At 38.8% G+C, this 144,179-nt stretch overlaps 2 protein-coding genes across 2 annotated transcripts in view; both read right to left on the bottom strand.

The window, feature by feature from the left end:
- MSANTD1 (Myb/SANT DNA binding domain containing 1) overlaps positions 1–27,821 on the bottom strand; it is a 35,407-nt gene extending 7,586 nt beyond the window's left edge. Inside the window, 5 exon segments of the mRNA XM_050896565.1 lie at positions 3,308–3,592; positions 13,730–13,994; positions 27,556–27,726; positions 27,729–27,761; positions 27,764–27,821. Coding sequence (XP_050752522.1) covers positions 3,308–3,592; positions 13,730–13,994; positions 27,556–27,726; positions 27,729–27,761; positions 27,764–27,821 — 812 coding nt within the window.
- A 24,739-nt stretch (positions 27,822–52,560) lies between these two features.
- On the bottom strand, positions 52,561–140,036 carry HTT (huntingtin). The gene is made up of 67 exons (XM_050896588.1): positions 139,936–140,036; positions 133,913–133,996; positions 133,374–133,494; positions 129,641–129,700; positions 127,573–127,652; positions 126,975–127,113; positions 126,584–126,725; positions 124,905–125,083; positions 124,218–124,422; positions 123,319–123,366; positions 119,921–120,001; positions 119,141–119,505; positions 117,171–117,294; positions 116,762–116,880; positions 115,699–115,810; positions 114,112–114,252; positions 113,259–113,417; positions 113,071–113,168; positions 111,351–111,490; positions 110,506–110,569; positions 110,003–110,103; positions 108,302–108,448; positions 107,103–107,223; positions 106,804–106,880; positions 104,636–104,787; positions 104,008–104,210; positions 103,019–103,142; positions 102,204–102,331; positions 101,365–101,475; positions 100,709–100,786; positions 99,839–100,062; positions 99,171–99,249; positions 98,875–99,036; positions 97,847–97,902; positions 96,896–97,044; positions 96,100–96,236; positions 93,907–94,023; positions 91,954–92,076; positions 91,175–91,413; positions 89,726–89,868; positions 86,105–86,312; positions 84,560–84,701; positions 83,120–83,299; positions 81,490–81,666; positions 81,156–81,232; positions 79,767–79,905; positions 77,956–78,078; positions 76,879–77,092; positions 76,536–76,681; positions 75,889–76,066; positions 75,508–75,603; positions 74,466–74,653; positions 73,087–73,213; positions 71,806–71,906; positions 69,395–69,549; positions 68,872–69,011; positions 68,620–68,702; positions 66,919–67,049; positions 66,611–66,740; positions 65,682–65,837; positions 62,329–62,519; positions 61,644–61,758; positions 61,208–61,421; positions 60,957–61,062; positions 59,427–59,589; positions 58,563–58,723; positions 52,561–57,592 (listed from the first exon to the last, which is right to left on the bottom strand). Exons 1-67 carry the CDS (start codon positions 140,034–140,036, stop codon positions 57,379–57,381), a joined length of 9,288 nt encoding a protein of 3,095 aa, XP_050752545.1. The 3' UTR covers positions 52,561–57,378.
- Between the last annotated feature and the right edge of the window lie 4,143 nt (positions 140,037–144,179).

Below are 144,179 nucleotides of genomic sequence, written 5' to 3'. Positions count from 1 at the left end.
ATAATGCAAGCTTTGTTGAAGCCCAAGAGCAGTGTTAGAACAGTACTAAACAAATAGCGGGCACCCCATTAAAGGGAAATAGGGATTCCAAATGTTTGCCTCGTCAGCAACAAAAATAAAAGTTAAATTTATCCCACGTTAATTGTATTATCACTAACTAGCAAAATTTGTTTTTTGTAAGAAGGTCCCAAACTCAAAGAATTTCAAATAAAATGCAAAGAAACCTAGTTTCAACTATCTTTAGCTTGAGAGTATGTATGTATTGATTGAAGTATAAATCTTGGCATTTTTCTCTATCATGAAAGCTAAACACTAAATTCAATATTTTTTTTTAAGTTGTAATTTATATAACCAAGTAGCTTCCTGCTATGTTCAAGGCTACTGTGGAAAATACAAAGCTGACACTCGAAAGCTGTGTTTGAGAGTTCAAGGGAATAACAGTAAAGTTTTCAGAAGTTTAAAAGTTGACTTAAAAAAAAAAGTACTGTTTGACGTTTTTTTCACTATCCATTGTTGCCATAACATTATGATTTTTATTACTGAAGAAAAAAATCCCATAGCGTAAGCTTACTTTGCACACTTGACTGATCTGTGTCTGCTTCATAGTAAAATAAGGAATATACAGTTGTAAAATATACAGCTGTAAAATGTATCTATATTTTACATATAGAGATGTGTGTATATTTTTCAAAATATGTTTCAAAATAATTGTTTTGCATAGCTGTAAAGTACAAAAAATGAGAGGGAAATTGAGGACCTGAAACGTTCTTTTAATTTCAAATCCCAGTATTATCTTTAGTTCCTTTTTTGAATCTGTTAGATCAACTGTGTACCGTTTAGAGGCAAGGGCATTTACAAAAAAGCCAAGATGGACCCAAATTTTGTATGCGAATTCTTTTGTCTATTGTTGGCTGTTTCAAAGTGTTTTTCAAATACAGGATGACACACTAATTACTTAAGCTGAAAATTGCTTCTCAGTTCATAATTTTCCATTAGTAACTTTAAAAGAATTATCTTCCTTGTCTTACCATGGCACCTCTAAGTGGTTTTAACCCATCTGATATCATTAGCAAGTGCTGTATTTCCTTCTGGCCAAGAAAGGGCTCCCTACTCTTCTTTCATTCATCAGGCTAAACTTAACAGATCAAAGCTGTACAAGCTTTTCGAAACCCCCTATGACTATTGGAATACCACTTTTTCTCTTTCCAGATGTGTGCCCCATTAATATCACAAGCGCCTTCTAATTTTTAAACCAGTCGCGATGCTCACCTGAAATGTTATACTAATCTCTCAAGTGGTATCTACTGCTCAAGTTTTTCTTTTTTTGAACACAGCAGAACTGTATTTTAACTTGTGAATATGTACATACGTTGCCGTTAAATGATATGCACAATAGTATATTGCACAGGATTCTTTTCTAGTAGAGACTGTGAGAGCATGGCTGCATTCGAAAGTTAGGGAGCAACGTATTATGGAGGTCCTACCCCACTGACAGCTGACCTACCCTTCCCTCCAGCTCCCAAACCCTTTTGCACGGCCATCCTTAGCAGGCAACAGCAGCACTGCAGCCTGACCGACTGCAAGGACAAAGCATCATTACCTGCCATACAGACTTGCAGCCAGTTGAAAGCCAGCTTGTGCCATTAAAGGCTAGATTTAAATGATCTGCAGTTTCTAAATTGGCCAAGTAAAGTTAAAATATTTTTTACCAAAACAGGTTAGGTAATTACCTTGGACAAAGTGAAAAAAAACCACTGAACCTGAAGCTGGCTAAAATGCATTATAGCCTAAATGTTCTGGATCTTATCACTATGGAAATAATTCAGTTAGAGTGGCTTAAGTCCACTTTAGCTGTAAATGAAAGCATCTACATGAGAGTGGGAGTCCACGTGCAAACTGTAAGCACAATAGATATGCCTTTGTGGTTGATTAGCTTGACTTCTGTGGTGGCTTGTCTACACTCTGTAAGGAAGCCTGGTGTGGTGACCTCTGTCCTCCCCTATGGTACAAAATCTGTGTTGTCCTGGAGTTGTCCCTAAGCTGAAGAAACTTAACATCTGGCATTTTTAAAAAGTCTGATGTTATCAAATAGTCTAGTGAATAAACTATACCTCATGTTTGTGGAAAAATGACCTTCTAATTAAATATTAAATAACCTTATTGGAAATCAAATTGTGAATTGCAAAAAAAGTTATTGCATCAGAAATGTGATCTTGGAGTTCACAAACCCTAAAAATCAAGGGTTGTGTATCAGGAATATCAACTACTTAAATGAACTAGGATGAAAAAAATTGTTGCTTGTGAACAAAAAGGTTGCTACAGTTCAAGAATTACACAACCTAATATATATTCAGTTGCCAAAAAAGAAAAGTTTAAAAAAATAATCAGCTATTCAAGGGCTATTTGCTTGAATGATTGAATGAATTTACCCTAGTTTTATTCATCCAAGAGTAGGCCTGGAAACAATAATCCAAACTTGTTAGGTTGGTTCTTCTTCCAGCTCAACACCTTCTCAGTTGCATGACTGACAGATAATTTTACTGTTATAGTTAAAGCCTCACAGACTCATGATAAGGATCTCTAGGACCAACTTTTTTTCCTGCCAGAAAACTGTAATCAACTCTTATTTCACACCACTCTGGATGAAAAATGAGACCAGTAAAGTCTAAAATTTGTATCAAGTGTACAACCGTGCCTTTTGTTAAAACGCTGCCTTTCAGAGAACTCCAATCTTATCAAAAAAGGAAACACATGTTTGCATTCTCAAACTAGTATTTACTTTGAAAAAGTGACATTCTCAATTGTATTTAAGATGTTGCAATGTACTTTCAAACTGCATGAGTAGCATTTCAGCGTCCACAGAAATATTTCGTTTGCATCTTTTCACCGTTTTAATAATAGCTGAAGCCAGAGAAATTTCATACTCATACCAAAAGCAAAACTAGAGCAAGCCAAAAATCATCTAAGCAGTATGTTATATCTCTGATTGCACTGCAGGACTCTCTTGAACATGCCTGTATTCCTATTATAAACACTCTACCTCATGTGAGCAGTGACATGCATGCTGAGTTTTGGCAGTATTATACAACTTTTTGCCCAGTCCTCCTACTCCCTTCCAGTCTCTCATAAAGGAATAAAGAAAATGCCCTAATTCAGCAAAGTGGCTGAGACTGGGGAACAGATCTCATCTGTGATTTACAGAAAAGATACAACAGCTGTTAGAGGAAAATGTGCTAGGGTGTCCCCTTTACATAGCAGATCCAGTTCATTCTGTGAAATACAAGAAAGGGGGAAAAATAGATGCTACCTCAGCTTGTAAGAAAGTAAGCTTGACGAGCTCTCTGAATGTTCATCTTCAAAGCACTCTTCCCTTCCTTCATATGTAAACTGGTTATATGGCAAATACAGAGGTGTAGACTTAGCTGATGGAGACTGCGAGGCCTCCGTCTGTGATGTAGAAGGACCTGGTTGCTGATTTTCATGCATTTTCACATCACTGTGGTCTGTCACTTTGGATAAGATCCTATCAATGGTTTTGTAGTAAGGCCAGTCAGGTGCAACAGTTTCACTGTCAGTCATGCATTTTAATTTCCTGTAAGAAAAGGCATACAACGTTAAAGCTTGTTTTCCTATAAAAGTACTTTTCATACAGATCTTCTATCTCAAAACATTTGTTCTGGTCACATTTAGGAGTTGAACTGAATGCTTTTAATGAGAATAAAATTAGGCACTTTTTTCTTTCAATCTCCAAGGAAGCTTTCATTTTCTTTTCCTCATTTTGACCTGTGATTAAAAGTTGTATGTAAACTCCAAAAGAAATTCAATACAAATAAAGAACATTATAACTTCTAATGGAAACAGTACTATGTTGGTTGTAGAATAATTTTTCTTCCCCTTACGGAGTGCCAGACTAACCAATCTGACAGCAGTCCCTGACAACTAGAGTAGGCAACACACCACAGCCTTTACCAAACTATGGGCACCCCTGTCCTTCCATGCTTTGAAGAATGAATATTTATTTTCCATGATGAATACAAGTGGCTATAAATATAATTAATATCCTTTTCCTAATTTTGCCTAAAAGCTCTGAATTGCCTAGGTAAACATCCTAGTAACAACCATGAGATGTAGATGTCTGTTCATCTGTTACAGAATAAAGATCAGTGTAGGAAGAAGTATAGAATTTCATTAATTTACAAAAAAACCCAATGAAAACAATTAATAATGCATTATAAACAGCATGCACAAAAACATTACAAAGGACTATCCATCGTGACCTTGTCTTTCACATGTATCTTATTATGAGATCTATTATTCAGGCCTAACACAAAGTTCACTGCTATCCCACTTGGTACCCATTGTTATTTTATTTACTTCTACTGAGAAATATAAAACTGAGGTGTATAGATGAATTATACATCTCAAAGAATCTCCAGGCCCAGCTAGAGTCCCAAACTTTCTTTTCATTTGCCTTTCCCAGTTGGGATCTCGTTACTCTAAATCAAAATGCAGCAAGGGAACACAACAGGAAAAGCAAGACCAATGACAAAAGCTCCATTTTCATAAACCAGATTTCATTCAAATTAACAAAAAGTTGAACCAAATCTGATTCTCACAGCTAGCAAGAGGTTTCCATTTGCAGAAAAAAAGGATAAAAACTATTCCTGGACACCTGGCCCACCCCCTTTTCTTGAAGCCTTTCAGGTTTTTCCTCCTCAGAATCCATCCTGCCCACACCGGTCCTGCAAAGGATAGAAGTAAATAACATGTAAACATGATAAAAATGGTGCCAAACTTAAAAGTGAGAACTTGAAGTTCTTCCTTTTAAATAGCTCTCAGCCTAGGGTAAGGGGAAATCCACCAGCGAAGAAAGAAGGCAGAAAGATTTGCTTAGATTTCAAAGCCATTTAAGGATTCTTCTTTTTTTTCTCATCCTTGCAAGGTCTCATGAGCTTTTCCAGCAATTTAGAAACGCACATCATAGTCCTGCATAGCAAAGTCTCCACAGCCATCTGTATTTTTATGCCTTCTATGCATTCAAAATTTCAATTTCATACATGTTTCACAACCTACTGCTGCGATTTCATAGTCAGAGAATATCTAGCACAACCTACAAATACATGCATACCCATTCAGCACAGATACAAAAGAGCTAGATACAGGGCTGACAGCAACCATCACTTGATATTGATTATTTTTAGTTCAATTGTTTAGGCTATTTGCATAAAAAAACCACATCAATTAAACCACTATAAGCTACTAGCCAAGTCTACATTCCACATTTGTTTGCCCATGTTGAAACCCCCAATATATTCAAGCAATGGGGTTTAAAACATTACTATCCTCAGCTGCTCCTTGCAACGCATTCAGCATGGTCAGTCATCCCCACGGGCGAGACAGCAAAAAGCCATGCGTGAGCACATCTCAGCCATGCCAGTGGAAAGTCCAGCAGCTGCATTAAGACTTCACAGGACGTGGTTTGAGCCTTGAGGACTGCAAAACATTGTGCCAAAAAGGACGGGAAAAGCTCAGAGCTGCTATTCTGCTGACTCTGCTCTGGGGGCAGACTTGTGTTTAGCCTCGCATTAGCTAGGACCCCCAAGTCCTCATCAGTAGAGCTGCTGCCCAGCCAGTCCGTCCCCAGTCTGTGTCAGTGCAGGGGATGCGACCATCCCAGGGGTAGGAGTTTGCATTTGTCCTTGTTGAATTTCGTGAGGTCCCTGTCAGCCTATTCCTCAAGCCTGTCTAGGTCCCTCTGAATGGCAGCCCTGCCCTCGCAAGTGCAGACTGCAGCCCCCCAGTTTGGTGCCATCTGCAAAATAGTGAGCATGCACTCCACCATCTCCTCCTTTGGGTTGTTGATATTAAACAGGGCATGTCCCAGTATAAACCCCTGCAGTCCTCCACTTGGAATGAGCCTCTAGGTAGAATACAAGCCATTAACCACTACTCTTTTTGCCCAGAGATCGAGCCAGTTTTTCACCTAGCTGGTAGTCCATCCATTTGGACTATAACATCCCAGATTGGATACAAGGATGTTCTCGGACACCATGTCAAAAGGGTTTCTACTGTCAAGCTAGACAACATACATTGCTCTACCCTCATCCACAGATCTAGTAATTTAATCACAGAAAGCAAGCAGGTCAGTCAGATATGATTCACTCTTAGTAAATCCATTCTGGCTATTTCCAGTCACCGTCTTCTCCTTTATGTGACTGGAAATTGCTTCCAAGATGGCTTGCTCTGTGATCTTCCCAGGAGTTGAAGGGAAGCTGATCAACTTTTAATTCCTGTTCTTGCCTTTTCTGAAGACGGGTTCAACAGTGGCCTTTCTTCAGTCCTCAGGGACCTCCCTCAAACTTCACAAATTTTCAGAGATGATTCCCTGACTCAGTCTTTTTCTACTACTGGTATTTCCTCTAACCCTGCTCCAGGCACACCAGACTGAGAGAACTGGGCAGTGAAGACTGAGATAAAGAAGGTACCAAGTATCCTCAGCCTTATTACTTGCATCTGCTTTCACTAAATCACCCACCCCCGGTGGTGATTTTCAGAGCAACCCCTGGTATCAATACAGGCTGGGGGACGAAGGGATTGAGAGCAGCCCTGCGGAGAAGGACTTGGGGGTACTGGTGGATGAAAAGCTGGATATGAGCCAGCAATGTGCGCTCACAGCCCAGAAAGCCAACCGTATCCTGGGCTGCATCAAAAGAAGCGTGACCAGCAGGTCGAGGGAGGTGATTCTGCTCCTCTAGTCCACTCTCATGAGACCTCACCTGGAGTACTGCATTCAGCTCTGGAGCCCTCAGCACAGGAGAGACATGGACCTGTTGGAGTGGGTCCAGAGGAGGGCCACAAAAACGGTTGGAGGGATGGAACACCTCTCCTATGAGGAAAGGCTGAGAGAGTTGGGGTTGTTCAGCCTGGAGAAGAGAAGGCTCCGGGGAGACCTTATGGTGGCCTTTCACTACTTAAAGGGGGCTTATAAGAAAGATGGGGACAGACTTTTTAGCGGGGTCTGTAGCAATAGGACAAGGGGTAATGGTTTTAAACTAAAAGAGGGTAGGTTCAGACTAGACATAAGGAAGAAATTTTTTACGATGAGGGCGGTGAAACACTGGAACAGGTTGCCCAGAGAGGTGGTAGATTTCCCCGTCCCTGGAAACATTCAAGGTCGGGTTGGATGGGGCTCTGAGCAACCTGATCTAGTGGAAGGTGTCCCTGCCCATGGCAGGGGCATTGGACTACATGACCTTTAAAGGCCTCTGCCAACCCAAATCATTCTATGATTTTATGAGAAGTTTTCAGGAGTAGGTATTTTGCCCGAATAGGTCAGTACCTTGGTTTTTATGTTTGACCTCAGCTGTGTACCCAGACCCTGTTTTTTTACAAAACTATCATGATTTTGAAGGAAAAGCTGCTGTTTATTATCTGCCTGCACAGCTGTAGAGTTGCAGCTATATAAAACCAGGTATTTCTCTGGCTCTGAATACATTGAATGGATACTAATTCTTCCACTTCTGACTGCTTACCATAGCTCTGGGCTAAAAAAAAGGCATCACTACCAGGAGGCAGGCAAGAGAACTTTGTTGGCTTAAAAGCAGCACCAGCAGCAACCATCTACCTGTATGGAGTCTGGCTCATACATAAAGAAAAAAGGATGAAATAGATGGAGAGATTTGAAGATAAGGGGAAAGGGAGTGTCAGTCCTTTGGAAAAGAAGTAGGAACGCTTCAGGTGGAGGTAAACAGGGAGAACATTCACTGGAATAGTGGAGATGGTCTGGTAAAAACAAACCAAATAGCTAACTTTGTAATATTAGTATCAAGTTTCAGGATTCACTGATTTTTAAATATTTTTTTCTACAACTGCCAGAAGTCCAGAAAACCTAGTGAGACAGCTGAGAGTTTTTGCCTGCATCGAGGTAAGCATAACCCTGGCAGAACTGAAGTCTAAAGCAAAGATGAATTCACTGCTGTCAGTCAGTCATTACCATAATTCATCACAGCAGGTCTTAGTTGCATCCAAAATGTAAAGTTGGGGTTTTTGTTTGTTTTGTTTCTCTGTGTTTTGGTTTGTTTGTTTCTTTTAATGAAAAAATGAAGACGTTAAAAAGAAACAGCACAATAGTAAGGCTGGGATGCAATAGTCCAGAAATGAGAGAGGAAGATGAGCCAAACATTCAACACTTTGAAATTGGGCAAAATCACTGCCTGAGTGAGCAAGCCAGGCACAAAAATTAGGTAAGAAACAGGGATAAGTGAGAGAGTCAGCAGAGCTTGCAAAATAAATTCACACTGAGTTTATCTAGACCTGTTGCTGCTTCATGAGGCTCTATTAAAATCCAGCTGAGAGCAGAGGCAACTGAGAACTCTCTCCAAAACCTCAGGGATTAAAGTGGAGTTTCCAGTGGACAGATATCTGAAGTATGAAAAACATTGTCAACCCAGTTAATCTGAAAGGTGGTTGCTTGTCTTATTGCAGAGAAGTGAATAAATTAATGGGCTTTGAGATCCTACAGCCAAAACGCTCCACTGAATGGACTGAGACAACAGTTGAGTAATTTGTGCTGCCATTGACCTTTCTGCAGACTTTACTCTCTGTGCCTATTAATCCACCTTCTAAAATAAAATTATTACAACATTATGTTCTAAAGAGTTTTTAAAAATCATCATTATTTAGTCAGTAAAAAGCAAGCAATCTATAACTTGCCTTTTTTTTTAGGCTTTGTTCAAAACACTATTGCTTTTTTATTATTATTACAGTATTTGGTATTACTACTTGCCTTAAGGAATGGATACAAGATCCATCCCCTGGGGTTTCTGAGAAAAGCTTTCAAAATAAATAATAAATAGCAACTGTTCATGAACCAATCAATGGTGAGGAAAAGAAAGATGTATGAAAGTACAGTACTAAGCTGTGCATCTGCTATAAATTATTGAAATTAAAGAGAAAGATGGTAAAATATTCAAATTCAACTTTCTGCAGTAATTTGGCTGCACTTATATTTTATCATTTGCTGTAGCAGAGGTCAAATATTCCAGTTGCTTAACGTCACAGAGTATAGCAATGGATTACATAAGCAACAATGTTTAATTGCTATCATGTACACATGAAAATAAAAAATTAGACTAATCTTTTATTCAAATCATGAGACTGATTCAAATTTACTGATCATTAACATTAATTGACTGCGACTCAAATCAAAAAGCAACAGCTGCATCCTGTTTTCTAGGCTTTGGGGAGGGTGATGTTTTTGAAAATAATAAATTTGCATTCACACAGTTCTTATTTTTAAACATCAGAAGGAATCAGTCAAAACTGTGGACCACTGTGCAAGCTTTACAAACTCTGCTTCCTTTTTATAAGCTAGTGTGTATTATGTCAGTGGAAATATTATAACAACAGATACGGTGCACTGTTACACATGAAGATCAGCATATTAGCGGTGACAGTACAGTGCTTTCTTTTAGAAGGACTAATTACAGGTTCATATGTGCTGAATGCCCCAAGTAGCCTACATAATAGAAAGAATTCAGCACACACTCTAAGTGATGCTAAACTGCAAGAGCTGGCATGCTAATCTCAGCAAAACTTTTGATGACCAGCACATCAGAAAGCTTAACTTTGAATTCCAGCAGGCTTGACTCAGCCCTTCCTGCTTCCAAGACGGATAAATAGGGAGGTTCACGCAGCTCATCGCACAGGTGTCTTTAAAACTGAACATTAAAAACCTGGTGGCTGATCTATCCACAGCAGATATTTCAGATTCTACAGCAATTCCTAAAAGCAGAATTTTACTCAAATGCACCTGCAAAAAAAAAAATTTTCCTTCCACCTATGGTGCTGTGCAGAATTTTCCACCCAGCCAATTTCCACGGTGGATGAAATGGTCCTTTAATATACTGAGACTCCAGTAAGAATTACTTCAGGTCATGGTATATTTTTCCCTGAATAGTTTCCTCCAAATGCACTTGGACTACAGTAATGCAGAAGAATACAGGAACCGCTCCCAGATCAGCCCATCGTCCAGCTGCCTCCCTTCTGACAAAGGTCAGTGCTGAATACTTCAAGAATTATTTTGACGGACAGGTTTTGGGGGCACATTCACCCAGAAAGACACTTGTTTATTTTTCCATCGACAGCTAGTAATATCCTGAAACCCATTGTCTTTTGTAACTCTATCTAATTTGAAGACAAACAATGTCTGTATTTTTATTTAATAAATCTAATCTTTAGTAAAAATAATAATAATAATAAAACAACCTACCGCTCTCTTGGTATCAATGATTTTCAGTGGTAATGAGTTCCACATGCTTATTATGCAGTGTAATAGAAATTTATATGACTTTAACTAGTTTTACGTTTCTTGCCTTGCAATTCCAATAAATAACTTCTTGTAGTATGGCAAAAGAAATATCTGCTTTATATTCTGAAAAATAGTACTGTATATATTTTTATGCATCTCTAGAACTCCTTTATATTTGTTTGCCTTCTTTCCAAGCGAGTCACAAACTTTTCCATTTCTCTTAATAAAGAAAGCTTTCCACACCTCAGCCTAATTGTGTTTTCTAAACATCTTCTCATTTTCTTGTCACCTCATTGAAATATAGGGCAGTCAGAAATAAACACAAGAAATCAAGGAGGAAATAATGACATAAAATAGATATATATAATGGCATTTTAACATCCAAATAATGTCTTTACCTCAGATGTGGAGGAACGGGATACGATCACCCTAAAATTGCTTTTGTGACAGATGCTCACGTGCACCGAACTACACCTCAACTAACTTTATCTGGCAGCACAAAATTCCATATAGGATCCAAACGTACCCAGAACCAGGGTGAATACTTGGGCTGTGAGCCCATACTGAGCTCTGTGCCACTGTAAGCACGCACATACTTGCATGAGCTGCAGCAACTGCAATAATTACTAAGAAACGCTCCTCCCCTACCTATCTATATGTTTGTCTGACTTTGACTCCTTCTGCACAATGAGTAATGGCTTTCACTGAGCAAAATACGCACAACAATGTAGAACTGCATCTTAAACTGCTATGGGATCCTCAAACTGGAAAGCACCATTATAAACGTGTTCACTGCTTTCTATTTTAGATCCTTTAATGTTTCAGATCATTAATATCTGTTTCAAGAGATGTCCCAAGACATCCCAAGATAACACTTTTGACACTGAACTTGGTTAAAAGGACTAGTAGAAATATTCAAGTACTGCTTTTCCTTTTATAGAAAAAAAACCCATATATGTATACATGCATATACGTATGTATAGCAATTTGTAGGGCAGAAATTTTATTTTCCTCTATGAAATTGTGGCACATAGCTAAATAATAATATGATCTGATTAAATATTCTAATCCAGTTCATTTCTGACTATTAAAGTAAGACTAGAGACCACAGCACTTCTGCAACACTGTAAACAGTTGCCTAAAGAAGCGAAGGATCCTGAAGTGGTGGGAAGAAATAACTGCTCGGGTGCAGAACACCCCCCTCATTCCTGCTGCTGGTGCTGTGTTCTCCCATGTCACACTTACTAACCCTACGTAATCGTTACAAAATACTCTCTCAAAATAGAGCATTTTCCAACTCCCAGGATCTTCTTTTTCAGTTTATGCCACAGTGCAGCGATGATGCCTAGAAATACAGTGAGGTAAAGCATCTTCCTCAAGTATCCTGCAGGCACCAAAACGTGGATTAAAACTCAGCTGCCTCACAGCAAAGCCAGCCGTTGGTGGGAACTCACATCGTTTACAGTTTCATCACAACGTTTCCTATCCACACACACCCACAAAAAGTACCCAGAAAACTAGAAATTGTAAGTCATAGCTTTTTTTTGTCCCTGTTCTCTCTACCACCTCGCCTTGAAAGCAAAGCACACAGGCGTGCTTTGGATAAGAACAAACAATAAGAAAGATGCATTTCATATTCAAGAGTACAAAATGAAACAGCACCGTGACAGTGCAAGGCAGTTTTCTAACTCTCCTAAATTAGCATCTTAATCAATAAGCAGGGAGCTGCAATGCACTGCAAAATAGAAAAGCAGCATGACAACATGCAACAGAAGCAATCTTAGAAGTTCACAGAAACATAAGAAGAATTTTTAAAAAAGAGAGTGCTGTGTTTCCCCCCTACACACACACAGTGCATGTATGTGAGTGATTTTATTTCCTCCCTTCCCCTGATGCAACTTTAAAGTAAAAACATTAATTAGAAAAACTGAGACGGTCTGATTGATGACAACATTGAAAATTTAGAACAAAGGCTGACAGAAATAACCTATTCCACTTGGCAATTACGGCACTTAAATATCGTGCAGTGTTGCTAGACACCTGTAAAATCTCGGTGCCACGAGATGTATTTCTCAGCAGGGAGGACTGCAGATTTAGCAGACTAAGCAAAGGCCTGGTAGCCAACAACTCCCGACTTCTAAATCTGGATCCAAGTGTGAATTGCTGGGTGATGCTAGGCAAAAATTTATCTTACTTCCAGCTTTCCATCTACCGTCTGGGTGAAGAAAATTGTTAAGGATTACAGCAGGGTTAGTAAAACGTTTTGGAGACATTAGCATTTGCTACAAAACATCAAGTTTAATATTATGGGAAATGATGTTAAAGATTATGCTTGTGGATCATACAAATGTAGAAGAAGGACACTCAAAGTTAAGGGGTTTACAGGATTTTCCTTAGTTTTCTATTTGATGAGTAGTCACTGCATTAAATACAGTAAGGGTGCCTTACAGAAAAGCGAGCAGTTTTAACATGGTTGCCTGCTGTAATAACCTTTTTTATTATTAATACAAGCTTTGAGGAGAGATTAAATAAGAGAGTCACATATTTGATTTTCTTGCATTACAAGCACATAGCTAAAATCACCACTCAGGATTTCCAGTATGAGGCAGTTTGTGCCTCATAGAGATAAGAATTAAAAAAAAAAAAGGGAAAAAAAAGATATGCAAATGTTTCTGTTAAGTTCTAATTATTTTTTCCCCTGCAAACAACAAATGCACAAATGCCTCGCATTTTCTAAAGCCAACTTCCCCTCCTGACTGACACTGCCTGTTCTTTATCATCCCCTTGTAGACACCTCCGCCCTCCCCCCGACTCCTTGGGAGCAGTATTGACGGTGCACATTGATTCTCTCTCTGCAGATATAATAGTTCTTTTGCTGCTGCTGCTTATAATTATAGCAATGTGTGTCACTCAGTAATAAGACATTCAATTATTCTTGGCCCCGTGAAGTGTAACCCTTCAACTCATGAGACCAAAATCTAGGAGCTTCAGCCCCCCAAAACATTATTCTGTGGGGGTTTTTTTTAAACTTTGCCTTGCAATACCGATTCTCACTGGCCACTTCAAACTGCAGGAGTTTCACTGCACGGAACTGCTGCCAAGCTAACACAATCAGTCCCCTCAGCAAAGAGAAAAAAAAATAAATCTGTTTTCCCACTAAATACATTTCCATCCCTCTACATCATAACAACGCTAGCTAATTATAAAGAAACAAAGTTGTCCCGGAGTTTGACATGAAATGGGGGAAAAAATTAACAATGACGTAACAGCACTGGCAAGAGAGAATTTTAAAAGCGATATGAACAATCTTTAATCTTTTATCGACAGATTTCCTCTAGGAGACTTCTTTCTGAAAGGCAAAAATCACTGCGTTGTCCCTGCTAAAATCTCTTAAAATAAAAAGAATTAACTGAAGCTTACCTGTACTGGAATGTCATATTTGTAATTTTTATCTTTATTTCCTCTCCGTGGCGAATTTCTCCAGTCATTTCAAAGAGTTTGTTAGCCATTTTCTCATAAACTTTGGCATTCCTTTTAGTTTGTTTCAGCTCATCAAAAAATTCTTCCCAAACCAGCATTAAACCTCTCATTTCTGCATCAGTCCAGTTTCTGGCCCTCCTGTGTTTCTCAGTCTGAGAAGAGACAATGTAACTGGGAATTTCTGCTGCAGCCATTGCTGACTGACCTAAAAGGGTTTTAAAAGAGGACACTTAATATAGATTGAGTTTTTAGTTTAGGTTTTTTGTAGTGCAAGACATGCATATGTGGATAAAGAATTTGAATGACAACAGAACATATGAAACCTTTTTGCAACAGCTTGAAGCTTGAGTGCACAAAATGGGGCCTACATCTGACAGGCAGGAATTTAGTTAAAAGCTTTTAAACAGAGAAACGTCATTTTGATGTCACGTTTCCATAGCAACAGAGCAACTGCATAAGCTACAACAACAAAAACCTTTTAACTGAAAGCCAAAGAATCAGGACAAAGTTGACAGGCCATCAATATTAAAGCTTTTAAACACTTCAGGTTTAACAAAAAAAAGATCTATGCAGCCTTTGAGAAGCTACTTTTAAGTTTCTACTTCTTTTTTAGCTTTCCCTTACCTTTTAGGCAGACAATCTGCTAGCAGGGGGTCATGGTCGCCTGAACGAGCTTTTAAGTTGCGCCTTGACAGACTCTCTAGGAGGTTGCAAGGACTGAGGCCATGTACACAAAAAAAAGGGGTTTTTGCAAAGATATTCTGCAAAAAGCTTCAGCCAGCTTTATGAAAACTATACATCTCTAAGCTAATAAATGTTTAAGCAGGCAGGCTCATTAAAAAGGAGCCTGCATCTGGGTTTGAGAACATGCACAAAATAGTATTTAAGTGTTTAAATATAGAGAGAAATGTATATACAATTTCAATACAAAGCCACTTCTTTTTTTCCCCGAGATGTTTTGCTGCTGATAAGCACACACTGCAGTCCTGTCAGTATGAATTTGCCTTTGTAGGTATGTATTACTGTATGTGTATTTTGTATTCCTAGTAATTTAGATGCTATTTATGCAGCCTGTGTTCTGCCTTAGGACTGCAGCAGAAGCATTTCACCTGCTTTATGGGGAAGCTAAAAGGATTATTCAATGAGTTAAAAAAAGGCTGCAAAATGCTTAGAACTGTGCATAAATTGCTTTGCTGTAAAACAAGCATTTTGAGCTGGTTTCCATATAGGGCTAAATTCTGCCAGCAGTTATAGCAGAGAAGCACTGCTTATTCATTATACTAAATATTGTGCAACACAAGCAGCGGGCCAAATTCTGCCCCCGCTTACACTCGTGCAATCTGACAATAATCTTTCACAAAATAGTGAGATGCATGAACTGCATTAATTCAAGCAGTACGACCGGCTAAAGAGAAAGATGTTAATTTCCTACAGTCCCAATGTAACTGTGTTATGTAAAATATAAATAAATAAACCACGGACCTTTCTTATTATTATTTTCTGTTTCAGCATATAACAGCAATAACGACCTCACTGCAGGGCATTTCCTGAAGATTAATGACAGGCAGGGGTTAATGGCCTGAGGCTCACCCAGTCAGTCGTTAATCCCCAGGAAATGTTCTGTGCCTCAATCCTTAATGCTTAAGTATCCTATAAATTGTAAGTCTTCTCATAACCACATCCTTGATCTTAACAATAGTTTAAAAATGCACAGCTTGGTTTGCATCCTGGAGATGGCAAAGAGAGCACATAATGTTCCTAAAAGGTACACTAGTAAAATTTGTAGTATCGTTGCCTTCTTTCTGTTTTATTTATTCTATTGTTTATTACAAAAGGCACAACAGCATACCGTAGAATGGGGGGGGGGGGGGGGGGGGAGAATCACATATACTGTACATAGGAACTTCCACTGATCCAACCCTGAACATGCCTCTGTCAGAAATATACCTGCTGAGTCACTGGCTTCCTCAAAAAAAAAAAAAAAAAAAAAAGAAAGAAAAAATCCCCTAGCTTCCAAATAACTACTTTTAACTACTAATATGACAGCCTAGCAACTATTACCTTTAAAAATGCGTAAATAGCAGCATATGTTGTGATGAGGATCTTGCATGGTTTGTCTCTTGGGTGGCCAGCTGGGAGACATCACATGATCGGGGGACAGATGGTGGTCAGAAGAGGATCAGCTGGTGACACGTTCATTTTATTAATTTATTGTTTTGTTTTGTTTTGAAATTCCCATCACTTAACCTTCAGCTCCATGCAGCTATGTTAATAAAACCATACCAAACTCGGCTGGCTGCAGTTGTAGCCAGTAGCTGGGGATCACCAGGACAAATTTAAGGAAGCAATGCAGTGTCCGAGAGGAAAACACCACCGGTCTCGTTAGAGCGCTGGGTCTGACTTGGGACCAATGCACGCTACTGCAAAGCCAAGCTTGCTTTTCAACCTTTAATCACCCATTAGAGGTTTGTTTTTCCCGTACAGACTTTAATCCACCTAGGTTCTGAAAATGCTGATTAACACCACTGAAACCCATAGCATGATATATATACATTGTAAAAACCCCAAAGATACCTAAGGTCTCTGCTTTTAAAGATTTTTTTAATCCAGTTTCAAGCACGACAACCAGGACAGAGTGGGAGAGAACCTGTCCAGCTGCAACAAGTTCTTTCTGTGATGGTCCACAACTATTCCTTCCCCTTTTCATCCACATGTGCCTGGCATATGTGCGGCTGCTCCCTGTGCTCTGCACCGTCTGCTGGGGCTGTGCCCAGCCCCCGGCCCCAAACCCAGGATCCTGTAGAAGGGGGGCGGTTGTTTCCCTGTACAATTCGCATCTCTTAACTTTTCTATATGCTGTTTCCTATTACTGTAATTGACAGATTGATATAGTGGTATAGTGCTATTTAACATCTGTTAAATAAAAGAAATGCTTTCTAATAATACCTCCCTTATTCCCCTCCCCTCAGCACCAGAAGGGAATCTAAGTTTCCAGGATTCAGGTTTTATCCCCTCCTCTGAGAAAGTCGTTGATATTAATTATAGAGACTCCGCATGCCTCCTCTGCCTCGCTGAAGCATATGTGCCAAGTGGTTGATAAAGTGACTGTTTTCCTACGCAGAGCTGAAAGCAAGGAAAGCTTTTTTACCCCCAAATAATCCCTGCAGTCCTCACCAGAACCAGGGGAGGAAAAAACCACCTCTCCAGGCTGTGCCTCTCTCTACTGATGTTCTGCAGATCTGCGCAGTCCCTGGGAGTCGCCAACCCCTTGTCCTGGCCCCTGAGCCAGGAGAAACAGCGAAGACAGGACTGGCAAACCTCTAGGGGAAGAGCAGCCCTGTTGCAGCGAGAGTGCTGTCCCTCCCCAGGATGAGGGTATTAGGAGGAGAAGCTACGTTAGCTGCTTCTTGCCCCTCTCAAGCTAGAGGCCAGTCAAGATTCGTCATCTACCTCAAAGACTGGCTGGTCACCAAACCCAGAGTAACTGCTGGCATGACAAGCTGCAACTCTGCCAGACCCAAGGCACCGATGCACCTGGTGCTGACATCCCTCGCACGCTCTGCTGACGTCTCCGCTGACAGCAGAGTCCTCCAGCATCAGCCGCCTCCAGACTGAGGACAAGCCTGGCACTGAGTGCCCCGCAAGCAACTGAAGCTGTAACTGTTCTCATCAATGAAATAAGGATGTTACTTCTCTTGGAAACCAATGAAATACATAATGGAGCTTCTGAGGACACCTTTGTAGATGAATTCCCTCTGTAGGAGAAAGCTGTTCTCCACTCTCCTGCTCACCCCAGTCCCTCCTCTGACAGGCACCACAATGATAAGTCTAGAAGATATTCTTATGAACACCAACCTCAGTGGGCTTGAGGATCTCACTCATACCCTTCCTTTTAATGCACACCTGCTCCTAAGAGCTCAGAGGAACATGAATTTAATGATCCTCTCGCAAATCTGTTCTTCATATCATCTGTCTAAACACCTTACCTTTTTTTGCAATCATTATATATCAGTTTGAATAATAGCTCTCACAGCTGTTCCACCTTTCATGGTGATCTCTAAAGATAACAAACCCCAAACAGGGTAGAAGGGTTTCTAATTCACAGATGTGAATCTAATAAAGTTCACCTATAAATGTTTCTATCACAGAGTTCAGACAACTCCATTAATCCTAGCATATCTGTTGACTGTACTTCAAGTCATCTGTGCTAACCAACTGCACATACAGCCTTCAGCTTTGCAAGTGTGGGTAATGCATGCCAAATAAAGCTTCCTTTCGCCAAGTTTTAGGGAAAGGTGTTTTCCCTTGCGTTTGCAGGGAGGTAATGGCCCTAGTCAGTCAATTACCAGACCTCAACCCACAAACTGTAAGCCATTAAACTGTGATTACAGAAGAGCATGTCCGATCCTGCTGATGGGGATTGTGGTAGGAGAAGTCAGGCAGCATCTTCTTGGCAAATCAGAATGTATTCCATTACGACACAATAAATTTCTGCAACTTCTTCTAAATGTACCTCTGTGTCTGAAACCCAAATGGGCAGCTGCCTATAGAGGTGCTGACACACAGGTCACTGCCTATTTGGATTTCAGAAATGGAAGTACATTAGTTGTGGTTCAGGTATGTCTTGAGACCAATTGGTCTGGTCCCAATTTTAGCACTACTGGCAGCAAACACCCTTTTAGGCAGCAACTCTGAGCAGTGACACTGGGAGGAGGAGGTCCCTGCTGGAGGGCCATCAGAACTATGCATCACCCCTCAAAGACACAAGTCCAACTCTCTAAAACACATGGGTATTTCATTAGACCATCCTGTAATGTCTTGATTACATATAACTCAAAAACCAAAGCTGCTTGCACCCTTTTGTGTCTAGGGCAAGCTCTTGAAAGCAAGGTTGTCCAAAGCACAGGCTTGTCACTGCTCCTTGCAATCCTCCAGTCTGGCCCACCAGGAGCGTTAACACATGTGGGCAATAACAAATCTTGAAATTGGATAGTGGCTGCAGAGCATGTGTTCATCCTCTGGTTATTTCAGTGCAGGCACGCCTTGATAACTCTGTTTAAAAGGGTGTAAAAGTACGTATGTGTCTGTTTAAAAATAAAGCATTTGGGTTTGCATTGCAGTGGGATACTATGTTTTAAGTTCAAAAAAAGCTGTCTGCACATGTTGGGAGGCTGTCTCCTGCCCCACATTTTGCCGTCCACCAGGCTAAAATGCCCACTTTCTAAAGTCTTACTGAAAATGATGTTTTTAGTGTCTCCGATTGCTGCACACTGCAATTTGCAAAGAGGGATAAATGCAATGAGAGAAGAAATGCTCTTCCACTGCTTCTGAAAAGCTTGGCCAGAGGAGATAGGCAGGGAGAGGCGATCACGGAGGAGAAGCTGCCTTCTTTTCCCATCCATTAAATCAACAGGTCCATGGCAGTGAAGCTGTTGTGCTCAGGAGAGTGCTGGAAACCAGGAGCTCACCCTAAGGTAGGGAAGCGCCTTGCAGACAGGAGGGCTGGGCTTGGGAACTCTGATGAGGTCCATGCACCCTTCCGTCTGCCGGTCTCCTTGGGTGATGGAGTCATGTGGGTTTGTGAAGGCTCAGAAGCTGTAGAAAACCATAAGGGTTGTGAACACAGAGCCATCAGGTCCGTGCTGTAAAACTGCGCACGCACCACAGCTCATGCTGTCCTAATAACTGTGAGGACAGTTTAACAATACAACGGCACTTGTAAAGGAAGCAAAAAGCTATCCAAACTGCGGGAGGTCCTATTACAAAGACAAAAATAAAAAAATATTCAGGCTGAGGAAGTACAGTAGGTGTCTCAAGATACATTAAAAAAAAGGGACAGTCCCTTTCATCAGAGGGTCTGCAACCTAACTGGGACATGCCACAAGGGAAACAAACAGGACAGACCAGGAGGGACAAGTGACAGCAATACATTACTGAGCAAAGACCATCGCATGGTTGAATAGCTTTTATGTACATCCAAAATAAATAATACCTGCAAAGAAATCTGACAACAGAAGCTGGTGCTCTGGAGGAAGCTGGCTGAGGGGAAGGCATCCAGACTGACACGGGGCAGAGAAAATTTTGATATGTCAACATTTAGAACAAAAAGAACAAGAAAAATAAATGTTTCCACACAAATGCCCTGCCACAGGGCTGTCTGTGTGGCAGGTTTCCCTGATGGCGGAGCGGTGCACCAGGCAGCCCAGGAGGATGGTGGTCTGAGAAGGTGCAGGTCAGCTGGAGGAAGCTGGAGAGGTTTTTTATTTCATTTTGCTAGACTATGTCCTGCTTGAATTTCACTGTAATCAGAACATTTCCCAAAAGCATTTTGATCTTGCTGAACTGGCAGATTCTGACCAAAAATACCTCCTTTGCCTATTTTAGTAGTAACCATGGAAGCCAGCTTTGCACAGACATTCAGCTGGAGAGAGAAGGATTGCGAGAGACAGCGAGGTGAATGCAGACAAGCTGGGAAATGGGGCTTCAGCAGTTTTTGTGGTCAGACCAGGAAGCATTAGCACAGACAAGGGGGAGAACTGGAATTATGTGGGGCTTTAGAAGAAGGAGCTCATGGACTGCAGGGAGCCCAAGGAATTCACTGCTTGGAGAAACCAGGTATAGACTGGTATGTTGGTATTAATCAGATTAAAAATTACAGTACTAAGAATTTTTTTTTACTTACTTTGTATTTTTTTAAGTTTAGCAGAAACACAAACACGCTACAGACCCTAGTTCAGCGTACGGGGTGGGGTGGGGGGGGGGGGGGGGGCAGGAATCCCTTATGTCCGGAAGTTACAAATAACCACTCCCAAAACATCTGGCACCTACAATATATGGAGGCAGGATGCCAGACTAGATGGACTTTCAGTCACACATGTTCCTAAATTTTCAGGCATACAGGGAGAGACAGGCAATATTCTTAAAAATTTAGTTACATAGTATAGAGAGCAAAGACATCAGTTCTACAAGTGCCATACTCGTAGTTCAATTTATAGCAAAGAGAGCGGTTCTGAGATTTGCTTACTCTTAAGAAATCATTTGCAGGTCCTTAGCATATGGAACAACCCTGCAGTACGTAGTATCAGACATACTCCTCTTCTGGTAAGCAAGCAACAAATCAGATTACAATGAAAATCACTTAGTTCCCAATGAATGGTTTCCCAAATCCCACTTGAAAGAAATTATTTTGGCCCTGCTTACTTACAGGGGTTAGTCAATAAGTCCTCCTGCCCGTGTTTGGCTTTTAGCACATTTTAGCAAGCTACGTGCTGGGAAGTGTCTAGTTCATTAAAAACTGCTCCTAAAATGCTATGCAAATATTTCTCTTTTAGAAGTAAATTCCTCTGAGAACCTGTTCTAAACAGTTCGCTTGAGACATAGACCATGATTTAATCCAGTTTGGATTTGAGATGTATCACAAAAGAGGAAAAATAATCCCTGTTGCACAGAAGTCTGCCCCGTGCTGAGCAACGTTCCCACGACTCAGCATGGCAGGAGAAAAACACCATGTCACGAAAAACCAGATGACGGCAGCTGGTTTGACCGTGGTGCTGCTGCTGCTGCATAGGGCATTGTTTCCGCCCCAGCAAGAATTAATGCTGCTGGTGTCATCCCTTGCTAACAGCAGCGTAAAAGGTAGCGATATTTAAATAAATGCTTGAAGAAGATTATTGATTCATTGATCCATTAGCGAGAAGCCATGCCCCAGATTCAAACTGACGAGAGCAAGCCAAGCACAGGGAGCTTGGCACTGGCACAGGACTCCAGCTAAGCAAGTTTTTGCACCGTTGTGGTAGCAAGCATTAGAGCTGCGTTGAATAAATGGGTTCTAGCTTGCTGTTCTTCCAGAAAGGAGAGCGGTTTGGGCCCTTTTCCAGCAATCTCAGAGAAACTGCAGTGCAAGTTGCTGGCAATTCCCTGCCAGAAGCCCAGCCTTGCCGCTCAGAGCTTGCTACTAGCTTGGCAGCCTGCTGCATCCACCTAGCAGCTGTTTGCATCCCCACGCTGTCTCTGCCTGACTCCCTGCCAAGGCCCATGATGGATGCAGGGAGGCTCCGGTCCCCTACCGTACCCTGCCCTCCGCCCGCAGCCATGCTCCAGACGAGCCCAGCAATTACCCCAAGGCAGCCGGAGAATGCCTCACACCGGCTCGTCTCAGTGGGGGACAGCGGTGGGATTAGGTCCTGCTGTTCTGCAGTTTGATTAGCCACAGGTTTTGAAAATAAAGAGCATTAAAAATTGAAGATGTCTGCCAAGTCGAGAAAGACAGGAGCTTCTCCGACTCTCCTTCTGCACTGCTGCTTGGAGACCCCAGACTACGCCCAACTGCAGGCCTTTCCCCTCGCAAGGGTTCGCTCAGCTCTCCAGTCCCGCAGAGGAAAATTTACAAGATTTAAAAAAAATATTTCAGATAAAATATTTAGAGCACAGGAGATTTTCGTATCAGTTCATAAAAGATTTAAATACTAAAATGTAAATGGTGTTTTGCGTATTATTGCGAGGCAGCCTCAGGAATGGAAATTTGAGAAAAGTGTTGCAACCTATAAAGTTCAGACGATGCTCATAAAAGACTGCCTGATCCAAGAGCTGCCAAAAAGATAAGTAAAACCAAATTCACCAGCACCGCTGTAATAGCCAAAGAGCTTATCTGCTTAAGTGGTAGCTAATGGAAGTTGAGACCGTACAAGAGGTAGCTGCCATTTCTGGGACAGGCTGCCAGAGATGTCAGCCATCCCACAGCATCTCTGTATCCTTGCATGGGAAACGCGTACTGCTTTCAAGGGACCGAAATGGAAGTATCACACAGCAGGTTGCAGTTGGTCTTGACTTTATTCCCAGTGCCGTGCTCAAAGTGTTTCAGGGGAGTTTAGTACCCCATCAGAGCACTACATGGAAAAGCTGCTATCCCCAGTGAAAACACACGGGGTTTCCAGTAGAAGCATGTGTTTCCATGTCATCCCACGGAGACTGTGCAGCCGTATGGCCTGTCAAGTCCTGTATGGTCTGTGTTTGCAAATACTTCCCCCAAAAGGATGACTTCTGCCTTTGTGCAGGTGATCCACACAAATTCTTCAGCTACCAGGACACTGAGTTGCAGCTCCAAGACAAACACAGTATTGGGAACTTAAGCGTTAGTTCTCACATCTCGTGATACGCAGGAGGACGACCCGTCTCAACGTAGAAAGGTTTATTGTGATATACATATAACATTGCCCCTTTTAACACAGAGTGGTTCGCTGGTATTTGGGATCTTGTGATTCCTCTTGGTTTACAGCATGCACAGTCTGGTTCCCTGGACATCCCAGGGACAGCCAAGAGGGGTCATCTCCCCCTCTCACATCCAAGCGTGCCCCTCCAGCCGGCCTTCTGCCCTGGGACGCCATGTGTCCTCTCGCTGCCGTCACTGTAAGTCTGTACTGCAATTGCTTTTATGTTCCTCATTAACTCCTGGCTTTTTCCAGCTGTTTTTCCCTCTTTGTGGCTCTCTGCCGTTTATCAGACACAGCTCTGCTCCAAACACTCTCCAGCCACCAGGGTTCAGTTTATATTCCAGCCTTAGTGTGCTCCTCCGATCCGGGCACTAGCTTCTGTTGTTTCGGCGATCACTAAACCAAGGAGCATGTATTTGCTTCCTCTCTTGGCCTCAGTGAAATGCTGCCAGCAAACCCATCAGCCCACGGATCAAAGAAACATTTTCTAGCCATCGCACACAGGAGCATTCTGGCCAGCCTGAGGAAGTCCGTCTGCCTCCTTTCATAAGTTCTCCTGAACTGATGCACACCCACAAACCACTTCTGGATGCAAACTTTTCCACGTCCAACACCAGCTGTCCAATACCACCAGTGATTTTAAAATCCTCCCCGGTGCTTTTCATTCAACACAGCATTCAGTGTTGTAAACCAGAGGATGTGCCCTGAGTAAGTGTAGGTCTGTGTAGGAAAAGCAGCGTGATTTGCTTGCCTATAAATACCCACTGCAACGTGGGTATTCATAGTCATAGAATATCTCAAGTTGGAAGGGACCCATAAGGATCATCAAGTCCAACTCCCTGCTCCTCGCAGGACTACCTAAAACTAAACCTTATGACTAAGAGCATCGTCCAGGCACTCCTTGAACTCTGACAGGCTTGGTGCTGTGACCACTTCCCTAGGGAGGCTGTTTCAGTGACCGACCACCCTCTCAGTGAAGGACCTTTTCCTAATGTCCAATCTGAACTTCCCCTGATGCAGATTTGGAGGCAAGCAAAGCTAATACTGCCAAAAGGAGTGACAGAGTACCTGCCACCATCCATTTCTCTGCTGAGTAGATCATGTGAGTGCAATCAATAAGATTAGTTTAAATTATGGATTAACTGGACTCAGTTCACCTGCAGCAGATTAGCGAGCACTCAAATGACTCTTTTTCAGCAGCAAAGCTGCCTCCAGTAGGTGAGCAAAGATTATTCTGCACAGTAACAAAACTGAAGAGCTACAGACCAGATTTTCAGTAGTGCAGAGCCTACCTATTTCCAGCCAAACTCCACAGGGGGCTGGGCATACCCAGCATAAATAAGAAGCCTAACCCAGATATTTAAGGGGGGAGTGCAGACCTAAAACGTATGGAACCTAAAACCACACAGATGCAGGAGACATCCAGCATGAAGATGCAAGTACAGACAAGCTGTCCGAAGGCAGTCCGTGGCAGATGTGAATGGCACTAGGGATTTCTTATTTTGTTTCATCCCTAAACGTTCAATAGGCAGATTTCTGCATAGCCACAAGGAGTACTTTTGGATCCCCATGTTCTAAGCAAATCTTCAATTGCTCAGAAGGTTGGGATTTTTTGGTTATATAAAACAGCTTTAATGACTGTAGGACCAGAGAACTTCTAAACAAAGCAACAAGGAACCACCATCTGACTGCCGAGAAACAAGATAAACAATTTACAAAAAACCAAGCCAGTTCACAACACAGTATCTCATTCTCTTTAATAAGTGGCCAGTGTTTTTCATTTGCTGTGCAAACAGAAAGCAATAGTGCGTTTCCCAAGGGAGACACTCTTGTGCAACTGTTTACTAGAGGCAATCGGCCAACTCCAAAGGACTTAGGAAGTCAGACCTTTTCTCCCCCATCTCACCTTACTGTAAAAGGGTACTGTAAAAACTACTTGGACTGGCTTTAGGTGCTATTTTGCTGTGGATTTAAAAAGAGCTCAACAGCCTAATCCACAAACCTTCCCAACCAAGGGCAGAACAAATATGACTGCTTCTTGTCAGCATCTCACTAGCCATATAAATGAAAATGTTCTTCTCTGCTAATATACTGCAACTTTAACCCAACAGTGATGGCTTGCATGCTTGAACGTACTGTTTGCACTGACTCTTCTCCCACACTGTCTTTAATGCCCCGTAGCAATATCCCAGTGGCTGAAGCCACTCAAGCAGACCAAAAACGCATCACAGGCAGCAGTCAAATATTCAATGCTAGCGTCATGGTTTTCTCCATTTGCAACATCTTTCCTCTCTGCACACTATGCTTCATGATAACTGGACAGGCAGATTATATTAAAGCTCATGCATACCTTTTCAAATGATTTCTCATCAAGTCTCAGCGGGAACTAATTGAAGATTAAACTAATCATTCCTTGAGGCCTCTTACGGAATGTTTTATCACTTTTTGTGAATACATTATGGAGAACTTCAGTGAAGTGCTGATCTGGCAGGACCACTGAACACACAAGCTGGAGTGGCTGGACAACGCAACACACATCTGGGAAATGAGGACTTGGGACATCCTCGATAAATGGGACAGGACAAACCCTTATCCATTTGTTCTGGCTGTAAAAACCAGTCTAGCAAAACCACGATAGTAAGTGTTTTCCAAAATATCATCCTGCCTTTCTGAAAACAAAGGAGCAAGTCTGACAAGAGCTGTTTGACATTACATGAAATGTTCCTGATGAACTCTCTGATGTTCTCTGCCTCCTGAAATCTGGAGAATACCACGACACCCAGCCAAAACCCAGCTACCGTAACTCATGTTGCTCCCTGCTTTAACCTGCTTCCACAATAGCCAAATTCTTTCATCAGCTGATCTGCAGCTCCATCCCTGACCTCTGATCCGTACAGCACCTCTCTGGGTATTGTACCTGGCTATCAGATAACGACAACTGACATCCAGACTTCCACCAGCCTCTGGGTAAAAGCCGTAATGCTGGGTCATGGCAGACCCCCAGGCAAAAAAATTAACGTGCTTTTTCTGCAGTGCCTTGCAGGGTTAAGGAGTCATTTAACCAGAGATGAAAGCTGAAAGAAAGGTCCAAAAAAGTTTTGAAAGAACAGAAAGCACCCCCTGGAATGTCAGAACCAGACACTTCACTCAGTAATAAAATTCATGGTCCCAAAAGCAGGATCAGATATATCCTTACAAGTGTTTTCTTTGACAGAAATACACATTTTCAGGTTGTTCTGCTGTAAAGGCAGAAGAGAATCCTGAACACTGGTCACCACAACTATTGGGAATATTTTGGGAGTATTTTATACATCTCATTACCTGTAAATGTTTTAGAAACATTATTGTGCTCTATTCTACTCTGCCTCCCTATATCATTTTTATCTTGCAAATGAGAACTCCTTCAGGCAGGCATCACATGCAAGTTCCCATCTAAGCATTTAAAGTATTACAGGTGGTGTGAGTTATCAGTCAAAGCTTCTGGAATCACTCTCACTTTTAAGACAATTTAGATGCTTCCCACTACTTTCAACATGCTACAGTATGGGAAAGCAAGATCAGCTTTGTTTTGGATTATTAACATGATATGACTGCAGTGCACTCAGAAATGGTTAAAAATCAACTCTCTCTTTCATTCCCAAATGCTCAATTCTGTATGAAACCACAGTAAAACACTAAGTTAATCTTGTGAATAAGGTTTGTTTACATTTGACTGTGTTAATTATTGTCAGAGAGCCAACATCTGTGCCGCTGCCTATTTTATTTATACATGCACACATATATATATACATGCACACACACATGCGCTTTTGTATTTTTTTTATAGATAGATAGATATATACACACACATGCACATTCTTTTACCTGGTTGATTTCTAATAGCAACTATTCCAACATAAGTCATGGAAGAGGAGAGGAAGGGACAGCTGAAGGAAGACCGGGCCATCGCCTCACTGTAGAGCCCAGGGAAAGCTCTCTACATGCAGATTAACCCTCAGAAAGTGGAAGGGCATTGTATTGTCCCTCCAAAAATTCAGAAATGCATTGCATGTCTCTATAGACTCTGCACCGTCTCAGGACAAATCTAAGACTGCTAAAAATCAAAAACACACTTGGATGCCACAAGTAGTTTTTCTGTGCTCTGTAGCTTTACGTAAGAATCACCAAAAAGACAAATTATTTTGTCTGTCTTTAAGCAATGTTCTCATCAGAAAATTCTGCATGTAAAAGCCTGGGGAGATGATGAGACCAACTGCCAGTCCAACATGGGATTGTAAGAAGGCGTGTCCACCATGAGACACAAAAAGTTGTTGGACTCTCAAAACCATGAAGAAATGTTAACAGTCAACAAATTTTAAAATACAGCCCTCCCAGTCTATGGGCTAACATCTCTAAAATGGTCCAGTCACACAGCAACCTCAGAGCCAGTGCATCAGAAGAAAGCAAATGGGTTCAAGGACAAAGTACCGATCAGTCAAACCCTACAAAAACCCAAACTGGCAATCACCACAGAAAGCAGGTATTATAACATGGACTCCCTGTCGAGAAGGTACAAACCTGTGAAGTGACTCCTTACAAGGGACTGAAACAGTGACCGACTTGACCTCCTCTGGCTGAACAGAAGACAACACAGAAGCTTCTCCACACTCAGAAATTGCAGCCCTGAAACACTCGGACCCGTTCCCTTGCCCTGCTTTTCAGAGGTGGAGCAGAAGGGAGGCACAGGCTCAGTACACAAACCTGCGCTTTTATAGCTTTGGGGGTTTTATGGTGTGAAAGAAAACCTTCCGTACCTGCTGTCCTAGGAACAGAAGATCCTCCATGAGCCTTGAAGTCAACGCAGGAGTCCTCGCAGCAGATCACCGACCCGGAGCAGAACTTTGTGTCTGGGGGAGAGAGAGTTTGGCAGAACAAGGCACCGTGCAGGGAGGGGAGTGAGGAAACATTTCATAGCAATCAAGGAGGAAGGTCAGCTGTGCTTAGCCAAGGTCATCTTGTAAAGGTCTAGTGAGGTGGGTTTAGTTCAGTCTGCAACTCTAGCCTTTCAAACAGCATGGACAAATATATTCCCCATGCTATATAGTCCCATCATTAGTGACTTGAATCGGCCTGTAAGCCTTCAACAACCTCATTCCTGTGTGCTGAAAGCTACTCACTTTAAGCCAAAAGAATATGACAAACATACTCATCTACACATCTTACCACTGCCAGCAAAAGGTGTCTCTTTAAAAGACATCCCAGCCTCATCCAGGCCACCAGCACACGTAATTTTTCCTGACTTTTCTCTCATCTGCCAAATTCTTCCATTAGTGAGTTAATGCTCAATGCTCAGCAAGCTGTCCTTCAGAGGATCGCAAATCTTTTTTAAAATAAGGTGGGTCCTGAAGGTATTGTTATCTCTATTTTACACAAGGAGAAGCCAGAGACAGCAAGAGGAAAGATTTCAAAAGCTTCTAAATGACTGTGAAACTGAAGTAATTTTCAAAAGAGAATTGGACACTCCAGAGCTGAAGTCAACCTTGCACGTCCTTCAGTCACATCTCAAAATGAAACATGCTCTCAATTCACTTAAGGCAAGGTCCTCAAAGCCACAGAGGTACCTAAAGAGTATTACAATGGGAAACGATTTCCAAGTCTACAACGCAGAGCTAAATTAGTCATGACTTCTCCCCTCCTCCAAGAAAATCACTGATTAGGTGCCTAACAGTTCACAGGAATCCGTTTGTTCACTAAAAGAAGGTATTTGGGTACCTCAAGTTTTTCTTCCTCTGTGCTGAGATCCCACCATTTTGGCCAAGCTGAACCTCTTAGCACTTATGCCCGTGAAAGCCCACTTGGGATTGGGAAGTCGTGAGCACGGCTAACGCTCCTCAACGCGGCTCTGGCATCGGTATGAGGGAGCAGCCGCTCCAACTTTCATTTAAAGACGTGGCTGGAGGAAGAGGGTGTGTTTGGGGTGGCACGAAAATAGCACCCGCTGCCAGGGCAAGGTGGTTGCAACGTCTCCCTGTGGAGAGAGGTGCTGGGTTTGGACTCTGCCTCCAGGGCCGGTTTTGATTTTTATCCAGTGATGTTTTAATGCAAAGCATGTAGTAAGCAGCCTTGGGAATGCCGCCAGATACCTGCTCCCCACCTCCCTGCAGGGGAGGTCCCAACTGGTAGGCCACAGTCAGGCTCCCACTTGCTTCTCCTCTCCGGCTCTGCAGATCCTTCTCTGCACCATGGCACAACTTCAATAGGAAGGGCTGAGAGGTTGCCTACAGCCTGGGAAGGGACAGGTGGATTTGAATATCCCTTGGGAGAAGGAGGACCCAAACCCAAGCTCGACCACTTCTGAGACGAGTATTATAACCATTAAGTTGTTATATGAAAACCACCACACCAATCATTTGTATCTTAAGCAGTGAGGGCAAAGCTGTGAGCTGAGGCCTCAGCAACAGGGGCAGGTTTGACTCACCTGGCCGGGTTTGGAGCTTGCAGAGTGTGGGAGCTGCTTGTGGGATGCGGCGTGAGAGCTGGCACGGGGACGCGGGTGGGAAAAGGGTACCCAGGAGCCTAAGCAGATATCAGGACAAGTATCGGGGAGGGAACAAGATCCTGCAAACAAGCCCTCTTGAAATCACCAGAGATACATCAGTTCCCACCATTTGAAGTCCTAACCTATTACTTTAGGGTTAAAATGTCAAACTAAAATCTCTTTTATCACCACCAAAGTGCTTTTACCTTGAATTTTTAAGTGTTTGTTTAAGCTGAGGTTAAAAATAGTCTGGGCTCCTTGACTGTTAAGCAGATCATAAAAACTCTCTGTAGTCCAATAGGCTATAGAAATTTTCTATAGTTTTACTAACTATTGTGTGCCTAGTTAGCTTCCTGCAGCTTCTTCATCCTCAAACTAAAAGAGTTTATCTGCAAAAATTTAACTAAAGGGGTTTCTTAAAGGAATTTTTAAAGTAGCTGCTAGCCAATGTGTTTTTATCTCAAACCAATGCAATAACAGTAAGTAATAGCTAGCTTTACATTTAATTGTTAGAAAAGAGTATGTAATTAAAGAGCAAGTCTATACATGTGTTTCTAAATACTGTGAGCCTGATCTTCTTCAAATTTTTTGTTTCTTCCAATTCTTTAAATATGCATTTGAAAGAAGTGGAAGGACAGGTAGCACTATTTGGAAGTTGTAAATAAGTCTTTTGAGAAAATAAGTACATTTTAATCTCACTGAAATATACTAACCATAAAAATAGGAGGTATGCAGTAGAAAATTGGCACTTTTTGACAAAACAGGAGGTACTTAGAGGAGGTATCCCTTTAAGTAGGGATAGATGAGTAGTCTGAGTAAATGGAAATATTTGCAATTCATTTTAGACACTTGGCAAGATAATTTTGCAGGTAGATGTGTGCAAGAGCTCCAGAATTTGTTTCAGGCCCATTTGGAAATAAAGTCTGACACAAGATTTTGATTTAGATTTCAGACTCTTCTCAGCAACAGAGTCATTAGTTTATCCAACAGCATTAAAAGTGAACAGCAAGTGCCCCTAAACCTCCTCCCACAAAATAAGAAAATGAGAGCCAAAATTCTGCATCATTCCATGCTGATGATTTTTAGACAGAATTTCCCACTCACCTTAACAAGGTGATAATTTAAAAATCTCTGCCAAGGCATACAGCCTCCTCACTGGACCCCCACAGCTCTGAAGACACCTGCTGGTGGAATTTCATATCCTGTATCTAGAGCATCAGAAAGTGTGGGAGACTTGTGTTAGGAAAAAGTACACTGTTGTACAGAGATTAAATTCCTTGGAGTTCTTTTTTATTCTAAGAAGAAAAGAAGAGAGGATCCTACATTTTGATAAGTCTGAGCATAAGGACACAAACACAGTTTACGGTCCTTCCAGCCAAGGACCTGTTGGCTATAGACAAAATACCACACAGTTGTGTCTCCACTGACTTGCTACAGCTGCTTTTTCGGCACTTGCATAGTGTGGGAGCATTACAAAGTTTAATATCGCTTTTGTCATGTGGAGAGCATGCTGGCCAATCCTGCTTGCACTATCACATTATTTAATTAAATATCCAAAAATTAATTATACCACATGCCAACACACAGTGCCGTCTTACCAGCCCTAAATCAGGGTCAGGTTTATGTTTTTATAACTAGTATCCTCTCTAAATATGCTCAACTTGAATGAGCTGTACCCTCTGCCTCTTTGATTGCCCACGCGTGTTTCGCAGGATGGATGCACACCCCATAGGGCATATCTGAGCTCAGGCTTTTTTCGCCCACAGAACACCAAGGTGCAGATCAGAGCATGCCTGACCCCCGTATCAGTTGCTGTAATATCTGTCAGTTTATGTTCTGCACCATAAAGAAAGAGAATCCAGACTTCAGAAATACCTACTGCACAGTGCACACAACACCACCTTCCTCTGAATCCCACTAAGAGGGATCCCATTGCCCCCACAGGAGGCATGTTCCCAGTCTCACAGTCTGAGACTGACCAGAGCCTTCCCAACAGTTCCCGTGACTCCCAGAGAACAGTCTCTAGGATGTGTTTATTGTAGTAGCACAGATGCAAAATGGTTAGGTGAATCACTGAAGGCATCTACCACTGCTTTGTGATGCATTTCAAGAAGCTTGCAAGCAAGCAAATAACATGCATCAAGCCATGAAAATGAAGAAACTTTTTTTTATTCCTTCATAGATTATATAAAAAAATTTTGGCCCACTTAAAATAGACATCCTCAATTAAAATTATGTCTGGCTACAAAAAGGTAGTGGTCTTGTTATGATCGAGTCATCATTGCACAGACTTGATTTTTACTATGGAAAAAAGTGGGTTCACTGGTATGGAATTGTTTCTCAAATAAAATAAGGTATTCCGTAAGGAAAACTAATATAACAAAAGGAAAGAGCCCATTTAACTATAGCTATATGAGGGGTTTTGTCAACGTAGTTATTCTGTAACAGAACTTAATTATGAACTCGTCTCTCCCAACGATTACCACATAACCACTTCTCTGAACAGTATGAGCAAAAAAAAAAAAAGTGTTCTAATGAGGACTATGGGAAACAGCAGAGACATCAGACACTTTACATGCTTACCTCTCCCCATATATCCCACAGATGCCAAAACTCTCAAACATTTCCCTTCCCTGATGTCAAAACAAATATGAAAAAGGATTTTCACAAACACAAAAGAAACAGGGTAGGGAAAGTGGGCCTGCTTTTCAGGTGGATACAATAGATAATTCAGATGGAATCCAAAAAATAATTTTAAAAAAAATTAGTTTTAGAATCTTGCTCAGTTTTCAGCATGAATGACACTGCTGAACAGGGAGAGGAAAGACACAATAGATGGTATGAACAAGAGCAGGACAGCTGTATACTGACATGTAAGGAGAGCTGAACAAGCTTAATGCTTTCAAATCAGAGACCAGACAATTGTCTGGCAGCATTTGAGAAATACATGCAAAAGCTGTATGCCATGGTGCCAGCAGTAGTAGAGGACTGGACACGGTGACCCCAGGGGTCCTTTCCAAGCCTATGTTTAAGTTCTCCTGGCACAGAAACCCTTCTGTATCTATGATCATTTTTGCAGCTTTTCTATGTAGTATTTCTACTGTACTCAAGACACTTGAGCACGTTGTGGATTTACACACAGATCTAATGGGTTTTATTTTATTTTAAGTTTTCTTTAAAGTCTTTAACATCCTATTTATCTTCTTGACCACTGCTAAGGATTGAGCTGATATTTTCCAAGAGCTATTTACAATGACACCAATATATTTTTCCTGAATGGTTACATCTCTGTGGATTCATAGGTGTGGTTCTTTTCCCCTTATGCATTACTTTGCAGTTGTCCAGATTGGGTGAGAAAATGGAGAAGAATATTGACAGCCAGTTTTAATTTTAACTATCTTGAAAATTTCTTATAGGTAAAGTCTGTCATCTCTCCTTTTTTCCTAAAGCATTAGTAGATAATTTAACAGTAGAGATACCAACAGAGATTCTTGTAGCCTGGTGGCTTTCCTGCAATTGGAAAATGGATGATTCAATTCCTACCCTCTGTTTTATTTCCTTTAACTAATTAGAACCATAACCAGTTCAAAACTACAGGAGCAGTTTCCTTTTTATTTCTTGAGAATTTAGGGGGTTTGATGGCTATTTGTAAGGGACCTCGGAAGTCCAGCTATACCTTATCAACTGAATCACCTCTACCCAAGGGCTGCTGGGCTTCAAAGTACACAGATTTGTGACGGCTTCCTTCTACAAAATCCATTTTGATATTTACCCAATATCATATTTACTCTACGAATTCAAGTCTTCATTTTAGTTTCCATAAATTTGCCCAAGGAAGGCTAGGTTACCAGTGTACATAGCCCTTTAAACATCAATCACGTTTGCCACCTTCACTTGCCACAGCAATTATTTAATTCTTATCAAACAAAACCATTAATTTGACAACTCCACATTTGGGACGCTTGGGTGGCTACCATGGCTACCACCTATTTTTATCAATAGTATTATGCACTTTATCCAATTGTTCTAAACCTGTTCTGCTGACACTTCAATTTAAAACACTCCTTTAGATGCTTTCAGATACCAAAATGCTCCAGAAGAGAAAGCTCCCTGAGATCCTTTATAATGAACAGCAAAGCAAAGATTTAATTCAGCCTTGCTGTAACGGCCCTGTGTACTTTGAGTGTTCTTATTACACTGCAATTGCCTGTCAAGCCTGCTGATGGACAGGCTTCCTGCTCTTCATGTGTTTGAAGGGGTTTTCTCATTGTTTCTGTGAGTTTAGCAAGTTGTTCCTCAAAATTGATTCTACCTGCCTTGTTTAACTTGCCTTGTTTAACTTGAATGTATGCTCTTTCCTATTTTCTCTGTTCAAACATGACCTCCACTTTCCAAAAGATGTCTTTTTACTTCTAACATCTCTCTGCTCTTCCATTGAATAATACCAGCTTTTCAGAGAGTTCTGCTCAAGCCTTTTGATAGAACAGCAATACACACTTCCTTGAGCTCGTATTACAATGTCTTCTCACCGGCTGCATGTTCTCTGCAAGTATCTTACTCTTTTAGCTGTTCCTTTGAACCACAAAATTGTAAGAACCATTCTTATATTTATGTATTCCACCTCAGAGATTTTTTTGGTTTGCACAGGGACAAGAAAACTGAGTTTGTCCTGGTCATTGCACATTGTTCTGGGTTAAAACCAGTGTTGTCTTTTTCCTATTACATTAAGTTGTTTCACATCCATGTATTGCCTTCCCTGTTGTCTCTCACACTGAGCTCTTTCGCCTTCTTTTCTGATCCTATGTTTAGTGTCATTGGTATTTGTCCATTTACTTCTGCAGAGAAAGGCCCTATCTTCCCTTGTACTTCACTGAATACTGTCTTAGATAACAAGCGTCTCAAACAAATACAAGTCTCTCCTCCAAATGAAATTGCTCCATTTGCCAAGCCAGGAAGAGCCCATATTTCCAAAACAGAGTCCTCTGATTTTTTTCAGCCAGCATTTTGATAAGGAGAATTTTCCAGACAGTTTCAGGACTGTGGTTCAGTCATCACGGTGCAATAATTCTAATTACGAACACAGTCAACACCAATGTCAACACTGCCACGTCCACATCTCTCTGAGATAAGAAATGTATTCCTCTAGCCTTATTCTTTCGTTGTTTCCCACAAAAGCACTGAAGTTCCCTGGAAGGGCAGTTTCTTCACACCTCCAGGATAGTTTGGATGACAAGTCTAAGAAGATTAGCTTCTGTAATGTTTTCTAAAAACCACTGTAAGGAGGATCACTGACACAGATGACTGATTTTCATCCAGGAGATTCTAGCATTGTTCCACTATCTCATGCATTTATTAGGATTTCATTTCCTTCTGGAGCCTCAAGGGAAATTTCATAATCAGCACACCTGGTATGTGTAGTATAAATAATTAAGGGGATGCCCTCTCTAACCATCTATGCAGAAAGGCTGTTCTGCTGTAAGAAATGGCCTGGATCATAGTTGTCTTAGAAGAAAGAGTTGGGGTTTAAGATTCTCTCCATTTTCAGACTCAAAAAACCTCATGAACATTTACTGAACCAGATGGAATCAAGGCTCTACCTGATCTACAGAGGAACCTACTCAATCAGTATGTTTATGAGTTATTTCAACATTATTCTTCCTACGCTGTCAGCATAGATGGTACTTTATCACCATTTTTCTATCCCAGAAAATAATTTATTGCTTGTCTTAACAAAAAGATCATGACACCAATTTAGCTTACAGTCACATCAAGAAAAATACTTTATGTGGCAAATTTGGCAATAAGCCAGCACTATATAAACTGGTTTGATGACAAAAGTACTTAGGGCAAACCATGTTAAAGAGGACAGAGATCATGAGAAGCCCTGCATACTTAGCTTTATCTGTTCAACAATTTGCAAGGGCAGTATAGTTGTTACAGCCCAAGCTCCAGTATTCTTTGGAGGCTTCCCCCCCAGACACTAAGAGCACTAATGTCCTCACAAATTGGACATTATAAGAAGAAGGAAATATATTATTATCGGAAATGGATAAAACAGTCAACACCTCCCTTGCATTGCAGGACATGCAAATTCATGTCTGATGGCCCACACTAACATGTTGGTAGCATCTGCACAATTTTGATCTGAAAGGGTTATTTCGGGATTGTTTTTTTTTTCTGAGGGCAAAGCCCCTCAGTAGCTAGACAAGGATTGCGTATCTACAAACTTTCACTTAAGTGCTTTGTGTCTTTCTCTGCTTTACCAATAGAACCCTTTATTCTGAATTCTTCTTTCTGCTACCTTTGATTAATTCTCTGCCTTAATCTGTAGTTAATACTTACACTATAGATCCCTCACTTGAAATATTTCTTTTTCTTTCCCCAAACCTGAACTCAAGTTTTACTTTAAAGCTTCCAAAAAAGTTTTATCATATGAGTGTGCTTCACTTTACGCTGCCATCTGTAACTAAAGTACAGCACAGTAAATGGTATATTTATGATTTGGAATCTGGTTTTGCAGATAAAAGAGGTTAAACAGTTCATTTAAATATGCCTCTGATACGTAACTGAAATAGATTCAAACACTGAGATTTGCTCACCATCATTACTCCTATTTTCCAACACATTAATTGAATATAAGCAGTCAAATCAAGAAAATCAGCTTCTCATCAAGGGCTGTGCTCTAAATTCTGATATTTTTAAAGCTAGAAAATGCTAACAAATAATTTATGACCAAAATATTAAATCTGATATGAACACAACCAGACATATATGCAACATTGTGTAAACATACTCCCACCCTTTCAACCTGCCCAGTTACCTTAGGTCCATCTAAGTGGTTACACATTTTTCTAAAGCAATCAGATTTGAAAGATCTATGACTAATTAAATCGATTGCTATTAGAGTGAGCAGGCCATATTTAAATTCCATTTTTCAATGGGTTATGAACCAAAGCATATTCATTATCAGAATTTCTCCCTTTCTAAAAGCCTGATACTACAATTGGATCTGATTGGGCACCTCCTTACACCTATATGTTGCTTTAAGGGGACTCCGCTCAGGTGCACGGGTCCTCTAGAACCAGAGCCTTCAGTCGTAGCATGATAAAGCATTGCAGGATTATAGTAGTTTTCCTAAGACAAATGAAAAGGACTCATCTTTACCTTCTAAGTTCATTTGTATTGAAAACATCAAGATCTTACCCCTCAATTTAGAAAAAGAGAAGCAGGAAGCAGTTATCAAGGTAGAGGGATCCAGGCATCCTACAGTAAAATTCACTATTCGGTTTCAGTGCTGCCCTCTTCTTATCCTACCCAGAACAGTAGGATGCACGGGATCTGATTAATTAAACCAATTTCAGAACCCTCAGCAAAAAGTGGGTTTCAGCTTAGAAAGTGGTAACAGGAGGACTCTGGGCATGTCTGGAGTGAAAAGTCTACTAGTAAAGCTTCACAAGCTGAGCAATATTTTTCCCCTCTTTGAGAAGTAAATGTATGATTTGAAAGTCTGCACAGAACGGATTTACTTCCACGGGGCGAGCACTTGACAACTTCAGGTATTTTGTGAAACTCGTAAGACGTACCTTTCTCCATCTGCATGCTTCATTCTGCTCTAGTGGAAACTCGCACAAGCACACACCCTGCTCCGCTGAATCAATTACCCTGTTCTACAGTCACGGCTGTTTGAGCCCACTAATACTAAATGTGCTGTAAGTACTCCCAAGCTGTAGGGACTAAGGGGTTAATCCAACTCGCAGGCATACATTAAACCATGCTAAGAGCATTCCACAGAAATACCATCCTGAGCTAGCAGCCTAGAAGGAATAGCTTAACCTGACACATGCTCTGTCCAGGCAACAGACAAATACACTTGCTTTTTAAACTCAGCATCAATAGGGCACTTTGTGGGGCACTCATGAACCCTTAGAAACCCGTGGGCATAGAAAATCAGCCGTTGTATGGACAGCTGCATGAAAAAAAACAAACTTGGAAAGCAGTTTATGCAGCATTAGCTGTGAAAGTTGTACTTCGCTTTAAGCAGACTCGAGATCGTACCACCTGTTTAAAAGGCAAAATACTTCCTCAGTCACTTTAAAAGCTGCAGCTCTGCCCCCCCCCCCACTTTGCATAAAGATGCTGTATAGACACACACTTACAGCAGAATAAAGAACCTGCAGTTGTAAGTATCCCAGATATTGATCTCTATCAGGCTATATAAACCAGCAGTTTTAGCAGTCTCTCAGGAGTTTGCTGTAAAAGCAATTGGAACTGCAATTAACAACAGCACATCTTAGGATAGGGAAAGACTTCTAACTAGAAGCTAATTAGAAGGGCAAACACTGAAGCTTGTTAGCTGAGATGCTAATGAGAATTATACTTGAGTGGCAGCAGACTAGCTATTCCGAGTTAATTAGAAACCTCAGCTGATAGTATATTGCTCTTAAGAGCTTTCAAAACAAACAACTGGAAAAACTGTCCTGCAGCTAAGGATCCAGCATGCCATGTTGAGTAATTCATGGGCACAGGGAACAGTCAGAAAATTACAGTCAGGCATCAGGGTAATTTAACAGCGTGTGAAAGAGGTAGAGAGGAGGTTTTTAGGAGGTGCATGCCCTCCTGGATTTTCTGCAACAAGTTCTGTTCATCAGTGGCAAACCTGATGCTGCATTATACACTGCCATTTACACCGCCCGGCGAAAACAGCGTCCAGTTGCACCAGAGGGTGAGCTGGAGGGCTGCCGCACGCCCCAAGCATCCACACCAGTCTTGTGCAGAAGCGGGACAAGGACCTGGGCTGGTTCAACAGCCCCTGACAGCCTTCCTATCCCACCCACCAGCCTCTCCCATCCCAGCCCTCCGCTCTCAGCCAGGGCAAGCTGCTGGTGTCAGCTGTACCAGGGCGAAGCAGCAGCTGTGTGCAAGTTGCTCTCACCATGCCTCTGCCTTCCCAGGGCGCGGGAGGGTTTTACTCTCTCCCCGTCTTTGTGCAGCGAGGAGGCAAAGAGTAAATCGAGGCACTTCGAGGGGAAAATCTGTTAAACGTAACATCGCCGCAATGGGGATTGTGAAGTGTGGCCTTACCTGGACTGAGTTGCATGGCTGATTCCTGCTCTGAGCAGAGCCAGGGAGGCAAAGCAGAGGGGCTGCGTGTTTAAATGTTTCCTCTGTGCCTGATTGGAAGCGCAAGAGCCAGTCAGGGGCAGGGGAGAGGCTGCTAAACTCAAAGTAGGTTGCTTGTTTCAGGAAAAGATTGGATACTGGAGAACCTGCAGACTGGTTCGCAGCACATTTGAACACATGAAAACGTTCGGGTGTCACAGGGGAGAGAAAGGCTCCAGAAGAATCAAGGGGATTTTCAGTTTTGCTGAGGCCCTGTTTGCATTAAAACTTGCAGCGATTTAAGCAAAACCTGGTTTTAATTCTATTTATTGAAACCAATTGCAAACCCATGTGGATACTCTTAAATAGATTCAGCTTTCCAAAAGAAAAACCAATGCAACGCAGATTTCAATTAAAGCACACAGAGGAGCACCCACAAACGGTTTTACACCAGTGTAATTAAATAGATTTCAAAGTTTAACTTTAGCTAAACAAATGTGACTTTTAATGCAGATGTGACCTAGCAGTCACTGGCTGGTGGCGTGTGAGGGGACGGGGAACTTTGCGTACTGAAACCTCCCTGCAAGAGTCCTGGGAGTGACTATGTGTAAATACACCCTTCACACAAGCTTTTCAGTATCTGCAGTGGAAAGCGTGTGAAAGTACAAGGAATTAAGAGTAGACACTAACACTAGCAACTATAATCCATAAATCCATCTGTTTCTTAAAGCAAAAAAAATTCCCAGTGCATAAGCAGTATTCTGAAGAGACAAATTTACTTCACTAAAGCTTTGGGAACCATCGTTTTCCCCTGATGTTTTTGAAGCAAGAGCCCGGGATTGTGGTTATTCAGGTTTAACAGGACTTGTAAATGCTGACTGAAGCTAGAGGCAAAATTCCCCGAACACCAAAGTGATGTAGCTCTGGGCTTGACCACGCTGCAGCTCCCTGGAGAATCATCCCAGCCACCAGCCATGCGCCTCGGCTCAGGAGACGGCAGTGCACTGGTGACCAGGACGTGATCGTGGGTTTGTCAAAGCCATTTCACAAATCCGAACTCACCTGCGGCTGGTGCCTGCGATGCCCGAGCTGGCTGGAAGCACTGGCTGGGGGTCCCCTCGCATAGCAGCTTGCGCAGCCGCTCTGTGCTCAGTGCAAAGTGTAATAAGCCGCTTGGCAACTCAAACCAAGCTAAATAAAAGAAACAGAAAAGATTTAAATGCAAGTAAGTTGTATTAATGCTGCAGGGAAGATTTACTAGTGTGGAACTAAGGGTATAGATAGCGATATCTGTCAGACAGTCGTAGCAAACTGCTCTCAAGCTGGTGCAGATCCTAGATGCAATCGAGGCAGCACAGCACAGAAATGAAAAGCAGCTGCCTTCCTCTCCTTCTCAGGGCTTATTCCCCCCACCCCCACCCATCACTTAGTATTTCTGGTAGATTTTCCCCATATCAAAGACTTTCATGGAAGCAACCTTCCCAGAGCTGCAGCCCCAAGTGGAAGCAAACTGGGGCAAGGCTCTAGGTGTTTCCAGGGTTTGTATTGCTGACAGCAAGCAGACACAGCCATAGGCCCAGGTGGGCAGAGCTCGGATTTGGCCACAGACACATTTGTGTCTGTCCTCCCTCCGTGACCATCCCAGTGCCTGGAGTGGAAGGCTGTGGGACGCTGGTACCAGACACAGCATGGTCTGCAGGATACGGTATCTCCAAGGAGTGCTGGACAGTAATTCCAGTGCCCGAGTTGACAATGAAAAGTGTGTACCTGTACTTAAAAGGTCAGTTTAGCTAAGACTAAGCCTTTCCCACAGTTAGCAGGCCACGTTGTTTTTTCTCTGCTTGAGCATATTGATGCTTAGCTTGCTTTGCACCAGTGATAGTAAACTGATAGCAGAGGACCACAGCAGTGCCTGCCCTTTCAGTGCTGCAACTGGGCAGATGTACCCTGACCCCAAAGCCTTATCAGCCTGGGCATGGTCAGCCCTAAAGCCAGGCTCAGAAGGCACCCGCCCATGCTGCTAGGGGCTGCATTCATCTGTCTTGAGTGCCACTCGAGGCTTTCTAGCTACCGCTGCATATTGGCTCATCGTACGCAGTCGGAGTCTGTAAGGGAACACCAGGGTCACCCATTTCTGTGAAACAAAAAGTACCTGAAAATGCTTGCTAAACTTGGCTTTCGCCAGATTACCTTTGGCCTTTGGTTTCTGCACTTTCCTCAAACTCTTCTTCAGTTTCTCAAGCTCTTTATCAGGACTAATACCTCATGCCCAATAGGCATACTTGAACAGCAGAGCTCTGCAATTGGCCATGGCACAAGTTAAGCTAGACAAGCGATTCCCAACATAGCTCAGCGTGCCAGTTTCTCTAGCCCTCCTGTCTCCCAGACAGGCATTTTGGTGAGGCATTGTCGTGAGCACATTTAACATGCTGTGCTGGCACCTCACTGTATTGTATTTATTTTGCAAAAAAGAAAATCAAAGACGTTGGACTAAAACTATCATTGGCTCATGCCAATGCATTATATAGGCATGAGCCAATGGTAGTATACATATAGGGATGCCTATAATGATAATCCAGTGTAGCCAGGCATATATATATATATATATATATATATAAAAAAAATCAGAAACTCTTCTGGCTGGAACCACAGATGGAAGCGCCATATTTGCCCCGCCATGCTCAGGACATACTCCCTCAGCTCTGAGCTCTTCACTTCCCAGAGTAGGGAGTCTTCTGACCATGCCTTTTAGCCTCTGGGGAAACTATGGCAAAACTGGGTTCTCTGAATACTTTTTGCTGCCTTGCTGAGCAATCTCCTTTCTCCTCAGCCATCCCCAAATGCAGCAATCGTTTTGCTCCCATCGATTCAGGAGGGTGACGTACAGCCTTTTAACATCCTAGCAAGCATATGCTACAAACTGTAACTTTGTCCATTTGTTACGTGTGCTTCGTTCCCATCTTCCCTCTGCAGGGATAAATGTACAACTCTAACCCTGAATTTCATCTATTTACCTTCTCCTGACTTTGAATCTCTTTCAGTATTGCTAGCTTCACACTGGCTTGCACACAGCATCCAGCTCCACAAGAGCCCAATTTTCCTTTCAGGCTGATGATCTCCCGCTGCAGCGGCATCAGCTCCTCCTGCGAAGGAGTCCTCCGCACCAGCCCTCCTCTCCTGGCCCTCGCTGCACACCTGCAGCAAAATGACACAGTCTGTTACAGATTTTACCTCTTTTTCTCCCTCCAGAACTGGGCTGCTGCTTAGCTTGCATTGCAGCTCCCCGGGGATCAGCGTTTTAGCTCTGCAGGACATACTACCCCAGGTCTCCGTCTTGTAATGGTTTTAATTTTTTTATCATGCTCAGAGCACTGCCTGCTGTCTCTTTTCTTAAGTTTTCATATGCACTGGGGAATTTCCTTTGCTTGGCAAATATTCCTGGGTTTATCAAAGATTATTTCTAGTTTTCTAATAACGGAGTTTATAGTAATGCCTCTGAATTTACTTATTTTTTTTCTAATTCACCGTCTGATGTCTCACAACTGACATAATGCCCCAAAACTGCAACACTGCACCTTTAATCTTAGATCACTCACCAGTCCTCTTTTTCTTCAGGGAAGGAAAGAGGGGAGAAAAAAAAGGTAGTATCAGGAGCAGAAGTCTCTTCTTTGTTGAAGCCTTTGGCCTCAGGTCAAGAAGGTTTTTTACAGGAAAGCCCTGCAGTTCCCTGGAGAACTTGCATAAAACCTCATTCTCTGCTGCTAGATTCACCTCTGTGCCCTCTGAAGGCAGTAGCTGTATCTCAGTTTTCCTGTGCTGCTTCCTTCCCTCTGCATTTATTTTTTGGTAAGCAAGTACAGCTATCGCATCCCATGGGAGATGACTGAAGGAACTTTCAGCCTAAAGGAACTAGTGAATCCATGATGCTATTTTCCCTATTCTGTGAATTATTTGGATTCGTTTTGTTTGGATATGTATTATTAAAACAATTTGTCTACAGTTTAATATGGGTAGGTTCCTACTTTCACTTGCGTTAAGCAGTCCTGTGTTTTCTGTGTGACCTGTAATCCCAGCACGCTTGATTTCCAAAACACCCTCTATGCCATTTACTTTGTCCTTACCATACTACAATCACGCTGCTGTTTGATTTTCATTTGGCTTGCTGCAAGTTTCTCTTCTCTCACATCAGGGTGAGGAAGTCTCCGTAGCCCCACATGCTCATCACTGCATCCCTGCCAACTTGCTGTTTGCGGGAGCAGTGCTGCTTTCCCGAGCACGCAGTGCTGCTCTGCACTTCACAAATCATTTTTGCTGCTTTGCACTAGTCATACCTGTGAAATCTCATTCTCTGAGTCACCACTTGTGTCTCAACTCAGTGCTTTCTATCTCCCTGCGGTTCTCTTGTCTGCTGACTTTTCTCATTGCATTTTATCTCTTCCTCTTTGCATCTGTGTGTCTTGCCTTTGCACAAACATAGGTGCACAAACACAGGTGCACTTTTCAAAGGGCTTTTCGTTATGTCTCTGAGCTAGCTCATAAATTTTCTTTGCTTGCATACTTCCTTTCCAGAAGTTTTACATATGTCCTGCAGGCTGTGGGAGATGGACAGGAGTACCTACGCGTTATGTTCTGGGCAGAAGAAAGTTTACTGTGCCCATACCCCACCAAAACAGCGAACAACTGCATTAGTACAATGCTGGGGCAGAGCTAACACACCCTGCTCCACACTGGGACTTCTTACCCTGGGCTTGATCCTACGAGAAGGGCAGCACTTGCAGTGATCGCTGGGCTCACATCTGCCCAGGTTATGCTTGTACAAACACCGTCAGCAAGGATCACAGACACTAGTGAGCTCACAACAAGTTCAAGTACCCTCCAGCGTTTTCACTCAAGTTTTTATTCTCACTAATCACTGCTGAGTTCATCTTTGAAGATTTGTGAACATCAACCATCTTGCACAGCTCGGCCATATAACTGTAGTTTTTCCTGATTCTCAGTAACACTTGTCAATACTTTTCCTATCAAACCTCATGAGAGGATTTTTTTTCCTTCATTTTTCAGAAATAGGATTTTACGTTAGCTTGGCAAGTCTGTTCCTGTTCCCATCCTAATCCTGCTAGAGAATGTGCATTGCTCATTACCCTTAATAACACATCTACTCTTTTTTTGCTTTTCCTTTTTCTGCATGTCTGGCAATTTTGTAGCTTTCCTCCTGAGAGCTGAATAAAGCTCAGTTTCTGCACCCGTTTCTTTTCCTACAAGTCTAGCTGAGGCAGAAAGCCTAGGAGCCCTCACCGTGCCCTCCATTCACAAAGCTATTCTTAGTTTCTGGTTGCATCCACTTGCCACAACCAGCTCATGCCTGCCACCGGGTGCGAGCACAAGAAGGTACCTGCTGCAGAACAACTCCTCGGCTTTATTCCTTTGACTCTCCTCAACCACGTCCTGAAAGGAGAGTTCTCCCTCTCCAGGATATAACCCTGTTGCAGCACTCCCTGTCAGAGTATTGTCATAAAAACACCTACCTTTCGCCTGCAAGATACCACGTATTGCAAAAAACCCCAGTGAAGTATGTACATGGGTATCCCCCAGAATGAGAGGCTCTGTACACATTTAATAATGAAATACCCATTTCACGTTTAGATCCAGATGAAAGGACAGATAACAGCAACTGGTAACAGCTTGGATATTGCTGCTTCAGCCCCCTAAGACTGTGTTTTTTCCGTACTATTCTAAATATAAGTCTATATTTCACATAAAAACATTTCACAAGGAGTTTTATAATAATTGGGAAAGCTTTCATGTCCCATCTGAAAGGGCTCCTTGAAACAGATTAAAAAAGAAAACATCAAGGAAGACATTAGGACTGTACCTCGCTCTTTCATCAGTATATATAGTTCATAATGCACATCAGGTGCCACAGGAACTGCTGTTCAAGGTTAAAGCAAGGTCCTTATGAAAGGGACAATTACTCTCTAGTGACAGATAAGGAGAAGAAAGTCAAAGCTAAACTGTGCGAGAGGAAAGGCAGGAGTGCTCAAAGTTAAGTGAAAAAGCTACAAAAGCCTTTACCTCGGGAAGAGATCACTTCAGAACCTGGCTGTGAATTGAGGTTTTTATCTGCCACCAATAGTCCCCCAACAGCCTCTCCCTCCCCACGCCTGAAAGGCAGCGGCTGCGCCCGCTCAAACGAGCCCCAGCACGGAGCAGACCTCTCCTCGGACGGGAAGGGCGCGTGGCTGGTGGGCGCCGTGGGTGGCAGCAGGACATACAGCTCATGGCCTTACCGAGGGCGGCCGTGCTTGGACCGCGCTGGGGTGCTGGGTTTCATTTCCAGTTGCTATAAAAAAAAAAAAAAAGCCTGGTTTCGGCATCCTTGTTAGGTACTAAAAGCATAATAAAAGCATGTTTTTGAAAGGAAAATGAGATCCAAAGCTCACGTCCAATATAGCGCCAAATTTGGTGGAGAAGGGATGACTCTGCAAAATTATTCAAACATCACTTTGTTCAGAGTTGACATAAAAACATATTTGAAGGCTCCTGATAATAGCCTTGTTTGTTTATTTATTTTGACATACCCTGATTTGCATTGCAGTTGGTCTCCAGAATTTTTTTTACAGACCCAAAGTTCTCACACGATGGAAGACCAGAGGAAAAGATGATCGTGACCAGAGGAAAAAGATGTCTCATCGCATTGTCCAGGAGCGCTAGGTCAGCACACATGTGAACACTTACATTGCCTTCTGGATCCTTGATAGCTTTTGGTTGTGGGACAAACAGCAAAACTTTCAACTTAGGCATGAATCTAGGTGTAGCCATAAAAATTTCACATATTTTCCTTTATGTGAGTTCCAGAAAAGTCTTACACCAGAACATCCTCCTGAAAAAATAATTCTTTAAATTCCCTTTCACTAGTGCTGTCCATAATAAAAAGATCTCGCAGATCTAGGTACACCAGCAAACATTCCCTCCTAGAACAAGCCCTTCACAGCAGTTTAGCATTTATGTTTCTCAAAGAAATAAGCTAGATCAGCAAAAGAAAAAAAAATTTTACACCTACAGAGAAGTGTTCTAGTAGGCACAGCTATATGTTGATTAGATGTGTGATTCTCCCACCCTCTCCTCTTCCAGCTGACAAAGCTGAACTGGCCAAATTTAAGTTCAGCTCCGCATATTTGAGTGATGTATATGGGCAACATTTAGCACAAAGTGGCCTGGGGCTTCTTGACATCCCCACTGTATGACTGCCTCTGTCACTGGCCAAGATACGCTCACTGTAGAGGTGGAAATACACAAGTCAAAAAGCAAAACTCTAGGGAAATTAGATTGTTTCAATTTTGAAACAAAAAGGAACAAAGAATTGGAAAGGGCTTCCTAGATATCCAAACTTTCACTCTCAGTCAAGCACAAAGGAGCCAGATGATACTGTGTCAGAATTAAAAAAAAAGTCTAAGACCAGTGTCCTGTCTCTCACAAAGGCTGAGAGCGGTCCCCTGGAGATGTGTACAAGAGCAGAACAAGCATATAGGAGAATTTCCCAAAGCGTTCTCTCAGCCTTCAACTGTTCACAGCTCAGGGACTTCCCAAGGCAGACGTGCTTCCTGTGTATTTAATAATCCTCAATACTGCACTCTCTGATTTTGTCTAGTCTCCTTCTGAAGCCATCTAAACCTTTAGCATCCAAACATCCACCATTTTGGCAAGTTCTTCACCTTAACTACTTGCTAAGTGAAAAGACATCTTCTTTTGCTTGCTTTCAGCTTTGTTTTCCCTAACTTCATATCACATTTCCTTCAGATTCACAAACATTGTTTGAGATGCCAGTTGCAGCCATCCTGTCCGAGCATGCAGGGATGGGCTTAGGAAAGCCAATCCCCACCTGAAGTTGAACCTGCTGCGGGACATGACGGACAAGAAGGGCTTTTAGAAGTGTATCAGCAGCAAAAGGCAGACAATGGACAAAGTGGGCTCACTGCTGAGTGGGGTGAGGGACCTGGTGACAAAGGACATGGAAATGGCTATGGTATTCTATGCCTTCACCACCTTGGCTGTCACTGGTAAAACTTGCTTCCAGGAATCCCGGTCCCACCCATGGGAAGGTCTGGAGCAACGAAGGCTCACCCTCAATGGAAGAGGATCAAATTGGGCAACATTTAAACAAAACAGACGTACACAAGTCCACAGGATGTGACGATGGGATGCATTCATGTGTCATTGAGACACTGTGGCAATCAGGGGAGGTTCCTGAGGACTGGAAGCAAGCATTACTGCTGTCTTCAAGGAGGAGGATCTGGGGAACTACAGGCTTAGCCTTACCTTGATCCCTAGGAAGGTGATGGAGCAAATAATTCTGGAAACCATTTCCAAACATATTAAGGACAAGGTGATTGGCAGTAATCAGTACGGATTTAGGAAAGGGTAATCATAGCTGACCAAGCTGAGAGCTTGCTTTGATGAAATGACTAGGTCAGTGGACGAAGGGAGGGAAGTACAACTTGTTTATCTTGACTTTAGCAAGGCTTGAGACACTGTCCCCCATAACAGCCTCAGAGACAAACGGATCAAGTATGGGCTACATAAGTGGACAGTGATGAGGTCCACTGGAAACCAGCTGAACTGTTGGGCTCCAAGGGCTGTGATCAGTGGCACAAAGTGGATCACAGTCGCTCAGGGTATAACCCAGGGGTTAATACTGTGCCCAGTATTGCTCAACATCTTCATTAATGACCTAAATGATGGGGCAGAGCGCACCTCAGCAAGTTTGCAGAGGATACAAAACTGGGAAGGGTGGCTGATGCACCAGATGGGTGTGCTGCCATCCAGTGGGACCCCAACAGGCTGGAGAAATGGGTCAACAGGTACCGCCTGAAGTTCAACAAATGGAAGTGGAAGTTGTGCACCCGAGGAGGAATAATCCCATGCACCGGTATATGCTGGGGCTGACTGGCTGGAAAGCAGTTTTGCGGAAAAAGGACCTGGGGGATCTGGTGGAGAAATGAAACATGAGCCAGCAACCTGCTCTAATTGACCTGCACACTGCAAGGGAAGAGCAAAGAGACAGCGCTGCGTGGATAAAGCAATTCTCAGGGCTGTGTTCAGCCCCAGTATGACTGTGTGTACATAGGGCTGAGATATAAAAGCTCAAGGATTGGACAAGACCAAATCATACCACAGAAACAAGAAGCTATCCCTTTCCCAAAACGCATTTGGGGCAGGAGCCGTCTTCATCCTACCAAAACCCTTTTCCTAATGATTTCCTGACAGCAGGACTGCTAAGCACTACGCAACATTGAAATATTTAGGAATAAGCTGTGCAATACCAAGTTTTTACAACTGATCTCCAGTCATGCTGCCTTTTTTTTTTTTTCCCAAATCATTATATCAAGAAGTCAGCTTACAAAACCAGAAACAACCAGTGTCTGATAAATGTTAGTGTTGCATATGTTGAACTCTAGTACATCACAATTGTATAACTTAAAAATAACATCTTTTCAGAGAAGTAACTTTCTGGAATGTGATTGAGAAAAAAAATAATACAAGAATATTACCTGTGAAAATTCAAAACATCAAGTTGTCACTAGAGAAAAATGCAGCAATATGAGGAGGTGCAACTGTAACTAGAAAAAGCAGAAAAATTTTTACTTTTTTGATTGTCAGTAGAGAAAAAAAAACCCACACGAGAAAAAAACCCACACTTGCTTTCCTCAGCTAGATGAAAGCCACCAGTATATAAAGAAGAAAGATAGTTCTTGCTGGCTCTGGAGTACTAATTTACAGGGAAAATGGTAGTTCAAAGAACAAATAAAGTATTTATTCTTTTTATAATCGAATATAAAGGAACACTCACGCTAAAATCTCATTATAAGGGTAAAACACACTACTAAGAAGCAGTTTCGAGTTCTGCAACCTTCCTTCATCTTGCCATCACAGCTCACTCAAAACTCCTTTCCTTGCTGCTCTGTAAACACCCATGGAGCCAGAGGAAACTAAACACAAAAGCTGGAAGCAAACTGGAAAAATGCTCTCGAACCTTTAACAACAGGCAGGAAACATTTTCAGGCATAATGTGGTGAAGTGGACACAGCCACTGAAGATGAAGAATAAGAAGATGATGCTTCCTATCATTCCTTTGTCGCCGGACTGTACCTTGCAGCCATGTTATATGAAGCCATTTCCTGTCCTCTCTTCAGCTCGAAGGCTCTCAGCCCCTTTCTCAGAAGCTGTCAGCCTGGCTCTATCCTACAATGTCCCTGAAAGTGTCACAGACGCCTCTCTGTCCTTGGGTGCACCATAGCTGTTCAGTCTCAAGGGCAAAGACACCATCTTCAAGGTCCACAAACTGCATTGACCATATATATCCACATGAAGGCTGCACAAAGAAAAAGTAATGATATGCAACAGACAGCAATGAACCATCCAATTGCTTGGGGTTGGGATTATTTTTTGATTTTTTTTGGTTTTTTAATAAACATTGATACTTTTCCCTGTCCATAACTGGCCATCAGCAGACAAAGAGGTCCTTGACTCATATACAGCACACACCAGGCTGCTGCACAAAATCCTATCGTTGCTTCCTGCATCATGTCCTGGAGCTTTAGAGCAGAAAAACACAAGGAAAAAAGCGCATGTCAGACAACCCTCATCACTACCTCTTTTTGGGTCCTGCTAAAATGTCAACTCTTGACCATTTTCTTTTGAATGAATGCCCACCTTTCGTGACAGGCTTTGAAACTCTCTTCAAAATATGTCATTTAGGGGTAAATTCTTGTTTATGGCACTCAGCTTCCAAAGTTATCCTGTCTACATGAGATTTTATAGCCAGTAAAGCATGACCGAGTACACGTGAAATAATAATCAAATTTGCTCTCCTGTTCTGAGATTTTTTTCATGTAATCAAGCTACAGAGAACAATGCAGTTTAATCATCATTAATTTGGGATTGGCATTTATGTTTCATCTAGAGTTAATGCAGTCAAACTGAGAACAAAAGCAGCGTATACAAAGGAGAGCCAGACCTCACTAAGAAGTTAATAATTAATAACCACTTTGATGATATTTAACCCATCAGCAAAAATGCAAAAGAACTTTAAACACTATAAATCTCACTGCAACAAATTGAGTTCCTCATACTTTCACCAGTACACACGGTCTAGCAACCTTTTCAAGTGCAACACGGTAACTCAACATGACTTCTTAGAACATTCCATCATCACCACTAGATTCATCATTAATTTCAAAGGTATAATATGCAGTTTGGATTTTTATGGATCTAAGAAACATAGATTTGCTTAATCCAGTCATGTGAGACAACCCAACTTGAATCAGACCGAGTTTGCTGTATTTTTTAACCTGCAGCATAATATAAACATTTGTTTTACCATTTATAATGTAACTTGGTCCCAGATAATATTTTCTGAAGCAGCAGGTTCCTTTCACTTTTACTGTTAGTGCTGCCTGCAGGTTTCCCAGCTGCCAGATCATGTTTCTCACATTTTTTAATATTATCAGATCACACTGCAATGGAAACAGGTATTATCCACAAGCTCACATTTAAGTAACTCTGCAGTACATAAATATGTTGCTTAACTGAGCATAGGTAGAACCACAAAAGCAGTAAAGAAGCAAAAGTACAGATAGAAATGCCATTTGTGAAAGCATTTGATTTTGGTACTGATGAAGATAAACATCTGAACAATCTTCTTGGATTAAGTATTAAAAAGTTGCAGATTTATTCAGTCCCCTTCTTACGATTCACTTCTTCAGGACCCACAGTTCATTCATAAAATCCAGGTACTTTGGATCGCTCAGTCCCATCTTCTGTTACTTAGTCACATACCAATCTATTGATGACATACAACTTTTATTTTAAAGCATTAGCCAGGTGAAATATTTATTCTAGGGGTCAGGGCAGAGGAAATAAGGCGGGAGGAGAAGGAATGAGCTTAAGCCACATTGCCAACAGATGTAAGGATCAGATGCCTCAAAAGCACTTAAAAATACCTCCCAGCTCTCCAGTATGCAGTGTTCATTTAAAACGGTGTTAGTTTTAAGAAGTTATGAGAAAAGCAAAGAAAAACGAGTATGAACTAAGTATAATTAAAAGAATATCTGTCCAAACTTGCCTGAAACAAAAGTTAAAAGATGAATTGTGTTATTTTCATAGATGTTAAATGCCAAAGATGGTATTTGAAACGTCAACAAGACGTATCAAGAAAAGTTGTTAGGAAGCTTTGCACTTGCATTTCCATTGGATGACAAAACAGATACTTCAATCCTAGAACCATTTAACAGCAAGATAGGGATGAAAATACACTTAGTGCCTCTTCCTCAAGGGGAGAAAGGGGTAGAAAAGACATATTTAAGATTCTCATTTGGGGACGTTATTTCAAGTTTGGGGAACACTGACTTGAAGTTTTACAGTGCACATAATTCAAGATGAGCTAGATTAGCAAAACCATACTATTTAAATGGTCTGACTTAACCTGGCTCACAACTCTGTAGGCATCTGGGGCATGGTCAAACCCAACCCTCAGGGATGCATTTTGCTTGGAGCCCAAACACTGCAGCCTGGCTGAAAGAACTCCAAAATGTAAATAATGAGGTAAAACAATCAGGTTGCACTCGATCAAAATCTACCCATGACATTTGCAGTTTGAAGGATATGAAAACAGCACCTGGGGTGAGGATTACTCTGCCATACTTGGATGTGTATACCATGGGAAAGAACAGAAACAAAATTAAGGCAGAATTACGGCTGCAATAGAAGAGCAGGACGTTTGGCTCAAAAGATATCATTCTATATACTGTATAAACTTCTTCATGCTCCTACTTCCAACTTTTTAACAAACCTACAAGCTACAAATCTTTTCATGTCTTCAAACAGTTATGCAAAACTTATGGTATAATTACGGTATAATTCTACAAGCAATCAAAGCTTTTTGTCTTGTAACTGGGGTAGAGCCAAGCCAATTCCAAAATGATTGCTGCAATACTCTTACAGCTGCACTGACTAAAAAGAAGAAACAAAACAATACCTATATGGGACAGGAGAGGCAGTGGGAAAAGTAGAAAAGTTAAAAAGTTCTAGTCTAAGTGCAATGCTTCATCTCCCTGTGCCTGGCAACTCATCTTTAGGGATAATCTTTCCAAAAATTAAATGGGCATTCTTCTGAGTGACAAAAAGATGAAGACGTTATTACTCAAACAAGTCTTCAGCTCTGAAGACAAAGAAAATTACCACAGTACAGTTCTGTTCCTTGGCTCCACAGCTAAACTAAAAGGTGACAAAAGTGGCTGATCATTCACTACTAACGCTGACAAGGGAAAACAAGATGTAAAAAAATTATTTTGACTGAGAACGAAACCAGCACGTGCTTTCTACATTAAGCTACTACTTTAAAGCTTATTCCAGAATTTCCAGAGAACAGCCGAGCGCTGCAAAGTTAATCAAAACAAGATGTCTCTGAGCAGTTGAGTACTGCAAGAGATCCTCCAGTGCTCAGCAGCAGGACCACCCAGAAATTCCTTTTAAGATGCAAGCCTAACAGCTGGGAAACCAAGCTTAGGCAAGTTAAACCATTTCTTCTCCTGTGTAACATTATCCCCCCCCCAGGACTGCGGCAGATAAATACACCCTCATTCACAAATACAGCTGTACACTTAAATTTTGCGTTTTCTGATCTCATCTACAATCCCAGAGAAGTTTTGGCAAGCATGACTGTTAGATATAATTAAAAGCTCAACTGTGATACTTCTTTGTTAATTGCAAACAGCACTGTGATTGTGAAGTGTACCTACATTTGCAGAGAGTTCAAGTATTCTTGCATATTTTAAAAATACTCTGTATCTGATAGTCGCTGAAAAGAAGAGATACTGGGGAAAAAAACTGTAGTAAGAATGCATCAAGACTTTTTTTAAATAACCAGAGAAAAATCACTTACAGTAATAGTTATATTTTATTTTCTCTTTCAATGTGCAGTATTTTCAGCATTTTTTTGTTTTTTTAAACTTAAACATACATCTAAAATTATATGCTTTCCTTTTCCTTTGAGTACAATTGCTTTTGGGGTTGGGGCTCCAAGCTTTTGCTCATCATTGCCCTCAAACTATACAAGACACCACCACAGGGTGCGTTACCTTATCCTTCGTCAGGCTGATCCAACTTGATGGTACGCATACACAGACTGATGGGAATGATAAGCTCACACAAAATGCACGTGACGAAAAGCAGCGCATGCTTCACAAATGCTCTGCAGCATTTATACCCAGTTAACTGGAATATAGCTAAAACTTGACATACGATAGAAGCTCTCCTGGGTATGACTGTGGGATTCTCAAGATTTTCGATGGATACTTTAAGGTAGCATGCACAAAGAGTTCACCTGAAATCTCAGTATTAGGTAAAATTAGCATACTGGACTTCCCCAGAATTTTGCTACATTGCTTACTCTAGTTCTTACAGCAGCTTGCTTTCACTTTAAAATAATTAAAATAACCGAAAAACTACCAAAGTACTTTGCTCTCTTATAACTTTCATCAGTTGCATCCTTATAACGAAACCTGTTTTAAAAGAGCAAAGGACCTACCATTGTCACTTAGTCTATTTCTACCTTTAGTAGAAAGTTTAGTTGGGATTGTACATGGAAAAAGTCTGCATTATGCAATGAATGTACTTGAATCAGTTCCCTTTCTTCTCCCACCCCATCCCTTTCAACCACCGGGTAAGATCCTGAATGACCAAATTTAACTAAACTGCTTATTGCTGTATTTATTGCTCATTATACCCTAAAATTTCTTTTATTTAGGAAGCATAAATGCTTAGCCATGACAGCTCCACAAAATCTGAAGACAAACCAGGTCTGCTGCTCTTGGAGAACTGTCTTTGCAGTGTTTTTGACACAACCTCCTTATCTGCTATATAAAGTTAACAGCCATGTAAAAAGGAGAGTGGCAAGACAGAATGCTCTTAAGGCAAATCTACTAAATATCAACAAATTACTTTTAACCCAAAAGGTTCCACTTGTTCCCCACTTCGTTTGATCTAAATCTGTTCATTCATTACTCAGTGCTTTAGGAATGCTGCTGGTGGTTAAGAAACAAGCAATGTCTTGGTGCTGAGAAGGCATTCCTACCAAAGCAAAAGTAATACACAATCATTTACTAGACGCTTTAGGCAAGAAGTGACATCTGTGTATACACTTTAGAGAAGTTTTAAATAAACTCATTCAATTTCAACTGGCAAAGAGCATAAATAGTAAAGAAAATACTTTGAATCCTACAAATAAGAACTGGTTTACAAGGGGTTGTAGTTTCCAACTCCTCACTCTTGCACTCAGTGCAAGGGAGGGGGCATGCTGAAATGAAATGCAATTGAACTCTATTTAATGGGCCAGTGGGTCGTTGGCCCAAAAGCTATTTATAAAAAGTTGGCTAGCATACAGTGTTCCTGAAGGAGGGCCACATTATAGGTTTAGTAAAGTAGGTTCTTTGACAACTGAATTGTAAATGAAATTTTAAACATTAATCTGTCTTAAGTATGCTCCCAATCATGCCATACCTCTAATCTTGTAAGGTTGTAAAGAAGCCAGTTCCACTGCAAAGCACATTAAAGAAACCATTTGCTTTGGTTAGCCAGGACACCAAATGTAAGTCTTAAGCCCAAACACATTTCTACCCTGTTCTCAAGGAAAAACTGAACAGCCTGATTTTCAGAATTAGCTTTCTGTCTACAGCAAGTTAAAAACATTCTGTGAAATAAAATTTTGCCTTAAGTCAATCTCAAGGGACAAGTGATTTATTTCTTTGCTTTAAATCCAACATCGGTATTTCTTAGCAGCCATTGTTTTGCTCTTACTGTCCCCATTGCATACCTCTTGGCTCTTGTCACTAGATGCAGGCAGGAGTGATTTTAAATATGATTTCACTCTAAAAGAAGTGAGGGTAGGGATAGCGTGTCTAGGAAGTAGACAGGAAAGTGTGCTGCAGGTGAAATGTTAGATTTGAAGCACTAGCGGTGTGTGTTTCCACACTAGGAAGACCCTTAAGTTACATTCCCTTCAGGTCACTGAGAATTTCCTAAGAGGAGGTGCCCTTCTTTAGACACTTAGGACATGTTTCAGGAGGTATACTACGACAAATCTCCAAGAGAGGTTAAAACAGATGGAGTTATTACTACCAGTGAATCTGTGTGAGGTTAGAACTGACTGCATCAGCTCTAAAGGTTTTGACTTGGAACAGGTAATGCAAATATTCACTTGAAGGCCAGCAATGGGCATTTGAGGAAAGGGGGTCTGTCACATCTGATGTTTTTCATCCAGCCATGCTGACTGCTTAATTCAATGTATTCCTTCACTGATTGGAAAGATTCTATGGCAAGTCCCAGATTGGTTTGGAAAGTTCCATAAAGGGTCTAACCGTTATTCCAAGGTACAGTAACCAGCTATTCTGTGTTAATCATGAGGAGCTTAAAATGATGAAGAATTTAACAGTTTGTAACACAACATATACTGTTATATGGTGAGAATATGACTAACCTGATGCTTAAAAAATATATTAAATTCTATTTTAAATTTTGGAAAATAGCTTACAAAAATATCTTCACTTAAACTATATATCATACAAAAACTGACTGGTGTGTGGTTTACAGTACAAAACGATTATTGGTGGTTACAAAAGGGAAGAGTGATCTATACTACCCTTAATGAAAACACAGGGCATTATATCTCACTGCCTTGAATTAGTCTCTTATCAGAATTAAGATAATCTCCAATATAACTCAAAAACTTTCAAACAGTATCTGTTTTATTAAACCTTTTCCTGAACTCCTGTTCAGTTGCTTTTAAAAATCACCACAGTGCTGTGGCCCAAGAAAGAAGAGTAACCCAACTACGGGCAGAAATAATTGCTCTAGATAGTAAGATCTGTAGAGAGCTAAATACAGCAACATCTACAGTTGTTTCTACTGCCCATACTATCAGTTTCCTCTATCAGTTTCTAAAAGGAAGTGACACCAGTGGACAATTCCTTTGTAATCAATTTATGGGCAGAAGCAACAATTTTTGGTCTAGATTGGAATTAGTTTAAATACATGGGTTTAATAAATACAAATATACACATCTGTATACATTAAATGTTGTCACATGTGTATAATTTCAACATATACATTATATACAGAAATACATACAGTACATGCTCCTCCTGACAACACTATCTCATTTTTCCAAGTGTCACCAAAAGGTGTGATAAGAAAATGAAGAGAGGTTAAATATAGGATGTGACTTAGAACCAAGGTATCATTTCTCTATAAAGAATTACAACAAATACAACTGAAGACAAATGCTGTGCTAGATTTCCCCATGTAATGCTTAGGAATCAATGGGGTTCCCTGGGTGGTGAGTGAAAGCTAAATCTGGCTCTGTGTAGTGTCCTGAAATTCATGGATCTTTGTACTGTGTTTGTGTCTAAAGCATTATGTATACAACAGGTAATAAAAGAGGTTGTGTAACCTAACACCTTAGCCAGTCCGAAAGTAGACCACAGCAGCCTTCTGATTCTTAACTGCTAGCATAAATTTGTTTACATGAGAGTGGTTTGAATCCAGATGACTCCATGGTCTCAGTTAGGAAAGGTCAAATGGTTACTGACTACTGGGGAGCTTGCACCATTTTGTCTCCTGAAACACTGTGCAGCAAATAAGAGCAGTTTCCTAAGTACACAAAAGGCTGATCCAGAGTAACTAGTCCTCTCTTTTACCATTATGTCTTAAAACAAAGGAATTCAAAAGAAGCTACAGTAAAGTGGATCACAAGAATGCCTCCTTAGTATAGTCTCTCAAGACAAACTAATCAACATATTCCAGTTTTAAAGCACTTTAAGAAAAAGTGAGATGCAAAACAAGATGTAATCTGTACATTAAGATGGATTTCCAAAAGGAACATGAATTCAAGCACAAGGGAAAAAAATGAGGACAATACAGATGTCAAGACATTCAGTAGCGTGGCTTCAGTTCATCTCAAATTACAGCACAGCTCATGCACCACACATCTTACAATTTTACATACTGTACATGATATAGAAATATTTAAGTTAAAATTTCTTTTACTGATATACTGTACTCAAATTTTAAATCCTGAGAAGAAAAAAGAAAAATGTGTGGTTACGTATGTGTACTATATCTCCGATATCACCAACACATACACCACAGGATATCATAAAGTCCAGAGAGAGGAATTACATGCTGGAAGTGTAAATCATGAAAGCCATTTTCTCTTTTCCTTGTTTGGGAGAGACATCAGGAAACAGTTTCTATTCTGTACTACACAACAGTATATACAGGTACATAAAACTATGAAGTTTTCTAATGACTGCAGCTTGCAATAAGTGTCTTTCTGTCAGTTTCTTACCGACTGCACCACAGTGGCTTCAGCTGAACATTATAAAGAAGAGTAATACCAGTTACCTTGCATGTAGTACTTGCTTGTATTTTACAGTTAGTGTGTCTCAGGTTAGTCCCAAACACCACTTGAAAAACATTGACATATTTCTTTCCACTCACAGGCACCTGGTGTCAACAACAACAAGAACTACACTAGACTTTTCAGGTGATTTCCAGTGCTGCAGAGCACTTGTCCATGCATTCTGGAAGTAAAACTGACAGGTCCATATTTATCACAAATGCAACCCTAGATACTTTCTTGATCTTGCATTCCCCATAATTCATATCAGATTCCAACACTAGCCATGCAGTTCCATTACACATCAGGATGTTCAACATGCTGTGACCTTGTGGACATTTTGCAAACAAGTTAGTAAGCGATGATATGGGGTTCCTGGAGACGCTACCACCTCAAACACCGACTGAAAGGCCCTCCGATCTAATTCTTCATCTATCTGATGTCGGTAGAAGTCTATGGCCACCAAACAGAAGATGTTAACATCCACTTGCTCTGATTTTCCCATTCTGCTGATAATATGTGGAAGACTGAAATATAAGTTAAGGTCCTAATATGACAGAAGTTGCTCATCTTTTGGTATAGCAGTTTAAACACTGTTCCCCAATAAAATGGTCTACTTTTGAGTTCACCAAAAATGTTAAAGTGCAAAATACTGTCATGTAGCAATTAAACTGCTACTACAAAAATCCTATTTCTTCATTAACTTCACACAATTTCTTATCCCCAGAAATTCACTTTAATCTAGCAGTAGTTTTCTTTATCCACTGGAGCAAACAGTGCACTCGGCACCACAGTTGCAACTGATGATAGCCAAAGAGCATTGCTGAGATTAAGAGTCATTAGGAAGTTTCAAACATGACATATGACCACTTTTTTCCCTGGTCATGAAATGCAACAGTTATTTTTCTGTTTGTTTGTTTGGGGTTTTTCTTTGTTTGTTTAAAAATAAACCCAGCACTGAGACTATCTATGTCTTTTGTCTGTTCCAACTTATTTAGCTGATGTCATTCCATTGCCAAAGCTCACTATTACTGCAGTGCACCTCCAGGGGAAAACTTGCAAAATATACTTTGTACGTAGAGGATAATTTTCTTTAATTTGAGTTTGTTGTGTTTTGGGGTTTTTTAATATGTTTTATCTTGCAGAAGGAATATAGAACAAAGCTTTTAAAGGTCACTGCAAAGCTATCTGGTGAAGCTTTTTAAAAGTCCTTCAAAGTACGGACTTTCCCAATCATCTTGCATAGTCACAAGGAACAGATCTTAAAACAGTAGTTTTAGACAACTTTGTTCGCATAATCTGTTTGGAAGTTCTCTTTTTTTTCTCCTCAAAGCTGAGGCACCAATAGCACAAAGTGATATACACCACTACTAACTGCAGTAAATCTGCCTTTTTTGTGTGTTAAACTTGTACTCTTATCCTTCAAGGCTATCACTGTGCTTTACAGAATCACTATATTTACCCGGAAATGGCACGCATTCAGTCTTTTTAGGATACATTGCTGAAATCCATTGACTGGTGGAAGCACTGACAAAAAAACAGGAAAGACTCCACATTGCCATTGCCACAGGTGTTCTTTGTGTGAAATTAGAGAGAGACAGCATCACCCAGTCACGGACCATTGAGGACTGTCCAGTGCTATGTAGTGTCTGGAATACCTGCAAAAATATTTTACACAGGAATAAAGACATGGTAGATGGACATGGGAAAGAGTTTAGTTTCTCTTGTAAAGGTTCTCTCCAGCTACAAAGCTCTGAATTTCACAAACCGGATTCCTGGAGACAACTCTGAGTCTAAAGAATTAATGAACACAATGCCTAGACAAAGAGATTCTGTAAAAGAGTCAGCCAGGATCCAACTGAACTCATGACATCTGTGCCAAACTGAAGTAAGCATACAGAAATGCAAGATTTGTCTGGCGTCTCTATTTTTATAGATCAAATGTGGTGCACACATGCACTCTCAAGTGATGCATGAGTCCAGTAAGTAGGTGCTGAAGAGCAAAATACCCAGAAGCCCAACTGAGTCCACAGGGGCTTGACTGTAGAGTTCACAAGGCCAGAGGACCTGGGCTGGCTCCTTGAGATCTAAAGAGTGTGAACACCAGGATCACAACTATTAATTTTCTCTTTATTTTCCCATTACCAGTGATTGAACCGTACTGCTGTGAGCTTTATCTTCTGGGCAACAGGGTGATTCTAGCCCTCCATGTTGCTTGGAAGACAAAGCTCACAGCAATACAGCCCAATCACTGCAATCGGTTTGTTAGATCTAACAAAATTGATATTTGCCCCTCCAATTGAGCTGTCAGTTATTTAGAAGTCTTCTGAAACATTTAAGAAAAAAAAATATAAACACTACCTTATAAACTACTGTTGCCATGAACTGCGGGTAAGGCTGCTGATTGGATAGAAATTCTCCAATAACTTTATTCATTACGTCTTGTGGGGGGAAAAAATCATCAAGGAACTGTGGAAGGATCCGAGCCACTACTCTAGCTTCAAACGGAAATCCCTTTCTGATCCTGAAAATAATAAAAAAGAACATATTTTATGATTGAATTCCAGTAAATAACTCATTCTTTTCCAATTTAATTGGCAATAGAAAGAACATTTTACTTTCATCTCTAGATAGGCAAAAAAGTCTTCAACACTGAGGAATCCAACTCTCCATGTAATCTTACTCTAACAGTCTACCCAAAGAGATCTATCAAAGCCATGAGAAGTTGTTACAGGTGTCATGTCCTCCCCCTGCCCCCCCCCCGTTTTAAATAGTTAACATTTTTTGAAGCTCTGGAATTGCATCAGAGACAAGATTTAATAATAGGAATGCTGAAAAAACTAAACAAGAACAAAAAAGGACAGGGAGATCACTACTCCTAGTTATCCGAGAAAAGACCATTTATAAGCAGAACACTCATTTCCCTTTGTAACATCTTTGCCTTTTTTTATTCAAGACCAGGATGACCAATATATCAAACAAGAAAAGCAAGTTGTGCTGCACTGTAAAGAGGGGAAAAGATACTCCAACTTAAAGACAATTTTACTTAAATAACACTGATTGGAAAATCTTCCTAATAAAGCCTGCATCTGTTGATGTGTCAAGATCAAGTTACCATCGTGTGACTATTCCCTGCAAAAGTCATTTTCTGCTTGTAGTATTCGTGTTTGTTTTGCTAACTCTTAGGAGTGATATTTTCAAAAGCACTCAAGCACTGCTATAGTTCTGTTCTCACTGAGTCCAGAAGTGAAACCCTCATCCAGTTTTATGGAAAAACCACTGAACACTTCAAAAAATGTAAACCATTATCCCACAAACTACTATGCAAAATCTAACATGCTGTGCTCACTTAAGACAGCTTGAGATTGTCAGATCAAAACAGGGGTTTTGAAATGTTTCCATTAAATGAGTTCCATGTGAATACAAAAGTTTTACTGTACCCTTCCACTGCAATTACTTAACAGCCTTGGAAAGAGCAACACTTGGGTGAGGGAAGGGGAAAAAAGGTTTTAAACTCTTAGGGTGGTTTGAAAGATTATTTCCCGTAAACTGGATTTATATCCTTGATTATGCAGAAGACATCCTGAAAAGCACTTAAGAGTTTGACCTGAACGGAGCTGGAAATACATTTATAAAGTATTATGGTTTGTGCATCACACAGTATCAGTTAGGACATGTCTGTTTTCCATTTACATTCCTGTACATTTGTGCTGCCTTCAGCAATTTCATCAGTGTTAACTGTGTATACTAGAAGTATCAATTTTAAGCAATGGTAAGCAGAGGAACATCATTAATTAAATATTAGAACTGTCAAATAGAGAAGTGACCACACAGTGCCAAACTGAATCATTTCCCTCCCAGTGCCCCACTACACATGTTTCATCCTCTTACCTATCAAAAAGGACAGATACTCGTTCCATAGCTACGATCACAGATTCACTGTCAGGAGCAGCAGGATTTGCATCTGTGGTACGACTGGGGCTGATTTTTTCCTTTCCTAAACCAAAATAATTTGTTACAAGTTAACTGTGAATGCAAAAATAAGACCTTTTTATCCTTGGTAACAAAAATAGATTAAGAAAATTAGCACTGTTTGTAAGCTAGTCTCTCAGCACATCAAAGGTATAAAAAAAAGTAAATACCTGTGTACATGCAAGTCAGCATTAATCCAAGTGCTGCCATTGCTCTGTGGGGGCTCTGCACATTCACTCTGTCAACACTCAGTTTAACTAGTGATTCACTATCCAGCCTAGAAAGTTGCTCTGAAAGAAGGAGTCGTTCTAAGCCTCTCAGGACACAATGATAAATAATGGATGGCGTTGATTCATCACTTCCAGACACCATGACTCCACACATCTGAAATAAAGAAAAAAGCCAACTACCTGTTTTTGAGGTGTATTTAGGTCATCTTCTAGCACCATACCACTGCAGCTAGTATGGAACTGCATCAGGTATTAAGAAAACCTGATGAAACTAAACCCAAAAGCATACCTACACCACAATAATCAAGTGTTAAAGATAGCTATGTGGCGATTCCAGGTTACGTGACCACCTGTGATTGAAGGCATCACAACATACCTGTATAACTCCTGCAGAGAATTCAGGCCCTACATCAAGTGGGTAATTCTCGATCAAATAGAAAGCAGCTGCACACATTACCAAGATGTGCTGTTGGTTATGGATATTCACACAACTGTAAATAAGCAAAAACACTAGTGGTCACTTATATCAAAGTTGTCTATGTCACAAATAGAGACTATAAACAATCCTTAGAAACACTAAGTATTTTTTCACATGAAATTTATGCAATTTTTAAAATCACACAAAGTATCACAAAGATGCCATAAGAGAGCACTGGTTATCATGGAAATCCAGTGCAACACAAGAAATTTTTCAGCAATATAAATACAAGCTATCATTGCCTGACTTGTTTAGGAGAAATAAGCTTCGTTACTGATCCTGCAAGTCTTATGCAAAGAATATGCCTTTTGACAGAAAAATAAGGTTTAGGGAACACAACTTACCAAAGAGACAAAAAAGTCTGAGCTATCAAACAGTTTTCTCACTCTCAAATATCCTTTTGCTTCTGTAAATCAAACCTAAAATTGGCTGATATTTTCAATGAAAATGCCAAAACCTGCTGATACAACAGCCTGCTCCAAAATGTACTACTAACAACCGCAAACCATGAAGAGCCCTTTTGTTCACACATAAGCATGCAACAGTTCGGAGGGGGGGGGGGCGAATAGGGCAAGAGTCTTACTGTGCTACTCCTCTCAAATTGGAGAGCAGATACTCGCTGATAATTGGAACGAGTTGCTTTGCTGTCTCATCAAGCAAGTCACACTCAAGGATATAAAGAATTCCATGCAGAGCTCCAATCCGACTTGGCATATGGGTGCTTCTTAGGGTTGATTCCAGCAGTCGACTTACTGGTTCAGCCACAGCTTTATCCTAATACATCCAACAAGAGTATTCATTAGAAGTCAACACTGGTTCAATACTGGTGACTTCTGTCATTTGCAAATACTTGGAACAAATTAAAGAGCAGAAAATATGGCACGAACCAGAGCCTGGCTTAAAACTACTTTAAATCAAATGTCACAAGATTAATATAATCAGGTAAGAGATGACTTGCAGATTAACTAGGAAACTGATGCTACTTTGTTTTACCTGTAAAAATTTATGTCATGATTTAAAGCCAAAAAACCAAGACAAGCATTAGTTCAGTAAATAATATGTGCTATTAAGAATCCTCTACATACAGGACTTGGATGGTTGGAATTTTCTGGCCTTCCAGCTAACCACAAAGGATGCTTCTGTCTGAAACTGACTGGTAGATGCTTATAGTCTACATCCAAAAGAATACTCTGCCATCCACTCAACTCATAGTACAGCACTCCATTTATTTGTTCTCCAAGACCACTGGCACTCAGACCTATATATCTTTCTCCCCACCACTCCCACAATCTGGACGAGGTGATCGAGTGCACCCTCAGAAAGTTTGCAGACACCACAAAGTTGGGTGGGAGTGTTGACGTCCTTGAGGGCAGAAAGGCTCTACAGAGGGATCTGGACGGGCTGAGGCCAATTGTATGAGATTCAACACGGCCAAGTGCTGGGTCCTGCACTTGGATCACAACAACCCCATGCAACGCTACAGGCTTGGGGAAGAGTGGCTGGAAAGCTGCCCAGCAAAAAAGGACCAGGGGGTGTTGGTCAACAGCTGGCTGAGTATGAGCCAGCAGTATGCCCAGGTGGCCAAGAAGGCCAATAGCATCCTGGCTTGTATCAGAAATAGCGTGGCCAGCAGGACTAGGGAAGTGATCGTCCCCTGTACTCAGCACTGGTGACACTGCACCTCGAATACTGTGTGCAGTTTTGGGCCCCTCACTACAAGACAGACACTGAGGTGCTGGAGTGTGTCCAAAGAAGAGCAACAAAGCTGGTGAAGGGTCTAGAGAACAAGTCTTATGAGGAGCGGCTGAGGGAACTGGGGTTGTTTAGCCTTGAGAAAAGGAGGCTCAGGGGAGACCTTATCACTCTCTACAACTCCCTGAAAGGAGGCTGTCGCAAGGTGGGTGTTGGTCTCTTTTCCCAAGTAACAAGTGATAGGACGAGAGGAAACGGCCTCAAGTTGCGCCAGGGGAGGTTTAGCTTGGATATTAGGAAAAATTTCTTCACTGAAAGGGTTGTCAAGCATTGGAACAGGCTGCCCATGGAAGTGGTTGAGTCACCATCCCTGGAGGTATTTAAAAGATGTGCGGATGTGGCACTTAGGGACATGGTTTAGTGGTTGACTTGGCAGTGCTAGGTTGACAGTTGGACTTGATGATCTTAAACGTCTTTTCCAACCTAAATGACTCTACGATTCTATGTTTAGCCTTCAAACATCAAGCTGGTATTGTAATGCGTAAGCTGTCACTTAAAGTAATCTTATCTTCTATGTACATAGAGGATTACAAAAGGATGGCTGATCACTTCAGGATGTTCCGAAGGCTGTATATCTCGTGCATCTTGAAGGAAGATGCAAACAGACAGTAGTTAATCAACTTTACGTAGATAACTTTGAAACAGACTCAGCAGTATTGTGGAGTTAAGTTACCCTTCAACGAACTGTCTCATTAGAATACTTAGAATCACACCCACGAAAGTAGAAGTCCCTTACTCACAGAAGCCCCTTCCGCTCTGAGCACGCATGGTAGAAAAAGGAAACTCTGTACCTTTAAATGAAACCGAAGACTACTGGGACCAGTAAGAATCTTGAAAGATTACACGTAAACAGTATTGTTCTGATAACAAATGGTCAAACAGTATAAAAATGTCCACCATGTGTTAACCGGGTGTGCTAGCTTTGTGGAATTACCACCTAGCACCCATCTTCGCGCAAACATGAAATAAATCTCGGCTCTGTGTGTGAGATTGGATTATTGCACACCGGGTGAAAGAACCCCGATTTTGGGACAACAGTATCAGATACTTCACTCCCTGTTATCAAAGTACAACAACTTCTTGGAATATGCAAAATCTATTCTAAACTGTTAGATTTGAAAAGTCTTTTTCTGACAATCTATTTTAAGTATTTAGTAGAAATTATTTGTTTTACCTTGTCCCTGTATTCATGAAGTATCTAAGATACAGGCCAGTTTTACAGTCTGTGCTCTCTAGCTGCACTTTTTAAGTGGATTTTCTACATAACTGAGCACAGGACAACAAGCAACTCTTGATGGAATCAGCTTTTTTTTCCCTTCCTCCCACTAACCTGTTATATTCAGCTGTTTGCTTGTGAGAAGGTGTGATTAGTTCACTGAGTGGGAAATTACAGCCTAGTCAGAACAAGCTGATCTCTAAAACTGCTTCTGCATGTTTGGCATCACCTTCACAGCCTTCCCTTGCACAGCTGCTGCTACCATAGCTACTGGAAGCCCTACCCTAAAAGTCTTTCAAAACTTTTCTTATCACTATTACCCATATAGTTTATGCTAACTTCTTCCAAAAGAATTTGTAATTTTTTTTCCACTCTGAAATCTCCATTGGAAAATACTACTGCTCTCTGGACTGCAGATTTAAAGACAGCAACACATTTCATTAAATAATGGCATTAATAATGTTCTTTCCCTAAGTGCAGAATGACGCGATGGAGGGAAAAGTGAGGGAAAGAAAAGGGATACCTCACTATCAAGCTATGTACTCATCACATGTACTGTCCCAGCCTCTCGTGAGATTACAGCCATTCACCTGTAACACAAATCTAGGAATAGCTGTTCCACAGTCCTCATTTCTGGCCTGAAATGTAACAAATGAGTCCAGGGCAAAGGTAACACTCAACTGAACAAGATAAACTAAAAAGCACATTAATTTAAGCTCAAACCTCAAAAAAACCCTAAACCAAACAACCTTTCTGTTTGAATATGGGGCAACTGGAAATGATGTTTGCAACCTCTGAAAGCCCAGAATACATATCCTATTACTTCTTACAGCCATGCAGATCAGCTAAGGGATTTTCTTAGAGACAAACCACTCTTATCAAGTACATCAGATTTTGCAGCAGAAGCTAAGGATGAGTTAACCTAGACATTCATGAATTTGCAATAAACTTCCATGAGAATTTCTTACCATTCCGAGAACAGCAGCAGCTTTACAAGTGGCTGGTATCAAATACTGCACAAGAATCTCATCTTCTGATGGATGCACCTTTCGCAATTCTGTCAATGTTGTATACATCATCTCAAACTGATTCCTTTCTGTAAATAAGTCTGATACTGCCAGAAGCTGTACACAAATTAAAATTTAATATAAAAAAGCCATTAGCAGACAGCCAAAAGTTGACTCTCCCTTCTGTTATAATTGTCAGCAAAAGATTCCTCGATTGAACTATTAAATGTGTAAACATTAACTCAAGTGTCTGGAATAACTATTGCTGTCCAGAATTAATTCCACCATCCATCTCAGATAACAATTACCTCCAAATGGTCCTTTTTTCTAAAAGATTTACAAAACCAAATCCACTATAGTAAGTAATTCTGAAAAATGAACGAACATTGCCATTTACAGTGTACTAAAACACCCCAAAACACACAATACATACTCTCTTGCAAGGATAGTTTCATTTTAAGTCTTTTATGATAGTGAATAACAGCTATTAAGACACATTCCACACCTGTGTTCTTTAGTTTTGCTTCTACACTTCAATAGTCAATTTAATCCTCTAATACATTGTTGTTCCATCTTCATTTTCTTACAAAGAGATAGGATAACAAAAATTCTGAAATCTACTTTTAGCAAGTAGTCAAGTAAAATACCGACTATCAAGTAACAATAAAGTGTTTGTTATGTAGTAGCAGAATATGCAATCCAGATTCTTACGTAGTTTAAATCAGTATAACGTTATAGTTGCTCAAGTTATATTTCTGTACTGCCCATATAATAGCACTGCTAAGAAAACTGTTTCCCATATATTAAAAGATGCTTTACAAATGCTGCTTAGCTCTGAATAGTTGGTAACATATACTCAATTACGACTCTGAATAATAGTTTAGACTTACTGATCGCACCACTTCACTAATCAAAATGACTGGCGTTCTCTTGCTAGGGTTTGATGGCAATATCCACTGACTATACAGTTCAAGCAAGAACTGAGAACAAGAATGTATATCTACACCAGCCCGGTGTTTCCTGCAAGGCACAATAAGCAAGTGTTAAAATGGCTATTCTTAAGCCCTGCTAAAATACTTGATTTGAAATAATAGTTATTTAGCAGTGTCCAATCTATAAACCCAGCTTACTGAATTCAACATGAAGAGATAAAAGCTTATCAATAAAGTCAAAGGAGAAACAAGAAAAAATAAGACACCTGGTGTTAATAGGAGAGGTTGGTGGTGAGGAAGGAGCAGGTATGTCATTCTCATCTTCTTCATCCTCACCCCACTCTTCTTCTCTCAATGGAGTAATATTATTTCCTAACCATATGGAGTGTATAGAGACCTTGCAACACACACACACACAAAAAAAGAAATAGAAAAGAAGCACAACATTTAACACCCTCATAGTCAGATTAGAAAAATCTTAGAAGCCCAATACATTTTTCATTTAAATGACAGGCAACACACAGCCTCAAACAACATTTGCATGAACTGCATATCACTTAATTATTTTTTTAAATTTTTTTTTTTTTAAACCTTTTCCAACATTTTAGTTTAACTCATTTTAAACTGTATGGCACAGCAAAAACAGTAGCACCACGTTCATAGTACAGCAATACAGGTGATGCTGAAAGCAGCATCTGGCTAACCTGTAAGCACACACTAACAATGTGCATGCAATCATCCCAAAGTCAACATACCAGATCTAAAATATAAAGCAAAGTATAAATATTTACAATTCATATCAAGCAAGAAAATAATTCAGAAAGAACTGTAATGACTGCAGTTCAATAGAAAACACATTCCAAACTCTTCTCAAACCATAACTCAGCATATCTGATTGCAATATAACCCTTCTTCTGAAACCAGACAAGACTAACATTTCAAGTCCTTTGACTCAGGCTAGATAAACAATTATCTACAAAGAAGAAAACTTCTTAGTTCTTCTTTAAGTTTTATTTATAAAATTAAAGTTTCAGAACAATAAGACCTGCTGATGGCATTTCATAAATGATCTGTCTGAAGATTTCCAAAACAAAATCAGCACATTCTGCGTTTCAATACAGGTATTATTTTCCTCTAAAGTTACTTATCTTACATAGCTCGACTTCTCTCTTAGACAAAAATTCACCCGTACATAGAATTCTTTTTCACATTAAGCAAAAATATACACACATACATTTATTTTTCAAGCAGGATGTCTAATGTCTAGTATTGTTATAGAGTTAACAGTTTTTGTAAATAATGCGTAGCATGTGTAAACCTGCAAATACTGAACGTTCAAGCCATTTAGAATCTCAAGAGAACATACAGATGCCTAGAGACAGACAAGTGATCGTTTAGTCTTCCCTATGCAAAAGATTCCTTGAGAAAAATAATGTCATCTGAGTTTAGTATTTAAGTTTTTTTCACTAATACGTACTATTCAAATAATGAAACAAATATTACATATAAAACTTATATGTAACTTATGTAAAGACTAATTTTTCAAGGAAATAAATAACTGGATAAGGACTATTTTTTTTTATTCACTGTATGTAGTGCTAATTTTCCAACTAACATCATCCAGTGAAATTTGTGTACCTACACTGGGTTTATTTAAAATTAAAACATTGCTTATTTTATGTCCAGTGATTTTTCATTTCCTAAGGACTACTGCAAGCATGCAATAGCAAATGAAAATCCAATAGTTAAAGCGGAAGCTAACACTACAAGGGTAGACCTCACACACACAAGGAACAATTCCACGAGAGGTGGGACAGCTGGCTGAGAGGAGTCACTCAGTTATGATCTACCCTGCATCACTTAGATTTTAGTTTACATTTGATGTTAAGCAATGCCTCTCAACTGAATTTCCACAAACTGGAAGAACTGTAATAAAAGTCAAGTTCAAAGTTAAGGTTTTAACAAACCTGTCCCAGTTTATAATCCATATCTCCTATTTCTCGTTCAGTATTGATCTGCAGCAAGAGTTTTTCATGGCTGATAAGAGCACCTATAACAAAACAGAAGACAAGTTTTTAAAACATGCATAACAAAGTAGATGTGAAAATGGCTTCATTTCCTGCAAACTGGATTTCAAATAAATTCCCAAGAGTATCTTTTCTAGTTTTTAAATGTAAAAGAAATTCACTCTCCCCTTCCCCCCGCACACAGGCACTTACCTGTAGTAGCAGGAGAAAGTGATGGAACAGGGTCCCAAGCTTGGTATAAGTGATGAGTAGCAATATTATCTCTCTTAGATACCATTGCTTGGATTTCCTGTTCAACAATTCCCCTGATAACACTTAGCTTCCTCCCAAACCTGAAAGCCCAACAGAAATCTATTTAAGCAGATTTTCCCTTTAACAGTTTTGTGCAAGGCTGACTAGCTCACTCTACAATGTTACGTGTCTATGCTTATTTTCATTATCAGGGATGCTAAAACTGAGAAATGTTGAGAAATACATTCTGCACAGTTTACTATATTTTAGTAAGATATCGTCTTTTTCAGATACTGTCTTTTAACTCAGCAAGTTTGTGATGCTAAGTCCATGTAACTTCTATGTAAACAGATCCATCTGTATACACTCTTGCTTAGAAAATACAGTCTATATATATTTTTGCTACAGCTGGATTAAGCAATTGTAATTATATATTAATCACAAGTATAACTTTTATGCATTTTAGAACAAGTAAAAAAAATACCTTGTGTCCAGAGCTTTTAAAGCTTTGTTGCGAGGCTGCTGTTCCAAACAGCTAACTGCTGGATTGCCTGCAACAGGTATTGTCATTGCACTCAGCACCAAGGAAGTTATGGCTTGTACTGCAAGAACATTAATTTGGGTCCTCTCTGTATCTTCCTGTAAAATGAACTTACTGTAATTTGAATTGTAAAAAAAAGAATCCTGAAAGCCCTGAATATCAGTTTGTCACTTCCCACTAAATTGTCATTAATAAGCCTGACATGTAGACTTCTTCCCATCCAGAAATCTAGCTGACATAAGCAACGCACACAAAGCACTGTGACTGTAGCAGCAACACATCCTTCCATCTCATCAGCTATTTGGCATGCATGCTCTCTTATCCTAACAGCATTAAAACCTCAAGATGTCCATTTCAGAACTTTCAAAGTGTTTAGTTTATTTCTTTGCATCTACCCATTAGTTACTTGTTGAAACAAAGCATCAAATAAGACCAAATCTGAGTTGGAAACTCTGCAGAGAAGGATCCATATTAACTGTTTTTAGTAACTGCCCGTTTAGGAACAAAACTCAACCTCATCATGAATTTTCAGCAGAACTTTTCTGGGCATCATTATCCAGATGCATTCAATGTTTCTTCTAAACCAAGATGCTACAGATTCAGTATGTAGCACCACTGTAAAAGTGTGAGAAAACTGTAACACAACTTTCTTAAAATATTTGGTTAGATTCAATCTATTATTCATACTTGAGGCACTGCCATTTTTCCCCAATACAAGTATTTGGAACTACACACATTGCATCAAGTACTTTGCCACTGTAAATCATCACCACTGTAACAGTCTGTTTCTTTCCCTTTAAAAAAAAATCTCTTAAAATAAACTTCTGGCACTGTGGGTTGTAACTCATTCTCCCTGCGTTGATGGTAGCAAGGATCTTCGCAGTACATTTAACTTTTTTGCTCAGAACTGTTTATCATCAGTACTTTGACTAAATCCAGTTTTTTTTTTACAAACTAAAATTAGAACAACAGCACAAACACTTGCAGATTCTGAAGTGGCAGAATGCTTCTCAGTTTTTGCTTTCGTTGTATAGATTCTGATTCCTTCTTGAAAGTATCAGACCACAAGAGAGGCTGAATCTTTTTAGAAAATGTAAGACGGTAACAAATTTTCAACTTTTTAAAAAAGAACCTTGTATTTATTTCAGAAAATATTAACATACTGAAATTTATAATAGTGCTTAAAATGTTTGCAATTTTGAACATACTAGTTTTCCTTGGAAAGTAAAGGAGCAGTATTACTCCTATTCTACAGATAAATGCTCTCTACGTGACAAATAAGGAACTACCAATAGCTAGGCTGCCTTAAGTCTGATCCATCATGGCCACTATGTAGAAAAGAGTTAAGTGAAAAATTCTGCAGGCTGCACAACAAGAGTCCAAGTCAGTCTAACTAACAGAAAATGCTAACCCAGGGAAGAGGGGTGATGATTCCCTACTCCATTTTGGAGTCTGACACCTAGGAAGCAAGGGAAACAAACCCCTTTGTCTGCTACCCAGGATCCACTATTTGTAGGCATCTACCCTCCGAATTCTTCAGAATGCTTTAGGCTCTGCACCTACCATCAGGACTGTTTGCAATTTGGGAGTGAAAGCTATATGAGTCTAGGGAAAAAAAAACTTTCAGGTCAAAGAGCTAGAACCTAGTAAAATCATTTCGCTAGCAGGTTAAGATATCTGAAGAGGGAAAGTCTCTTTCATGATAGCCAAGTTCACTCTCATCTTTGCTTTTGGTATAGATAAATTTCTTCAGCTCTGATCCCCAAATGCCCTCAACTGAATTTTGAACACTTACCTGAACCCAAGTTAGAAGCCCAGATATCCAATATACAGTCTACAACTGGGAGCGAGAGACATGGGCATGCATCTCCAGGTCAATTCATTTCTAGTCAAGAATCTTACAAAAAATCTTACCAAAGAAATTCCCCTTGAAGTTTGATTATTAGATAGCACAGATAATTGCAGTAATACGTAGTAGTTACAGTTAACTAGTATATTTCCTAAAGGCACAGTTCTCTCACACAGTTTCTCTCGAAGTTTTTGGAGTTCCTATTGTGCCTAAAGCCAAACATCTAATCAAGCAGACTTTGAACTGTGTGCATGTTGAGTGATGTACTAATATAAAGTTGAAACAGCTTCACTAAAATTTTTCCATACTATTTACATACTTGCAGAAGCTTTAAGCCAGAAGATGGATGTGTCTGAACTCACAGGGATATGAAGACAAGGAAATATAAAATGGAAATAATTTCTTAGTTTTAGTTACTACTTTTCTGCTTTACAGGTTTATTAATAGAAACATTTTTCTTAGTTAAAGTAAAATGTAATTAAAAAAATTCAGTGAATGACATTACCTCTTGTTGGTTCTCCTCTTGGTCCATTACAATAGGCTGAGTTACAAGCACACCAAGCAAAGTAGCCCAAGTCTCTTCAAACTGAGTACGGCTGATCCATCCTATGGAAACACTCAGAGATAGCCATTTATGTCTTAATACAAACTTAAACATGGAAAGGCATTAAAAAAATGGTACATCGTTTCCATAGATTTAGTTTTGTACCATTTCCTATTCAATTTGGCATTTGTTGTAATCGCTACAGCTTAAACTGTTCTACTTTAGGAAGTGATGAACCCTTCAGAAGTGTTCTGCATGTTGTTATTTAAATGGTCCCGTGCAGGTTCTTTCTTATATACATTTAAATATTTTGATTGTCCAACTTTCAAAGCATTAAGATCTATCAGGTTTTCACAACATAGAAAATCATCCAGAAAATTGGCCAATTCTCACAGCAAAGAAAGTCGTGGAGAATCCCATAATGATTCAAGAAATCTTCATGCCCTAAAAGCAAGATGACTGAATTGCCTAGAACTAGGCCATTAAAATTCAAGCACTTCTCAAAGTTTTTCCAAACAGATTTTTACCTATAAAAGACTGCAGAGGATTCCTGAATAATACCTTGCAGTTTATACTAATGATACCTAAAGAATCAAAAATGAGAACGTCATCTTAGGCATTATAATGATCAAACAGAAATCAGTGCTACACCACAAGTCAGTCAAATATTAACCTGTAGATGAAAGGGGGAAAAAACCCAAAAAACCAAAGAACTTCCGTAAGCATATGGAAAATTTGATGCATTACCTGTGACAGTCTCATCTGTTTACAAAGACTTTAACTCTTAAGCCCCACTGCTCTCGTTCAGTAAACCTTGACGTATCCAGAAGCTTTAAAGTGACAGCATCTCATTTAAAATATTGAGAGTGTAGCACTAAATTCTATTTACATACTATGCATGAATAAAAAAAAAGGGGGGGAGGAAGTAAAATATTCTTAAACATACTGTCAAGTGTATGCTCCAGAAAACAAGTGGCGGCTCTGTAAGAGCACACTGAAATCACCTCCCTGAGTTGAAATAGTTTTTGGCTTTATTTCTATAATTTACAATTTTTTCTCTGCATTGAGCAAAATGTAAGAATTATTGCAGCACAACTACTAGCCTGCTCTGAAATACTATTTCTCTTCCACATAAGCAACAAAAGTAAACAAATGGTACCAGATTCAGTTATTCAGTCACTTCACAACACAGGTAAATGCCCAGTAAGAGCCACCTGTATTAATTTTTAACTTTGTACATACCAAGTGTATTAATGCGATAGATGAACTCCTTAAAAATTTCTTTTTCTTGAAGAAATTCTACCGGGATTTCAGGAAAAACTGTGCCAAAGTCACCTGCAGGCTTTGGTGACCAGCCTAATTTCCAGACCTGAAGACATATAAAGAAAGTCTACTTATCCAAAACAGAAATAGTATTAACATGACAGCTATAAATATGTATGCACCATTCAAAAGCAACAAGACATCAGTAAATAAAGTAATTCTCCCAAATAAAAGAGAGAAAGATTAAATATCTAACACAGCTAATACACATTTTACACTGTATTTCTGATTTTGGGGGGCTTTTTGCATATTTCTCACTACGAATTAATTATTCAGTCCTACTGTCCAAGTTTGGATATGAAAGCAAATAAGTTCCTATCATTTATTTCAGTTTAGGATTTAAGTGCCAGATGACTCCCAGATTGTGCAGAAATGATGCTGAAAGGTAATTCAGGGAAAACAGTTCACATACTACTGACGCCTGAAAAAGCACAAAGATACATCCGACAGTGGGCAAAAAAGTCTCAATCAAAAAGATTAGCATCTTTTGACATCCCTTCAAAAACAGAGTGCTGAGAAACAGAGAAAGGCCAGAGAAATGGCCTTGCACATTTCAGAAAACCCTCTTTTGCTCTACCTAGTAAGCATCTAGAAATGCTTCCAATAATGGTTCTGAAGTTTATCAAAACAAAGTCTTCTAACAGTACTGAAAATACATGGAGGTAATCACGAGGTGTTCTTAAATCCGTATTACATCAGCCAAAAAAAAAAAAAAAAAAGTTGAAATACCTTGTCCACAAGATCCAAGATGTGTTAGGAAAGAACGGTAATATACGGTCCAAAAGTATCTGCATGGCATACCATGGTACAGTACGACACACAAATACCCGAGTTAGTTCAGACGCTACTTCAGACACCTCAGCACCATTGCATCATTGCGGTGCTTAGCATGACAAAAAATGAATGTCAATTCAGGTGTCAAAGAAAGTAGCAGCGTAGATTTTGCACTCTTTCCAGGGTAAGCAAACCCACTGAGCAGGAGGAAATATTAGCCCTAACAAAGCACCCAAGTCACTGCTTGCTTTTACTTTCTCAAACTACCACCTGGACATTCGTTCACATAAGAATGTAAGGAGCGACTACACTCCTTTATAATCAAATCTCTGATTCCAAAAACTCTTACTTGATATCTTTACAGTGTTTTGCTACTCAGTGTTTAAAAAGACAAACTGGCTGATCAAACTAGCTAAAGGTTGAAGTCCTACTGACGTAAAACTTAAGATGCAGCACCATGTTTGGTTTTCAAAAAGTTGTCCAATAGCTTTTAAAGTCCTGAAAACAAAGCATAATGAACATACCAAGGGAGGTACTCTTGTGTAACTGTTCACTAGAGGCAGCCTTGCTAAACTGATGATGATGTTCTTGAGGACAGGAGTAAGAAACGCTGGGATACTGCTATTTCTTTTGTGCCCCAGTGCCAAGACAGTCTGTAAGCATTCCACCATCTCAGCTACCATTTCACAAGCTGCAGTAATGTGTTTAGTTTCTTTGTTGGGAGAAAAAGAAATTCAGTTTTATGAATCTATTCAAAAGACACATAATTAAAAAAGATACAGAAAAAAAATGCTTAATGAAAGAGTATGTTGACTAAAAAGGACAAAACCACAATAAGGACGTATACAAAGAAATACTCTACAATATTTCAGCTAGCTGAAGAGTACTACTACCACCCTCCCCGCAATGGCTTGCATTGTTTGCCAGTCTCAGTGCTGGAGATTACCAGTACCTGATTATCTGTCAGCAGAGCAGCTCACTTGCTAACCCCAGCAAGAACAGGCCACACTGAATAGAGCATTTGTGAGAACTTCAAACTCATCTGTTTTATGAGAAAACAGTCTCATAGCCGGCTCTATGCTAAATGTGACAAGCAGGTAATTTCTGTAGATGGAAGTGGTACCTTACCGTACCAGCACAGCTGCATATGGAAGACAATGCTGTCCATACTCATGGACTACACTTGACCTTCACCTCAACATAGGGCGGCCATACTGTAGAAGGGCAGATAATGAATCTGCCATTCTTAAGAAGAAATATTAACAGTTCTACCTCTCCCACATGAAATCTAAAAATCCCCCAACACTGTACAAAGCTCAGTCTGCAGTGTGCTGCACAGCTAACAGAATCCCCCAGAAGAAAAATCTGCATTAACGTTCAACTTTCAAGAAAAAACAACTATACCTGTTAAAAGTATGTCAACCTATATTTAACAAACATTTACCAAATACAAATAAGGTCTCAGATGAACTCCCATTCTTAAAAAAAAATATTAATGGAAAGGGTACCTACAAATACTTCTCCAGTGAAAGTTTAAGGCAAAAGTGGAATTCACTGTTTACTTACTCTGTGTGTTTGAATCAACTTCACCCTCACTTAAGCCTTTTGAAGTATTCTTCTTTCTTTCAGGACTAAGAAGTTGATTACCAGGTTCAACAGCAACTGAATTAGACAAAAATATTTAAAAGATACAGCCATTACATATCTCATATTCCATTTTTCTCCTCAGAACCACATAGTAGTCAAATATTTAACATCTCCAAGGCATCTGCCAAGTTCAAAAGTAAACACAAATTTTAAATGAGAAATTAAAGTAGTAAAAATAAATTTGTCAAAGAAATAATTAAAAAGGACTCAGAGGAAATATTCTAGACACCTAGCATTTGATCAGTGATGACTGACAATTTATTAAGAAAATTTTCTCATAGCTGTTCAAATTGGACTCACCTGCTTCTATGATAAATCTAATGCAATTAATTAAGGAGCAAGCATATGTCACATTAGCTGCAGAAGCCAGCAAATTCCAGAGACTAGGCTGCTGTAATGTCAGACAGCAACAATCCAGAGCAGCTTGAAGATCTACACTTAATGGAATCTGGTCATGCATTAAATGCCATGATAGTGCCTATGCAAAAATAAAAGTTTCCCATTAATAGCAAATTCTCACAACAGAAGAACTTACAGCCAAAGGTGTTTTTTTTTTTTTTTTTTTTTACTCAGCAATATGTAAAGTTTTATTAGCAAGTTATATTGATTTTTTTCCTGAGAGAACACAATTTATTTTAAGTACAAGAAAATTATGAGCATTATATACTGTTTATTCAGTGTCCCAAAAATCAGTGCAGGGCCATTCTCCCAAATGCCAAGATCATTCCATCATTCAATCAACCTCTCCTTGTAAAAAGCTGCCCTTGTCCCATAAGCCCATCTGATTTACTAGCACAGGTCAAACAAAATAACCACTGAAGAAATTTCTACAGTTCAGACAAGAAAATTGCCCAGATCAAAAGGTACTCAATGGCGACCAGTTTAAGTTAAAGTTGTTCCCTCTCCCAACATTTCATCACATCTTTAATTATGCTGTAGTTTCTTACCTCTACTGATGTAACTACAAATTTCAGGATATCATCCTCTTTGTCAGGAGGAACACGGAGACCAGCTGGCAGTTTTGAGAGTAACAACAAATACTGAGCCAGTGCACGACAAAGTGTCATCATAGACTGATACATCACCTCATCTCCTATAAAATAAGACTGGATGAAATCTAGCAGTTTGAATTTTTTCCCCTCAATAAATGTTTTTCAGAATTATTTCACAAGCACTTTTATGCCAGGTATCTTGATTTTTTTAAATAGGAAGTTCATGTATTCACAAGACATCTGTAAAGTACCTTTGCAGAGGAGAGAATAAACTTAAAAAGACGATTATTTCTATTACCAAAGATATCGCTTAGTTTTTTCCAGTACGCTGATGGCTCAGTTGGCAATAGTGGTTGAAACACCTGGTGGTTGGCAGGAAGGTTTTGTACAGCGGTAGACACATGATCCAGAGTTACCCTCCGAGCTGTTTCAAAGAAGCTACTCTTCTGGTCTCTTGAGATTTCATTCATGCCAAGGCTTAAACATGGTGCTAACAAGCTTAGGTTGAATTCCTGAAATCAAATAGTAAATAAAAAGTAAAGCAATTGCTTTTAAAGAGAAGTAAAGTATCTGATGGTACTATTCTGGCACACTAATATGGTGGAAAATTAACAGTTAGTTAATTAACAAACTTGGTACTATTACCTCTGCTCTATTGTGGTGTAACAATATCATAATTAAGCCCATATTTGTTCCACATTTAAATTCCAAACACTACTGGAAAGAAAAATCAATATGCTTATTCCAAATTTTCAGAACAACATGTGAATAAAGCTTAAGGATGCCCTATACACAAGGAATCTTCAAGTAGTAAGTTTTCAAACAAGTAAGTCAAACAAAAATCTTTTTAAAAAGTTTCCCACTATTACTTCTGCGTACCAGCAGCAAATCTGATGTAGAGAATTTGAACAAAATATGTTCTTAGAAAACAAAGTAAAAGATGCAAGTTGTCGTTTATGCCAGATTTACTATCTGTGGCCTGTTAGCGGCATATTGCAAGTCATCTAGCACAGATATTTAAAAAGTTACAGAAACATCTGGCCTTGTAAAAGACTGTATGGCAAAACGAGAAGATTACATAAAATGGTAAAACTGGATTTGCGTGATTCCAATACATAAACTAACCTTCACTTCCACTCTATACGCCCAACCTGTACTACTAGAAAGCTAGTATTAGCAACATTGCTAGACACAGAAATGAAACATATCTACTATTTTAGTTTCCAAAATAAAGTGAAATTCAGGTGAACTACCAGTATTATATAAATTTGAAGTGTTTACATTTAAGAATCTAATTATTAATACTACCAATAAGAACATTAGAAATAATTACATCGTCTTCAGCTGACTGTGTTTCATCTGACAAAGAAGTTACCTTGCTGGTCATGAAGGAGTTCAGGTCAGGCTGAGGAATCCTATTTACCAGCTCTGCACCTTCCAGCAGTGCCGAGTCAGACTTGACGCAACACTGCGACCTCACTAGTGACACATACCAGTCCTTTAACAATTAAAAAAAAAGAAATTTATTACCTATTTGTTTTCAGAAAATAATACAGTTGATGGGGGCAGGGGGAGAATTGCTCATTGGCATTGAATTGTGGTCCATTTAAGAGATCACTAGGCCACATTAATGTCAAAAAAACTCAAAGAAAAAAGCAAGGCAAAACCAGACAACTGGTGAATGGACCATCTTAAACTAGACCAACGCATGTTCACTGGCAAGTTGTCTATTTCAAAAGAGTCTAGACAGGAAATGAGGAAAAAAGAAGTTTAACATATAGCACAAGTGTATGTATTAGGATCCTAAAGCTGAGGAGAATATCTAGGGAAAAAAACCCTGGAATACTCAGTAGTCACACAAACATAACAGTAATAGCAAAAAACCCAATACGATAACCAAGGAAGAAAAGTCTTCAGATTCAAATAAATCAGCAGATGAAGATAACATCTATCTTTTAACACTCACTGAAATAAATGAAGACCATCACACATCACTGCAAATTTACTCCTTAAATTATTAGCTATGAGTCTACAGGAATTAGTCAATAATATAACTAATTTAACTAAGGCATATAAAGAGGCTCAGAAAACACAGAAAAGGGATAACTTTCTCATAACTGGGCATCCTGAATTTGCTGATATTAATCAGAATGCAGCTAAGCCTGTCAGAGTTCAAGGAGCATTTGGCAATGCTCTTAGTCATACTGTTTAGTTTTAGGTAGTCCTGCGAGGAGCAGGGAGTTGGACTCGATGATCCCTATGGGTCCCTTCCAACTTGAGATACTCCATAATTCTATGAACTATGTAGGGGTTGTGGAGGAAGCATACAAAAACTACTGCCTTTGTGCAGGATTTACAGTTACAGAGGAAGGAGATTTTTTGGTTAATTTGAAGACAGAAAGCTATGGGTAAATGGTTTCTGGGCACAGTGTTTCCTCCTGCTGTCTAAGTAGCTCTCAATCTCTCTCTTAAGTCAATAGGTTCCTCAACTACTTATCAGTCTCCTCCAAACTGTCAGCTAATCAAATAATTTTTGCCATCTCAGTTACATATGTTTCCTGTTACTGTGTATCACTATAGAACACAAAGGAATGAAAAGGAGAAATTATCTGTGCCATGGGACAAACTAGAAAGAAAGGAAGACACAGGCCCCAAGAGGCTTGCTCTTAGCCTCCCACCCCACTTTGAAATAGAAGTATCTAAGTACATGAAAGACAGAAACAGTTAAGTAGTCATGATTGTTCTCTGAAAGTAATTTAAAGCTGAGAAGTGGAAACCGAGAAGTAATGCTTAATTTCCAAGAGACAACCAACAATTTTCAGCAAATGAATAAAACTGATCACTGCTGTAAACACATTTAAAAAAAAAAAAAAAAAGAGGATTTACCTGTCTCTACTGAATCTCTACTAAATCTTTCCATTGAAATTATGCAAAGAAACAAAACTTGATAGTTTTTCACAGCACCGTCAACATAACAAAACATCATGCATGTGCTAATTGTTTATCTTAAGTTCAACAGTCAGCCAACACATGAAAACATTCACTGATCTATATTTGAGATTCATTGACAATGCTGAGAACATTAACTGCATAGTAAAAATAAGCTGTATTTAAATATTATGTAATGAGCAAAAGCTTGTTTACAGCCAAGGCACTTTTAGTGACTCTTTCTAAACATAATCTTACTTTGTCTAGAATTACATCCTCTAAAGCTGGTTGGTCCTCTCCGTCTAGTGGGTGCGAGGTAACCAGAGGTGAAGGACTAGTTGTGTCTGGTGCTACCATAAGACGAAACCTATCCAAGAGCGAGTAAAGTCTTTGGTGTCTGAAAATAAAAGAACACATCAGCAGAGAGCTAACTTACTCAGTTTTGTAAATCATTTAAAAATAGAACGACATCCAGTGAGCCAATTCTAATCCTGGGAGAGAAAAGCAGTAGGGTCTTAAGTTTATTTGGATATAAACGATCATATGATGCAAAACTGCTAATTTCACCAGCTATCAGTAGCCGAAACAAATGAACTCAGCACCATCAACAATAAAGACTTAAATTTAATTTAGATTTAAAATTTGTACATGCTTAAGCATAAAATGCAAGCTGTTCAGTTTTCTTTATGCAGTAAATCTTTTTAATGAGTAAGAAGAATCAAAGTTAGTGTACAGATTATTTGATTGCAGACAAATATGTTCTAACAGACAGCAAATAAGAATCCACTATAACGGAATTTTTTTTTTTTAAATATATTAAGAATTACAGTTTGCAGATTTATGTCAGTGTGAGGGGTTTGGTTGTTTTTTTGTTGTTTCGTTGGGGTTTTTTTGATTCCATTACTGCTATCAAGACCTTGTATAAAGTCATTTGGAGATTTTGGAGTTTGTTTTTTTTTTTTGAATTAAAATGTAACGTTACCTATGTAGGCACATTACTATCAATCTACTGCAGTTTTGGGCTTTAAGATTCTTTCCCCCTACTTCTTTCTTATTTCAGTCAACAGATATTAACCTCAAACAGCAATGACATCAAAGGAGTAAATTAGGCTCTTTCCAACATTAAATAAAGCTTTTCAAAAACTGAATAATTTGCTCCTTTTTATAACAGCAGTTTAAACAGCTGGGAGACCAAACAATTAAAACTTAACACAATTGTCTGGGGAAAAAAAAAAAAAATCCCAAAAAACAAGCCCACCCAGCTTGGACTCACAAAATTCTGCAAAAGTCTGAGGAAAACAAAGTTGATCTCAGTAATGTCGTTTTTGTCAAGGAATTAATTTGCAGTTGCTGTCTCTCAAAAGTTAAATACTGAGTGGGATGCAGGAGAGAGAATTTGATGCCTTCAAGCCTTTAGCTTGCTTTAATTCTTAAGTATATTGCAAATTCAACTCAGCCAACATGACTGTCCTTGTGCCAAAATATGCCTGCATCTCATAAGAGAGGCTTTACTCCTGTCTTACCTCCAAAAAGGACCCACTATCTTATCTTTAAGAAAAAAACAAAACGTAGGCAAAAAAGAGTTAACAGAATTAGTACTAGAACATTACTTAGTTTGGCATTTTAACACGTATTGGTATTATTTACCTTGTTGCTAATCCACTGTTTTGAAGGTATTCCTGAATTCTATCCAGTTCTTCAACTGGTAACTGAGTAATGCTGTTCTATAGGAAAGAGTCACAAGAATTTTATAGGACAGAAATAAATAAAATACCCATAGGTACTTTGAACAGATTAGGAAAATTATAGGCAGGTGAAGCAAACTGTAAACATTCATGTATCTATACATTAAATAAAAAAAATTCCTTTCCAATGAAATAACTTAAACATCATCATACTTTGATGTACTTTAAATTATTACACTTGAGTATATTGCTAGCACTACCCAGTCTTATTTACAAATGAATATATTTATCTTCACCTGTAAAGTTGCAGCCAAAAGCATTTCTACCCGACGGCAAGCCAGTGTGTCAACTATGCGAGCAAGCACACGGAATGGAGTACACAGAAGCTTATCAACATATAACGTTAAGACAGCCCCAGACTGGCTGAGATGTATTCCCTCCAAGCACTGTAAAGTCTTCTTCAGAGTTGTGGGCTAGATGTTGAAACAAAACAGAAAAAAAGACAAAAAAAAGCAATCAATTGGAATACAAAGATCTTAAAACTAAAAGGAAAGACATTTAGAAAAAACTATAGCAGACAACTAGCTGATCAATATAATCTTCTGTATATGAATAGGTTTGAGTTACTGCGTTAATTAATATGAACACTAAGTTGTTTCACGTTCAACTGCAAAAGCTTACTCTTACAAAGAGTAAGCAAAAAGTGGGGAGCAAAACTTTTAGGGAAAAAAGCTGGAGAGACTTAAGTGGAATTGTAGCAAGCTTTGAAAACGGTAAGAAGCTTGAACTCTTGCTGGAAGAAGGTAGGAACATGACCATAGTCAAGACAAGAGACAATACAGAAATCCAGATAAGCATTAGGGATTTTTTGAGCACATGTTTAAACACAGAAACAGGATTAAAAGGGGGTGCAAGGAATTTTTTTTTAAATTTTTTATTTTTTTAAATATGAGCACCAATTCAGCACCAATAATCTAAAGGGAGAAACACAAACTAGTTTGACTCCTGGAACCAATCTTGTTTTAGAGCAGACTGTAAATATCAACTATTTTAATTTTATTGACTTTTCTGATAATCACCAAACATTTCACAGAATGACTACATCTTCCATTCAAACACGTTTAGTTCAGTTCATTCTACCAATTCTCAGACACTGAAGCCCAGATTCATTTCACTTAACTTTAAAGCGTTTTACTAACATGCTTAAAGCACTAATGCAGTTGCACTAGATTTGCACAGAGACAATGGGAAGAGGCAGGAAATGTTACCAGGCTACTCCGGGTGCGGTAGCATCTCCCACCATTAGCTCTAGAGGAAGCCCAGCAAATGACGTTTCCCACCTAGTGAGTTCCCAAGATTAAGAGGGATGCATACAAACTTACATCCCTATAAAACATGATCCACTCCTTTAATAATCAACAGAAATCATACACTGAATTTCTGAAGCAGTATTTCCCCCACCAAGAGGCTACAACTTGTGGGGCAGATCAATAGGGAAGGCATGAGCTTGCAAATCATTTTCATGTTGTTAGGGTCTATGAAGATGGACTGGCTCCTACTCCTGCCTCTGTAGTTAGTAGTTCTGTTATTTACGCTACCAAGGCACTGAAATCAAAGACGAAAGTTACGGCTTTAATTTACCCTTCAGATATTTATTATGCAGGGGTAATACCCACGAAGGAAGAAAAGCAGCTTAACCAACTCTACTTGAATTCATAGATTTGATGGATTGGAACACATCTGATACTGAAGTTGCTAATATATTATAAGGTTCACTGTTTGCATTTTTAAAGAAATGACTTTAAAAATAAAATTAGAAGTTGATAAATGACCTAGAAATGTCAGAATTTGCATACTTATCAGTTAAACTTATGCTGAAATAAGTGACTATATTCTTTAAAAAAAAGTCAAAAAAGTTAAACTTACAGCTGCAAGATTTTCACACCGTGATTGAATGGCCTGGATGAAGAGACCACTGGCTGCTGAATTCCTGTGAACAGCACTAATAAAGTCTTGTACTGGAGGCTCATGGGACAGATTAATCAAGTCTTGAACATGATTCACAATAAGCCAGGTCAAGTGTTCTGAATCATGTAGGTTTTGACACTAAAGGGGAAAAAAATTAAAATCTGATTCCAGTAATACCCATGTTAAGCATTTAATTACTGAAAACGAAAAACTCATCTGACACAACATGGAGTTTTTCATATATAATTCTGGTAGCTATTTTAAAATAATGGCATAAAGTCTCTACATTTTAATATCACCATCATTATTTTTACATGACAAATTTTCCAAATGCTTTTGACCTTGTTGCAAATTAAGAGATTTATAATGAATTTGTAATTTTTTTTTTTTTTAAACACTAAAAATCCAGGTTAGAAACAAGTAAACTGAGAAGGTCGATTCAAAGATGCCGCTTTTAATGAAATGCTGTTCGAAATATACATGCACACACATAGTCTTCTTGTAAAATGTGATTTTCATTTAGGCTTCTTTTTAAAGATTTCTTATTACTACTGGCCTTAAACACAAGATGAATAATTTCTGGAAAGGAAATCCAGAGAGATCTGTCAATAATTAATTTTAAACCTACAGAGGCTATGTGTATATCAACAAGCAGTGCAACACAACATGAAAAGATCTGTAGAGCTAACCAGGTGATGCTGAGAGACTGACACTCCCCAGTAAAGAGGTTTTGGAGGGTTTTACCGTGGACTGTCTCTAATCTGACTCTGGTGACTGAATGACCATTAGTACTTGAAGTGGTTCTTAAACATAGCTTTTGGTTTAGTTGAATCTGAAAGGAATGCAGTTTACTTGCCCCAAAACTGCTCTACAATGCAAACCAAAGTGTAATACTAGATATTACAGGAAGATTCATTTCAAAAGTTCCCAATGAACTAAAATGCTAATACTGAGGCAGCAAGAGGCCAAAGCCACAGGAACTGCTCTCATTAGAAAACCAAAATGGAAGTTAATGTAAAACCTCTCCTCTTAAGGTACAGAGACAGAAATTTGTTGCCTCCTAGACACTGTGCACTGCTACTGATGTTGGGAAGTCTAACACTACTTAGTGTGCTCCTAGCACCTCACAAGTAAGGGATATGATACCCAGCAGATAATTCTATTACCTACGAGGTATCCTTTACAAGCCAAGAGAATTCTCAGTTCAGAATAGAAAAAAGCAGCCAAATGACATCATACCTAAGCTTACAGAAGCACCACCTGAAAATAAAATTACTAGTTTCACAAGTGTTCACAAGTGAAAAATGAAGCAGACAGATTCAGTTAATGCACATCAGTAATAAAGACTGTCAGCATAACTCAAAACTACAGTTATAAAATTCATAATTCACAACTTACAACATAGTCACAAAAAAGAATGAGTGCTCCTCTTCTCACTATCTCTCGATTACACATGCCACGTTTAGATTCTGAATCCGATTCATCACTGTCTCCAGATATTTGAGGGCTAAGCAATTTAGTAGTAGAAAGACTGTGTCTCCTGCAAGAAGCACATTTTATTTTGTTACTATTTTATTACTATATTTTATTTCTATGGCTACTGAAACATTAACAATCAAATTGCTTGGAATATCCTAGCAATGTCCTAATATTTATTTTCCTAGAAACTTCATTAAAACATTATACTACTTCGAAGCAGACACGTTGCTTTCCATCAGCTCTTTACTTTCTAACAATTGTAGTATCGCTTTTTTGTTCCGAGTTTATTACTTCCTTGGACAGTCTGAAGAACTTCTGAAGAATTAAACAGGTTATTTAAAAGAAAAACATGGGCTATTGCGTCTCTGGTAGGATAGCAGAAGCTAACACTGTATTTTCTTCTCAAGTCAAACCAGTGTTCTTGAGCACTTAGTCTAGTGTCAGATTGAAAGTGATGCCCAACACCGAAAAAAATAGAGGTGATACTGGTAAATCAAAAAAGATAACTGCAACAAATAGCAGATGTCACCTTAGCTATTTTAGTTGCCCTACTTTGCTCATAAGCCTGGTAACTTCATGTTTCCTCAAATTAGAATAATATTTTTTTCACATCATGAGGCTGAACTGAGGCAAGAATCTCACATTTGAGCAAGTATTGATCCACTCATGTTGTAGAGCAAGATTATTCTTCACTGCACAAGCATCAGAAATGTCTCTCAAGTCAGTTGTTAACCTCCCTCTACAGTTAACAGAGAGGGATACCCACCCACATGGGGAGTATCTTCCTTACCCCCAGAGGACGAATCATTCCAATGCCTGACAGGTGGGATGAACTAACTTCAGATCAAGAGAAAGCTCATTTTAGACCAAATCTCCGAATTTCAGACAACTAACATTAAGTGAGTTTACTACGGTGCTTGATGCTAATGAATCAGCATAGTGCCGATACTATGTTTTGACAGCATTTAGTAATAGACCCACTGAGAACAGAGAACAGATATAACTATAGTTACAGTTCTAGTTATATTGATCAGATTGTATTTTCATAAACACAACCAGCCAGTGCAGATGATATACACTTACTTGCTAGAAGGTGAAACACAAAGTCTCCATAGGAACATGAAATAGTGAATATTTTGCTATAGTTATTTCCATAATTTTAATTCAAAGTAGTACACAGATGAAGCTTTCTTGCCTTAGAGGTGGAGAGATTACCTGGCAGTTCTTTTGAGGAATAACTGAGTGCAGGACACATTTCCTTAGTTTGAAAGGCATACTGATATCAGAACAGACAATATGTATACACATAAAGTAAATGCAGAACTATCTATTTCAGAATCCAAATAGTACTATTCAACAGGCTGACAGGCTTAGCAGGAAAAAAGGTAGATTTTTAAAATATAATTTTAGCAAATATAATTATGAGACACGCTACTACTACTAGGGATCAAAAACAAATCTTACTTTGGAGTTTGATGCACTTCTGACCACCAGTTGTAGTTGGTATAATTGACAAGAAGCAGGATTTGACACCAGAGGAGAACTAAAGAAGGATGCGTGGGAATCATGGACTGAACAAGGTCACTCAAACTTTCAAGGGTATAGAAACTACCATCAGACCCATCTCCAGTAAAAAGTCTGGTGGCTGCAGCTGTGATTCTTCTAAACATCCCTGAAAACAATAAAAGCATGTTAGAGTAACTGCGCTCTAGTCTGAATTCTGAAGTTTTAAAATTATTCAGGGTACCCTGAGAATACAAATCTTGTTGCATAAGCCACTACCATTCCTGGAAGAAAGGTATATCCCAAGTGGTTTTACAAATGTAAGGCAAGTCACGGAGTTTGCGCAAGGGCAGTGTGTAAACCAGTAACGACCAGCTCCCCGACTCAATAAATAATGCTTTACATAGGCTAGAATCGTAATGAAACATATCTTCTCAACTTTTTCTCTGTCATGCATCAAAAAGTTTCTGATACATGAAAACCTTTACCAAATTTAAAATTGTTAATTATAGACCAGGATTTTTTTTGTTTGTTTTGTTTATAAAGTAAAACACAGTTCTAATTAAGAACCATGCTGTAACTACTATTCTACATGCTAAGGAAGATCGCTTACAAGTATCCTACTTCAGATGATGGCTTCCCAAATACATTTAGTTGAAACTAAACTGATACCCTTCCAACCAATTTCTAAAGTGCAAAAAGTAAATGTTTTTAAGTGGAGAAAAGTCATTACCCTGCATACTGAACACTCAGCACAAAAACGGAATCTTGCTTTCTGACTTGATTCTATATTCAGATGCCAAAACGAAAGGTGGGAAAACAAGGAAAATGGACAAACTTAAAGTTGTCTAAAGGTACAGGACTTTTTGAGTTTCTATGAGAAGATAAGATCAGGGAAAAAAGGGTTTCTTCAGAACCAGTTAGAAACCGAAAAATAATTAGAATAATGAAGGAGATCTGTAGCGTTGCTTGCTTGCCTTGCCAGATATACAGAAGAATGAAGCTGTAAATTCCACAGCCATGTGGACCAGTTTAAGCTGCCCCCAGGACTGATAAATACACAATGTAAATAGCAAAGAATGGGAAAAATAACTGAGTCTCAAAACTTGGGTTCCACTTACTAGCAAACCAGTGCTACTACCATTCCAGCTTCCTGCATTTGCAGTAATTGCACCATCTAGTGACTTCCTATAGTCATGAAAGTCACTGCATGCTAATCTTTTCTCTTTGTCTATACCTTTTATTTCTACTAACTTCAAAGTAGCACACTGAAAATGTTCATTTCTCATCTGGTCGCTTCCTATAGTCGAATACATAGGAGTCAGCAATGCTCACATTTTGAAAAAACTATAATGGGTTAGAAGACAAAACATCCAAGTAGAATAGTGGTTAAAAATGACAGAAGACCTTAGCCTATGTTCCCAGACACAAGTTACTATAAGCTGCACCTGCAGTTAGGAGAATATAACTTAGAGAAAAAAATTATAGAGGTTTTAATTGAACAAAAGAAAAGTATTACAAAACCAGGCACTTCATTAACCCTAAGCCTAAACCTGAAAGAAAATGTTACGACATGAAAATACAGCCCAGGTGTCTGAACAACTTTGCTTCTACTCTGTTACACAGTATAAGGTAGCCACATTACTACCAGTACTTAGAGTTGATTTCTAGTCTTATATTAAACTCATTTCTAGAGATAATGCAATACACATATCCCAGTGCTCTGCATGAGTATTTTAATATTTAATTTTGCATGAAAATTTCTACATAGTTCCTGGCAAGACTCACAGTGCAGCTTAGGAGCCAGTTGCTGCAGCAGAACTAGCTGAGCCTTCCCTTTTCATTATCCCCAGCTCCCGCTGCGGAAGAACCCACTTCCCTGATTTCAATCATCAGCTTGGTTTTCTGATTTCACTGGTCCTGGCTTGACACCATTTAATCAGTTACTCCAAATAACCTTGGCATAAGGTATTTGTTATAATATCTCTTTCAGATGTTTCTCCATAACAGAAATTAACAGTATAAACACTTAGTTATTATTGTAACAGACACATGGGAAAAGAGAACTATCACTCACTACATCCAGAGTCCTGTGCCCTAAAGCAGGCTTAAAACAAAGATCAAGGAAGGCTCTGGTAACTATCACCATATTTCGTGCCTCTTCACACACAATCCTGGAGTCTTTGCAGGAAGAACCTAGGTTTGGAGGACTTCATTTCTTAAAGCAAAGCTTTCTTCTGACAAGTCAAAAGACAAAACATCATCTACCACGGCTGCACAAACTCTCACAACATAATTCCATTGGTTTCCCATTCATTTTTCCACCTGTTGCTGTCACTGAAGACTAGGAGGAGTAAAGCTACTGGAAGTTAAATCAAGGCAATGCAGAAGCTTTGATAGAGAACCAGTTGAAGACTGAGAACACTTCCATCAACGCTTTATTTATTTATTTAAAGTCTACACCTACAATACTTATGTTTGCAAGAAGTAGCTGGTAACAATGACAGCAACAGAACTAAGTTTTTTTCCTCAAGAAAGGACTTCATAACTGAACTCTGTAGGAAGAGCTTAAAAAGAACAAAGATTAGAGGTTGCTGGGACACAATGGAGCACAGAATCATGTTAGATGTCTAACAACAGTATTCTGTATGCACTTTGTTATTTGCATCTGCTAAGTAGTGAAGTACAGTAACTCCCATTTTATAGTTGAGGTCATGGCATGCAGGGTTCCTTGTCCTGTATCTGTAAGGAAGTCTAGCAAGAACCAGGGACTTGTGCCAAGACCTTTTAAATTGCAGCCAACTCCTGTAATCCAAGACTGGATTTCAGCTGCAGGCTGAAAATCAGAAGGCAAAAAGGACAGTCATAGTAAAGAAAGAATAAAAGAATAAAAGAAAGGGAAGATAGTGCCACTATTAGGAAAATAAGACTAAGGAATCAGGCTAAGGACTAAGGAATTACCAAAGGGCCAGAGACTGGACATCTAGCAGAAGACACCTAAGGCAGAATTCCCAAACCTGACGAAAGGAGCTCAAGACCAGCTAGCTGAAACAGTACTACCTTTCCTACTTTTCCGGTTTTGGTTTTTGGTCAGGGGTGGGGTGGGGTGGGGTGGTGGTGGTGGGGTTGGTTTGTTTGTTTTTTGTTTTGGTTTTTTTGTGTTTTTATTAATTCTGACGAAGAACAGGAACTTACCTTGTCATGAGTCTGAACCAGTGGTATGTAACTCAGTATTTTAAGTCTGGACATACCTACCAACCTCCAAATTGAGAAAAACCATGAGAAATATAGCCACAAATTTGGAATGCTTTGCATTTTTGGACTGGAAAATTTTAGACAGTTAAAAGGAGAGATGAAAAGTCACTAGTTATATTTTGTTCCACACTGACAGAAGAAATGTGAAAAATGTGCCCTGCATGCAGGAGCACAAGTTTGGGAGGTTCCTCATATGGAGTAGGATAGAATGTCTTTAGCACCTACGTATTCCTTCTCAGTAGTTCAATGCATTCAACAATTGTCTCGGAACTGAAAAACCACCCTGCCACTGCATGTTACAACACAAAGCAATGTTTAAAGTATTACCTGACTTGAAGATATGTATTAAGCACATAAGCAGCGTGCCCAGCTCCTGGCAGTAGAAAGTATGTTGCTGCTCATTCATGTCCACTTTCAATTGTTTGGTAACAATATCTTCCAGTAGAATGCCAACCAGTTGTAATAAGAACCTTGAAAAACCATGTATACAGTCAACAGAAAAGCATCAATGCAACATCTTTCAGAATCAGATGAGGTCTGCCCATGAAACTCAGTAAGTTTGAAAAACAAAATATGAAGTCCATGTACATTCATCCTAAATAGGATGCTAAATTAAATGCTACAGAACAGGCTGACCTAAAACAAATACGATGCTATAGGTATGGAGAGACGATCACAAGCACTTCAATAATTACATATTGGATCTGGGTTATATACTCATCAGCTAAAGTCACGATAGCATGCCCACCTCACACAGCAAACATTCAAAACGCTATGGTGTCTTTATAGTGATTTGCAATGAGCTAAAAAACACACCGTGACAGTTACTACAGCTCAGCTGAGGAGTGGTAAACTCAGCAAATCACAGTAATTCAGCTGTTTACAGCCTCATCTATCCACTCTCTACCACACAGGTTCCATATCAGACCTCCAGACAGGGGGAATCGAAAGAAACACCAAAAAAGGGCATTTGAGGAAAGCCATCCTTGCTGCTGGCCATTATCATTCCTCAACTCACTCATGCTGGCCATAAGGTCACATTAAGGGAGTCCAGAAGCCCCCTTTCCCTCTACCCATCACCCTCACAGTGATAAGAAACAGCATTTTATTTCTATCTGAAGTTCCATACTTGAGTAAAAAGTTCTTATTTTCTTAAACAAATAGCTATTCCAAATGCTTCCCACCACATTAAAACATAATGCCTTAATGACAAACATTATGTCAACATAATACCATTGTCATCTCTCCACACTTCTTTTGCCTGAAGTTTGTCACTCTGAGGACATCAGCATGGGAAGCTAACTAGACAAAGCCAGCTCTTTGAAAATAGGAAATAAAGAGTAGGACTAACTTAACAGATTTGAATCCATCTGCTGCCAAGATTCTAGCACAGAACCTGGGCTTCTACTAAGGGGATGACTCATCTTTCAGTCCCCACACAGGGAGGAAGGAAAGGGTTAACCACCAGTTAAGTTTTTGGACCTGATTTTAATAAGTCCAGGATTCACCCATTTTAACAGCTCCATTAGGTCCTTCACTTGGCTGGAGAAGAGGTATCAGGACAGTCCAAAGTCCCTACTACAAACTGCTCATCTCCTCCCTCTACTGTCCATCTCATTATTCCTTCCTCCACACACACTCCTCCCCGTATCAACTTATTAACAGACTTTATTCCTATCAGATAGTAGTTCTATACATGTGTATATATTGCACAATATGTATGGGATTTCTCAAAAATCTTAATCTTTACCCTAAGTTATTCAAAAAACAACATACCTAGAAAATGTCTCTTCAGGCAGATATTTAGCCTGTTTAACTTCAGTGCAATCCTCTGGTGCAGACAAGTTATTTTCTCCACATCTTAGTCTGTTAATTGCTTGACATGAAATCAAATATGGTGAGAAAGAAAGCTCCTGTATACGGGATAGAACGATGTCTTCTGTTGACTGTGAAATCAGAACTCTAAGGATAGCTAAAATTCCAGAAATCCATAGCTGGACTGTGCTCACTGATGCCTAACACAAACACAAAAATGCAAAAGATTGTTTAACTTCAAAGGTATTCAACACAACATAGGAATGTATTTAAAAAAATTAACATTTTCATTAACTGTTGTATAAAATCAGATGCTTTCGAGAATGGAGCAAGCAGGAAATAACTTTTATGCTCAGGTTTTCCAAAACGCTATTCTTGTGGTAACTGTCAAGCTTATATTCACTCTGTTAATCAATCTCTCAACTATAAAAATGGTAGTAATACTTGCATAAGAAAAGTGTGATTTACCTATTAAATTGCATTCTAGAATTTATTATAATAGTATGTTTCTCTATGTTCCTGATCCTCAAAATACAAAACGAAGGCAAGTAATCCATAAGCAGAATGTTCCTGTATAAAGTGCTCCCAGTTGGTAAATCATATTAGATCTAACCAACTCTTTCCTAAAATCTGCTGCAGGTACTTCAAAACCACATTGCAAATTAAGAAAGAGAAACACATGCTCTTTTGTTTTGCATGAAAGACACCAGATTCTCTCTTCTTTGGAAAGAATTGCTTACCATTGTTTTAGGAGTAACAAACATACTCCTTAAAAGCATGTCCACAGGGCGAAGGGATGAAGGAGCCAAAATTTCAAACAAAGTGTTCAATACTCCCAGAGCATCATGAGAGTCTATATGCATCTGTAAAAGAAAAACACAAAACTAATTTGTAACTATCCATTAAAGGTAACTGCAACACAAAATTACTATTTCATGTTTTAAACATTTCTATGACAACCTGTGTGCAATAAAGCTGTCCTTTACAGTACAAAATTTAGAGCAACCAAAAGCTATGAAAGGTAAATTAAAGTTTCATTGCAGGCCTTCCTACACAGGAGTTTTGAGAACACAGACAAAAATCTATCATATGAAACTCAATATACTTACCACATATATTTTATTAGGAGAAATATACCATATTCAGAATGAGACCAAAAGACTGACTTGTCATAAAATTTAAAAACTTTTCTCCTCCCTGCACATCCTACCAGGCATATTTATAGAGAGCAAAGCTGGTTGTGAATAAACTTAAGCAGGTAACTAGGAGAAAAAAAAAAAATTCTAATCATCAGAAAAGCAAACAGCTACAATGGTATTACACTGCAGCAACAGAGGTAGGACAACTCACTTGATCAGGTTCTTTAGATAAATTATAAAACAATCAACTGCAAAAAGCAAAGGACTGGACTCGAAGTCTGGATGACCCTATCTTGCCTAAGTAATTTGATAGTTGAGCACACGCACAGATTCATACAAAACAAAGGCAATTTCAATTTGCCAACATTTTAGCTTTGCTCAAAAACTGTTGTCTGATCCACAATAACTGTCCACTCTCCCCAACCATAACATCTCCTCATGGGAGTGGGGATCTGCCATCATGAAGTAAAGAACATTAAGGGTACAATTTCACTAGTTTTACTTATTACCCTTGAAGTAAGCGTTTCTAACTCCAGGAAAGCTGTATCGAAGACAAGTTGTCTATTGCTTAGATTTTCGGTGCCGCTCCCTTTCTCCTAAAAGGAGTCGTCTTTTCTTCCCAGATACAAAAGGCCTACTCTCGATCCCCAGTGTGCAGTCCAGTGAAAGAGACACGTACACACTGGAGGGAGCCCAGCAGAAAGCCACACAGATGGTTACAGCCTTGGAGCATCTGTCACACAAGGGGCAGCTGAGATTGTTCAGCCTGGAGAAGGCTCAGGGGGATCTTTATCAATGCGTACAAGTATCTGACCAGAGGAAGCGGGGGGGAGGAGATGACACAAGTACAGAAGAGCCAGAATCTTTTCAGTGGTATCCAGTACCATGATGAAAGGCAATAGGCACAAGGAATACAGGAAATTCCATTTAAATACAGTTTTTATTTATTTGTTTTCCACCTGTGAGGATGCTCAGACACTGGAAAAGGTTTCCCAGAGAGGTTATGGAGGCTCCATCCCTAGAGACTGTCAAAACTTGACTGGACATGGTCCTAAGCAATCTGCTCCAGTAGACCCTGCTTTGAGAGGCAGACAATATCTAGAGGTCCGTTTCAACCTCACCTATTCCATGATTCTGTGATTTATTAATGCAGTTTCAGACTATGTCTTTTCATTCTCCTCACTAAGAAAAAATGCAATTAGACCCACTGCAGTTATGAAAAAATAATTTTGACATTCTATAAACATGGGAGAATCTTCACAACACTTAATAAGTGCTCTGATGTAATCATGTATGTAAGAGAAGTAGAATGAGCTTCCTCTGGAAACAGCCTTGAAGATACTGCACATACTTCGTGCATTTAAATACAACCTTCATCCCTTCAAAGACTCAGTTTACCTTGCAGTAATTGTTTTTTCAGATATGGCAACCACACTTCCAAGAAAATGTCTTCATATTAAAAAAAAAAAAAATCAAATACCCAAAGCCATTATTGATACATACATTATAACAATTACTTTAGATGTTTATAGATTAAAGAATTCATATAATAACCTGTTGTTTTGCAAGCATTGGGAGAATAATGTCAGCTATTTGCCGGGACAATCTTTTCCATTTGTCTTCATTTTCTTTATGACACTGTTGCAATACTAAGATGAACATTTCTAGCACCTGAGGAAAAGTCCAAAAGAATGCAAGTAAACACCCACACTAACAGGAAACATTTAAGTAATACCGTAGCGGGAAAAATATTTACTGTTTCATCCATCTGCCAAAAAGCAAAAATAAAAGAAAATCCACATGAGAAACCACACAAAATTTTTAAAACTGCATTTTCAGGTTAAAAGCTTGTTCCGAGTTACTTTTTTTTTTTTTTTTTTTTTTTTTTTTTTTTTAAGAATTTTCCAGTTACTTTTATAAACTAAAAAAAAGTTTTCTTGGTCCTTTTTAAATGGCTTTTGTCAAAAGACTACTCAAACAACTGGAAAAAGGATAGTAAATCTAAATGCCACATCGCATCCTCGACAAAAAGGGGAGGAAGGAAGAGAGCGCTTTCCCACGTGTATATTCTTTCTTTACTCTAGCTCAAATAAAGTTTAAATTCGGTCAAGGAAACAGAACAGACATCTTTATGGAGCTCATTCACCTGAGATATGTCACTTTTATATGAAAGTTTATAGGAGAGCATATAATGGAGCACACCAACAACAAGAATCACTTCTAGTAGCTGAATGTGTTATTGGTTTGAGGGTTAGAGAGATCACACTTTCACGGACAGACAGGCCAAAGACACAGCGAGCAGGAATGTTAATACATGGACTGGAAAGCAGGACAGAAGAATCTGGTTCAGAAAACCAGTTATACGGAGCACTTATAAAAGAAATTCAAGTAGTTCAGATTCAGAAACGCAGCCAATAAGAAGAAAAAGAGATCACCAGATGATCTCAACAGCTTCCCAAAAAGCTTTCTCATGAGAGAGGAGATAGGAGCGATTCTGGGCTGAATGACTTGAACTCTGGAGCTCCATGGATGGTAGCTACAGTTGTAACAGAAAAAAGTTAAAGGTTGCAGCTCTTGGAGCCTCCCAAATTACAGGGACACCACTGCAGAACATCCCAGCCAGGGAACAAAACCGCCCAGGGGTTAGTTTATACATACTGCACCAGCAGAACAGGACAGAGTAAGAACTACAAATGGGATGGTGTGGGCAGAGCAGTGCATGGGTGGTCTTTAATAGGTGAAGTGTGTCAGAAAGGGATGTGCTAGCGATTGCAGTACCTTATGTAACACAAAGTTATCCACTATTTCACATCATGTGTCTACAGAGTGTCATTTCATATAGTTATATTAGTCATTTTATGATTATAAAACTACAAATTCAAAAGAAAATGTGGATACACAAAATTACCCCAATCTGAACATGCAGTTCTAACAAATTATTTTGACAAGATGTACTGACTTTTTTCCCAACTATTCTCAGAAAATACCTTGCTTACATTAGCATACACTAGATTTGCATTTTCACATGATGAAAGGAAAAGCACATTAAGTTTGTTAAGCACCTGAATAAGCAATAAGATCCCATGCTAATTATGTCACTTCTCTTAAAATTACTTTTATGTTTTTCTTTTAAACAAAGTGTATTGAAGAAAGTCGTTCTTACACTCCTACAAAGCAGAAACATGTTTTCCAGACCCATGAGGTCTGGGGCAAAGTAGTAAGTGCTAACAACTGTCTAACCACCAGTTTCATTACCTTATTCAAATAAATCATAATTTTAAAATGTTATTGAAGATACTGCTATTCTACAGCAATACCTAAATCATCTCTGTGCAGCATGTTTCCTATTTTTGATCCTGTCCTTTCTTCCACTTTTACCCCCATTCTTTTCAGTTTCTTGAATCCTAATTTATTGCAACTCTTCTACTAACCTTCCGTTTATTCAATCTGCAACACAACCAAGATCATGATCTTAACTGGAGCTTTTCAGTACTTTGTTACCTAGGCTTGACTATAAAATCCCACAGACATGTTATTTGACCTGAAATACTGATTTGCAGTGCAGAACCTTTCCCCTAACCCCAAAAATCTTTGCATACTCTCTCTATAAGGAAAGATCACACACAGAGTCCAGCTATTCAAGTTTTGTACAGAAAATCATTAATACTGCCTGAAGCACTTTGAGCAGTCAAAGCAATGTTACCCTTTTTAGACCATAAACAGGGACACTTTGTCCTCCTCTCTTACCTGATGGTACTGAATAAGTCTCAGGAGCATTGACACTACCACCTCCTTTTGTGTTTCCAACTCTTTCCCAGCATCAGCTTTATTTGTTCCTCTTAACACAAAGAGATCATGAACAATGGGTTGCAAAGCTGGTATTGCTGAAATGAGATTTGTTTGTTTTAGCATGAGACAAGTCACTCTTGAACAGTGTTTTCTTGTTCTAACAGTTCAGCTACTAAAAGTAGACTGCGTTTCAGTTTATTAAAGGTTTTACCCATTCCTAAAAAAAAAAAAAAACCAAAACCAAAACAAACCCCAAACTTATCAGGCATAATGATGTCTATCTTTTTACTTCTAGTAGAAAATTTATATTATGGACAGATTTGCCCATTCTCATAGAGCTAAAATAGATATTTTTATGAAGTATTTCTCAGCAGAATCACTGGAAAGTATCAGAGAGATGCTTCTACTTAAAGGCTGAAAGTGGAGGGAAAGGGAAGAGTAGTAAAAATTAAAATCAAAGCCTTTAAAGTATTGCTATGCTATGAACTTATTACCTAATAAAGTTTCAAATAAAAGCTTTGTTGCTATTATGTAGAATGCAAAATATGGTGTAGCAGTGTTAGTAGAGTACAATAAGCTTCCTGAAGGAATTAAGCGAGACTTATTTCATTTTCTAAAAATTTAAGAGCTAGCATCTTCTGGAACAATCAGTATGATTACAGTTTTATATAGCTTAGTATTCAATACTGCTTTTATTGTTGAACTATTACTAATATTAGTGTTGGTGCCTTTTTTTTTTTTTGTTTTTAATTACCATGTGTAACAGCCTTCCTCCCACTGGCCATGATACCATCACACAGCTGAATGATCTTAGGAATTCCAATTATCTGTTTGGAATGATACCGCTCATAAGACAGCAACACCAGGAAAAAAAAGATATTAGGAATAATTGCTTCAGACTCCCTGAAAACAAAAAAATTAAAAGTGTCAAGTTTGAATTGCATAACTCTGTTCAGTAAAAATGAGTCTTTTTACAGTAAGGTTTTTTTTTTTTAAGAATGTGTTGTTCTGCTTTCATACAGTATTTCTATAACTTTTGTGCCCTGTTCTTTACTATGGGTTTTTTTCCAAGGGATTTCTTTCAAGCTTTGACCATTACGCAGTTACTAATATTATAACATACTATCTAATGCACATGACACACATTGGAGTATTTCTGTAGGAGACCCACAGAGCAAAAAACCCACTTATCTCTTCATACAAACTCAAGTGTGAGAAAAAACAGAAATAGCTGACAATAAAAATTCCACTGCATTGCTTATGATCTATTAGGTACTATACAAAATGTACCAGGTGATCAGAATACATATGGATTCACACTGAATCCGCAACAGGAAGAAGTACCTCTCCCTTCAGCAACTGAATCCTAGCAATGAAGTGCTGATTCCCGAAAGCATAGTTGGGGGGGGCGGGGGGTGGGAAATGGGGTCCCAAAGGAATGGTTTTGCAATACCAAACGGAGAAACAGAACAACACAGCTTAAGATTTTTTTTTCCATGCTACTTCCCGACTTCTTCAGCCACGTGGAACCTAAATCATCTGAAAGGGCTACCACTGGAGCCAGAGGATAAACAAGCACATTGCCCAGAACGTAACTCTCCCTTTCTCATAAGGCAGAAATAACCAGCAAAACTAATCACAACATGCTTCAGAATAAGACAGTTGTAAACCCGCACTGTTCAAAGGTTCTTTGCTAATTTCGTACCTGAACTGTCCTACTTCAATGTATTCAAACTGCTTTAGCACAAATCCAATAAACACCTAAAGAGAGAATAAAGTTTACAAGAGATACAGACACTTTAATTCCCATTTGAAATCATTTTGACAGAGTTACAGAAGTGTGTGTTTTGGAAGGAGACAAAGGAAAGACAGGCACTGAAAATCATTTATACTTATAGTTCATTCTAATACGTTATAAAGTGTTCCCTCTAAAGTTACAGATCTTGAGAATCTTGTTGACGTTAGAGCTTATTATGGTTTGTATGAACTTATGCCACATTTTACCTGTAGTAGTCTATATATTTTTAAGTATAACTTTCTCTCTCTCATGTAACACGCACTATTTGAGGCATTATAGTCAAGAAGTTAAGAATCAACCAAAAATCTAGCTCTAAACCAAGATAAAATCCAAAGTATTTAAGCACCGAAAAGATTTATCTGTGTACGAACTTACAGGAAAGTTATGTACTGCAACTCATACTAGTTTATAAACCCGAAAATACTGTAGTAAATAAACCACTTGTAAATAAAACACTTAAATTTTATTTTATGTTACAAATTTACTGCTTATATGGACAACCACACAGATTACTGTATTTGCCACTAGCTTCCTCCTGCCATTAAAATCAAATAACGGTTGTCAGCCATGACGCTCACTATCAGTCATACGGAAGTCCACACTCTCAATATAGAAAGAAGGTATTTCTATTTGTAAATGAAGTTTTATTTAACAACACTGATTGTATTGTCCACATCATCTTATTCCTAAAGTCAACCTGATGAACAGTTCTTAAATAGTTGTTGCAGAGCTTAGAAAGTAATTTATATGCAATAGAAAACCAGAAATCTGAAGCTCTTTGTGCTTGGGGGGGGAATTGAGTCTCACCTTCGTTTAAGTCTTTGTTTTCACCTATAGTACAATGAATGGATTGTTGCAAGTATTTTTGCTGTAAACATTAAGCCTGCTGGCGAGATCCCTCTATTACAAATTTGCAAAAATGGTGAGGTACCAACCTGATCCGAATCCAGAAGACAGTAGTTAACTCGTAGCTGAACCAGTTGAGCAAGCAAGTCTAGAACTTGTCTCTGCAGCTGTACCGATGTTGTTGTAGTATATTGTTTCAATGCTTTTATGACAAGGGGTTCAAATAAACGAATGTGATTGTGAATAGCATTCTGTAATAGAGAGATTTTAAAGTAATCTAACATCTGAACAGGTCTCTGATTCAAAACCAAATTACGTTCTAAAAGGAGGAAAAACGTTTCAAATCTAACGTACAGCTCTTTCAGGAGTACATAGATACAAGTACCTTATCAGCACGATGTTTTGCTGCACTGGTAATGCTAGTTTTCAGCTGTGTAGAAACTTTTTGCAGCACATCAAACCATCTGTCATAAAAAAACCAGAAAAACCCATACATATTAAAAAACACTGAGGGACAAACACACTCCCTTTAGATGCATATTGTTTTACCAATGCCAACTTTATCTACTTGATTGCTTCAAGAATCTTAGTAAAACGAAAGAGCAGAGACAACCTATAGTACACTTTGATCAGATCACATAGATTTGTGGACAACAAACATCTAGTAGAGAAAGAATTTCTGGTCTTTGCTTAGTCATCCTTCTGCCTTTTCTTTAAGGCTACTGACTATTTGCTATAATTAGCAAATTAATGAAATAGTTTTGAATACAAGCATTTAAAACCATTATGCTTTTAAAAAAAAAAAACTGAAGTGATATCCATTTTAATGATTTAGCTTTGATTTGGAAGACACATTAGTGATAATCAATACAGTGTTGCATTCAGGATCTCACTACCAAGACAAATTACTCTGCTTAAGTCTACAAGAAATAAATAATACACAATACTGTAATTTCAAGTTACTTAGCTCCCCTATGATACTTGCATTTATGAAAAACAATAAAAAGAGATTCTAGTTCAAGTTAACATTATATCATAAGGGAAAAAAGTTACCCTGAAGCATCGTGTTCCTGCTCAGCCTGAACCATGTTCCTTAGACTAGCATCAGCAAGGGCCTGTGTAAAATGTGTGTATGGTGCCATGAAGCAATAATGATAGAGACCAGGTCTCAAATTGGAAGAACCTAAGCGTTGAGCTTTGCCTTGAGCTTTGTTGGGGTTAGAAGACAAGCCATCATACTGAGAAGCCAGATTTGTCCCAAACAATGTTTTCAATAACTACAGAAGAAAATTGGAAAGAAAACAAAGTTAACATTTCAGCAAAAAAAACTTGACTCCTCACCCTCCCAAAAGACTTAAGAGGAAAGGTCAAAGTGCAAACTGTGGATCCTGTAATCAAATACAAGATGACAGAAAAAAGCTGGAAAAAAGAAACAATCCACACCTCACCCAAAAAGATATGATTGTTTTTGCAATTGAAGCTATTTCCATGGGACAACTCAAAATAGTCTACTAAAGTTCGCCTCCCACCAAAATTAAGCTTTGATGACTTGAACCCAAAAGTTTAACCGGAAGCCTGCAAGAAATCCATCAGTAAGGCAGTTCTTTGCCTTCCAGGTTTTTGATGTAGTTAACTAGCTACAGAACACATTTGGGAAGGTACGAAACAAACTTGTTTTCTGAGGATTAGCTAAAATAGTTCTTTGAAACAGAAGCAGTTCAAGAAAAAACTATCTTATTCAGATGGTATCAAGTCGCAGAACAAATCATAAAATTAAAGAAAACATGCTCTGTTTGCTCCACCTGGGCTACAGTTTCCTCACACCACTTCCCTTAAAAGAATGGCCAGCCTTAGTATCCAATTGATAACCACAGGATATCAGGATCAATCTTCCAGTAACACACAAAAAAATTACCTCCTTACCTGCTGTACACAAACTGTTGCCATCGTTGGTTCTCTGTTGAAACACGATTTTAAGTATCCCAAAATTTCTTCTACGCACTAGAAAAGCAGAAAAACAAGTGCACCTAATTGCATTTTTCTTCACTGTATAAAGCATTACTATGAAAACTGGACAAACGGCACATTTTTTTTTTTCTAAGTAAAACTACACTATTTTAAGGGAAATTGTGGAAGTATATAAAGAAATAAAAATGCAAGATCTGCCTCCTAGTCTTAAAATACCATAATACCTAACACCACAGTTAAGGAGAAAACAGTATCAAGACACAGGAGAGGAACGAGAGCAGTATGCCTTCTGACATTTTGTATATTTAACATGAGTACGTTTAAACATAATCTAGTAAGAATGACTGAAGGCAAACCATTTTGCTGGAAAGAAAAATCTCCACATGAAATTTAAACAGTAAAAAAAATTACTCCAGTTTTCAATAGCAGCAATTTAACATGGAAAATCTGCTTTAGTGCTTTACCCAACGTTGTGGCAGCACAACACTTCTAGGACTACTGTCTCTCTCAACAGTACCAATTCTAAAATCAGTGATACGTGCTTTTTCCCAGTAAGGACCACAGATATTGGACAACTTAACTACAAAAGAAAAAACACACAAATCTTATACCTTTCCAATGTCTTGAAGAGTAGCAAGTTCCAAGATTTGAGACAGAACATCTAAGGCAGACCGTAAGAAACATCCAAACTTTTCATTACTGTTCTGGAGATCCAAAGTAACCTGGTCCCAAAAAGTAAAAACACACTTTTTCTTACCAATTACTTGACAAGGAGTTAAAAATTACAGAAAGAAGTGGGTATTGACACAAAATGATCTTTTGCCTAAAATTTCAGCACAGTTCAATCAACACCACTGACAGCTTAGACTCACTTATGAATTGCTGGAAAGGTAGGACCTCATTTTGACTAAAAAAAAAACAAAAACAAAAACACCCCCATCTTCTAGCTTGAGGAAGTTACAGCATCCAGGAAGGCCTAGGATGTTGACAAGTAATGGAGAAGGGATAATGTATTTCTCAGAAACACAGCAGGTGTAATAAGAATACACCCCCTGAAGTGTACAAGTCAGATCACCAAGCTCCTAGGGAATGCATCTTCTATTACCTGAACTAATGAGGAAAAAGCTTACCCATCCTGGAATAAACTGCGGAGAGAAGAGACATTGGGATCCATTCGGCATTGCCAAGCCAGTGCAGAGTCAATTGGTACCAGCATTAGTTGCAGCAAAGAAACAAGCAACAGGGTGACAATGCCTATCAGAGGTTTTTGTTTGGTTGGGTTTTGTTTTTATTGGTGGTGGCTGTGATTTTTTTAATTTTTGTTTTGTGTGGATAAACTTTTTACACAGGCAAACAAACAAGTCTCAATACAAGCAGAGCCATGTTTAAAAGAAACACAAAGTGATTGCCCAACCACATTCTAATTCAATCAAATGATATCATGCAGTACCTTGTAATTAGCATGGGTTGCTTTCAAGACATCGTATAACTTCAGATATGATGGAAGATGATAAAAGCTTCCTACTGAAGATGATTTACTTGTTGGAACAGGCCCAGAAGCATCAGTTTGCCTAGTAGCTTAAAAGTGTATCATAGATTAGCACAGCATACTTTTTCTAGGGTGCTCATGGCATGTATACTCAACATAATTTACCATATCTGAATTATTAGCATGAATTTTTCAATCCGCATGCATATTTTAAACTGCAAAAACACATGCTGTACAACTAGAAAATGAACTAGCATTCCAAAAAACTAGCCCTCTGAGACAAGAGAAATTAACCCAGAGGGCTTATTATTGAAGTGCAAGTACAATTTACAAAATAGAATTAACACTCATTTCCTTCATTCATTACTGAAGAAAAAAGTTTTCAAGATTCAGAATATTGTTTCCAAGAGCAATGTAAGCTACTCCTGCCAAAAGTTGCAAAGCAACTTTCAAACTTCTTTTAAGTAAAATACATGCAAAAATTACTTCTTAATTTTAGCCAATAGCTGAGTAGATTCAGAAAAACAGGGAGGAAAAGGATTCAGAAGTACCTTGCTTCTGAAAAGTACAGTTAATTTTCATAAAAACCAAAACAGTAAAGAAGCCCCCACCCACAGCTGCCTTTCCTGCAATGCAGTACTGAAAAGAACTTCTGACAGTAGGTCTGCCAGCCTTTTGAACTAAAACTTCAGAAAACAAGTTACTCAGTTTTATCTCTTCTCTCTATGCCATAACCATACTTAGGTGGGAGGGTTAATAGGATTAAGTGTGCCTACCTGGACTCGTTTCACCACCCTTTTTAGGGCTCATTGGCACAGATGCCTGTTCAGACTCCCTCTCTTTCCCCTTCCTCCGAATTGGACTAAGAGAAGGTGGGTTTGTGAGAGAAGGTAATGCTGCCTAGAATTAAAAGAAGCTTTATTAATTTTGTATGCCAAGTAGCTTTTCTTCTTCTACACAAATACAAGCATACTCATCTTTTGTTTAAACTCCCCTTTATTTGACTGTCAGTTAAATTAAAATGTCTCAACTCTCAGGTTCAGGACATGAATTTTCTGGGTGAAAAGGAAGAAGTTTAATATCTTCCCTACTTTCCTTCTCAACTTCAGCATAAGCCCATGAGATGGAATTAGAGCTCAATGACTAAAGTTTCTTTCAATTCCAGACAAAGGAGTGTCAATAAAAATTCTCACATTTTTAAAATGTGAAGAAATTACTAATCCTAATAACATTGCCTTACAGTCACTAAATCAGTCTCAAAATGTAGATGCCTCAAAAAAACCCCAGAACAAAACAAAATCCCAAACCCAGAAGTACCTCGTATGAGCTGTTTTGAAGTCAAAATATTTTGCAGGATATTCAAAAGATAGAAGAGTTATTTTTAGCCCCAAAAGGAGCTCAATGCATTACAGCCAGCCAACCAACCCAAAAGTCAGCAGATGTTTGCCAGAGTATGCAATCCAATACTCCATTTACTATACACACTCCTCATTGAATTAATGTTTCAAGTGAATTCACCAGAAATAAAACATTCAAAATTTAAGGTAATATTACAAACACTGCACAACTAAAGAAAAACCTGTTACGTGGAAGGACGATATGCATGTTCTTTTCATGTTACTTGCTTTCCTGCTCCTAGTGGAGTCATATTATCAAGGTATTAGATAGTTACCTGTATCAACTTTAAAATGTGGAGCCTTGAAGAGGTGTCTATCACAACAGTATTTAAGTCACACAATTTTATTTATTTATTTTTAATACATACCTTTACTGCTGGGCCAGGAGCAACATCATCCATTACATGTGCACAAATATTAATGACCTTCAGCAGATGAGAAAAGAGCTGTTCTACTAAAGTAACAAGAGTTCGATCTGCCAGAGCTGGCCAGGGCTCCTCCTGCTTTGCAGCACCTTGGTTTGAATCTTCTTCAGCACTCCAGGGATTCTTCAAGCACTTGGGAGCACTTGCTGCAATAGGAATTACATTATTTAAAGAAAAAGAAGATAAAAACTTGGAATTAAGTATCAGAAAGTTTTAGAGGTATATATGGTTAACATCTCTATATGAACAGAAATTCAAGTAGGAAAAGAGAGCCTATATTTTCAAAACCAACGGTAGGTGCATAGTTTTAAACAACAACAAAAGAAATGTTCATTCTTTGTACCCAGCCTGTACTAAGCATACTGCACATTCCCTTTGGCAACTAGAGGAAATCTGCAGCTCGAAGGCAGTATCTTTCCAAACCTCCTGGGAGCAAGAAGTTCCTCCTTTATTTCTTCTGCTCAATCTTGCAAGTATTTTGTTACATGCAATCAGAATGGTCGAGATACAGGCTTTCTGATGCTAATGGTAAAAATATCAGGACAATCCTACTTCTCTTGTTCTGCCTTACCTGCCAGCAAGTTTCCAGTCAAAATCAAAGCATCCTGATGTACAGAGAGGTCCAGTGGGAACCATGCTGATGAAAGGAGAGACAGGACCATGCCGGCCATTCCAATGGTGCAGCCCTTCTGAGCTTCATCTGAAGGACTTGGCTGGGAAACACTGGAAGTTTAATTTTGGAATGTCATGACTTTTTCCCCCCTTTTGGTAAGTTTAAAGTCTTAAGAAAACTAACAGTCAAGTAGACTGCTAATCTAAAAAAAAAAAATCAGTACTACAGAAATACACATTTAACACTCAAGTAGGACTTAAAAAAACCCCCAATTTGCAGCAGAGACCTGACAATACTTTGTCTTCTTGAAGAGTCATTACTTTTTTTTTTTTTTTAAATAGCAAATACCAAAGCTGCCAGTGACATCTACTGATAAACCGAAGAATTCTGTATTTAATTGCTAACCAGTATGGTGCTGAACTATCTCTAGTTAAAAGTCTTGCGCATATGCAAGGTAGCAATGGGAGACACAACCTGTAGTATTGCAATGTAACAAGATATTGTTTTAAAGTGACAAGAATTTAATTAAACAACTGTAATCCATCAAATCATCTAGATTTATGGGTGTACTCTATCCAAGATCATAATTTACTGCTGCATTCCATATTTACCTTTACAATAATTTTAAAATCAGACTTTCCCACACAACTCAAGTTTCAAAGAGAGCAGGCAGAGATCACCAAAGGATGTTTGTCAGAATACTATGTGAACTACACACATCATTTCCAAGCTGTAAGGCCTGCACAACACTACTAACTTTCTTTCAGGAAAAGACTTCATGCAGGGATTCTTTCAGGGTATTTTTTTAATTTAAAAAAAAAATCTTCTAATGTAGTCACTCTGGTCTAATACAACTAGAGCAATTTCAGAAAATAAAATTTACACTAAGTATAGCTATTATTTTGACAAAGCTACACAGGTAATTACAGTGCCTTCCATATTTTTTTTTTTTTAAAGTATTTTCATATGCAAGTGTTGTTTACTTTACATACAGTTAGAAACCCATGAATTAATCCACGTTGAGTTGTACAGAGCTGGAATGCAGCAGTTCCAATAGCTTTTTAATCATAAGAACGACAATACTTAAGACAGAAAAGAACTTTGGCAGAATTCTCATGTTGTTATATACTTATTACCCAGAATGATAAATGTACATATAATTCCACAAAAAGAAAATTACAATCCAAAATAGTATGAACATGGGCCAAAAATTTCTAAAGAAGGAATTAGACGAAAGGGCAAAGGCTATGTCATTGCATCACTGGGGGAGGGTGGGTTTTTTTGTTGTTGTTGGGGTTTTGTGTTTTGTTTTTAAAATAAGATAAAATTTTGCAATAGCATTTCAGGATACCGGAATAGTAAAGTAAGAGTAGAGACACAATGACAGCAATGAAGAAGATCAACACAAGTGATGTTAAATCTATTTAAGAACCAAACAGCTCCACAGGCGCACATCTTCAGTAGCTAGTTTTACAGCTCACGTGGCACAGCACATTGATAATCAGAGGCAAGATAAAAGCTTTAGAGTTGCCAACTGCACAGTTACATTCTGAAGAGTCTCATCAGAATCTAAGTACTTTGGGGCTATCATATACTACCTATATAACACTTAAGTATTATAGATATCTCATTTGCTGTTCCCATTCAGTGTGCCAAATGAGAACAATTTAAATGCATCTGACACTTTTATAGTTATAAAAGCAATTATGAACGAGCTTCCTTTACCCACTGTTTTTCAACATAAGCATGAGATCAAGGTGAAAATTATGATGTTCTGATTTCAAAGAGATACAAGACACAATATCCTTAAGATAAACATTCTCTCAAAAGCAGGGAAAATTTTATCCTATTATTTATTTTGATAGATGCTGATCATATGTATCTTTCTATTACAGCAGTTACAGCCAATCCCTGTGATATACACTGTGGTTCCAGAGATGACAAAGTGCTGACACTTAATATCATGACAACCTGATGTTACACTCTTCTGTATAAAGTTCTTAAATAACTGCTAAGATAAACTTAACAGCACATATCTAAACCAGGACTTCTGATACCCAAGTAAGTGTACTTCCATTTCGCAAACGTGACTTTCAGAAGTTTGAATAACAGATGAGGGAACATACCCACAGTGCCATCCCACGCTCCAGGTGCAGACTGGAAATGTTGTGGAGAGAAGACACAAAGCTTCACAGCAGCCAAACTGAAAAGTTAACACCAAGAACTGAATCAGTTTCATCACTGGAAGAGTTAGCAACAACAACAAAGTATCTTAAGAGTGAGAATTAAATATATTAGTATTGCCATTGCCACAGTACCAAAGCTGCAGATACAAACATAGCCTGGAAATAATTAAAAATAAAGAAAGCAAAAAAAAAAAAAAAAAAAAAAAAAGTCAGCCACTATAGCAACTAAGAAAACTCACTGTAAGTGCTCTTGTAGTGGATATTGTCAATGCATGGGAAATCGCTGCAATAACTCTTGAGAGATTGTTTTCCATAGTGACATCTGTTGGACTTTGCAGCATATTGTAACCTCTATATGTTCTGAAATAAAAATATTCATACCACTAAAACATGTACTTAAAAAAAGAAACCCCTCAATCAAAAATTATGGCTTAAATTACTATTACGTATTTTATAGACTGCTTATAAGATACAAAATCTGAGAACACTCTAAATACCACCTTATTATAATATTTTTGCTTCTGTACTAGCAAAAGCAATTTAGTTTATAAATCAAATCCTTTTGTTAGCAAACAGAAACAGAAGACCAACTCTCAATACCTAACTAGGTGCTCTAGAAATCACCACCAATTTAACATTAGTCTTTGCTTTTGCTCAAATCCATCTAACATTTTTGCATGTTCACAAAAACTTTGGATTATTGTTGTAAAAAGATTATTGCTGTAGAAAAATAACTATTTTATATCTGAAATAACACAGTGTCCACAAAGTTCTATTGTTTCCATACTACAGTATAATAAATCTTGAGTGACACGATCAAGAACATGTATGGAAAAGGTACATAATTAAAAACATGTATGACAAATTGATAGAAGCAAAGAGCCCCCATAAATATACACAACTCATACTGTCTATAAGACAAGATATCTAAACAGAAGAGTGTAGGAAAGTATAATTGGCAGCAAAAATATAGCAACAAGATCACACTATCAAAATCAGAGATTATTTTTAAATTACACAGGCAGTACAGACTTCTGCAACCACAGCCATTAAACAGGATGTGAAGAGTTACAAATCCTGATCAACATACCTGAAGAACAATAGTGTATACATACTACTAGCTTGCAAAGCCGCACGCACTTGTGTGATTTAATGGACAAATAGGGTGACCTCAGGATGAAGAAAAGATAACATTTATCACAGAACAATGACTCCCTACGATCAGCGTGTGAGCACATCACTAGTAACTCACACACCAGTTTATTCTTTAAACGTGAGTCTGTTTCTGTGGAGCCTAACACTACCACAGATTCTCCTACAGATTGGAAAAAGAATTCATAAGCACGTGGATTTGCAGGATTTAAATATGATTCTAGGCATTATAAACTGAAATTTGGGTCCACATTCCTTTTAAAGCAAGACAAGACACATAACATACCTGGTGATAGTGCTCACTGCAAAGTGAGATGGAGGCTGTGTTTCATGCATTAGTAGTTTCAGGTAGACACTGCTTTGGTCTCTTGCTACTGCCACAACTGGATCAGCCTGTCCTTGATCACAGTTATAAAATAGCTTTGGAACAAGCCTTAACGATAATTGTCAAAAAGGAAGAGTATTATTCAGAAATTATTTAATGTACAATGTAAAGTACATTTAAAACACAGTTATATAAAATTCAGAAAGCTGCATACACTAATTACGCATATTAAATTGTAAATAAAAGCTGTTACTAAAACTCATATTATTAAGCTGAATTCATCTTTATACGACTGCTCTTTATTATAATCAAGGAGCTCAAATCAGGACAAAGGAACTGTTCAAGACATGGTAGTTTTAAAAAAAAAAATCTTTTATAGCGATACGTACCTATACACACTACAATGACCACTTCGCTAGAGTATTTCTCTCTGTGTTCCCCTGTCTCCCCAGATATTTTCCCCATGGATATCTGTGTCAACTGAAAACTAGTTGCAATCCAAAAAGGACAATTTTTTCACCATTTGATTTCTATGCAGCAGAACTTAAACATACAATAAGATCCAGTCTTCTTGAACAACAAGATTTTCAACGTAGACGACAGTGAAAAACTATAGTACACATTTTTTTGTAATTTCACTGACAGTACTTCCAATGAATGGCCATACTGGATGTTTCAAAGGGCTTCTGCAAGCGTGTAGCAGCTTTCTTGGGCAGTTAAGTCTTCTCCAACCTTAACACAAGTGCTGTCACTAAGTCAACACGAAGATACAGAAAAACTCCAACTTGTTACCACTCAGTTAACAAAAGAACTCCATTTCAAAATCAAGTCCTTGAATAAAAGCAATAACTACTAACTATGATGCAACAGTTAGTAATTTCTCTGCTGAACTGTTTCTGCAATACATTTTAAGTAGTAGACTTTTTAAGGTTTCATTGTCCTTTATTTGTTATTAGGAATGGACAGCAATTAATAGTCTGAAAAAAACAGGAAGAAGACTCCTCTGACAATAAAATATTCCAGGAATTCACTATTAGATGCTCCCAACTTCTTTAAACATAAAACTTAAGTCCTTGAATTGTAATAAACTACCAACTAATCCTTACCGTTTGACGTGTTTATCTGGACAGCAATTGTAACTGTAGTAGGTTACAGCAAACAGCTGCTTTTTAAGCAAGATCAGCTACTTTACTATAATCTGTGAGCATGAAAGTTTTAAGATACACTACTTACAACCATGTGGAAACTACAATGTTTGGGAGTAGGGACAATTTGGTAGAACTGCAACATTTTAAGTCCATCAACTACTGTCAGGATACTGAACAAATCACTTCAGCATGCAGAAAACTAACTTGAAGTTGAAACTGGAAGTGACCCTCAGAATGTAATATAGTTAAATGTAACTATAACGCTAATAAAAAGTAAAGCACAATTGCCTGATGATTCAGAATGATGCATGTTCCAGGTTCCATAAAGCTGCATTTGTCTCCCACCCCTCATTTAAACAAAAATATAAAAACCCCAGTAAGAGATTATTTTAGTTATAGGTACACAGTAACATGCAAATACCTTTCTAAACGCCTTTTTTAAAAAAAAAAAACAACCACACACAAAAAAACCCCCAAAAACCCCACAACAAAAACACCAACCCCCCCCATATACCTCATTAATGAAGCTGCAGCTACATGTCTCACTCTTGGATCTTCATCTCCAAGCAGACATATTACAACATTATTAAGCACTCTCTCCTGAAGTTTTAGTAGCTAAAAAACAAGTTAGCACAGTAAAGTTCATTGCACATTTTCATCATTTGACCGGATTGTCAGAAGATAGTTAACAAGTGAGATTTCATCTGTCATATAAGTCCGTAAGACCATCTTTACCTTAACACTGCCAAATACACTATTTAAATACATAAATGCCAAAAATTTTTTGAAGTTTAAAAAAAACACAACAAAAACCACACACACGAGAGAACACCAAGATATTTGAATCTCAGTAGTAAAGTACCTTTCCAATTGTAACAAGTCTCAGAACATGAGCCTACTTATACAAAACATACTTACAACAACTATCAGTGTTGATAGAATTTAAACACAAAGTGCTGAAATTGCACTGGTACCTTAATCCAGAAACACAATATACCGATTGAATAATTTACTTACACCAGTATAATGATGAATACCTCTGTGCAAGCTCTCAGTTTTTCCTTCCAAGAAGCTGACTAGCCTATGGTAAAATAGAATGTAGAGTACATTAGTCAACATTAAATGTTATTTCTCCTGTCAGTGCTCTGAGGGTTCTTTTTGTTTGTTTATTTTTTAAAAACACCACTGCAGGGAACATGTAAGAAGTAAACACACTTTTTGCTACCTTTAGAAAAGGTAAGCTCTTTGCTAAACTACTATCTGGCTAGTGTAATAGCATAATTACTTTAGTTAAAAAACATTATTTACACATTGTGACTGTAATTGTATTTTTTTTTCCATGCATGGAAAAATCAGACTATTTTGAAAAGATGGTAACACATTCCAAATATCAGTATTCAGAAAGAGGACAAATTTTGTATGACTAAGGATAACTTGAAGAATTTTCATATAAACATCTTTTTCTTTCAGCTTGGAAGAACCTGTAGAGAATGAAGGAATGCAAGAAAAGGAAGCAAAGTCATATTCATTTCAGCATAACAGAAACCGAGCAACAGAAGAGAGCTGACAATAATGGAGAACAAGTCAGGGACTTTTTCTTTAAAAACACACACAACTGGACATGAAATCCAAGTCAGTTTCCAGATTATATGGTCTCTCTGTAATCACAGATTTACAGAAGACTTTATAAAACAGACCACTGAACTAGAAACTCCTACACAGTGTTACTAGGATTGGGCTTGGTAGTGAAGTCAATGGTAACTTGACAGAGAAATTCATACATTCCTTATAGGAATGACTGGTATGAATTAGTTTTATGAAACTGCAACTACAAACACACATGGAAAAATATAAACACTTACCGAAAATCTACCTCTGCAAGTGTTTCCAGAAGTTCTGTCCTTACTAGCCAATATGAGCTATTCTTCAGCGTAAGGAGGTCAACAATTAATTGTAAACCTAGTTCACTGTAACTGCTACTACATAAGCTCATGATGCAATGCTGAGAAGAAAAAACGACTTTCAGTTATATTACAGAAGAGGTTCTCTGAATCAAAGTAAGTGATCATAAAAATCTGTTTTATTTAGAACACTAAAAGAAGTTATTGCTTAAGAGCTAGGAGAAAGTACCAGAGCTAGGTGCTTTGCAAGGCTGGGACACTAGCTCCATGTGAACTGCTAAAACCTGCTGCTGAATTTAAACTCTGGAGAGGAACACAAGCCTCAGATCAGAGGACAATCCTCCAAAGAGTAAGGTCTAAAACTCACAGGGCTTTAACACCACAAGCACTATATTCTCATCTGTTCAAAAACAATCTCTCCTACTTTCCACAGGGTATTTTTAGACACCTGGTTCTGATTTCCAAAGTTTTTGAAAAAGTCATACCTTCTCATTTCAATGACTGTTCAACTATATGCACAATTTGTCATCTTTGGAAAAAGTTACAGAACTCTACACTTCTATGTATCATTTAACTACACAAAAGTGTACTTTCTTGTCTGGGGATTAACAACCCAAAATGCTTTAGAACATTTCTGCCAAAAGGTATGAAGTCAGGCTACATTATAAACTGAGAGAAAGAAAAAGTTAAAATTGACTAGTGAACAATTTCAGCCAAAATTGAACAATTCTAGTGAAGTCTTTCCAAACGCCATAATCATAAGTGTAATCACACATGAAATCACTATATACAAACAATAAGAACATAGAACAGAAGGTTAAAAGGATAGCATCATTTAACTAACTGGATTTCCTTCCCTCAGCTGCATCACAGACTCCTCCTCTTAGCATGTGAAATCATACTTTCCATACATTAACTATCTGCATTTTACTAAAAGCTACACTTTGCCTCACTGACCCATAAGCTGCAATACAGTTAGCCACCCTGTGCCTCTCAACAATGAATTAATTTGCCTTGGCTTCCAATTTGTCCTTGTTGTTCTACTTTTTTTGAAAATTCCTCAAGGAAAAGCTCACTCCTTCACCCCTCTGGTTCTTCACAGAATACTTTCCACAGATTTTATTACAGAAATAAAATTTGTATGTTCTAAGTTCCACTCACAAATTCAGCTATCGTCTCTATTTTAACAATTGCTTGATGGATCTTTCACCCAAGTTGAAACAATTACTTTCCCGAGACTTTCCTCACTTTTTAAAAACTATTATTTCAGAAAATAATCACTATTTTACTTGTCATTTCTCACATTTAATTTTTGCTCTCCAAATACAGGCTACAACCAGGTGTTACATGTTCTCACTTTGCTGTTTAGGCTAGATATCCTTTCTATCTTATGCACTCATCCTGTTGTTGGTTAATGTAACATTACAGCTCATACCAGTACATTTATGACTGGAAATATCATGATTAGATTATACTGCTATGCGATCTAACCAATATAATTATTTTCCAGCTATTTGTTCCTCCATTTCTGTGCCTGAATCCATGTTCTCTACAATAAAGTTCTTAAGGAAGAAGTCATTTTGTGCTCCATGTTTATACACCTGAGCATAGCAGGATCCTAGTCAACAAATAACGCCCCTGTGATTTGTGGTGGTGCAACTAAATTACTACTTCTGCTTACCCTCACAGCTGTACAAGCCAGTTTGCATGTCACAGAGGACTCATCTTTCAGCGTTTTCTGTAACAGAGGTATGCAGTCTACCAAGGAAAAGAGATTTCCTAACAAAAAAAGAATTTAGAGCAATGAAACAAAAGAAAATTTTGGTTACATTAAAAAAAAAAAAAGACACCCTTAAAATAAATTGTTACCTGTTGAGCTTCTGACATTTGTTAGCCATTTTTCCACATCAAAGCAGGACTTAATTAGAATGGAGTTGACAATTGTTCCACACAGAATGGCAGTAGCTCCTCTAATCTGGGGATCTCCATGGTCAATGTAGTTCAGAATATCTGATACATACTGCTCCTCTAAGAAAATAAGTTACAACTACTTTATTTTAAAAATACTAGTCTTAGACTTAAGTGATCCCGAAAAATGTTTCAGTGGAGGTACCAATTATTGTATAATCAATGTCAGCATATTCACAATACTCCCGCCTTAGTTCTACCTTTCAGAGATCCCTTGCATACAATCTACAGATCATTCACATCATCCAGACCAATCATCACATATAAAAATACTAGTGATTTATTTCAATTGTACACAAAATGCTCTGGGGAAATCTAAGAAGGGTTTTGGTAAACACTCCAGTTTTGCCACTATCAGTATCAAACCAGTTGAATACTCCAGGTCCCTGCTGATCATATTGTAGCATTCATAAAAATGAACCTAATGGCTTAGAAACTATCTATAAGACGGCCTGAAATAAATTAGAAGAAACCATTTATAAAATAAACCACTTCTATATAGCAGTTGTACTAAAACAGCTTCAACTTGTCAGAAGCTGCACAAGCTCGTCCATTGAAACTTAACTCTTATTACAACAACAACAAAAAAATGTCACCACATGCGCTACTAGTGCAGACAGCATGTTCACTCTAATTGGTGCAGTATTTGTTTGCAAATACTAAATTAGACTTAGAGTTTTCAGTATAGATGCTGCCTCACTTATTTGAAAACCCAAACACACCATTAAAATGGAATATGTGAACTGCAACATACCATACTCTTCTCCCATTGCTTCAAGGGGTGTTTTATACAGTTTGCTGAAGAAAGACTCGGGGTGAAGCGCAACAGCTGCTCCAACACAACTTACTGCCAGGGCTTTTACACTGACTCGCACATCTCTATCAGGAACTAAAGCTGGGGAGAAGAAAAAAAAAAAAAAACACAAAAGGTTTATTCAAAAGCTTCCTGAATTGTTTTAAAATTAATTAATTCACTCTGTATGATATAAATAGCTTAGCCTGGACAAAAAATATGAAGGTAGAGCACGTAGTTCCAGTTTATCAGAGGCAGCAGTTATATGGAGCTTTTCTTCCCCCCCGCCAAATAAAAAATAACTAATAACCCCACACACTTCCAACTCACTTCCTTCATTGTCGAGAATACAGCTACTACACTGTCTTTCCAAGAACATTATATTAGCAGAGCACATGAACAAGTAAGAGTTTAGAAAAGGGAAAAAGAACAAACATCTTAAATGCTCACTTCAGTCACATATAATGACACATACACACATGCCTGTGACACAGACTTCCCCGTGAAAAAAATGGAAGCAGCAGCGTATGCCATAAAGGCTTTCTGGAAAATCCCTACTGACATTTTATTACTACGCTGAACGGGTAAATAAGTCCTCTTCTGAGCCCCAACAGCCTCCTCTAACAATCACTTACTGTCAAAAAGCTTCTCTTTGACCATCACACGTGAAAAAACACATGAAAAATGGCCATGCTAACTTATGCAAATGCTATAAGATGTTAAAAGTGGAGAAAAAAAGTTCAACTTGATTTCAGCTAGGTCTTTGAAAACCTTAGGTCAATTCTCTGCTTTACTACAGCTGAATCATTTAAAATATGAAGTTACATTTCCCAAACACAAATGGGTACAACAGCACTTCCCAAACACAAATGGGTACAACAGCACTTCCTCTACGTGAAGTACATTCAAAAAAATTAACACGGAATCCAAACACAACTGAGTGATAAAGCTAAAAAAGATACTTTTAATCTTGTTTTAATGAAAACAGATTAGGCATTATAAACAATATCAACTGTAAAAATATTAAGACAAGTACTTGAAAGAACTATATTCTTCTGAACTTGTTTTCAGGAATTTCCACAGAATGAACTGCAACTCCGAAAACTGTTTCCTTACTGATGTATCGATACTTTTATACTGGACAAACTGGGCACCCAACACTGATAAAAAGAAATACTGATAATAGATTGTTTTCTCAGCTTCATACAATCTATAAACTGTCATGGCCCCACAGGTTAAGTCTCATAAGAATTAACAAATTGTAAATGTAACTAAGTATTTGACTTACAGGTTAAGTTACCATAACACTACTTTAGTTGCCCAGTGGTTCAAAATGGGATTCATTGTTAAATGGCATACATTTTTAAGTGTTTTTAGGTTTTTCTGTACTCTGGTGTGATCATTTAAATCGGGACTGTCACAGAAAAAACCCACCCCCGAAATCTCCAATGAAGTGAGATTAAAAACCAGACAGAGTAAACTGATCACATTTCCAACTTTGTACATTGAGAGACACAATGAACCAGTGAGTGCTGAACAGAAACTTACCTCCTTTCTCCCCAGTAAGTAGAAAAGAGGCTGACAGAAGTCTAACACAGTGCACTAAAGGAGCAGAATTCCCATCGGTATAGTGACCTATGTCTCCCTTCACCCTGGAGGGCTATTGAAGGCAAATCACAATTTTTACATAGATAAAAATTAATCATCAATTTAAATAAAATATTAAGCACAACAAGATTTAGAAATACTGCACATCCCCAAATGTACAAAGGTTGTAATAGAAAATGTGTTTAATACATATTCCAAAAAAAGACCTTAAAACGTAATGCTTTCGGGAAGTTTGTATCCAGTATCAGAACTGGTTTAATTTTATCACAGAAACAACAATCATTCTGTAGATTTTCTGAATTACCTAGACTTGCTGTTTGCATCTGAAGGAGTCTGATAAACCACTTTTTGTCACCAAACAATGATCTTTGGAAACTTTGTATGAGAAGCAATTAATTCCTAAGTTGTTTCCAAAGAAGGCTGACAACCTTCTGTAGTTTAACATTTAGAGATCCCCGGTAGCCCAAGCTGATCTAACTCTGCCTGCCACAAATAAAACTCCTTTTGCCCCAGCTCAGAACAAGGTCCAAAGCTAAAGTCAAAAAACCATAAGAGGAAATCAGTAACCTGTAGTTAGAATGGCATGAGCCTCTCCACAGAAAGAGAGGCTCAAAGAGTAATATATAATAACTTCTGAGGAGATAATACAGTTACCTAATACAGCTATCAACCAGCACAAAGATATTTCGGGTAATAACGTATCAGTGTACCCTACTAATGCACAGACAAAAGGTGTTTGTGTTCTCAGCCGTTTATATTTTGTTATGGTTTTGCTGGTGATTGCACTCAAGATATCAACACTTGTGTATACACCTTATGTTAAATGAAATTGAGACTACAACTCAGATTTACTGTTCAACCTCAGTTATTCTGATCTATAATGAAGTACATCACATATACAGGCTACCCACATTTACCACTAATTTACATGATCATAGCTGTAATTTTTGTTTAAACGTAGTTGTTTTAAACTTTAAACCAGACGACTGTGACTACTTCTCACCTTATTTTCATGATCACCAGGATCTGCTGCATCTTCTTTTGATGTAAATCTATCTACGCTGCTATCAGAAGGCTGCCTACTATGGCTCATGGTTTTCAACAGGTGAGGCTGTTGAAGAGCTTTACAAAAAGGCAATTCATGAAATACCATTTCAGATGCAAATAAAAAGCACTTTAATTGAACTTAATTACACAAACATGAAAAATAAATTAGCACTGATCAAGCAATTCATTAGAAGTGTTGAAATATATTCCTTATTTTACATTTCAATCTAGTTATTTGTTTTTCATTTCCATTACATGAGTCTTCAGTCCCTTGGAAGTTAGACACCAGATGCACCTGTAACACCTGCCTTAAAGGTGTCACCAGTTCTGTGTCTGTCTGTCCCCCCTGCCATTTATCAACATACCAACAGAAGAATTTCTGAAAGACTCTGATGAATCATCTTGGAGAATATTTGCAGCCTCATCTTCCTCATCCTGCAGCTGCCCAATTTGCATTCCAGAATACTGTCCTTCAGCACCCTCCAAAACCTACACAGTGCAAGGACAGGACTTAAAATAACTTAGCTTAACACACATTATTAAATCTCAAACATGCAGTGTTAGTAATCTAGAAATAATTTGAAAGCAAATATGAGCCTGATAAATATTAGCATACAGCTGTGCACAGGCCCCAAAGCAGTTCCCCTCCTCCTCCAGCATTTGGGCTACTAGAGGCCATAGTTACATCTGCAGTCTCCCACTTGAGCCATGAACTTGGACATTAACAGTAAGAAAGTCGAACACTTGGTGCATCACCTCCCCTGCATCTCTCCCTGCTCCCTTATCCCAAACACAACTGTCCCTCTATCTCAGCAGTTACAAATCACAAGCAACACCTTTACTGTCACAAATTGAACTTGTCCCTTGCTGTCAAAATCTCCCATAACCTCACTTGTCCTGGACACGTAAAGTCAAATTGAGAACACACTGTGTAGGACAAAAAAGGACAAATAAGTTCAAACATATTTTAATTCCTTCATTCTAAACCAGAGACTACTAAAATGGACACTTCTAGAATAGAGTTTGACCCTTGGTACCAATGCAATATATAGGCAGTAGGTACATGGAAAAATAACCACAAGAGACAAAAAAAATTAATAATGATAATAAAAGACAGTAGAAGTATAAAAACATTTCATTGTAAGTCTATGAGAAGACAAGATACTTCTTCAGTTACTCCCTGACCTTATAAGCACCTGGAAATTGTTCATTAAAAAGCCCGTGTGTGGGCAAGTGGAACAACCACTTAGTCTGTCAATTATGAAAAAATAATTTTACTTGTAATCACTGCTTGTAAACAGCACGCAAACTGACATATGCAACAGTCTGACAAGAATTTGCAAGAAATGCATCTTGTCAATAAACACAACTTGTCAATAAATGCCTGCTCGCTTTGGCCTCTGCACTGCCTGCATTTAATTCAGAGATAGAGCAATTATCATCACTCCTTTGGTTCTTGAATCCTCAGACTTGCAGGGGTATTTGCTTATCATAACTGTAAAATTACCATTTTTTGTAGTGGTAAGAGACTATTACTCTTCCAAAGTTACTATCAGCAAACTTAAGTCAAAAGTTTGATAATGTTTGAAAAAAGAACCTAAGAAATTCTAAGTTTTCCCCTTTTTGCATTTTCTGCTCTTGCTCCCAGTAATTATATTTTTGCTGGTTTTATTACAACCTCACAATACACTTGCCTAAGAGAGACAAATTTCTTAAAATAGCTATATTGTATGCACATTTCAGGTGTTTATTAGATATAACTGCTACGTTAGTAAATCATGCAGTATTTGCTCAGTATAGGAGAAATCCTTAGGATGGAATAAAAAGGAAAAAAAATGAGTTGCGTTGCCAAGTGAAAAAGCACAGGCAGAAGACAATGTGAAGCATTAGGTTCCAAAAGTATTCCTCTTTCATTCCAAATAGACTGTTCACCCTTTAACACTTCCATTAGTCCTCCTGCACCAAAATAATTATTACTATATCTATACAAAATGAAGGATATGCTACTAAGAGGATATATTTATGTCAAGCCTTTGATATTGACATTCTTCCGGTGACTGACAATCTGTTAATGCCTTCATATGACCCACCCAGTGAACACACTGATTACAGCTTTGTAGTTTTTAATTACTGCTGAAGTGAAAGTGTTAAAAGGAGGTCAAGCTCTCCAATAGAGGTGTGAGCTGCTGACCTTTCCATTGTTACTAGCTGAGGATGGAAAAGTAGAAGACGAGTAAGTAGATGAATCCAAGTCTGGGCCCTCCATGGAAGAGCTCTGAGATACGTCAGGCCCCTCAGTAGAAGTGGATCCCCCCTCTGCCCGTTGCACACTTACAATTTCAGAACTGTCCGAAGGGGTTACAGCAGAGTCTGGACCTTCTGTAGTAGTCTGAGAGCTATCACTAATTGGTGAGGAAGCCTGTGTACCATCATTCAAGTCCATAGTGGGATCTGACTGGACAGCACTGATCTGGCTGGAGCTTCGACTAAGCACATCATCTTCTTCCCCTTCAGTAGCTGTACTTGTCAAATCACAGCTTGTCAGGTCTACAGAGTCTGACTGCAACGTATGTTGAGAACGTGGCTGCTCAGTAATGATATCATGTCCAGTAGGATCAGCAGCTGAACTCCCTACTGACCCAGCTGTCGATACACCTGATGAAGAAGCTAGTTCACTGGTTATGTCGCCCTTCATAGAAGCTGCAAAACACAGACATTTATGAGTTAATCAAGCGCTTAAACTTGTGTTTCACTCTCGATATGGACACCACATACTAAGCCACATATTAAACTAGGCTAAAGAAAGCGTATAACTAAACAGTTACACTACAGGTAGGGAAATCAGCATCTGTAAGATGCCATGCCATCTATACCAGTAGCTCAATATGACAGCCTATCTATTAAAAAAAATACGCAGTCTACTTCATTAGGTAAGCATAAGTTTTATACGCAGGAGTATTTATGGTTTCAGTTTTGTTAGCAGGTCTTTTGAGTGCCCATCCACTTCCTAGTCACCATAACACATCACTTATGTTTTACATAGAGCAATAAAAGAATGGATTTGTCATGTACAGTAACACAGGTTGATTGCACTGCTAAAGGGAAAGCCAGCTACCTGCAAATGATGCAGTGCTGACATCTGATCGGGTTTCAGGATCATCCTCCAAACCTTCTTCTTCACCAAGAAGTATTTTACCTGAGAAGCGATATAAGAAAAACCTTTACAGTTCTCCAAAATTATAGTCAACTTGGAATGCTGAACAGTTGAAGTCAGTCAGATGTGAAAATTATTTTAAAAAAGTTTATCCAAATAATTTTTCAAAGCTATAACAGGCAACAGATGGAAAAGACAAAGGAATGAAGAAAGTTAATATCCAGTCCCTCACTCTGATCACGAGAGAAACAGACAGCAGTGACAAGGAAACACACAGTTAAGTAATTTTATTTAACAGTGTAACCATTCAGGAAACTACCTATGACCTTATTCATTCTAGTTTATTTTTGTGGGTTATGTTTAAGATCCTACTAATTTCATCAAGTATGTCCCATTACTAAGGACTGGATACTTGGCATCTGGAGGTATGCCCCCAACTCAGAAGGGCATTAAAGCACCACAAGTAACAGAATAAATAACCTCTTCCTCCTTAGGGCTATGAAAATTATCGAAGGCTACTTGCACTTTGGGGCTTGGAACTCCAAAGATAACAGAATGGAAAATGCCTAGGGCAAAGAGCAGCAGCGACTAGAAGCACAAGACAACATAAGTGGGACAGGATGATGAACCATGGAGAACAGCCATTAAGATCCAGGGACTACTAAGGCAAAAAATCTTCAGAGAGGCTTTTGCCATAGGAAAAGCAAGAACCACTTATAATGTAACACTATCATCACAGAGTTATCTTACTCACAGAGTAACATCTATTTAAAGTAGAGGCAGTGGAAAGAGAAAGATACCTGCAGATGCACACTGCCTGGGAGCCAACCAAGGACACAACTGCACTGAAAAGTCTGTAAATGGGACAGGATACAGAGTGCAGAGGGAGCTACTGAGCCCATCCTTCTGGATCTCACAAGTCACTTGCTGAGACAGAGGGATTCATAACAACTGCTTTGAGATAAGCCTGTTTTACCGTTTAGAATAAGCTTCACTGGTAGTCTAAGATTCACCATACAAGATACCAATGTTTTGATAACTCTAAGTGAATTCTTTTGCATCTCATTTAAGTTACAGGAGGGTAAAAAAGCATTAACAGACTTTCGTATTAATTTCCCCTATCACAACTGCTTTCATACATAGCAGTAACACGTAGAATTGTCTTCCTCCGAAAAGTATGTTTTATGCTATTCAAACCTGTAAGGCAGAAAAGTAACCATGACATTTCCATGTATGTTCCATGTAAAATAACAGTAATTGAGAACTACACACTCCTACAAAAGAATGAGTAACATTCTGCTAAGAGTTCACAACAAAAAGCATGAAAGATAGTATATTCTTCCCTATTCTTTCTCACATTTACTTCCGTTTCACTGAAACAAACCAGGATATTCTTCTGCTTTCCACAGCTGATCACCTTTAAAAGTAAGTGAAAGAGGAAGGACACCAAAAAACACTTATAGGCATATTAGGCTCTGTATATCTAAATGAGTATATACCACAAGCTGCAGGATACTTTTCCACTATTTGGAAGAAAAAAAAAAAAAAAAAAAATCAGTTAAGATGCATAGGCTTTCATTTCAAAATGAGTTTTCAGCTTTTTTTGCAAATAATTTTCCAAAGCTGAAACATAAACAAACCAACATAGGCCAGCTGCTCAAAACTAAAGTTGGTCTGAAGCAGTAAGACTGAAAAGACATGGAATATCCAAGTTCTTATGTCAGGGTCACAGATTTCTGTAGATCAGCCTCACTTTACACCCCTACACACAAAGGAGTATTACAGCTAGAGAAGTTTCACCCACGGCCAACTGCAGAAGCCTACTACTCTATATGGTAGTAGGCTGCAAAACAACTTCAAGTAGGAACTGGAGATAGGCTTGATTTTTCTCTCCTTTCTACAATGGAGAGCAGCACGAAATGAACAATTCACAATTTGAAATTAAACCTGTACAAAGCACAAAATCATGAATAGATTGCTTCAAATTCCTTTATGCCATTGTTTTAGACCACCAAATCTGCACACCATGATCCTGAAAAAGGATAAAAACTGATGACTCATACACTTTTTCCCACTGAGTGAAGGAAAGGTTAGCGTTTTAACAAGTACTTTGATTGAATTTACACTATTATTAATACTTCAAAGTTACACTGAAGACTAACAATTCAAAGTATCAAAATGATTTACCACTTTTCATGTAAAAGTATTATAGGTTGTTATTCTGGTTTGTTGCATTCTGTCTCACCTTCGGATGCTGCAGCAATATCTACTTTCAGGACACCCTTTCTTTCACTCTTTTTTCTAAACTAGAAATTATCACTGCATCCGTAAGCACTATTTCATTCAGCTCTAACCACTATTTCAGATTTAGGTATATTCTTAAAGCATATAGGTATATTCTTTAAGCATTATGAGATTCCTTGCACACAAAGATGGGAGGACATATTTGGAAAAAGTGTAAGCTAGTTGCTATAACGGTCCTTAAAGTTTGTATAATCTTATTTAGTCTTAAAGTATTTTTCCTTGAAGTTTTTCTTTTCAGTATTGCACATCCCTCTGCTTACTATGCTTGCACTGACTGCACTACACTCACACATAGTTCCACTGCAGTAGCAACATTTTGCTCACCTAAAACGTGTGATGAAACTGTTACACAGCTGTATCTAGAGTGATTCTAGTACTGATATGACTGGTTTTAAGCAAAGTGTAAACGTATAACTAGATATGAAGTACTTTCACGCACAAACTGGGAAAAGAATACTTCAGAGCAAATTGTATTATTTAAAATCCTTCTAAATGAATTGCCTATTGAAGAAAGAAACGGAAATATACACAGTAAGACACAAAATGTATAGAATTAATCATCAAGAACAGAAAAAGAAAAAAAAGCATCATATCAAAGCATGCAAACATACACGTGCATTAGTGGAAGAAGAAAAAAAAAAAAAACAGGCCTAACAAAACCAGGAAGGTTAACTATTTTGTGAGTTACATTAAAGGTTAAGTATTACCATCAAAAGGAAGAATGCCCTGTTCAGAGAGATTATTTTTAGATGTGCTCTTTAAACGTGAAAATTGCATCAATATTCATCACCATAATTTTGCCAGTGAACTACAGCAAAAATAAGAATTATACTGCTTTGAATAATTTTAGAATATCTTGACTGCAATATCAGAAATTGCGTCAGAATTCTGTTAAGATTTACAGTGATTAAGCTCAGCTGATAACACAAGGGCAACTGTGAATGAAGACCAAAGTTCAGCAAGACAATGAAGTGGGGAGGGGGGAGAAAAAAAAAGAAAAAAAGAAAAAAATCAGAAAGGAATGCAATTAAAGATTCATTTTTGAAAATAATCACCTTTATGCTTTCTCGCAAGAACAGGGCTGCATGAAGACCCCCCTCCAGCTGCAAATCACAGAAAGTAACACATCAGGGCAAAGACAGAGCTGCTGAAATCATGAAGGAATTCTAATAGCCACAAATGGAAAGAAAAAAAAAACCCAAAGCCAGGAAGAAATAGCAAACTTGTTGCTTTTGAAGTCCAAGTTTTTTTGGATCATTCCCCATCAAATGCCTTTTTATTTTTCTATGCCACTTGTGCAAAGTTTGCTTTTAAAAAAAAAATGCTCTAAATTTCACTGCTATGATTGCTTCAGGCTAATGAATTACCTTCTAGTAGCAGCAATATTAGAATGATTCGTTAGTTCAATACAGAAGTCCTTATAGAAATCCAATCAGATTGATTCTTTTGAAACAGGTAAGTAGCAGTTAATAGACAATTTTAAGAACATGCACTTCACAGACAAGAACACTGATAGCTGATTTTAACAGTTATGGATAAACTGAAGTCATGCTTTAATTTCATGGTGGTTTTGGTATTCAGCAAGGAGCTCTCAGTTAATATAAATTCTGATTAGATCAGCTTTTTATGAATCACAGTTGTCAGATACTTGGTGAGAAGAACATTAATTGGGGGGGGGGGGGGGATCTGTCACCACAATTAACTTGTTCTGTGTAACCAAAAAAAACCCATCAACACAAACTGTGAAAAAATACTACGGAGTTTGTCACTACTCAATGAATGTATACCCACTTAAAGGAAGGAGGGAAAAAACCTTTTACTGTACCTGGGGGGGAAGTCATGCATAACTTTATACATTTCATTTTATCCTTCATACTTTTGGCTAACACTGAGAAATAGAGCTGGTGATGTATGTTCATCTCCTTTCACTCGAATTACCAAAAATATAGCTTACCTATAAGTTCCACTATGCTCCCGCTGCGGTTCCTGCTGGCAGATTCATCTTTGGATACACTGACCTGTGCAATGCCCCCTGAGGTGGTCAGGGCATGGAGAAGTTCAGGTGGTGGCGTTCTAAAGAGCTGTTGTAATAATTCTAAAGCTCCAGTCACAACATTATGGTCCTGATGCTGGGTGTAATGCAGAGTCAATTCATAAACCTAAAACCCAACAAAGCACTGGAGTAAGTCTCTATGAAGACGCAACATACTACATTAAATTTCAGTGGTGCATTAAAAATGACCGACATTTGCTATATCTAACCTTCACCACACTCTTCCAAGGGGAAAATGTCAATTAATTTTGGCCATTCAATTGCCTTTTTGGTAAAGTCTGTTGTTTCTGTTTACTGTTATAGAAGGAGGAATCACATCAAAGAACACCATAATGATTATGAAGTTCTTTAGCTCCTTTGGGAACACCTAACAAGTACTGCTGATGCATTTTTCTGGGATTTCTGGTCATTATTTATCAATAATTCCAGTCACCGGACCAACTATCATTTACCAAGATGAACAGGAATATGACAAAAGAATTGAGAATTTTCAACATGAAACTAGTGCTGTATCATATTATATGCAAGATTTATTTCTTTTCCTTCCAATTAGTACTCTTCAGGTTAGGGTTATTATTCATATTTTACCTGTATAAGTTGTTCTGGTGAAGGTGAAATCTCTGTTTCTTTTCTTGTTACGCCAAAACTGCCTTTCAGGCTGGTATCCTTTACTTGTTGTTGCAATAAAGGTATGAGATACCTTAGTGTAAGTAAAACACCCAGAATTAAAAGAGTAGGATGATCATCTTCTACAGGAACCAACAAGCCTCGGGGTAGAAAAGAAGCAGCCAAATCACTTATTGACAGTGGTCAGTTTCAACACAAATGTTATTTCACATAGTCCATATAACAGCTTCTTTAAAAAAAAAACCCAAACACCAAACAAAACCTAGCAGCAACTTAAGAATGCTTTCTAAATGTAGAAACATTTGAAAATATGCATTATTTAATATTCCTGACAATGATTTAAGCAATGTGGGAGAATGGTCAGAGGACCCTGTCTCACCTTCCCTGCTCCCTACCTCTTTTCGCTCAATAAATCACAAAAAAAATTTCTTTTTCATAATACCTGATGCTTTCACCAAGTGATCTAGATTCTCTTGCTCCCCTCACCTGCCTCCTCTCTGCACTTGGCAGTTTAATTAAGGCCAAACATAATTCCCTCACACACACATGCACTACTATCCTAATGAATGACATTTACACTTTTGCCTCCTCCCTCAAGCATGGGGAACCCTGTTCCATATACCTACCTGTTAATCACAGAATCAAACCCAGAACATATTAAGAACAAATATAAGTTATGTAAAAAACCACAACCTTCTATTTGGGGGGGGGGGGGGGGGGGGGAGCGTGGGCGGGGAATCAGAATCAATTCATGGAGTTCCTATTAGTGCTCCTGTCTGAATGCAGTACCATTGCCAGGACGTTATGAAACACCACCTTTGAGGCAGGAAACAACAATGTGTGCACAGAAGTACACCACTTTCAAGTCACACAGAGAGAGGAAAGTCACTACGTGGCATTTGAATTTTCCACCCTTTCTTAAAAGAAGCAAGGCTAACACGATAATGCTTTATGTATCTGTTGGTCTTCCTTACCTTTTGCAATATAGTCTACATAGTAAAGAACCCCTTGTCAGTAACAAAACTGAGGCAAAAGTTTCCACTACCATCCAGACAAGCGTCTCATCATGAGTTGCAAAACACCCCAAAGACCATGCAAACTTCCCAGCTGAAGAAATACGGAAGCAATACCTGATGCAAAGTTGTGTGCTTTTAAATAAAAAAAATTCCATTTCTGGTCTAAGTCAGGTTTTCAAAGAATCTACATGGTACTTCTTCTAAAAAAGGTTACAGAGTATGTGTTCATGACCCAGAGAAGAGCAGCCATATCCTCCACCTCAGACCTGCTGCACTAACAACCAAGCCGCTGAACAATGCAAGTCTTCACAGACTCCTGAGCAAGTTCTTCCAGAATTCCTACACTTCCTCATTTTGCAACAGGCTACTTGCTTCCCTAGCTTTGGCTGTTTCTTTTCAACATTACTGACTTAGCATTGCAGCATACACAGAGACACAAACAGCTTTAGTCATATCTTCACCTAACTTAACACAAAACAGAGAAGGCATTAGCAGTGTAACTGGTAGCCTAAGTATCCTTGCTTTGCCTGAAAATCTCTCACATACGAGAAGTGTCTTACATAGAAAAAAATTTCATGTTACTTATACCTAAAGCAAATTTAATTTTTTTTTCCTGAATCTTACCTAAAAGTACATTCAATAACCAGGCATAAAAATACTGCATTCTTCGCGAATGTTGACAGATGCTTACTGCTGATCCTGCTGCTGTTCGACGGATAGTAGGGGAACTGGATTTAAGATTACCTATAAAAGCCTTCAATAAAACCTAAAAACAAAGATATCTTACTTAAATTTTTATGAGAAAGAAAAGGAGATAGAAGTGAATTAAAAAGTCAGCAAATGTATTTTTCATTCATTCAAAGCATTACTTAGCATACATCAAGCAAGAGTAACTTTTGCCTTAATTCAGACATGCAGCTGTAACACGGCTTTCTGTAACATCTGATTGATAACGCTGATAGCGTACTGTGCTTTGAGATATAACAGGGAGTACTAATAGGTTAAAGAAAGATACCTTAATCTCATTGTCGTTTGCAAAATTGCCAAACGCTGCCATGATTTTTGGTATTGCCGCAGCTAGTGTCTCTTGTACCGATTCTTCGGGTCTCTTACTTATTCGTGTTAGGCAGGGCAAAAGGTTCACTAAGTATGGCCTAAGTATGGTAAAGGAGAAACAACTAATTTGAGATCAGAACAACTGTACCCATTCTAAACATTTCTAATTCATACTCAAATTCTGTGGTATTACTAAATGATGAAAAAACATACTTGTTGGCTACATAGAATGTAGGAAAAAAGACAATAGTCTTCTGAATACAATTTGCAGACATTAAGATAGAACTAAAGAGAATAATACACTTAAAAAAAAATACAAGTCATTGTCTTCACAAGTTCCCCCCCCGCTTTCCCCAGAGTCATGTACAGCACACAGAACTAAAACTCTGCTAAAAGAAAACCAGCTAATCAAATAAAGCTACTTCAGAGAGAATAATGTGATAGGAATTCTTCCAACCTTCCAATTATATATTTAAAACTTGAGAACAGTAACATTTTGTTAACATCTATATTTTGTGAAATGTTCTTTGGAAAATTCATTACTAGGATGTGCTTACCTGCACTTTTGAGGCCGAACTAGATGGGCAAGCTCAGCAAATCTCCAGAGTGCAGCACGTAGACTTCTGGAAGCACCATTCTAGACAGAGTACATAAATGTTACATTTCATCAAGCAAAACCATTTCCTAAAAAACACCTATAATATACAATAGTATACAGTTTTATATCATTTTACTTAAATAAAAATGTAAGGTGTCCAGAAGCCATAAATTTCCTTTAGCCAAAAGGAAGTTAATTCAGCTCCATGACTGCCTTTATTTTTCTAGCTAGTATAAGGAATTTTCCAAGTGACCCAAAATGAATAATAAGGAACACCAACAAGGAGATCTCAGCCATTTCCTTCTCTACTCTGCTGAAATCAGCTTAAAATACCACAGAGAAAGGCACCAACCAACAAAGAAACACTGATGATATGAGAGTCTAAAAATCACTGGAACACTTGCAGAGATGTAAGAGCAGCATAAAATTGACAGCAGTGGAGATCAGCAAATAAATAATGTTCAGCTCCTGAGCGCACCAAAGAAAAAATCCACATATTGATCTGTATCACTTCATAATAGATTGCATCCTGAAGTTTAGTATCTGTTTGTCTGTACTGACACCTTCAGTTGTGCACCTGACTCGAGTCAGAATGCCTTCAGACCTAGCGTCTAGGGATATAGTAAAGCTCCTTAGTACTGTTGGAAATACAGAAAACTACGGAAGTCAATAGATGTCTAGGAGAAATTGTATACCTAATGTACTTTGAACCTAACCAAAATGCTTCTCAAATCAAGTCTCTCTGAAGAAAGAGCTGACATGTTTAGAAACTGTCATTTCTTTCTTATTTTCTTTAGCTAGTATATCAAAGTCTCATGGTCTTGTTAGCACGACAAGTAAAAAAAAACTTGCATCTGAATTACAAAATGTGCATTTTTCAGGTTCAGAGCCAAACAAGATTCTGGCATGGCTCCGAAAGTGATCCAACTAATACACAAACAAAATTCAGTTTGCTGGGTGCTTCTGTTATGCCTGCTACCTCTCTTGCCTCTGCCATAAATCCGAGAGCAACTATTCAAGAAGCACATGCCACCTGAACAACAAAGTACTTCCTCTTGCACCCGGTCATAACATGCAGAAACTTCAGAGTGATTTTTTGTTTATGTTGGCTGTTTTTTGTTAATTAGCTAGACGTCCATTTCTATACCCTCCAAAATTTTGCATGACATTAAGGTACAACAATACAGTAAGATATTCATACAGTGCCTACAAGTAGTCCACATCTGACAGAAGAAAAGCTATCCACATTGCTTTTGTTATTTATTTTCTAGAGTTCTATCATTCCCAAAGAAATACAACAAAAAGCAATAGCATTACTGTCTGACAAATAACACATGTATTTTCTCTCTATACAAGCCTTGCTATATGTTTATAGACGCAAGAGACATGATTTCAGTGATACTGTCCTGAATACAACATTTTTCTTTTGTAGTCATATACTTCGAAAAGGCTATTACTAAAATTCTTCCTGTGGACATAATTAAATTGTGACTTTTGGTGCAAAGAGAGATGCTTCAGTATTTTTACCTATGCTTCTTACAGAAACTGTAAGTATACATCACACATTCACAAAGTAGTTAAAACTCATATTAGGTCACTTCAGGTCTTGATCAAATGATTCCTTCAAGAAGTTTTGTCAAATTAACAATGTCACTGTCCTCCACCTACTTTTCACCACCCTTTTGCTTGAAGTTATTCTTTCCAGCTCAGTCAATGGAGCAAACATCATGAATATGCCTTATTTGTTTGGGTGCAGAGTCACTAAGGTTAACTCAGACTGCTGTTCACACCAAATGCTCACACACTTTCTGCCAGATAAGCTTTCAGGAGTGCTTAAATCTAAACAATGGGGCCAATAGTGAGGAACTGGGTAGAATAATACATTAAACAGTCACAAGTCCTTCCAAAGTGAAACTTTGACCTTCATCTTAAAAGACATACACTATTTATACTAACGCCACATTCCAATATACTAAAACACCTACTAAATATCATATTTCAAAAGGACATGAAAGAAAGAAACTCACCTTTTTGATCTCTTTGTACAGTTCTAATTGTAACCTAGGAAGATTGGAATCCATCAAAGCCTGCAATAAAATGCATTGAGAACGTACTGTATCAGAGGGGAGGCACTTTACAGGAACAACGTTACACTTGCAATAAAACAGCTTCAAAAAAGGCACAGAACTATCTAACTGCCCCTATATTTGATGTATGACCAGGAAAGTGTTAATACCGAAGAGAGACACCTTTATCTTTCACACAAACACGAAACAGAAACACGGACAAATTCCACAAAGTCTAACAGTTATTTGCAGTTAATACTGACTGCTTACCCATTCTACCTAAAAAAAGGCCATATGGGATCAGACTACAAGCAGAGCCAACCTAATGTGCTTTCTGGCAATCGCCAGGAATAGATAATCATGAATAGAATATTAAAACACAAAAATAGTATTCATAAGCAGCGAGAGGTATTCCCTGTTATACACCCCCACCATCAAGTAGCCTCCTACTGTTTCTCAAACTGAGGCTGTATTTGGACCATTACCTTTAACAGCCCTTGAAAAATCCTTCTTTCATGAATCAGCCTATTTTATGCATCCATTTATTACCACAAGGTGTTCTGGACACCAGAAGTATCGCATCCCAGGATCTAATCAAGCATACTGCAACAGAGCATATATCGTAGTTTGAAACTGCAGTCTGGCTAAGAACTAGGGTACATGAAATGAAAGTAAGCACCGAGAAGTAGTAATTTTCTGTTCACCTCAACTCGATCATTCTCCCTCCATCTTTAAAACAGCAGAGAAGAAAAAAATATGAAAATAGTTCTGCTATATATAATCTCTTCCTACAGAATATTTTGTATACATACGATTACCCTTTCTCTTCCATTTTTTTCCTACTGCAGACTACTATTTATGAATATTTCCACCACCACTTCCTCAGATGAAATGAGAGCTTCATACAATGTGCAAGTGCCTACATTGTGGATTTACACAGTGCTATAAGTGTTTAGTATTTCCTTCTTTATTCCTTGCCCAATATTTTAATAATTTCTAATTTTCTATCTGCCTTCTTGACCACCAACCATTAAACTCACATCTTCACAGGATTACTCATGATTACTACAAAATCTTACATGGTACGTGCTGATGTAGAGGCCACAACTGCTTAAGCATGGTCAGCAAAGTGCCTGTGGCTCCTCCAGAGCGTGATTCCCTTGGCCTAAAATTGTATGCCCCAAAACTTCACTCCCCACAATTATACTAGTCATTATAACAAAATGGTATTACCTTCCCCAGAAAAATCTTACCTGGCCTGTATCTTTATATTGTCATAAGCACCCCAACTATTAACTGCAGGTGCCTAGATGACAGTAGGTAGGGATAAATCTCACTTACTTCACAAAACTTAGTTTTTATAGGAAGCTCACTGCCTCTGTCTATAAGGATATCAAGCAACACAAAAAGGCGCCAGCTACTATTTGGTTTCAAAGGTTGTCCTTACAACACACACAACTGGAACAACTTTTTTTACTAGTGTATACCTGTATTTTTAGCAGGGTAGAATCTAAAAAGTCATCCCAATCAGAAAAAATTGTAAGCATAGTCAACATTATTACTACAAACAATAAAGCCCGATTACTGAGACCAACTGTACTCCAATCTGTGTGAACAGTCCCACCAGTGTCATTAGCATAGAGAATACTACAACTTCGTACATCAGCTTCAGAAACAAGACAGCTTCAGTAACAGCTTACCCACAGAAACCTGGTAACTCCCAACTTGGTATTTTTTCTTCTAAATAAAGCTATTTAAACTTTGAGCCATTTATGCTGTCTGTGAGGTTCTGACAAGCGTAGTGATACTTAAAGATGACCTACAGAGTGTTTATCTAAACTTATTTGCTATTTCAGTTTACAGCATTGTCTACACAGAAGTGTTAGCATTTTAATGATACTAATGAGCACAAACTCCAGACAGACACACAGTTACACAAGTAATGCTTACATCTATATTCTTATATTTAAAGAGAGAAAATACAAAACATCTTTCTAGCAACGGAATTAGTCTCTAAAATGCCTGAGGTACTAAAAAAGCTGAACGTTGACTAATATGCAAGCTTAGGGCCCCAATGCCTCTGTTCCGCTCATCACAAGCATCACTGCTACTTGCACAACCAAAAATAAAACTGCACATCTTTTTGTCTCTGCATTTATACACAAGACAGCATCTGCCTAAAGACTAAGTTGCTTCCACACAGCATAAAACATAGAAACAGAATACAAACTATGACCAGCTTCGATAACAGTCTGATACATCCATGTGGTTGCAATATCACAACTATTACCATTTCATAGCTGTGACCAACTGGCAAGCTTAAGGACTGCTGGAAGATTCTGTCATTTAAAATCACTGTAATCTTTACAACAAAACAAACTACCATACAAAGATTTGAAAAAAATTAAAGTTTTTCAAGTTACCTTGAAACATGCCAGAAAGCAATAATATTAAATAGATCGGTGAATTAAAGAGGTCAATTTTATACCAAGCCTATAAAATAGTTTGGTGGAAAGAAGGAAGTAAGTTTGCATTCTTTAGAACTGTTTCAGAGCATCTTTTAAAGCAAATTAAGTTACATAATGGTGTATGCATTTCATAGAGTGTTAAACTCCTGCAAATGGAAAAACATTTAAATCAGAATGAATAAAGCAAAGTGCTACAGGGCAAAACAAAAAAAAGCAAAAGACACTTGCAATTCCTCACTCCCTTTCATTATGGAATACACTACATAATCAGTAAGCTTTCTCCATACAACTTTCAGCCACAAGCTCAACCCCCAAAACTTAAATTCATTAAGATATCAAATAGAACTTAACCGAGAGAAATCCCTACAGAAATACGGATGTTTCGTTTGCTGGCTTCTACACACCCCTTCACACTGAAGAAAATCATTATTTGCATATTTCTAAAGCACTTAAACTTTGCATCAACTAGATTAATTATGCAGGTACATTACATTGACTCAAAGGTCAAGTATTTCAGAAAACAGGAAAAAAAGAAAAAAAAGAAAGGGCACGTGAAGGTAAACCTGTCCTGGAAGCAGCAGCTTAGAGCAATTACTCAAAAGGTTCATTTTAAGATACTTTGAATCAAGATTTAGACCTTGCCTGACCTCATACGAATGCCCGCCTGCTGTTCTCCAACACGTCCTTCATTCTGGATCACAGTAGGGTAATAAACAATCTCCAGATCACCATATTTATCCTAATTATAGCCTAAAAGCTCCTCCTCCAAGTCTCAGCAAATCACACTACCTGAATCACAGCATACTACTAGTTTGGAATGAAAAGCCACTACAACTTTCAGTCAGCTTTTTAACAATATTTTTATCTTTCCTCATGTGAAGTATCTTTATGTTTACAGAACAATAATAGAGTATTCCTCCCATACAACAACATGATTTTAGAAAAGCCCATGTCCTTGTTTTTGTTAACTTGAAGAGAACAAAGTTAATGAACGACTGAAGAAAAGAATAGATCAGAATGATGAATGACAGAAGACAAGTCAAATATCTTCATCCGGGCATAAAAAGCTCTCCTAAGAGCACACACAGTAAAGAAGCCTGCTTAACCTCTTACATTATATTATCAACAATAAGAAAAGCAACTAAAAGAACATCAGTGTGAATTCATACAGGACACTGCATCAAGAAGAGGTAAAATCTGGTAGTACAGAATATAAAAGTTCTTACTTTAATAACTTTATTAAGGCATTCATCAGCAACCATCCGGACATCAGATTCTGCATCCTCACTGCAGAGGAGAAAGAGTTCCATAGCAATCCCCAGCAGTTTCTGAAATTCTGGAGAATTTCTAAATAAAAAAAACATTAGAAAGTTACAATGTACACTATGAAAACCAAACACCAATGCTATTTTTGAGGGGGTTTCATAATCCAGCTACACATATACACAGTTATACAAGAGGAGAAGACATTCAGTGGATTAAAGCACTTCATTAGGAGTTGAGAGATCATTTCCCTGCTCTTCCCTACAAAATCTGGCAAGGTATTTGACCTCTGTGCCTCAGTTTCTCTGTCTGAGGTAGAAGGATAATGCCTATTCTACCAATGCTTAAACAAAATTACATATTAGATTTTGGGTTGGCAAAAAGAAAAATAAAAATTGTGCCATTTCAGTTGTAAACAGAAGTTGAGCATTAAAAATCACCAATGATCAGGAAGCCTCCAAACAACTAACACTAAGGCAATAAATTAAAGACATTGTCTTACCTTAAAGACTGAGCAACTATGTTTTCACATATAGTTAGGCAATGATTCACTCGATCTTTCTTGGTAGTTGAAAGTTCTTTCTTTCTAAAAGAAGAACACAGTGATAATGAGTCTGAGATAAGACTTCAAAAGTGAGCAGTGACCATTTAAACACTCTTGCTAGAGTAGTGTCTAATGATTATACAAGAAGAAGATGCACTCTTCTGGTCATTATATAAACAGCTGTATACCAACTACCTGTAGTCCCAGGACTTCATGTACTAACTGCTGCTGAGAGCACGCAGGCACACAAGCAAAGGGAAGGATACAAACTTAGAAAAAGAACGAACCATTTAACAGGGAGTATCACATTAATTCCGTAACTTTCCCTGACAAAATACTTGGGAAACAAAACTGAAGAATGAACAGGAGTAAAGGAAAAGGAAGGAAAAAGTGGACCAGACCTCGAACAAAGCTGAAATAAAGAAACTGATAGAAAGAAACAGGTTGGGGAAAATAAGCCATGAGAACAAGTCTTGCAGACCTAAAAATATCACTTTTAAGAAGACCTTCCTCACACATAATATCACCTTAGACTTTTTTTGTCTGGCAAGTTCTTGAAACTTAGAGTTCTATTAAATCAAGCATTTTGTATCCGAACTGGAAAGGATGCTGAGGCAATCCTATCATACACCACATTCCATGTGCCACCAGTAGCAATACAGGAGCTAAACTGCACACCCAAAGGTACCTCTCCTGGGTCTGTTTCACAACAAGGAGGTACCTGCTCATTCACTCATATTCACAGAGAATCTTCCCTTTTGTTTTCCAAGTGAAAATTGATCATGTGTATTTTTAGCATTTAATTTTCTGTCTTCGCAAAAAATAGCAAAACCATCAAATAGCAAAACAGTGTTTCTGAACTAGAAGTTGGAAAACTATGTGAACAGCCTTGAGTTACATTAACATAGTTAACACAACATTAAGGACCAACAGCAGGTAGCTTAATTTAATGTGCTTGTTGGCTAACTCAAAATACATTGCTAGACAAAAATTTTGAAGAATTAAGCTGTAATATTTAAGAGCTTTAGTTCAAATAATGGTACCATTTTTGAAAAAAAGCCATTCTTTGCAAGTACCTCTGTCCTTTTGCTTCCATCAGGTTGGAAGTGGGGGATTGAAAAGTGTTTGCTCCCAAGATTTCAGTTTTTCTCCCAAGGTTCCTCTCATCTCACTCCAGAAATACTTTCCCTTTTTAAAAGTTTAAGGAATAGTTCTGAACAAAACCATGTGCCATTATAATTTGGCAGTATTTTGTTTAGATAAGCTTCAGCGTTCCTCAAAGAGGATCTCTTCTTTGGCTTGTGTTCTTAAGCAACTGGTAGAATACGAGTAGCCAATCTGAATTTGATCAAGATATACAATGTCTTTCTCTCTATCTTGAAAAAGCACCACAGAGTCTTTAACAGCACTTTCAGATCGCCTCTAACAAAACAGCAAATACTTCCTCAAATGTCCAACCAATTTTGCAACTTAAGCACTGTTGATGTGAACAGGCATCTAAGAAACTTAATAGATCATTTCAACTTTATGATAATTTTACCTAGCATTGCCCACATCTCTTATGAGCATCATTTTCAGTACACATTAAACACAAGAATAGAACAGGCACATGTGAACTTGCCCATAAGCTCACTATTTCAGATACAAAACACATTAAAGACATTGCTGAATGAGACTGCTTTCAGAATAAAGTTCTTTATTATCTACACACAATACAGCCCTGAGCAAGGCAGGCGGTAGTGTTCAATACTACTCAGACTAGTACAGATCAATCTCTTTGGCGGATTTCTGTAAACAGAGAGCTCACCTAACACTGAATCTACCACCTCACTGAAATAAGTAACTTAAAAAAATTAAAAAAGGCCTGACTAGAGAAAATTTAACCTGAAAACTTGAAAGGAATGCATATAGGCAACAAGTTACCATTTAAACTGAAATAAGAGAAACTAGAGGTGAAGACTAACTATCAGTTACTGTCCAAAGGGAAAGAAGAACAAACATTCAACCAAGTTTGCTGTACCGAATCTTTCACCTGCCATTTGGTTATTCAACTTCCAAAAAACCAGCCTTTGAAGAAATGAAAGAAAAGGTGGAAGACAAACACTTAATGTACATTGTGTGCATGCACACATTTTTTGTGCCTACAGAGGGAGAAGGATAACAGAACAGTATCTAGAGATAAAACACATGATTTTTTTATTTAAAAAAAAAAAAAAAAGGCTGTATTCAGAAGTATTATGAAGTCCTCAGGCAAATTTGCTGATGAGCATACCCAGCGGGACAACAGCAGCATCACACATTTCTTAGAAGAGAGCTGAAGTAGCAAGCCCCAAGTGTAAGGTCATTTCAGTTTGATGAATTACAGAAGGCAGGAGATATTGGAAGTAGCAGTTATCTACAGGAAAGCTTCATCTCACATGCAGAGCAGTTTAATCTTCTGCATACTTCTACAGACAATCTCTAGCCAAGAAGATTTATAAACAATATAAGAAAACCAGCAAGCCCAGATAATTTTGCACTGAGTCTTGATGAGCTGGCTACAAAGAGACGCAGCTCACTGATGCTAGTTTTTATTAGGCCTTGGAATTAAGGATATGTAAAAAGAGTACAGAAGCTCTAAAGCTGAACTAGCATTAAGAAAAAGGGCCAAGTCAAACGGCTTGACATTAATCTTGAGAAAAGTAATGGGAAACTCAAAAAAGATTCTATTAATAACAGAAATATGAGTGGATCAAGAAATAAACTAAGCCCAAATATGGCAGACGCTTCAAACAATGTGTAGTAACACAGACAATGATGGATAGTCAAATTAACTAGAACAGGTCTACAACACACCCTAGAAATGGTAACTCCAAAAACCATCTAGGAACCACCACTGACAAGCAAGAGATTATCCATGCAGTTCATGTGGTCTTCAGTTAAGCACAAAATTCATGATACCTCTACATATAGCACTGATGAAACCAATCTATGACCACAGCTTCAGTCAAACATAAAAAAATCCAGAAGAATCCATGAGTATAGAAAAATGCATGTTGCTGGAGAGCACTTTGGCTCTTGCAGCACCTTTTGTTGTAAAGGTAATGGTTAGAATCAAATGTAAGAAAAAAAAAATCAAAATAGGGCACAATTAAAAACAATTACAATAATTAACTATTAGAACAAGTTGACAAGAGAAAAGGTGAAGAATCCACCTTTGGATTAATCACACCAAAGCTAAATACTTTTCCAGAAAAAACATTAGCAAGTCATTCTCTCAGCTCACTGATAAGAGGTAAAAATGAATAAAACATAAAATATAGGACGTTGTATGATAGCCCATCTGCTTTTTAGTTTCACCAAGTAAACTCTGAATTTTCACATCATGCTAATCAAATTTTAAGTCAGTGGGAGTTTTGCAATCCAAAACAAAACACCCAACTCCAGCCAAAATTTAAGAGTCTGAAAAAGCTAAAAATAGATACGGAAGAAAATAAGGTGCCTCAGCAGAAGTGTATAGAAGCAGTATGATGACAGAGAGCTCAACTGGTTTTCACAGAAGAAAAAAAACCAGCAAGAGATAAGAGAGGGGGCCAGAAAATGACATCTGACTGTAATGCATAATAAAAGCAGAACACATGATTATTACCAATTAAAATCTCTCCAAACAGAAAAAGCTCTTACCTTCTTGGTAAAAGGTTGAATTCAATCAATATTTTAATAAAAAAGTAAAGCCAGGATATCAGTTGTATCAAGAGTTCAGAAGTCATTGTCTTACAATAAAGTGAAAAAAAACTTCAATACATGTTGTGTAAACAATTAAGTCTTCTCTACCCCAATCTCTGTGATCTTAAAACATTTCATAGCAGGAGACAGACAGTCCTTAGTAGAATTCATTCACTAACCAGATGTAGAATGCTCAGTTTCAACCAAAATATTTAGAAGGCCATTTTTGCCTACTCCAACACGAAAGATTTTTTTAAATTGTTATTTTCAATCATGTAGAGGTAACATTGTGTTGTTGTAAATTAAGGTAGCTTATTTTCGGAGGAAAAAAATAGAGGTGGGCAGTTAGTTTTACTGTAGCAAAGAAGTCCAACAAAAAATGTCTAACACCACCTGTAATAACGAGATTACTCTATAACTTGAGGAACAACAGCTTCTCTCTCGTCTAATTTAGGCAACAGGACAACTTTGATCTAATGGACAATGTCAAAAAGATATCTAATGAAACAATTAAAGAGCAAACCAGTAGCACATGCTATGAATTCACCAATGAATTTATTCTTTCATTACTGACACGTAAGCTCGCATCCTTTTACAACAGTAAATATGTAGAATGATAGGAAGTTACCACACAGAACTACAAAATATTTAAGTGCTATTTGTACAGAACCACAATGAACACCTCTCCCCAAACACAAGGAAAACACAGACGCAATTTTTCTTTCCAGTCCATTATAAACAACAAAAATGCAGACAGTATTGTGAATGACATTCAAGATGTCACCTGATATTTCACTAGAAGTTTGGGAAACTTCAGCAAAGACTGCCACAATATCGTTTCATAGGCTTTTATGAGGCTTAGTGCTGTTACTGAATTTGTATAGCTCCTGGGGGTATGCAATACCATCAGCTTTCTGAAAACATACAGCCTATTTTTGAACACAAAGCAAAGTCAACAAGGACAACCACAACCCTAATTTTTTAATGCTTTGAGTAGAGTATGCCTAAATTCAGACCCCCAAACCAAGCATAACATCCCTCAGCAAGCATCACAAATAATTTTCAGGACTTTGTCTTGAAATACCATGATCTATCTCATCAGTAACTTTCTAGACAGATTTTTTTCAACTACATGTAGAAAAGATTGGAAATAGATGGCCATCCTCCATTTCACACAAAATACAAGCACAAAAGAGCAATTAGTTCCTGCAGACCAGTAAGGCATCTAAAAACAATTAGCTCATGAAGAAGATGAGTTTTTTCATCTATTAGGCCTGAAAAGTATGAAAATGCATTGAAATTGTTTGAGACAACACTCTCCAAACAGTATCAACCATGATAATTTAGTTGGTATCCATATCAGAATGTACTGTGGGAGCAGGTGGCCAAGAGCCCAGCTCCGCTGCTTAGCATCCTCTGCCAAAACACTATGAAACTGCCAATTCAGAAGTTACCTGCTCCTCAACTGTTCCGCTTCTCCTGTCTCCCCAATAGCTGGAGAAAAAGCAATAGTGTGACTCACGTATTTATCGCGTAAAAATCTTAATGTCTTTTCACCTGCTCAATAAAAGTTATTTATAGAGGATGCAAGTGTAAGGGACAGCACTGTGATACTAAACACCTCCTTGCCCTTGTCCTCCAGTAATGCCTCCAGATGGGAAACCTGAGTATCGCATGGATGTAATGCATTCGTCCCTAATGTTTAAGAAAGCAAAAGGGTATCAGGAATATTTAAACTAATTCCTCTTAGGTCTCTGCACAGCAAGTCACAGCACAAAACTTTATTTAAAGTTTGTCATAAACAGACATCCACATCAACTCCTCCCAGATGCATCAGAGCTCAGACTTTAACTTTATGAGGCTTAGTGCTTTCAGTTGTGCTTAGGGGTTTTTGCCTTTTTTTTCAGCAGTGTATTAGCTGAAAATAAGGTTTTCCTTCCTAGAACCAGCCTGTGAAACCCATATAGCATTCTTGTACCTCCCCTTCATTACCTATACTGCTGCATTTTGAAATATGCTTGCCCAGAAAGTTACTCCTCGCTTAAACTTAAATACAGAGCAGGCAGCACTCCCAGACACGTCCACAGGAACAGGCTCCTACCAAGGACAGGGAAGCACCCCGAGACTAACGTCCCCGGGGACTGCCAGCTGCCTCTCGGGCTGTCAGCAGTTCCAGAGCGGCAGGGGCTCGGCGGGGCGGCCTCCTCCCGGGGCAGGGGAGGATGTCGCCGAAGCGTTTCGGGAGCCCTCCCAGTCCCCGGGTGCGGGTCACTCACGGTCTCTGGAGCGGCTCCTCGGGGATGGCAGCCGGACCCTGCTGCTGCTGGAAGGAGCGCAACGACTCGAAGGCCTTCATCAGCTTCTCCATGGTGGCCATGTCCGCTCCGCCCGCGCCGGCGGCACCGACCCGCCCCTCCTCCCCGCCCTCTCACAGGCGGCCGGCGGCGCCCGCTTTCCTCCTCACGGGCCCGACTCTTCTTCTCCTCCTCCTCCTCCTGGCCCTTCTCTCTCGCTCGCCCGGCGCGCTCAAGCCAGCCGAGACGCCGCCGCCAGCTCACACCGCGCCGCGCCGCCCGTCACTGCCGCAATGAATGAGGGAGACGCCGCAGGGCGCCGTGAGCGCTCCCCACCTGCCCCGCCGCCATCTTGAATTCGTCCCATCAGTCCCCACTCCGCTGCCCAGCCCCCGCCCCCTTCCTGGGCTGCCCCGCCCACCCCGGAGCAAGGTCCTAGTCCTGGGCTCAGCCACGCCTGGCGCGCATGCGCGGACCACAACCCCCGGCCTGGTGTCACGCGCTCCCTTACGTACATACACACAGGCACGCGGCTAGGTAGGGGGCGGGGCAGCAGGTAGAGCGACAAGCCCTCTGTCCAATCAGAAAGAGGCCCCCACCCCTTCCCGAATGTGGATCAGGCCTACGCCAGCGCGCGAGGAGGACCAAGGGTGCTCCCGCCCCGCGGCTGAGCGGGGAGGGGGCGCTGGGTCCTAGAGCCCGCCGGCCGGGAGGCGACAAGTGTCCCGACCCCGGAGCGATGGCGGTACGTGGTTTGTCTTCGCACGGAGAGCGGCATGGCCCGAAAAACAGCCCTCCGAGGGGAAGCCCCACTCCCACCCTCGGCTCCGTACGTGGCAGGGGATGTTCCAGCGCTCCTCTTTCCTCGGGAGCGAGACGGCAGCAGATGCAGCAGGTCCTGCTACCCCTCCAGGGCGCCGAGCACCCGCCTCGCGGGCCCTGTAAGAACCTGAAACTGCGCAAGTGGGACCCAAGCTCTCATCGTAACCCATCAACATCCCCAGTAAAGCGAAAGCACACGCTCCATATGCCTATACATCAAGTATGCGTTAACAGGTAGGCCCTACAGCTCCCCCACTCGCATTTCCAGCAAGCCCACTTAGCGCACAGGTGCTTGCCAAAGGCGCTACCGGCATTTCAGTTTTATTTTAGGCTGCACGCAGAAAAGAGGAAACACTTACAGGAACAGGACACTTAAAACTTGGCAACATACCCGCTAGCCTTTCACCACTCCTCTGGTGATTCTGGACTTGCTTTATCAGAGGATACTTTTTGCACTCTTAAAGCACATATTAAACATACAAGAGAGACAGTATACAATGTTTAAATTGTTGATTCTATTACTAAGCACTTAATTAAAAAAAAATCAACAGTATTGTGAACTTGCCAATTACAACCACTGGTTTTAATATATCTAGTTGCTGATACACATTTTAAATGACAGCTGATAAGAACTGGCAAGTCAACTTATATCCTCAAACATATGAAATGGGTTCCAGCAATGGAAATGGAGAACGGCTCTTGGAACTTTTAAGAAAAGAAATTCCCAGTAATGACTTAACATGCAACTTGGTTATTGCTAGCAGGGATGGACAAAAGAAGCAAAGCTCATGTCTTTGGATATTCAGACCAATATAAGTCATGACAGAACCACCTTACTGATCACATTCTTGCCAAACAATTCAGTAAAACAGTTCTCTGCCAGTTAACTTTATTAGCATGTTAATAAAAGAAAATGAACCATTTGAAACATTCCTCTGAAAGTAAACCTGTCTACAGTACTGAAAGCAATTCAACTTATAGCAACCCCCCTATTTCATTATAAATGTGTAACAAAATCTGAGCTTTTAAGGTAAAAAGAATATTTTTCCTGATTATTTTATGATAAAGCTTGCAGCGGGTTTTCTCTGGAACATAGGGACGATCATGAATTTTTTATTTAGCAAATGATACATGAAGGAAGATGACAGCGTAGCTGGAATGCTGCATACACTACGTGATAATTGCATGTGCCACTCCACACTTTGAAATAAATTTAAGCACATTAAAAAGAGCATAAGCTCTTATCAAAGATTAAACAAGCCACCAACCAAGTCAGTCTTTGCAAACCTGTTTTGAAGCTTTAGATCAAAATGTGTGCCAGTCCCCTAAGGGCTGCTGACTCACCGGCAGGAATGCCAAGGCAATGCCTGCCCACAAGCACACTCCTCTTTGTTCTCCTTGTCTTTCCCAACTGTGCTGGCAGTGCAAGCCCTCTGGCTCGTTAACCACGAGTTGGGGTAAATGGAAGAGAACTCAGGGATATCAGGTTTTTCTTTGGCGAGTACCTTATCAGTAGGTTCTCCCAATTCAAATTTACTGATCCATGGTTTTGCATGTATCGTGTCACTGATCCTGTTCAAATAGCAGCCCCACAAACAGCTGCACTGGCAAAAATAAAGTGATGTAAAACTGGCAAGGGGCAAGAACAAGCAGCCAGGGCTAGAGAACAGGCATTTTTGTAAAGCCATTGTTACCACAAAGAAAAATGAAGTCACAATCTCAACGGAGTAACAGTGAATACCTAAAAGGTTGTATGTAATTTAGTGGATGACGATGAATTCATCTCAACCTCCAGGAGAAAAAAAAGAAGAAACATGCTTTTACCCTGTCTATAAGACAGACATGAACATCATGAACGTGGAAAGGCTTCCTAAACACAGGCTACCTAGGCACAGGTTACCTCTTGATTTAATGTTTTTAAGAACAGGTTGGACAAGCACATCAAGAATATTTTTCGCTCCGTCCCGGAAGTCACACTTAGGCCAGCATTTCTGCATTTCCACGACCAATTCAGCAGATAGTTGGTACCAGCAGATAGTTGGTACCGCTCAAATAATCCAATAGACTTCACGAGACTGCTGGCCCATGTAGTTTCAACATATGCACAGATAATCTGCAATATGCCATAGCACGGTTATGTCATTGTTAAAGTCACTTAATTTGAAGCTGTTTTGTATAGTAATTGAGTGCTTAGCCCTTCAACTCATGTCATAAGATTACAGTGAAAGCCTTTGCATAAACAGGGCAAAATGTTGAAAATACAAGCAGCCTGCTGTTGAAAAGTATTTGATATAAAAACCCACAAATCCAACTAACACCAAGGTATAAATTCTCTCAAGGAGAGTGAAGTCTGGTTAGTTTCCTTTGGCGATAGTATAAAATTTAATATGCGTGATAAGGCTGATGATTACAGCTACTATTGACCAATCTTGCCTTCACATTCATAGTACTATCACAGTAAATGTGTTAATGAAAAACAGCCCATCCCAATAATTCTGTCTTTTCACACAGAAATTTATGTAGAAATCAAGATTCAGACCATGAGATAAGGTATCAATTGAGCAAATACAACAGAGCTAGGACACTTTTTCCTGGATCTGACAATCTTACATCGGTGAAGAACTTACAGCATGTAATACACATTTTCTGCTTCAACAATTCGCGATTTTTTTTTTTTTCCAAATTACAATTTTTTTTTTATCTATCCTGGCTACCATGATAGACATGGTAAATAAATCACATTAGACAGTAATACATGTGGTTGAGATATGCGGCAGTGTTTTGCTTTTATTTCAGGAATAACAATGCTAGAACATCCAGGAAAACAGCTCATACAAGAACAGTTCAGTGGTTTGGAGATACTGGAACTAAACACATCACATTTAAAAGTCAGCTTCACTATACTTTGAAAGAATTCTGGTGTTTCGGACACATGTGGAAGATGAGCAAAAGTTACCTACATCTCATGTGCAAAACTTAAGTTACACCAGAAGAACAATTATGAAATAAAAAAGAATTGTATATTCAGCAGAAGAGACATCATAATCACCAAAATGAGCCAGGCAGGTAATTCAAATCAAAGTAAACATAAATTTAGCTTAAAGATGCTTTTCATTAATTTTTTTATTTTAATTCAATTTTTTGAGTATTTCCTAAAGAGAAGTATTTTCTGAAAATCTATACTAAAGTGAAGGTGATAATTCCAATGTTAAATTAGTGTAAAACTAAATTGTAAACCAAAGCAAAATAATATTACTTCTGTTGACTTATTTTAGTAACTTGTAAACAAGTATTCTCCGTTTGTACAAATGGCAATGAGAAATTTCTTATATCAGTATTGTTTGAAAAATAATTGAAATGCACTATAAAAACGGATTTTTAGTTGTTTTTAATAGCTTCTATCA

Source organism: Gymnogyps californianus, chromosome 4 (assembly GCF_018139145.2).
Source record: "Gymnogyps californianus isolate 813 chromosome 4, ASM1813914v2, whole genome shotgun sequence".
Taxonomy (NCBI): Eukaryota; Metazoa; Chordata; class Aves; order Accipitriformes; family Cathartidae; genus Gymnogyps; species Gymnogyps californianus.
The sequence above is the reverse complement of the archived record's forward strand: the minus strand, read 5'-3'. Positions and strand labels throughout refer to the sequence as shown.

Coding starts and splice junctions, on each gene's coding strand:
- HTT (XM_050896588.1), bottom strand. CDS start 140,036: ATGGCCACCATGGAGAAGCTGATGAAGGCCTTCGAGTCGTTGCGCTCC. Junction 126,726..126,974: donor CAAACGACAATGAGATTAAG/GTATCTTTCTTT, acceptor CTTTGTTTTTAG/GTTTTATTGAAGGCTTTTAT. Junction 120,002..123,318: donor TCTTGCGAGAAAGCATAAAG/GTGATTATTTTC, acceptor ATCGCTTCTCAG/GTAAAATACTTCTTGGTGAA.